Here is a 144,179-nt window from a genome sequence, read left to right as displayed (position 1 = left end):
AAATGATTTATAATGTAACTAAAGTCTTAAAACCTTCTATTAATTGCAATGCTTTTTAATGAGGTGCTATCATGTATATTGGTCCCAAGATGGCTGCCAACACTTCTTGGATGAAGTACTGACAGCCAATCAGATCTCACGGTGAGATGTGTGGTTAGGCTCCGCCCAGATATATATGTGCTTTTGATTTTATTTCTCTCAGGAACTACTGAACGGATTTACACCATTTAAGCAAAAGGCACGACTCTGAACCAAGGTCTACCTATCTGCCAAATTTGATATAATTCCGTTCTGCAGTTCGGGCTGTAGCTGAGGCTAAAGGTCCTATGAGAAATTGCATGGGGAAAACACGTTTTGGGACCCCCCTTTTTTCTCAGCCCCCGCTACACGAATCATCCTAATTCTTTCAGGATAGGAGCGGACCGGAACTGGCCAAAAGTTTTGACAATTTTGCAAAGATTCGCCAACGGGCGCCAAAGTTATTCCAAATAGAATGTTGCTGATTTCCTATAGAAAATAGGTCCTAACTATAACTACCCACTGGCGACCGCCAGTAGGTAATATATATATATATATATATATATATATATATATATATATATATATATATATATATATCTCTAATTCCAAATTATTTGATATTAACTGCAATAATCCTTAAAAATCGTTTAATTTATCAGCAATTACTATGGAGGATGAATTATTGTGGTTCTCTTTGATCTAAAACTTTTATTTACCTTGAAATAACATACCTTGATCGACGATGTAATTCACGTCCAGTATGTTTTCACTTTCTACTATTTTTTTGTAAATGGTTTCTTTAAAAGACACTCTGGACATTAGGACTCTATGGTCCAGTTGAAGGCTGAGTGCCGAAACGCGTCGACCGTCCTTTTGTGCGTGTTCCTGATGTTTATTTGCTGAATAAACACTAATCAAGTGTTCTCTGTGGTGCCGTGCTTTCCTTTGTTGCGACGAACCCCAGGATTGAGGGAGAAGCGAGAGAGAAGTTTGTTCATATTGAGCGATGGCTGCCTGCGCTCTACGTGCACCCGGGAAGCGAAACGGCATGGCGATTTAAGCAGCTACCTGATACCGGAAGGAGAAGTTACTCGCCGGCTGTTCTGGTTGCTGTTTGCTGCCCATCACCTATCAATTACCTGCTTGGAGACTCCGCTACAGGATCGTGTATACACGGAGGAGCAACTCGAGAACCTCGGGTGAGTGAGGTGACGGGGAAAGCGGTTGGTGGCGCCTTGGTTTCTGCAGTGCAGTTTCCGAGCTACCCCCGCCGTGTACCCTACACCTTCGATGACCCTTTGCTCTCCATTTTTGCTCAAGTGCAGAGGAACTGTGTTAGAGAATTGTCACGATCAGATCCTCGTTCCACTTTCTCCCGCACACCCGTACGAATCAAACAAACTACTACTATCGAGCAGCATACAACGACCATATTACCGGAATTGACTAGTACGAATCACTAGCCAAGTAACAGAGACACTATCCTACCAGGAACAATCATCTAACTACACGCACAAAAAAATAATAATTTTTTGCATCGTAATTGTACTATATCGAACCACAATACCCACAATCCACCATGGCTGAGAGAGTAAAAAATCGAGCACAGAGAGCACGTGATCTCCTCAACGATGACTCCAATCCTTCTCACAAAACTGGCAACGGGGTACCTAGTGGAGACAAGAAAAATAGAACCGTCTCCTGCATTTTAAAAGAATTACAAGCTGTTCGCATCCAAGAAGTTAACAAATGGTGGGAGAAAACAACGTTAGAAAAATATATCGAATTCAAAAGAATTCCTAGAGGCTTGAGAATCCTCATCATGCCCACCCTCAATGACTTGGATGCTGACTTAATCAAACAATGGCAAACCGACACCAACGAATGCTCATTTAGACTAATGGCTACCTTGATTGCCCACGCTGAAAGGAAGTTAGCCACGATTGCCATAACCATTAAAGAATTGGAGACAGAGTTGAATCAAATCCCTTCTGATGAGGAAATTACCAAACTAATTGAATTAATGGAAAAGAAAGTCAATAAACATGAGGATGATGTGGAAAAACGTAAAGCTAATAAATTTAACAGGGACAGACTGGACTACATATATGGCCGAATTTATACTTTTGCCAGAAAATACGACACATTGAGAAATCGTGTAGTCATGGACAAATACAGTGGACAAGAAACTCCTGCGTCAGAAGAGAGCTCTGAATTAAGCTCAGCTGATGAGGATCAAATCACCTCTAGTCTGGATTTTTCCGGGGAAATGCGCCTCATGCAGATGACAACGCGACAAAGAGGACGCGGCCAAGGACCATCACGGGGGAGAGGACGATCACAAACCCGAAACGGAGAACCAGGAGAGGCGGTCAGACCCAAAAGAGGAAGAGGAAGAGCAAAACAAAATTAAAATCACAAAATCTCAACCTGATTGTCAATCTCTCCAACAAAATTCTCAATAAAGCACAAACCTCACTGCTTAACAAGGGCTTATCCTTCTGTCCCAACAAAGACATGGATCTAGCTAACATACGCATTGACTTGTACAAATTTTGCCGCAAAATCAAACTCAAGAAATATTTTGAAGAGAGACCTTCCCAACCATCTTCTACACTCCCACCAAGCCAACCCACTCAACCCTTGAGTATTAAAGACATTCCAGCATTAAGAACAGCTACCTTATTACAAACTGAATCTTCTACACAAGTTGGTGCTAGCAGCCTTCCTTCCATGTCTGATCTACAATATTGTCAAGACACAGGCCTTGAAACCAACAGAGGAGGAAATAGTGGTTCCAAAAACCGATCAACCTTCTGCCCACAACTTCCTCCCGGCAATAAAATCGATCTCTTTCAGGAAATTATGGTGGAGGAGATCAATAAGATGTCCACAAATTGCCCTACGTCATCGAACAAAAAGTTCAAAACTACAACTAAACATAAGAATAAGAGCAAGACATGGAACCTCACTTTTGAAGAACACAATGCATTAAAAGAACTACGCAATGATCAAAACATCATCATCAAAGCCTCTGACAAAGGCGGTAACATTGTTATTCAAAATTGTGAGGATTACATTAAAGAAGCTGCTAGACAACTTAACAATAAGGATCATTATGAGAAATTAACAAATAATCCAATCAAGAATTGGACAGAGGAATATCATTTGAAACTCTTGGCTTGGAGAGAGAGAGAACTTATTGATCTGGAAGAATATTTATACTTAAAAACAAATCATCCTATCACGGCAACTATTTATTTCTTACCAAAGATCCACAAGTCAACTATTAATCCACCAGGTAGACCCATTGTTAGTTCCATTGGCTCTCTATTAGAATCTACATCTCGGTTTATTGACATCTTCTTAATGAATTATGTTACAGCCCTCCCATCATACTTGAGGGACACAATGGACTTTCTGCAAAAAATTGATCAACTACAGTGGAAAGAAAACTACATCATGGCCTCCATTGATGTTTCTTCACTTTACACTTCCATCCGTCACCCTGATGGAATTGCAGCAGTAAAAGAATTCCTCGATACCAGAGCAATTTGCTTTTTGGAACATTCTGAGATGTTGATTGAAATGCTGACATACTGTTTGACACATAACGTCTTCCTGTTCAGAGGAGAACTGTTCCTGCAAAAACAAGGGACCGCGATGGGCACATCCTTTGCTCCAACTTATGCCAATCTCCTCATGGCAACATGGGAAACTGAAGTCTTAAAAGACGATCGCGCAAAAAACATCAAATTCTGGTCAAGATATATCGATGACCTGTTCATCATTTGGGAAGGCGATATAGAGCTCTTTACAAACTTTCTGGATTCTCTCAACACCAACAGATACCAATTGATCTTTACATTTACAACTAGCACCACCAACATTGTATTTCTGGATGTCGAAGTATTTATACTGAATGGCAAATTCTGTACCAAAATGCACAGAAAACCCACGCCCAGTAACAGCATTCTTCATGCTAACAGTGGACATCCAGCTAAACTTAAATGGAGTATCCCCTACGGGGAAATGTTAAGAGCCAGAAGGAATTGCTCAGAAGTCTCAGATTTCAGCCTACAAATAGATGAGATGAGTCAACGTTTTCTACAACGAGGCTATCCCTTGGATGTAATCCTGACTGCAAGAAACAGAGTTATAAATAAAAACAGAAATGAATTACTCCAAGTAGGCCGGAACAAAGAGGACACTGCTACCATAACGAGACTCATAGTTGATTTCAACAATCAAAGTAATGAATTCCAAAAAACCATATCCAAATATTGGGAAGTACTGCTGCTTGATGAAACCCTTAAGAAAATTCTGCCTCCCGGTCCAAGAATTACTTATCGAAAAACTGCCTCTCTGGGAGACATTCTCACACACAGCCATTTTGAAATTAAACCGCAAATTACCACGTCTTGGTTAACCACACCGGGAGTCTGGAAATGCTCAAAATGTAAGGCGTGTGAACAGGGTAAAAACATCACTTCTTATCAATTACAGAATGGCCATCATGAAAAGATTCAAGACCATATCACATGTGAATCAAAATATGCAATTTACAGATTGGAATGCCCATGTCAGAAATACTATATTGGTAGCACAATCAATAAACTTAAACTCCGCATCCTACAACATCTGCGTGCAATCAAGAATAAGGACTTCACATATCCCATGGCTAAACATTTTTTTGACTTCCACTCAAGTGACAGTAATCAGCTTAAGTACTCTGGCATCAAAATTGTCCGACAGAAAGAAAGGGGTGGAAACCGTATTCTTGAGCTAAGAAGAGCAGAGTCGAGAATGATTTTACTAAGGGGTACAGAAAACCCATTAGGACATAACTTGGATGCCGAACTGCATGTGCACCTTTGAAAATTCTGAACTGACCACCTATGATGGGCTCCTTCCTGTTTCCCCCTCTTTGAACTTGTATATTATTTCCAGGGTTGATCTAAAATTGCAAATCGTTAATTGTTTTCACGGTATCTCTCTTTACTTATCCCTCCTCTGATTATTGCTGACATAGACATATGAATTGGATATTGCAACAGTTGGAATTTGTCCTTAGATGATTCTAGGTTGGTAACGTTATGAATTCTTGACAACTAATTAATTTTGTCCACTGACACACATACTTTATGAGAAAACAATTTCAGAAAACCATTTGTGTTTGGTAAAAAATTATGATGACTCACTATGTGAACATTTAATCGTTAGCAGGACTTCATTATTTACAATTGCCTCAATCTAATTGACTCCCTCACAGTCTAAAGGTACTTTACCGCGATTGTGATTTATCTCTAATTCCAAATTATTTGATATTAGCTGCAATAATCCTTAAAAATCGTTTAATTTATCAGCAATTACCATGGAGGATGAATTATTGTGGTTCTCTTTGATCTAAAACTTTTATTTACCTTGAAATAACATACCTTGATCGACGATGTAATTCACGTCCAGTATGTTTTCACTTTCTACTATTTTTTTGTAAATGGTTTCTTTAAAAGACACTCTGGACATTAGGACTCTATGGTCCAGTTGAAGGCTGAGTGCCGAAACGCGTCGACCGTCCTTTTGTGCGTGTTCCTGATGTTTATTTGCTGAATAAACACTAATCAAGTGTTCTCTGTGGTGCCGTGCTTTCCTTTGTTGCGACGAACCCCAGGATTGAGGGAGAAGCGAGAGAGAAGTTTGTTCATATATATATATATATATATATATATATATATATACACACATACAGATTTAAATATATATAGACATTTAGAATATTGGCATTGAATACAAATGAGTGTTACAAAATGCTATTATTAGATCATTACAATTACATTTAAAACTACACTACTTAAAATTCATATTAGTCAAAAAAATTAACAATGACTAAAATATAAAATTGCAAAATATTGTAAAGAAAATCACAAAAATATGTAAATAAGAAATAAACCTAAAACCCCACTCTAAACGTCAATTAAAAAATATTAAGCATTAGCAAAAATGGAAAAAATATTTACAATTCTACTTCCAACTCATAAATATAAAATATATGACACCATAACTAAGTTGTATGTCTTATAGACTACATGTGTATAGCCAAAAATGATTTTCCCCCCAAGGTATTTCATTATGGTACATTGCACTAGCTTCTTAGGATAGGGGAGGACTTTTTGCAGTTTTAGAGACTGTGAAGCACTTTAAGCATTATAAGCTAAACATTGCGAATTTTGCATATTTAAAGGCACTTTGATTGAGATTGGACATATATTGCAAATTCCATTTGCCTCATAAGGTATTATATGATGATTTACTGTACTAGTTCTCTATATATAGTGAAGGCCTTTTTGCAGATTTTGCACAGTGTGAAGCACTTTAGGCAATATCAACCAAACATCATGAATTTTGCACATAAAGGCACTTTGATTGCAACTCGACAAAAATTGCTAATTTCTTCTTTCCCAGAGGTATTTTATGATGGTACATTGCATTAATACCTTTGAATACAGTAAATGACTTTTTGCAGATGTTTGCACATTGTGAAGCACTTTAGGTATTACTAACTAAAGATCATGAATATTGCACTTTCAAAGGCACTGTGATTGAAGTTGGGTATGAATTGCAAAGTTTGCACAGAGAAAAGGATATACCTTTGACGTTACTGTCAGCAACTACAAAGTGACTTGACAGACAGCACTAGCGAATCTTGACCCATTATATAAACATACCAGAAACAATTTTGGTAAAGCATTAAGTATTATATTGAAGGTGCAAGGCTGTTTACTTAGTCAATTAGGGATACTAGGCACCTGGTGATACGAGTGAATATATATCAAAAGGAGAAGCCTTTCAAGTGCAATGGTTACACATTATTATAGGGCCATTATTAACTTCATCTTGGGTCTGTTCTTGAAATTTTGTAGTGTTATATTTTTCAATATGTTATTATATTACAATTCTACTTCCAACTCATAAATATAAAATATATGACACCATAACTAACCCTTTTGTCTTATAGACAACACGGGTCTCTCATTCAATGATGAAATTTTTGTCACTTTACATGTATCACATGTTTGGTTTGCTCTTTCTGCAACTGTGCTAGTTAACTTACTATATGCTTATTATGCACGCTTTTACAACTAATCTTATCTGCTTCTTTTAACTGCACTCTGATTCCCTTACCGGTCATGTTCTTGCTATATAAAACCTTTCAAACAAATAAATAAATAAATTATAAATATCAAAAAATGTATTTCAAAATTTTCAACAAAAACATCAAGAAAACGAAATGAATGCTCCGACTTCGACATGACAAAACTATAATAAATGTTAAAATTTGGAGGACCTAAGGTATTATCCTCACTGCAACCTAAGCAACAGTAGGGAAAGTGTTGGACTTTGGAGTGAACAGAGTTACTATGACTATTCCAACCTAAACAGCAGCAGGGAGAATGTTGCAAGTTGGGGTGGGGGTAAGATTCACTATTTCCAATTCAATGTATGTAAAATTGGTGAATGTGTTATACATTTGAGTGGTGAGATGCACTATTCCACTCAACCAAAGCATCAGCAGGAAAAGGGTTGGACTATGGAAAAGTCAGATTTGCTATTCGCACTCAATTCTAACCAACAGTAGGGAAAGCACAGTACTTTGGGGGGGTTAGATGTGCTATTGCCACTCCAACACAAACAACTTTAGGAAAATTATGGATTTTGAAGGGGTCAGATTTACTGTTCCTACTCCAACATAAGTAACAGTAGAATTATTATTCCCACTCCTCCATAAGCAATAGTAGTAAAAGTGTTGGACTTTGGTGGGGTCAGATTGTATATTCCCACTCCAACCTAAGCAGCAGTAAGGAAAGCATTGGCATTTGGATGGGTCATATTTACTACTCCCACTCCAACCAAACAACAGAAGGGTAAGTGTTGGAAAAAACACAATTATTATTAAAATTTTTTTTAAAAAAAACATCAAAATAATGCCAACATCAAAAAAATCAATACACTAGAAATAAAAAATAAATGTGTATACAAATATGTTTATAAACATGAACACCCCCACAGACGTGAAAAATCTGCGTCCGATCTCCTTAATGCCTTCACCGGCGAAGATTTTGGAGAAGCATATAAATCAGGAACTTGCCAAATACCTCTTTGTGATGACCTTCTGGACACTTTGCAGAATGGGTTCAGGAGGAATCATATCACTGAATCGGCACTTATTGCCAAAATGGATGTTTTCCATAGGCAAGTTGATCAGGGAAGTGTGGCAGTACTGGTTTTGCTTGACCTGTCAGCAGCCTTTGACACCATATCTCCATCTTCTTTGGTGCAAAGGCTGCGGCAGGCTGGACTGAAGGATATGGCTCTCAAGATGTTGGAGTCCTTCCTGTGTAGTAGAACATGCACAGGTAGTTGTGATGACTTTAGATCTGCTCCCTTTCAACTTCCCATTGGTTGTCCCTAAGCCCCACGCTATTAACTTGTACATTGCCCCATTTGCGAAACTGGTACAGTCATTTGTTTTCCAGGTATTGTCCTATGTGGAAGACACTCAGAACATCATTTCCATCTCGGTGACTGGGAAGAGGTAGCAGATGGGTTTAGGGCATGCATGCAGGAGACTAACAAATGAATGAGGAACAACTGGCTGGAAATGAATGGAGAGAAAACCGAGATTGTGGTGTTTGGAGTGAACAGTTCAATTTGGAATGACCGCTGGTGGCCTGCTACTTGTGGCACCCCACCTTTCCCTGTGGCAGGACAAAAACCTGGGTGTGTTATTTGACAACACCTTGACCTTTGACACCCAGGTTAACAGAATGATGAGTCGAGTAGAATTAGTGGTGATTGCGACTGAGCTTCCTCGCCTGTGTTTTTCCATGCCTTTCTGCCCTTCAGGATGTGTGGGGGTGGCCCCCAAGTCTTCCCTGACCTCATAACCTGGCTGCTCTTAGCTGGACCTTATGCTTCCTTGGCTTTGGGCTTCACTGTCTGCCCAGTCTCCATGACTCAAGTTTATTATTAAGGGCTCCTTTTTCCCACTACCTTGGGACTTGACAATAGGCTGGCCGGGTGCTTCTGGCTTCTAGCATGTCTGGGATCAGAGTAGCATTTGGCGTGGGGAGATGAAAGGCAGGGGCAAGAAGTAGGGGACTAGATGCTCTGCCGAGGGATGCTCTGGCATGGGCTCCTGGGTGGACGGGAATAGAGGATGGACTGGGGGTGACAGCGGAGCACCTCACCAGCTGAGAGATAGACTTCCTTCGCCTCTCCCCTATTCACCTCTCCTCTGTTTATGCCTTGCCCCTCCTTGTCCCAGATTCTGCGTGTCTTGACACCCCCGCTTACCCTCTTTGGAAGGTAGACGTAAGTGGGGTGGCTAGAGGAGACATCTGTGGAGTTGGTGGAGTTAGTGGTTCTCGACTGCAGTCTGTTAGGTTCAGAGCGAGACAGAGGCAGGCTGAGACAGGCCCGTGCGGGAGTAAGTAGCCATCTGGGCACATTAACAGGGTGTGATCACCTCAAGGGAAGCACCCAGTCTGAGGATTCTCCACTGGCTTCCAATAAAAAAGAGAGTCTGTTTTAAAATTCTATGCCTCACCCATAAGAGCTAATACGGAACTGGTCCTAGTTATCTAGCGAAAAAAACTAAACTGGTACCAGCAAGTAAGACTATTAAGATCTAGCGCTAAACGTCTCCTTACCCCACTACGAATTTGCACTGCAAGAAGTGGGGGTCGATCTTTTTCTTTTCTTGCCCCTGACCTCTGGAACAAGCTTCCGTCTCATCTTCTTTCCATCTCTGATCACAAGCTTTTTCAGAGGAGGAAACTAAAAACATGGCTATTTGATCAAAAATAATGCAGTTCAGACTGGATTGTTAGCCTTATGGAGTCCCGCTAGTGCCATGAGACCTTTCAGGTGATTTGTGAGCTCAATAAGTTCTTTTGACTTTGACAAGCCGCACCTGCCTACCACTGTTCGCCTCCGCCCCCCGCTGGCTTCCACAGTACTGAGCCTTTACCTGCTACACTGGGTTGCTCTGGGTTGCGTCGGCTGCGATCTCTCCCTGGTCACACATTATCTGTGTCAGTAGAGTGGAATGGGGAGCTGATACGGTTGGTATGGTTGGGCTGGTCAGGCTGCACCACTGCTGGTAGTAGGGATGATGGGGCAGGAGTGCCAACGGTCTTTATGGATGACTGTGGATGGCTGAGACTGAGACTAGCAGTATCTAAGGAAGCCTGTTGCTTAACACACATCCCTGCTGTCCTGCTGCTGCTACTCCGACAGCCTGCTGGCTCCCCAGGTGCGTCCTGCTTCCAAAATCAGGGCTCTGAGCCAGCTGATGGAATGGTGGGGGTGGGGCAGGCAGGTAGGACAACTAACTGGTCCTGCCGGCCGCTTCTGCGAACTCCTGCCACCAGCCACTGCCCGATGAGTTGCGGGCCAATGCCGCTTGTCCTCACTGTCTCACTGTCCCCTGGAGTGGAGCGAGAGGGCTGTGACTTGAAAGGAGGTACCGGTAGATGGTTCTCTTCGCGTCATAGCGCTGCTTCCCCACTGCAACTGCAGGCTGTTCTCCCTGTTCCGGTCGGACACGGTGCTCAAATCGTGGCCAGCATTTCCCCTCTGCTGGGCACCACTGCTCTTCCTACTGGCTCTCTGTCTCTCCGTTCTCCCTTAGCAGACGTTCAGTGCTGCAGCAGCAGGTCACAGTATGTGATGTGGGTGAGACTCACTATGTGCTTCCCAATCCAGGGGCTGCCCAGTTTCCAACAGGGAGAATACACAGATCCCACAAACAAGAACTCGGCAAATAAATGAACTCATAAGGTGGCAGTTCCAAGTCAGATAGGGGGAACGTGCCTTCACGGTGGTGGCTGCCAGGTTGTGGAACTCCATGCCTGAACATATCATGATTCAGAGTTCACACATGATGCTCCACAAGCAAATTAAAACTTGGCAGTTTGCAGATTAGGTCAGCTTGAGGATATTCTTTAGGGGACTTTGTCTGGCTCAGGCTTCCACATTTTAGTCTGTCCTTCCTCTTAGAAAGTAAATGGATTATTTAGAAAGCAGAAAACAAAAAACATGGCACATTAACCCCTTCGCTGCTAGGCCTTTTCCCCCCTGTGCTAAGCCTTTTTTGGGCCATTTGGGGTAGTTCGCGCTTAGGCCCCTGTAACTTTTTGACCACATAAGGTATCCAGGCCAAATTTGCGTCCTTTTTTTCCAATATCATAGGGATTCTAAAGGTACCCAGGGTTTGTGGATTCCCCTGGAGGGTACCCAGAAATTAGCCAAAATACAGCTAATTTTAAAATTTTGGGAAAAAATGTGAAATAAGGGCTACAGATGAAAGCGTCTGTTGTTTTTCCCTGCATATAGCATCAAAAAAGGGGTTGTGGTGCTGAAATCACCATCCCCCAGCTTTCAGGGACAAGCAGACTTTTGTCAGAAAACCAAAATATTTTACACAGTTTGGGCATTTTTCTAGGACATTTTTGCTATTTTTTGTGCTTTCAACCTCCTTCCAGTTAATGGTAGAAATGGGTATGAAAGCAATAATGGATCCTGGAAAGCCATACATTTCTGAAAAGTAGATAAAATTCTGAATTCAGCAAGGGGTCATTTGTGTAGATCCTTCAAGTTTTCTTTATAGAAATAAACAGTTAAATATAGGAAAAATTGAAAATTAGTTGAAAAAAAACAGCCATTTGTGTCAACGTTTTCACCTGTAACTTGTTCTAAATATGACAGCTATTTGAAAGCAATATACCGTTACATCCGCTGGACCTTTCTGGCTGTGGTGATATATAGGACTTCTAGGTTCACCAAGTACCCGACAAACCCAGAGCCAATAACTGAGCAGCATCTTGCAATGTTTTCTTATTACGTACCGGGTATATAGCAATTATTCATGGAAAATTTATACATGGGAAAATGAGTATCAAGGACACCTATGTATTTCTGAGATGGGAACAAAATATAGAGTTTATAAAGAGTAGATATTTGCACATTTCCAAAATAGGGAGTACCCAGACTAGCATGAGAATTATAGGTCATTTTTCAAAATGACTTCTTTTTTACACATTGTCTTTCATTTGGAAGGCAGAAATGCATCGAAAGTCAATAGATAATAACAGTTGCTCAACAATTTTGTGTTACTCTAAGTCTCGCGATAAAAATGGTACCTCACTTGTGTGGGTAGGCCTAGTGCCCGCGACAGGAAACGGCCCAAAACGCAATGTGGACACACCACATTTTCACAGTGAAAACTGGCCCTTTTTTTGCAAAGTGCCTAGCTGTAGATTTTGAACCCTAGCTCTGCCAGCACCTAGGGAAACCTAGCAAACCTAAACATTTTTGAAACCTAGACACCCAGGGGAATCCAGGATGGGGTGACTTGTCTGGCTGTCACCAGGTTCTGTTACCCAGAATTCCTTGCAAACCTAAATATTGGTCCAAAAAAACAAATTTTCCTCACATTTCAGTGATGGAAAGTTCTGGAATCTGTGTGGATCCACAAAATTCCACCCACCCCGTGTTTCCCAAAGTCTTCCAAGATAAACGGTGCCTCACTTGTGTGGGTAGGCCTAGTGCCCGCGACAGAAACGGCGCAAAACGCAACATGGACATACCACAATTTCACAGTGAAAAAATGACCCTTTTTTGGCAAAGTGCCTAGCTGTAGTTTTTGGTGGGGGCATTGGCATGCCCCTTCTGTGCAGCCCCACCTTAATTAAATTGCACCAAAAAAATCCCTGGCCATTTTTCTCTGAAGGCGTTGGGGAACGCGGGGTGGGTGGAAGTTTGTGGATCCACGCAGATTCCAGAACTTTGCATCACAGAAAAGTGAGGAAAATGTGTTTTTTTGGACACTTCTTTAGGTTTGCAAGCGATTCTGGGTAACAGAACCAGGAGAGAGCCAGTCAAATCACCCCATCCTGGATTCCCCTGGGTGTCTACTTAAATTCTTTTTATAGGTTTGCTAGGTTTCCCTAGGTGCCGGCAGAGCTAGGGTTCAAAAACTACAGCTAGGCAATTTGCCAAAAACGGTCATTTTTCACTGTTGCGTTTTGCGCAGTTTCCTGTCACGGGCACTAGGCCTACCGACACAAGTGAGGAACCATTGTTCTTGGAAGACTTTGGGGAACGCGGGCTGGGTGGAATTTTGTGGATCCACGCAGATTCCAGAACTTTCCACCTCAGAAATGTGAGAAAAATGTGTTTTTAGAAAAATATTTAAGTTTGCAAGGGATTCTGGGTAACAGAACCTGGTGCGAGCCAGTCAAGTAACCCAGCCTTGATTCCCCTGGGTGTCTACTTTTCAAAAATGTACAGGTTTGCTAGATTTCCCTAGGTGCTGGCAGAGTTAGGGTTCAAAATCTAGTGCTAAGCACATTGCTAAAAAAAAAAGTTGGTGCCTAGTGGGTTTTCTGCTGCCCTTGGGGGGAATCGGGGGGGCTTGCCCCGATATGCCCCCAAGGGTGGCAGAAAGACTGTGGCTATTTTTTGTGGGGGTAGGGGCATTGGTATGCCCATTCTGGGCAGCCCCCACGCATAAAAAAGCCAGCATTATAATTTCTGGCGCTTTGTGGGCTTTCTGCCCCCCGGGGGCAGATCAGGGGCCACTGACCCCATCTGCCCCCCGGGGGGGAGGAAATACTGGAATTTCTCTGGGGGTGGGTGGGGGTATTTTCATGCCCATTTTGGGCAGCCCCCACCCCTACACGAATAAAAGAAAATCCCGGGTTTCTAGTGGGCTTTCTGCCCCCCCAGGGGGGGCAGAAAACTGTAATTGTTGTGGGGGGTGGGGGCATTGGCATGCCTGTTTTGGGCAGCCCCCACCCAAATTCAACTTGCCCCCAATAAAATCCCTGGCATCTAGTGGGCTTTTTGCCCCCCCAGAAAGGCTGTAATTATGGTGGGGGTGGGGGCATTGGAATGCCCGTTGTGGGCAGCCCCCACCCTAATTAAAATTTCCCATAAAAAACTCCCTGACGTCTAGTGAGCTTTCTGCCCCCCCCGGGGTGGCAGACTGGGGGCTGCTGCCCCCATCTGCCCCCCAGGGGGGGCAGAGGGGTTGTAATTGTGGTGCAGGGGTGGGGGTATTGGAATGCCCATTTCGGGCAGCCCCCACCCTATAAACATGAGCCCAAAATAAAATCCCTGGTGTTTAGTGGGCTTTCTGCCCCCTGGGGGGGCAGTTGGGGGCTACTGCCCCCATCCACCCCCCAGAGGGGGCAGAACAACTGAATATGCCAAAAAATTATAGGGGGAGCAAAGGCCCCTGCCCCTCCCTGGTGTCTAGTGAGTGGATCCCTGCTTGGTGTTCTCCCCTTTCCAATGATACCTCTCCCATCTTTCTAAATGCTCAGGGGGCTGAGATAGCCCCTGAACACGTAGAAAGTGAGCCTAAAGGCTCATATCAGTTTCGGTTTCTATGAAATGACGTCAAATCGTTATCATGTACATTTAAAAAAATAATTCTAAAAACTTAAAAACACAATTTTGTGTCCCCTAATATTCTTGTCATCACAATATATTTGGGTATATTTCTGTATTAAAGTTGTGCACCATTAAAACTCAAGACCCTGTATTGTTGGGGGACCATCAAACTCCTGGCCCCCGCAGTTTTTGGGTCACTTGCCTCACTGTACAGGACTCCGTGCACCCTGTTCTTGGACTTCAGCCTGATGTGGAATGCTCTCAATAGTATGGCAGGTCCTCTGCCCTTGGCAAAACTCCTCTCTGGATGGTCCTTCCGTCTCTTGCAGCTCAGCAAAGTCGAAAAGATCTCTTAGGGAGGCACCATTACATTTAGCTCCCAGGTTCTCCCCTTGAGGGTCCGACTCCTTCCAGGCCTTGGCAACTTAGTAGTCTGGTTTCCCATCGGTTATGCCTTTTTCATTGTTGTGGATTTCTGGGCCATTTTTGCAAGTTTCAGGCTTCCTTGAAGTGCTGTTTGGGCCATCATGGCCACTCAAACCCACTTAGGTAGACCAAGCATCTCTGCATGTGTCATCCCCTCTACTTTGAATCAAGCGGAGGTTTCAAGATCATTTCCCAGCAGATTTTCCACAGGGATACCAGGGGACATAGCTACATTCTACAGGACAGTAGCCTCTCCCCATTCAAATGTGGCCAATGCAATAGGATGGAACATCACCTCATTATCAGCATTGACTTGTTTGTGCAGCATTTGCTTTGGGGAAATCAACTTGTCCACCACAGTGGTCATACTGGCTCATATATTCCTCAGAGCCTCTACCTTAGTACTGTTGACTTTAGGCCATTTCCTGTATTTTACAATGCTGGAAAGTAGAAAAGCAGTTGTTCATCGTCCAGCCCACCAACAGATACTAATGTGACTTCTGTGTTCCCTTTGGTTTCCCGTGAGCAAACCTCCACAACAATACTTACAATTGCAATCCCCTGGGATGCCCACTGGTGGGCGGCTCCTTGGAACAAACAGAATCTCCCTTTTTGTACAAAGGCTGATTGCAGTCATAGTACACATCAGCCTTCAGGGGGTCTAAATGCTTTTCCTGGCGCCCTCTCCTTTGAATTTGGACAAGTCATGGGGCTACTTCCTTTAGCAGTCTTTTGGGTCATTTTTAGAAACACTTTTTTTGTCTTTGTTGTTCTATTCTTCCCCTGAGGGGTGGGGAAACCCCCCTTTCTTAGGATCACCCACTGAGACTTCTTGGACACAAGCGTGTTCATGCATTCATCAGATCAGCTATCTTACCAAGGTCTCAGGGGCTAGACCACCTTGAACCCATTAGGTGCTGATGTAACTTCTCTGAAGACCAATTACTCAAAATGTGCTCCTTAACAATGAACTTGTAAATCCCATCATAATTGTTTACTTCATTGCCTTTCAACCAGTCTTCTGGTGCTTTCACAGAAGCTTAAAAAATGTCTACCCAGGACTTCTGGGCATCCTTGTGGGTATCCTTAAATGTTATTCTATATTCTTCTGGGATCAGACCAAACTTATCCACTAGCACATACTTCATGTGTTCATGGGGCTGTGCTACCTCTTCTCCTAGGGTCAGGAGCCAATCTCTCCCAGCTACTGAAACCAACTCCCACAGTAAGGATCACCAGTATTGGGTACCCATCTTCCTCATCTTAAATGTTCTTTCAAATGAGGCAACCCATTTGTCTCTGTCATCTCCCACCACAAATCTAGGCATAACTTCTTTGGGCACGTGAGGGTTGTGTGACCACCCCTGCAGATATCTCCTCACTTTTGCTGCCACAATTTTAGTTGGGCATCACATCCAACTTGCCCATCTTTTCTTTGACAGCCAGTGTTCTATCTGCAAGAGCCAGTTTCTTCTCTTCCAGGACTATGAGGGTCAGATGGGCCTCCAACTCCCTTTGATGGAGGGCCATCTCTGAACTGTTGGTGCTGGCTGATCTCCTCTCACTTTCAGCCGTGGAAAGTCCTCTCAACAGAGTGTTTTAGGACAAGTTATCCTCCTCCAGTTTCCACTGTGTCAGAGGTGATCTGGGCCATGCTAGATTCTTTCCTGGCCTAGAATGCCTTAGCATATTCTTCTTTCTTGCCATTGGGGCCTAATTCCAGGTCACGATAAGAGTGGGAAGGCTGTCCCGATCCAACTCCATGTTCCCTTTAAATGGTGCAAAAATTGGCATCAAAAATAATTTTGATAAATCAAAAATTACCCAATTAAAAACTTAAATCCAATTAAAAACCAAAACAGTGTATTTAGGGATTTTTAGTTTTCTAGCTTAATAGCTGAGTGGTACTGCTAAATGCAAGTTCAAGATCCCACTGCTAAACACCAATCATTAGTAGATTATTATTTCAAGTGGATGGTAGTCCTCTTCAAGTCATAATGGCAAGTGTTCTTGACTAGGTCTAGTTAGGTCTCAACAATTTAAACCTGAGTCCAACCTTAGGTAGCGGTAACACAGAGCAGACGGAATTAACTTAGGGGAAATATGTAAAGCATTTAGCAGTACCAAAATAGTTAAAAAGAAGAAAGCACAACACAGTAAAACTCCCACTCCAATTCATGAACATGGCATAAAGTTTATTCTTTCAAAAGAAAGATGCCACTAGAACAAAAATCGGATGTAGAGAACCAGAGATATGATTTTTCAAAGTTTTAGATAATTTTAGCATCAAAAAGCGCTAAGCGCCAGCCGTTGGGAATCTAGTCATGCTTGACTGAGTCAAACTCAAAAGATAATGGCAACCTAGATGGAGCGTGGGTGGGATACAGGGACCAAGTTTGGTCTGGTGGAAACTTTATCTTCTGACTTTGGGCCGTATTACAAGTTTGGCAGTCAGTGAACTGCCATACTCGATGTTGCATTTCGAATGCCAAGAGTTTAGTGGTCCAACTGCAGTATTACGAGATGTGATAATTGCATTTGGAAAGACCGTCGCTGACCCGCTGACACCGCCAGCACACCATGCAGACCACCAGGGTTGTGGTCAGGAAAAGCAGCTGTCATTGGGCGGTACAGGGGAGTTTCACCGCCATCCGCATTATGAGTTGGCTTTTCCATGAGGTCACCACAGCTGTGAGACCGCCAGCTTCCAGTTGATAGAACAACGGATTTGGGGTGCATACTCAGCCCTTTCTTTTTTTTTTTTATAACAGTTTTTAATAAAGATAAAGCACAGTCATCATTACAATATCACATTGTGGTTTGCGAGTCATATAGTACAGAATGTTAACGATTGTGTGTTACAGACATTAAGGAATTAAGGGGTCACCAAGCCCAGTTCATCTCATCGCCATATCTTCTGATGGAGAGGTGCAAATTTCCCCCCAAAAGGCGTTCCAACCTCTTTTCCTGTGATCATACATCTGTCCATCTCTGCCACCCAAACAATTGTCAGTGGCAATTCGTTGGATCCCCAGAACATTGCTATAGCTTGTTTCACCAATCGGTATCCCAATGCTACCCACTGTTGCTCCACTTCTGTCAGGTCGGTGGCATCCCATATATTTAGAATCCCCAATTGCGGTGATAATTGAATATGTTTACCCAGTGCATCTTTCATTTTCTTGTTTACCCTGTCCCATAGAGGACGTATATGGGGACAGTCCCACTGGATATAATAAAAAGTACCATCTTGACCGCAGCCTCTAAGGCACAGTGCGTCACCACGGCTACCTATTTTGGCCAAGAGTGCTCCTGAAAGGTAGGACATATGGAGGATTTTTAATTGTATGAGGCGGAAGCGGTGATATAGCCGTTTCTCTGGGGGACATGAGTGCAGTTTGCCAATCCTCATCATCCAGTACCCCCAAGTCCGTCTGCCAACCATCTCGAAGGGTTTGAAACATGTCAGGCAGGTTATTGCAGAGTTTACGGTAAGTGTTAGGGGTGGGCGGAATTTGCGGAATTAACCTTCGCAAATTATCGCGAGAATGTTTAAAATTATCGCAAACAAGCAGAAATATCGCGAAGATGCGGAAGTTTTTTTCCGGCATGTTCGCGAGATTTTCTGCATGGTTGCGGGTCGCCAACTTACCCATGTGGTTGCTTGCGGGCGCGGCCATCTTGTTTTGAGTTGTTCTCGCGGTGCATGATCGCGAGAAGAAAGACGTGATCGCGCGACGCATGACGTCACTGCGGGCGCGAACTGTCGCGAGACAGCGCAAATGGCTAAAAACAATACAACATCTCATGGAGAACGCGACCGGATCAAGAAAACTTGTCGGCGAACGCAGGGATTCAGGTAAGGCGATCGCGCGCGCGCGAGAATGTATTATTTTACAGCGCGAGCAAGAAACAAATTATCGCCAAGCTGCGGAAACCGGAATTTTTGACATTTTCGCTCTCTACGCGGAACGCAAAAATGTCAAATTATCGCAATTTCCGCGAACGGAACGAAATTTTTGCCCAGGCCTAGTAAGTGTAGGAGATAGCTTTAACCAAGAGTGGTTCAGAGAGCAAGCGCTCCTCTAAGGGGGAAGCGTCTGGCAAAGAGGGAGGTCAGGAACGTTAGTGAGAATAGCGTTTTGGATCTGTAAGTATCGGAAAATCTCTCCTAGTGCGAGAGCATGTTCGGTTTGTAATTCATTAAAGGTGAGAAGTTTCCCTTTATTGACCAAGTCCCCTAACTTAGTGATACCGATGGTGTCCCACTTGTCAAACCCGAAGTGGAAGCAAAGTAGTCCCCACCTCTGCGATGACCACAAAGGTGTGGCTTTTGTGAATGTATCTGCCCAGCCCAGGCGCTTGGTACCTTTATGCCAAATGGCCACCGTTTGTGACATAGGCCCTAGGTAGCGGTTTCTTCGAGTCTTACTATAAAGGGCCTCTAGATACCCCTCTCGTCCAGTTTGATATTGTTCTAGGTGGAAAGCAGGGTTTGTTGGGGATCCGTAGATCCAGTGGTTGACGGCTACTAGCTGTGAGGTCCAGTAATAGAGGCGCATATCTGGAAGGGCAGTCCCTCTGTCATACCACCCCTTGGTGAGCTTCTTGAGGGCAATACAGGGTGCTGTCCCATGTCATAACAGGAGACGAAGTTCCCCTTCGATGGTGGTGAAATAATTGTCGGCTATGGGGAATGGGTAATTTTGAAGTAAATATAAAAATCGGGGGAGTGCTAGCATTTTGAATAAGGCCGCCCTGCCCAGGAGGGACAGGGGCAGCAATCTCCAGTGCCTAACATCTTCCTGTAGTCGCTTTAGGGGACCTAGGAGATTATGCTCATAGAACAGGTTAGGGTCTGGTGTTATAAAGATGCCCAAATATTTAAAACCGACCTCGGCCAATTCTATTGTGTGTCCGCGAGGTAGGCAAGGCGGGGGACCGTGCAGCACATACAGTACAGATTTGGACCGATTAATAGTGTATCCTGAGTATTTGCCAAAATTAGTGATGACGTTGAGCAAACTGTGGAGGGAGGCCCAGGGGGACGCTAGGTATATAAGGATGTCATCAGCATAGAGTGATATTTTGTGCTCTTTATCTTCACTCCATTGCAGTCCCCTTATAGATATATCCCTCCTTATCCAGTGGGCTAAAGGCTCGAGGGTCAGCAGGAAATGTAAGGGGGACAGAGGACAGCCCTGCCTGGTCCCTCTCAGCAAGGCAAATGTGCGTGACGTGTGATTGTTCACCTGGACCTGACCCATCAAGTCATTGTATAGCAAATGCCAACAAACGTTTAAATCGTGGGCCAAAGCCAAACCTCGCCAAAACCGTGAAAAGAAAGGGCCACTCTATTGAGTCGAACACCGTAGTAGCATCCAAGGACACTATAACCGCGTCTTCCTGCAGATAAGGTTGTCTGCCCAGAACATTGTGAACCCGACGGATATTTAAGGCGGTATTTCGACCCGGTACAAATCCTGATTGGTCTTCATGGATCAGAGAGCCGGGATGCCAGAAGTTTGTCCAACACCTTGGCCTCTGAACTAATTAGGGAGATGGGCCTATTTGAGCCACAATTCACTTTGAGGATAGCAACTATAGAGGCCAGTCGGTGGTCTAAGGGACGAATGCCTCTCTCCTGACTCTGGTCATACATGTTTTTGAGATGGGGAGCTAGTTTAAGGGCCATTACCTTGAGGAATTCAATGGGGATCCCATTAGGCCCCATTGCTTTACCAGAGTTAATTGCAAAGATAGCTTTACAGATCTCTTCTGCAGTTATATCTGCGTTTAAGGCGTCTCTGTCGGTGTCCGAGAGTGTAGGCAGAGTGATTTCCTCCAAGAGCTGACGAGAGTCTTCGGAGGAGGATGTAGTCCTGGAGGTATATACGGCCTCCAGGTGGTCTGCAAATGTCTCCGCTACATCCTGGGGGTTTGTTACCCGCCTCCCATCCTGAAGGAGGAGTTCAGGGTACCATCGAGCCTCCTGATCCCTTCTCTCCAGCCATGCTAGCATCTTGCCGGCACGTTCCCCAAGTTCGTAAACTCTATGGCGTGTCTGAAGTAATCTTGCCAGGGCTCTGTATTCTAGTTGTTTATTACAGAGTTTGTGGGCCGTGGCTTCGGTGGGAGAGGCGTTATGTTCCGTTTCAAGGAGGAGTAAATCGCTTTCCATCTGGGTCAGCTGTTCATTGTGATTTCGGATATATTCGATTTTTAAGGCCAGGGCACGCCCCTTAATTACTGCCTTACAAGCTTCCCATATAGTGTTTGCCGAGTCAACGGAGCCAATGTTTTCAGTGAAGTAGTGATCTGTGTGTGTGAAAAGGTTGTCTTTGATATCTGGAATTGTAAGGAGCCACGGGTTTATGATTATTGGGCCTCGGGCAAAACGTCGGTGAAAAGTAAGTTCAACCCTGGCGAGGTGCCTGGCTAACCACCTCCGGCCCTCGCCTACCAGCGTAGTGTTTTCATAGTACATTTAAATGCTAGTCATCCTAGTCCAATCCCTCTGGTTGTGTCATGACATTTGCAAGACCCTGAGGCATGTGCACAGTTCTGTCAGTCCCGCCCCAAACACATATACTGTACTCGCTCAGAGAGATACCGCCTGGAGGGTGCAGATCCCCGAGCCGGCAAATGCAAAATTGGCTAATAGATGTAGGTTAAAGCAATATATTCCTACGGCCTGATTAATCCTGCCTCGTCTGTGTCCCCTTCTAGTTGTCTCTCTTGTACCACGGGAAGGGCCCACAAGCCGTTGCTGGGGCCATCCTTAGTGCGTCCATTCAATTGTTTCTCCACTCAGCACCATCCCTCCCGCCAGTCCCAGGCCTCCTCCAGGGACAAGAAAAACCAAGTCTTACCATCGGACTCCACTCGTAGTTTAGCTGGGAATAACATGGAGTATTTAATGTTTTTGTCACGGAGGGGGCTTTTTTAACTGCTGTAAAGCTGAGTAAGAGTAAGAGTAGTCTTTATTGTTTAAGTTAATTAAAACCATAACAATTCCAATAAAATTAAGCAATCTGCAGAGGAAAATCGGCTGTACATGTTAAAATCTTTATTACCATTAATAAAATTTACAGCTTTTAATAACATCACATCAAGACAGTATTAGCACCAATGTATATACATGTTAGACTTATTAGTTGTCTGCTGAAGAACCAGTTACAAATAGATAAAACAATATTAAACAGTATATCAGAGGTTTCCTCTTTTTAGTAAAATACCATTTAAAGTGCCAATTCAAATACATTTTTCATATAAAAGTAAAAATGTTACCGGTCTACAATTAAGTTGCGGATCATTAGGATCAAGACACTTTAGTATAGCTGACCTACAGGTGCGTATGCCCCTATCTTTAAAAGGATTTTTTAACAATAAAAGATTATTTAATTTCAAAACTGGACATATAGAAATCAGGTGAATAAAGTCCTGCTTCGGAGCACCACATAATGTACATGACGGCGGACCACTGTATTTCCAGAGGGGTTAATCAGCATTAGTCGGTAGTGCCCCAAGACGTATTTTCTAGCAATTTTCTTTTTAGATGTATGGAATATTTTATGACCAAGTAAGCCGCTGGTTGTAAGATCGTATAAGATTGCAGTACAATCCAGGCATGAGAGCACTTGCTGAATATAGTATAGTCCTCCGTTAACAAGTGTCTTTTTGCTGTTTTATTTAATACTTGTTGAAATGTTGTGAATGGTAAATTCAGGTTCCATAACTCCGACTCCTTCGTTAAGTTTATTGATAACTGCAAATACCTGTGATAAACTGATCGTGAATTATTCTCTTGGTGCTATTAAGCAGATTTTGGCAGTTTAACCGGATTTTGCACCATAGTTTTATTGCCGCATACATTCCTGCTAGATGTTGTGGCAGTAAAGCAAATTCTAGGCGAATCTGCACTGGAGAGGAATTTCTCGGTAAAGCAAAAACTGTTCTATATGCCTTGATTTGCATTCTCTCAAGGACTGCTGCTTCCTTGCCCTGTTGCACTTCAGTCGGCAAGAGGTTCGCTTTAACAACAGCCAATAATGGTTTAAATGATGAACCGCTTAAACACTTCGCTATTGAGCAAAAAGTATATATCAATCCGCTTCCTTTCTTTATTAAATCGTCATTATGTGTTTTAAAATTAAATCTGCTGTCAATATTTAGGCCGCGGTATTTATAATTTGTGACTCCCTCCAAGTTCACTTTTGCCTAGTTTGAATTGTTGTCATACCTGCAAACGGTGACTTATTGTCATGACCTTAGTTTTCGCTATGATTATTTCTAGTAAGTTGTCCTTCGCGAAATTGCTCAATATGTCAATCCCTCTTTGAAGCCCTACTTTCGTTTGACTTAACAAAACTATATCGTCTGCATAAGATAGATGCGTTAATTGTAAAAGCGTGGCGGATGTAAGTTCGCCTGGTCCAGCTTGGGTGAAAGATCAACCATAAATAAATTAAACAGGTGAGGGGCTAAAACGCAACCTTGTTTCAGGCCATTTTCTGTATGTATTTTCCTCGTAAGTCTAGAGCCATCTGCTAATTTGATATGCATCCAGGTATGTCCGCTATCCAGAACCTTCAGTCTTTCGACCCCTTTGCTGATGCAACCAAGGGTGATGACTGACTCCCAGCAGGGACAGAGGATTCTATTCATATAAGGATCCAGCAGAGGAATGGCAGGAAGACCGTCACAACCGTACAAGGGATTGCAGATGATTATGATAAAAAGAAGTTAGTCAAAGCCTTTAAAAAGAAATTTGCTTGCAATGGTAATGTGGTTGAGCACCCCGAATACGGAGAGGTAATCCATCTTCAAGGTGACCAGCGTAAAACCGCATGCCAGTTTCTCGTTGAGGTGGGACTGGCAAAGGATGACCAGCTTAAAGTCCATGGCTTCTAAATATTCCAGTTCATAGGATTCCATGTGCAAGGAGTAGCCAGTCCTAGTATTTCCCTCATCACAAGTTAAACTGACCAGCCTGTGAAAATGCCCTTTCACAATTTTAAGGACATGCTACTTTAATGTAATAAACAGCATCAGTATCTGTAGTGGGAGACTCTTTACTGGAGGGTTAGAGACAAATTGGCAGGACTGTAATCCTAATGTCAAAAATGACACCGAATCCAACCCTAGGGAGAATTCCATCACCATTTAATAAAGCATTGCAGAAGTCAAAGTATCACATGGCACATGTGAAGTATACTAGCAAAGTTTTTGAATTAATGGAGAGAAAGGCTGACTGATAAGAGAGAATACTAAACAGTTACTCAAAAGCCTGTCTTTCTGACACTGGTAGCATTTTGGGTTTAACATGACCAGAAGTTTACCTCACTTGATATACCTAGGTGAGAGGTCTCACTGGTCAATAAAAGGTTAGAAGGGTTTAAGAGACGAGGGAACAAAAACCAATGGACACTTTGTGCTCTATTAATCCAGGTATAAAATTAAGCTACGGAAATGGAGATTGCTGCTAGCTAATTGTACAATAATTGTGAAAAGCATATGGGATTTGTTTTATGTGTAATGGATTTAAAACTTTCCTATTTAATAAACATGTTTTCAGAAAACAAACTGCTGTAAAGCTGCGTCGTTGTGCTTAGACCTTAACAGTGAAGTCCGGTAAAAATGTGTGTTGTCTTGTCAATTTTCAGCGGAGGTCCAGCCGTGCAGTTTGTAATATGACGTGTCTTTCCCAGAAATTAAAAACTTTTGTGATTATGGGCCGTGGGGGAGCCCCTGGTTTAGGACGTCCCCCGGGAACCCTATGGGCCCGTTCGATGGAGAAATAGCTTGAGAGACGTTTAGGTTGGAGTTTGTTAAGTATTACGTCTTCCACAAAGACGGTCCCTCCATTCGTTCAGGCACCCCAAGAATACGGATGTTATTCCGTCTCGCCCTCCCTTCATAATCGTCCAGGATCTCTTCCATTTGTTTCTGGTGGCTCTGGAGCTGAGCGACTTGCTGCTGAAGGTGGTTGTGTCGGACATGAGGGCCGTCGTAGTTGTCTCAACTTTTTTAACCCTGGAGTCCATTTTCTTCAAATCTGCACGTAGGAGGGTGACCGCGATATTGACTCAGTCTATGCGTGTTTCCAAGGATGTCCTCACCACCTGCTAGGGTCTCCATAATGTCTTCCAGGGTGAGAGTTTTAGCTGGGGGCGAGATTGTGACGATTTGGGGTCACCACTAGAGGCCATTTTGGTGTCTTCCCCTTGCTTAGTCCCGGTAAACTTTGCCAGTTGCTTTTGAGCTTGAGATTTAAGTCCTTTGTTGTTAGCCATGAGCCGTGTATAGGAGGCAACAGGGGGTTCAACAATAAGGGGGAACGCACCTGTAATGGCCACCGCCTGCTCGAAGGAGAGGGCTGCCCTCTGCCTGCCTGTCGGTGTTCCCGGTGGCACCCCTGAGCCAGGAGAGAATTGAGGCCTCTGTGTTGTCGGACCAAAGTGTTCACTGTCCAGTACACACTCAACAGCCTGGGTGGGAGCTCCGTCTTCGCCTATATCAGGGCCCCTGAGGGGCTAGTCAGGCCCCGGATTTGTATTATGGTTGCAACAGCAGCAGCCCACCAAGAGCTGTCCAGAAGGCTGTGGGACACCAGGGTTCGGTTCACCAAACAGCACTCTCCGATGTGACCGTGGATCTGCTGCCTCCCACCGTTAGTACCACCGATGGGGCTGCACTGCGGTAGATCTTGGTGTAAGTGTCAGTAACAGGCTTTTTCCCCCCAGGCTCTGTGCGCGCCGAACCATCTGGACCCCCCCTGCGCACGATGCGATTCGGAACGCAACGGTGCTTGCTGGTAAGGAGGTGTCTTTCATGGCTTGCAACACCGGGGTCAAAGCCTGAGGGAGCAGTCACCTGGCAGCCACTGCGGGGGTAGGCCGCATGTCCGGGGCCTCGATTTATAGTCAGCTAGCCTGTCCACCTTCTGCACTGCTGGAGCGGCAGGGGTAGTTTCACGTGCACCTCTTCCCTCCACTACCTTGGATCAGCACCCTCTCACCTCGGCCTTCTGTCAGTGTCCAGAGGAAAAGGCAGGATCCGGCGCGACCCCGAGGCTACATAGGGTGGGCACCCCAGAGCCGGGGATCTCGAGTTGTCCACTTCTACTGTCCGAGCGTAGTCCCGGGCGGGCTCCAGCCGTGCCCTCTCCACTGTGCCATCCGCAGCAGCTCCTTGGCACAGTTTCACCAGGGCTGGGTCGTGAATGCCCTCAGGGGGTGTTATGGTGACGTGCAGTGCTCGCTACAGCAGGGCAATGCGGTTGTGTTCCGCGGAGCTCGAGCGGGGCTGTCTCTGCTTTTAGTTCCTGGTCACCATTTTGGGTCATCCAGGAGGCTCCGAATTGGGCGCTCCTACCAGCTCAAAGTCAGGTGGATCTCCCCCCATAGCAGCACCTTTGAGGTAGATTGGGTTAGGGAGAGTTCCCTGATGTGACAGGGGAGTCTCCAAATCGGCAAATGGAGAAATTGACGGATTTTCAGGCGAGGGCTGTGGATCCGCTTTAGCAAGCGACCATTTCCCTCAGCCTCTAGCCACACCCCCCCTCAGCCCTTTTTTGATCTTTCGTTCAGAGTTTGACGTGGATCCCTTTCTCCAGGTCCCCCCTTCACAGGAGCATCTTCTCCTGAGGAGAATGACTAAGGCTCCCTGTTTTCAGGCCTATAGCTGTGAAAACGGATAAGTAAGTGGTTAATAAAGAAATAAATTATTGTTATGAGGCTTTAACTCCAGTAGAGATGCAAAAGGTTAATACTAAAATGTTCATATTTTCATATGTGGATTGATTTATCATCTGCGGGACTTCATATTATTGAAATCTGTCATACATTCAGATAAGAGTTTTCATTTATAGTTTAAATAAATATGGAAATGTACTATTTTTTGCTTCATTTGTCTCACAAAACCCCAAATAAAAATAGATAAATAAAGATAAAATAAGCAAAAAAGAAATATGGATAAATACAGACGGAAATGTCAAGAAAAAAAATACCATAAAACCGGGAGCCCTAATTATGACCCCGTTTGTGGCGATGTACATGTGAATCCTTTTTGTACCATATGCCCATTGCCTGGACTGCCTACATATGGGCCAGACTCTGGGAATGGGTATGTGGTATTTTTCCACATGTATCATGCATATGAGTGCATCCGTCACATATGCAGTCAAAACACTCACACAGGCATCAATACATATGGAAAAGTAATCATCCCCAGTGCAAACTCTTCGCAGCCACACTGCGGGCACCACGTTATACTCGACATCTGGTGGTCGGAAAACCGCTGGCGTTGCGGTCTCCTGGCGGCAGTGGATACAGTGTTTGAGCAGTGGGACCACCATACTTGTTATAAGGCCTCAAGTTTCTGGAATTGAAGTTCAAAATCCTCCATTGGGCAACCTAGCAGGCTGTGACTGAGATATATTTCACAAGGCCGAATATTCATCAGACGAAGTCCCAGTGAAACTGTTGACTTTTGGCAGGAAAGCTCCAGGGAAAGTAATTTGAAATCTGTTTCCAAGGAATGTCCCTCATCAGCTATGTACATTTGGTGCCTTTGCCCTGTGAAGATTTCTACTTTTGGACTTAAAAAACTTTTTGGGATGTCAGGATCCTTTCAGCGGGGCAAACCAGCATGTTGAGTCAAACTGGTATTGCAGTGTTAGCTGCTGCGGCTCTGTGGCGGTCAGGTGATAGCCTCTGGATCTTTTGGTGAAAATCCTTGAAAAAGTTCCAGATTCCCAACTTTGAAGATTGGGCAGGAGGAGTGCACTCTGATATTTATACAAGGGTCCAAGGTCCCTGGGGACACTACTTGACGGTCAGTGGCTCTCTTGCTGAAGCCACCAGCAAGGTACAGGGCAAGTCCAGTTGGATCTGGTCAGCAAGGGTCTTCAGGAAGGTGGGCTTCTTGCAGCTTTTGTGTCCCTGTAGCCTAAAAGGAGGCTAGCCAACTAGACCTTGAGTCCTCTCTTCTATCCTGGGTTAAAGTGAGTGCAGGTCGAGCCTTTGGGGTTCCTCTCCACATGTTAAAGTAGATGCAGTCTTCCTTTGAAGTTCAAAAGGGGTTCCAGCAGGTGCAGGCCTTCTTCCATCTTCCTCAGGCCCAGCAGTGTTCTGAAGAAGGTACCCAGGGATGCCACTTTTATGGAAGGTACTAGCTTGTGGGTGGGGTAGACCCACTGGCCAATAGGGGAAAAGTTCCCAAGAGCATCTCTACTCACTTTGACATAATTTCCTGGTGGTTGGCACTAAACAATCCCACAGTGACCTGCTCTGCCACAATCCAACTTGGCAGAACCTTTCTTCCCCATGACACAGCTCTGGGCACACCCCTGAGGTGTTTCTGGGGAAATGGGAATCGTATGTGGCACACCAGTTTTGGAACAGGTTTTTCCCCTCACTGGGAGTGTGCAAATCTGGTAACTTGGACAATGGCAGGGGTAGGCCAAGGTGTGAGTTTCACTTGCCTGTGACAGAGGATGCCCCTTTAAACCTTGTGCAGTTGGTAGCCACATCCCACAGGCCATCCTGTCAGGAGGAGGGCAAGCCTCCTCCTAATCAAGGCCTGTTTGTTCCCTTTCCTTGGAGCCAGTCACACCGCCCAGCAGGGTGCCACATGACAGTTGAGAATTAACTTTAAAAAGGCAACTAGAGACTGTAGGAAGGAAAATGAAATCTTTCTAAAAGTGGCATTTTAAAAATATTAATTTAAAATCCTCCTTGCCCATTAGATTGGATTTTAAATTACTGTTAGTTTGAGTCCTTCAATCAAGGTTCTAGCAATTCCCAATCTTAAGGTATGCATTATAAGGTGTTATAATGTAGCCCAGTGCTTTTCATTGGGAGACATAGCCTTGCCACAGTGAAAAACGACTTTGGAGAGTCTTCACTGTCAGAACATGTAAAACATAAGTATACATGTCCTACTTTCTTAATACTATGCTCCCTGTCCTATGGACATTTAGAGCCTACTTTGGTGTGATTGATCTTTATTAAAAAGGAAGGTTTAGGCCTGTTAAAAGAGCGATTTTAACAGGTCCAAATGGCCATTTTAATACATCCATGCTATGCTGCTCTGTCAAGCCTATAGTAATGTTTTAAAAGGTCAGTTTAGTAATGGCAAAATAGCTGCTGCAGTGCACTAGTGCTATTTCACTTACAGCTCTGAGTACACAATGTACCATATAGTAAGGAATTAGAGGTAGGTTAACGATGCCAATCAGGGACTAGCCAATTGCACAAATGTTTTAGGGGTCAGAGCACATACACAAAGGCCTGGTTGGCAGGGCCCCTGTGCAACAGAGTAAAACCGAAACTGCAGAACCATCCAAAAATTGGACGATGATCTTACAAAAAGAGGTCTTTCTTTACATCCTGAGGCTTGAGCCGGGTGCTTTGTATGTGGATCGGTGACTAAGTCTGGCGCGCCGCCATTGAAGTAATCCTTTGTTATTTTTACTTATTCTAGCGCTTTGGGCTATTTTAAAAAAATTAATAAATGTGAACTAATCCTAGCTGTTTGACAGTACCTCTTTATGTAGGGTTCCCTCTTCCTGCTTGTGTCAAGCGGAGCCAGGACATCGTTTTTCGGCGTCCTGTGCTCTCGCGCCGCCATTTTGGGTGAGGCTGGGTTGGCTGTCTAGTCTCCCCAGCTTCTTCACCTGATTCTGGTTGCCTGCTTGTGTAAATTAGAACGCCGGAGCGCGCGGGCGCGCCGAAGACACGCCTACGGCAAGCCCGTCTGCGCCCGTCCGCGTCCCCAGAGCAGCCAGCGCCAGCCACGCTGGGAGATTGAGGCCAGGAGATCCGATTAGAAGTAGAACATACACTTGTTCTGAATTACTTGCGCTGAATACAAATATCTGCTGTGGAGATAGCAACTGGACTGGTGTACATAGTACAGTGAGGAAGTGCTCCCTTTGCCACTTTTGTCTGCAAGTTATATCTTTAGCCCCTGTCTCTCACTTTGAGAGAGCCTCTCAGTTGCGGGCAGCCCTTATTAATGCCCGTTCTTTAGTTAAACATGCCCTAGATATCCATGAACTCCTTTCTGATAACAACTTGGATTTGTTATTTGTTACGGAATCCTGGCTTAATGACTCTTGTGCCCCAGTTATTGAGGAAGCCATTCCCTCGGGATACAAAATCGCCAGAGCCAACCGTCTAACCGGTAGAGGGGGAGGGATTGCTGTAGTGCTAAGAGACCCTTGGGTTTTTACCAGTGAGGTGACAGTTGGGCTGGTCGAGGGGGAGGCTCTTGACTTCTCCATTGTTCTGTCTCCACACTTTACGTTGGGCGGCACGTTGGTTTACCGTCCCCCCGGCCCTTCGAGCGCTTTTTTGAAAAGCCTGGATGACATTATTGTCCCTCATACTCTCCGCTTTACAAACTTTCTCCTGGTGGGTGATTTCAACATCCATATGGATTGTCCCGGGTCCCCGGGTACTAAGGAACTAATCGATCTTCTTGATCTGGCGCCACTAACTCAGTGGTTGAAAGTTCCTTCCCACCTAGGTGGCCATACGATTGACCTGGTTTGTTCCAATTTCGCACTTTCCATGGAGAACCCTATCCAGGTTACTTGGTCTGACCATTTCTGGTCCATTTCTCCTGGCCAATGGGGATGTCACTGCCCCCCAGTGCCTCGGTCCAATGCAAACCCCCACTGAAATTGAAATCCCAGCCCTTTACACGTCCCTCTCACTCTCCCGCCCGGTGCTTTCTTGTGACTTGGATGTGGCGGTAGATGGCTTTGCTACTTGGATTAAGCAGGGTGTCTGCTCCATCTCTTTCCCTATCTCTAAAAAGCAGCTGCGCTCATCTCCATCTCATCCTTGGTATACTGGTGCACTAAGAGAGCTCAAATTGGGCTGTAAGAAATTGGAACGCCAGTGGCGCTTGGAGTACTCTCAATCAGCAAAATCTGTCTTGCGTAAAGCTCAAAGCGATTACTACGCGGCCATTAAAAAAGAGTAGCTTCTATGCAGATCGCATTGCTAAATCAAAAAACAATGGTAAAGAGATTTTCTCCATTGTTAGAAGCTTTTTGACACCTTACGCCGAACAAGCGGCTTCTCCCACATCACTTCAATGGTGTGAGGAGCTCTCCTCCTTTTTCATTGGGAAAATACAAGCTATTCAAGACAGTCTGATGAAGAATGTTCAGGGGCCTGATGTTCCCCACCATCTGCCCCATACCCCTCCGCTTCCAGCGCCACCTATATTTACTGGCTTTTCCCCTGCAACTGGGTCAGATATATTAGCTATTCTTAATACCCTTAAATCAGGCTCACCTTCTGACCCATCTCCTTCCAAAGTTCTGGCAGGAGTTGCCGAGGTCATTTACCCTGAAGTGACATCAATTATTAATCTGTCTTTATCCACGACGCGGGTCCCTATGCCTTGGAAGCAGGCCAAATTACTGTCATTCCTAAAGAAGCCCTCATTAGATCCGCTACAAGCGGCTAATTATCGCCCCATCTCTCTTCTTCCAGCCCTGTCCAAGGTCTGTGAAAAAGTCGTCTTCCGCCAGCTTGATACCTGTATTGAAAACTCGGGCGCTCTCCATCCGTCTCAATCCGGATTTAGAAAAATGTATAGCACTGAGACTGTTCTAGTGGAAATGGCAGAAACAATCAGGGAATGCCTGGACGCAGGCGGCAGGGCGGCCTTGGTTTTGCTCGATCTCTCTGCCTCCTTCGATACAGTACCACACCATCTTCTCCTCACTCGCCTTGCAAACATCGGTATCGCAGGCTCTGCCCTGGACTGGCTTAAATATTTTTGGGAAGATCGCAACCAGCAGGTCTGGTCACCTCCGTTTTCTTCAACTGCCAGGAAAGTGTCTACGGGAGTACCTCAAGGCTCTACCTTGAGCCCATTACTCTTTAACATCTATCTGACACCCCTTATTTTCCTGGCAGAGGAGCTGGGGGTAAAAATAATTGCCTATGCTGATGACACCCAGCTCCTATTTACTTGGAAGGATGGCGACCTGTCGACTTCTCTGGCGCAGACCTGCCTTTCCTCCGTGTTTCCGTGGCTGGCATGTGCCCAACTGAAGTGCAATGAGGATAAGTCAGAGGTCCTTCTATATGGCTCATTTCCACCTGACTTCCGAGAAAACATGTGGCCGCCTGACTTCCCTCGCCCTAAATCAGCGGGTGCGCCCGCTAAGAACCTGGGTTTCTGGTTTGGTGACGACCTTCACTTTTCGGTACAAGTCAAGAAACTCACCGGTGTCTGTTTTGGCACTCTTAAATCACTTTGAAGGTTTTTCCCTCTACTAACTAGGCATGAAAAAGGAAACGGTCGCTCGGGCACTGATTCTCTCTCGCTTGGATTATGCCAACGCCCTTTATTATGGTATCCCTGGATATTTGTTGAGTAAATTGCAAACTATACAAAATACCACAGCCAGACTTCTATTTAACATCTCTAGAACATCTAGTGTGAGACAGCATCTGCGCGACCTGCATTGGCTTCCGGTGGCCCAAAGAGTACAATGTACAGTCCTTACGGTGGCTCATAGAGCTCTGCATGGCCTGGGACCTCTATACATCAGGAAGCGGTTTTACTTCTATGTCCCAAGCAGAGCTCTGCGCTCAGCCTCCCAACATCGGATGACCATTCCTCGATTTCGCAGGTCCCGGTTGGGAGGTCAGTCCATCTCTGTCAAAGCCGCTCTGGCTTGGAATTCTCTCCCACTAGAAATACGAAGTATTCAGGATTTTGGACCCTTCAAGAAACGGCTTAAAGCGTTTCTTTTTAATTAGCTGATCCATGCATTCCACTCCTTAGGTTTTTTTTTGATAACTCACGCGCCAGGACACTCTTGAGTATTTGAGCGTGCTATAAAACCCTTTATAACATAACATAACATCCTGACACCCTGAAAATCTCTACATGACTTTCCCTGAGTTCTTGTGGGGGGCTTAGAAGTGTACTCCTGTGGTTGTTTGTACACCGGAAGAAAATTTGGAAACTTGTGAAAACCTTTTCTCCAGAGCTCCAGTGCTTGTGGGGGACTTATTAGGAAAAGTATCAGTCCCATTCTGCTTTGGGACTTAGAAAGTTTTCAACAGAAGACTCCACAGCGCCTACAGAACCAACCTGCTTTAGTTATTAGTCTTTCGATTCCATGGTAGCAGCTACAATTTCAGAAGCATCCTGGGCAGGGAGGATTTATTTTCTCAAAAAGTGACAAATTCACAAACTACATTTGGACTTAGAACAAATGTCAAACATTTTCTTCAAGAAAATGACAAAATCCTTTTCTGAAGTAAGCCTTTTTCAAACTTGAAGACCTCCAGGCTTTCACTGGGAACAATCCACAATGTGTCCCCTGAATAGTGAAACTACAATATCGATGGTACACAATATCAAGGACAGAACATTGAAAATAAAATATAGTTAAGTTAGTCTAGAATTTCTGTACCTAACTACACAAATTTGTTTCTATGCAGTACATATATCTTCAAGGTAGACAGATGTGGAGTTAGGAATAGTGTATTTATAACTCCCTACATGCACTTACCTTTCAACATTTTGCTCAGCGATATCCTATCCTTGATATGCTTGTACCGCAATGTTGTTGGTGTTGAAATTCAGTAGTATACACCCCAATCCTCTTGGTACATCCATCCTGTGCTCAAATTGTGTCTAGGTCCCAGTCTACCATAACCCTTGGCTATCATTGGCACCGTGCGCTTTTGGGCTTAAAACTTTAAAAACTCATATCTCCAGTTCCCTCAATAAGATTATTGTCATTTTGGTGTAATTCTGTCTATTACATTTCACTCTATTTGCCTAAGACTGTTTTTGATTTGCATTGCTTAATGTTTTGACATGATTCATGTTTTGGTGCTGCATAGATACTAAACACATTCACTAAGTTCAGCCTGCCAGCTCATGTGTCCATAGCTACCAGGGGGTTGAGTTCAGTGTAATTTAGTGACTTTGAAGGTTCAGCCTGAAAAGAGGTGCAATTTTTCCTTTAGGTGGGCAGGTGCCACCCAAAAAAAATGATCCACATTAATACAATTACTATAGTGCTAAATTCCACATCCAGTAGTTTTAGTTACTGCATACCTCATAGCATTTGACTGAGAAACTGTTTGTTTTGTAAATTCTATCCCCCACCAGCTTGTTTATTATTCAGACCATTTTGCAATTCGCTCTCCCCATGATTCTATAAACATCTGAATGGTAATTTTCTGAGGGTCTTTCTCTTTAAACATGACACATATCTTCAGGAGGTAGTCTGGTGTTATTTCTTTACTAATTTCATTAAAAAAATTAAAATCTGAAATATTTGAAAAACTCTCTACTAAGTATGTCAATTTTTTTGGGAGAAATGGTGTGAGGGTGACTTTGAAGAAGAGTGGCGTAAAAACCTTGTCATTGTTTCTTTGTGTGTCCTATAATGGCACTGTACTCATCATTTGAGTTTTGCAATAGCCCGCCCTCGACTGACAATTTGATGACTTTAAGAGGCCTTTTTAGTGTTGCGTGACTTCACAGTGCTTTCCTATAAAACATCCTTAGGCCATTTTTGTGTGGTGACTACATCATTATCTAGTGCGAGGGCAGATGTCGGACTGGGAACTGGGGAAGTGAAATACATGCGGTTATTGCCATCTGACATTTCTACAGAGGCGTATCCTCACCATGCCAGTCGAAGTTCAGTCTATCCAGGTGAAGGAGCCATAACCCTGTATCATTCTGCACACATAATAAAGTACCTCAAGTCCCGCCCAAAGTGCTAATGTACTACATGCATTGACTAATTGAGGAGAGGATGTAGCGTTAGGGCTAGAGCGGCGGACCTCGAAGCTGGGGAAGTGGGTTGGAGTCTCGGCAGGGACGCTAAACATCCTGTGATTCTGGGCAAATCACTTAGGGGCATATTATCAAGAACCGGCGTTAAAATTATCACCGCTTTAGCGGCAGTAAACTGCAGCTGAAGCGGCAATAATGGGCTTGATAATATGCCCTCGAGAATTCCCATAGAAGCCCATGTTCTGGTGTCAACATGGGCTTCTATGGGAATTCTAGAAGGCATATTATCAAGCCCATTATCGCCACTGCCGCTAAAGCGGCTATAATTTTAACGCCGTCCTTGATAATATGTCCCCTAATCTCCCCGCGCCTAGCAAAAGTGAGTGTGTCCATCTGTAACGAAACTGGTGCTCATGTAAAGCTATCTGCTATCTTAGGGTCGCGTTCGCTCTATATAAAACTAAAAAAAATACTGACAAGTCATGCTCTATATCAAAACCTAGCAGCAGATGCCTACTGTCTGTCATCTTTTTTCACCATGGCTGTTTTTGAAATATTGTGATCGTTGTTTTACGATTTTATTTCAGAAGTCATTAAATCGTGTTCCTTTGTACTTCCAAGTTTGTAAATACTCCCTTCTTTTGTTTCTATTTATTTTATTTCGAATTTCTTTTCATGCGTTTGGATCGAGAATAACGGAATAATAAATAACTGATACCCTAGCATGACAACTCGACTTGGGTCTTTTGAGTCTAACCGGCATCCAGAACATTGTGATACTTTTAATGTCGCATAGCAACTCTGTCTGATAAAACACATCAAGTCAATTGAGTTCAAGCCATTGCTAACCACTCAGGCCTGGGCAATTTGTGTTTTCTAAAAGTAAATTCGAGTCTATTTGTCTCATTTTCACCTTGAACAGCAAAGGTATAGGTACAAACTTTGTTTCACAACCACAGTCAAGTAATTTAGACCTTATTTAAGGCTGAAAAAGGCAATTTCCACAACTTGCGTCATAGCAATTGAAGCGGAAGATCTCACAGATTTTTATGATTTCATATAATGAAAATACAGTGAACTTTCTCACACCTATTTAATCATTTCTCACCGCAGACAGGGTGGCTTGAGTTTTCAGTGTTTTCCAGTTGTGGACAAATGTATGGTATCATACAAAATGTGTGCTCTAAATGGTTATCTTTACAAACGACTTTTATATACCTAAACTATTCTATGGATGCAATTTCACGTATATATGTCATGCAACGTGACACGCTAAATTGTTATTGCTTTAGTATGTTAGGTTGTAAAATGCATTCTGTTCAGTTGGCTATCTGGCGAGTTACAGAATTGATATATTTGAAAGTTGAGCATGGTTCATCGAGTTCATTGCCCTTCACTTTACGAGAACCTAGGCAATTGCCTAATGGCAATCCACAAAAAGGCACAAATTAATCTATTTGCAGGCTTTTAATGGTTTTGTTTAAAAAAATGAAGACAACATTGCGTTTTGTTCCCGAATGCCATGATTTGAGATAGAAGATTCCGGTCACCCTAATATTTTGAACAAAAAATACCATTTATTAAAGCCATGCCTTTGTAATCTCTCGTCCAGCCTGGCATTAAAATACGAACGAGGGCCTCAAAAGCAAATATTGAAGAGATGGTATTCCATGCTGCCTCCACTCGTATGCGAACAGGAGTTGGTATAGCAATGATTATGACTTCTACTTCAGGTCATAGCCACTTGCCACCACTCTTTCTCTTTACAGTTCTGTGGCTGAATAAATTCACTCTTTATTCTTGATGTGACCAGGTTGAAGCAGGGCTGTCCTCTTCAAAGGAGTTTGCGGAGTGTGCGTAGTTTGCCCAACTACGCTCTATGCGAATCGCGCGTAGCACAGTGCAAAAACGCGTAGCATAGCGTAGCGGGCATTTTTTGCTCACTCACAGTCCTCAACGTCAAGTTGGCGACCGCGAGCGAGCAAAATCAACATCCCGGCGAGACTTTTTCCTTGTTCGCGATCGGCAACATCAAGTTGCCGATCGCGAGCGTGGAAAATAAACCTACCGGCGAGATTTTTAATGCGGGGAGGTCAGGATTGTCATTGTGAGTGGTCGCGTATGCTCGCGACCGCTCGCGATGAGAAACTACCAGTCCGCGTTGAGAAAGCTGCCGCTCCAGTACAAACCTACTCAAGCGGCAGAAAACGACCACTTGCACTGTGCATAATGCCGTTCGCAATGATTGCACAGTGCGGACAATCATCCGGCACTGTGCAATCATTGCGAACAGCAGTTCCCTACCGCACTACGCAGTTCGCGTAGCTACGCGTAGCGTGTGTAGTACAAAGTGCACTTCGCGTAGCTACGCGTAGCGCGACTACGCGAACCACGCCCAGGGTTAGGTCACTGATTCACTGCAGCCTATGCACTGTGCTCGTTAACATGTAATGGAAATGAGGAGCTGTTCAAAGTGTCTCAGTGAGTCAATTGGACTAATAGGACCACTCTGCATTTGTGAAGACAGTTTAGTAAACTGACAGTAACCATCATCTCCATGTGTTCATATGTAATTTTTATTTGGTAAAAGACTTCAATTTAATTCAATTGATGGCACCGTTTTACAGCAAAGTGTCACTGGGAGGTACCTGCTTCAATCATAAAAATCTTTTTGAGTTTAGACTAAGCCAGGTTCCCTGGCATTACATGGGATAGACACTCACACACACAGACACACACACACACGCATGCATGCACACACACACACACACACTCTGCAGAGAAGGTACTTCCTTACTTTAAGAAATTGGGATTTTGATTGAGGGGTGTGAAAACTCTCCTCAAGCAACCACCACAATCCTTGTCAGAGTGAACCACGGAAGTCACAAAATTAACCAGTGCTCAACCCTCTGGAAACTTGGCACAAAAGCAGTCAGGCTTGTCTTGGAGGCATTGTGTTAAGCAGGTGTGCCGCAAACAAACAATAATAAAGTGAAAACGCCACTCGAGAGCTATCCCACACCAATTTTTTAAAAATGGAGTAAAATTTAAGGCTGACAGAGATGGAGTGCGGGCCGGATACAGGGAACAGTTTAGCCTCACTGAAAAAGTTACCTTCTCAAAGTCTGAAGCTCAGAGTTCAAAACATAAGGATTTCACAAGAGAGGCTCAAAGTAGGCGAGCTAAAGGTCCAGGGCCTGGGAAGAAATTTCTTGGGGATCAGGAACCCACTCCAGCAGAGACCAGCAAGGCGCAGGCAAATCCAGTTGCAGGTTCAGGCTGGTCCGGTTGCAGGTCCAGGCAGAGCCAGTAGCAGCAGGTCTGCTGGGCAAATGTAGGGAGACCTATGGATCATCTTGTGTCCCTGTAGCCCTGGACAGGAAGTCAACCAACTGACCCTTGGAGTCATTCAGGTAAGCCTGTGACGAACGGAGCAGTTCCAGTCTTTCTTCTCAGAGAGCAGGACAAACTTCAAGAAGCAGAGCAGTCCTCAGAAGAACAAGGCAGGCTTCAAGCGGAAAGGCTGTCCTCTGGTAGGATTAAGGCTGTCCTCTAGTAGCAGCAGGACATTCCTCTGAAAAACAAGGCAGGCCTCAAGCAGCAGCACAGTCCCCCAAGGAACAAGGCAGGCCTCAAGAACCAGGGCAGTCCTCTGGGGAACCAGGCAGTCATTCTTCTGTAATGCCCACAGGTCCAGATGTGTACTGAGGAGTGGCTTAGGATATCCATTATTTATACCTGGTGCTTCCCATGTATGCTGAGGAAACTTTAATCCAACCCCCACACCTAGTTCTGGAAAGTTCCTTCCTTACCCTTGCTGGCTCTAAGATGTCTAGAGTGACAAGACTACTGTCAAGTTATTTTGTGAGTGTGCTGTAGGAAGCCATTTGAAATGTTAGTGGGGCAGGAAACAGCTAAGTCCCTCCCATCCTGGCAGGATGAGCCCCCCCACCCTCCAGCTACACCCAGGTACGATTATTCACTGTCTGTTCACAATGCATTCCTGATAGGGGAACAATGAACAGGCCCAGGCAGCTGAAAACTAGAAGGCCTCAGAAATTCTGAGGCAGGAAAATGCCAACTTTCAAAAAGTAAAAAAAGCAGAGGTGGAGGTGTGCCAATAAGTATCAGCAAGGCTAAGCCACACATCAATATATACCAAACAAACAATTGCAAATGCTGACAGTCCTTTAACACATACAATAACTCTGAATTCCATGCGCACATAAATTGATTAACATGGCTACCATTTACTTTCTATTATTTTAAAAAACCTTTACAGATTGTTTATGTACTTCAAAATCATGCACAGTTGACCATAACAATTTTAAAGCAATACATGAAATCTTTCATCAAAAATCAAAACCCACAATACGTTTCACAAACAATCAACATGTGACAAAGACACAGCACATTACTATTTCACATATGTGTGAACATGTAGCAGCATTTGTATCCAGGTTCTGAATTGATCATAAGTGGTAAAGTGCACAGAGTACTAAGTGAGAAAAGAAACAGGCTCAGAAATCAGGAGGGGTAATGGTAAAAAGTTTGGGGGTAACCCTGTAAAAAGGGCCAAGTCACCAAGTCACCCTAGGTGAGGTTGTCTAAAAGGAAGGAGGAGTGTAATGATCTGCAAAATATCATGATTAATAACAGCAGAATGACAACAACAAACACAGTCTCTTTCTTTGAATACACTTCAATGGCAATTACCCTAAAATTTCATATTAAAGCTGACTACAGCATACATATTTGAACAATGAACAAAGTATCACCGAAGAAGAAACAAAACTTCGAAGAAAAGGCAGTACTGCCATTGGCTAACTCAAATTGTATGGAAAAGTGATGTAAGACATGTGCCCTTTTTTAGTTGCTCTTTAACGTTAGGTTTTGAATGACCTCTGTTTACCCTTTGATTCAGGAAGTGCACAGAGCCTGAGGAGAACCTTGGAAGGTAGACACTTCTCTTCACTGGTGAAACCCACCAGGTTCACAAGTGGTAGAAAGGGTCACGCACTCCAGCACATGGGTCAGCCCCCGCAACTTCGCTCCTGCTTAGGGGTGGCCTCGGGCAGCATTCGCACTCTGGATCTGCAGCACAGCACACCAGACTCAGAAGTGTGGGCATACAAGCAAACAACTGCAACACTCTGGTCTTACCCTATGATGTCACTTCTTTCCGTTCACTTGATGTCCGCTCACCACTGGGAGATTGACTAGCAGAGACATCAGGCCTGGATCTCAAGAGGTTCCCTTACACTCTATTGAGGGTCGCCCCTTTGATGAATGAGAAATTCTGGAACCATTCAACAATGTACAACGCTTTTCCATTTAGACCATTTCAAAACAGGGAATGTTGGTTCCTCTGTCACTGTGTTAGAAATTGAATAATTAGTTGTATAGAGTGCAAAGTCACTTAAAATTAGGCCTGGGCGAAAATTTCGTTCCGTTCGCGGAAATTGCGATAATTTGACATTTTCGCGTTCCGCGGAGAGCGCAAAAATGTAAAAAATTCCGGTTTCCGCAGCTTGGCGATAATTTGTTTCTTGCTCGCGCTGTAAAATAATACATTCTCGCGCGCGCGCGATCTCCTTACCTGAATCCCTGCGTTCGCCGACAAGTTTTCTTGATCCGGTCGCGTTCTCCATGAGATGTTGTATTGTTTTTAGCCATTTGCGCTGTCTCGCGACAGTTCGCGCCCGCAGTGACGTCATGCGTCGCGCAATCACGTCTTTCGTCTCGCGATCATGCACCGCGAGACAACTCAAAACAAGATGGCCGCGCCCGCAAGCAACCACATGGGTAAGATGGCGACCCGCAACCATGCAGAAAATTTCGCGAACATGCCGGAAAAAAACTTCCGCATCTTCGCGATATTTCCGCTTGCTTGCGATAATTTTAAACATTTTCGCGATAATTTGCGAAAGTTAATTTCGCAAATTCAGCCCACCCCTACTTAAAATAATAATTACAGCCCTTGTCAGGGTGAACCACTGAAGTCAATAAATACATCTGTGTTAAATCCTCCGGCAGCTTGCCACAAAGCAGTCAGGCTTAACATAGAGGCAAAGCGTAAAATATTTATACCGCATTCAAACAGTAATAAAGTGAAAACATAATACAAGAAATATCCCAAACCAATTTAAAAAATAGATAATATTTAGTAAACAAGATGCCACAATGAGCTTTTTGAAGTCTGAATTAAAAATAACACCAAAAAGTGCAAAGAGCCACCCTCGGGTATCTGGTCACACTAGACCAGATTAAAGTCAAAATTTAAGGCTGATCACAATGGACTGTTGTTTGGATACAGGCACCAGGTTCCTCCCAGTGGAAAATTTACCTTCTGACTTTGAAACTTTCATGGAGAAAAAATGGTTCTAGACAAGTCATCTGCTGGGCACACTGCAAGCCGAAGCTGAAGCAGGGCTTAATGACGTGAGGCTGTTGAAGAACAGGGTCCTGGTGTGGTTGTCAACTAAGGTGGTAGACCTTGAAACAGGTTAAGTCTGTCCCTAGCAGTGTGTCAATGTCTATTTGATGCTGCTCTATGTCGGTGCTGGTGCAGTTCTCGACGTTCAGAGTTAGAAACCTTTCTGAAAGTTGGGTCTTTTTCATTGGGGTAAACCGAAAAGTTAGTGCAATTTGGTGATTCGATGTTGATGACAGGCTTTGATGGCAACCTAAATCTCCATCATTTCTCCAGGCAGAAAGTTGGCAAAAAGTTTCCCACTTGCTGCAGTTTGGGGGCAAAAAATGTACATTCTAACACCAGCTAAGTGTCCAGGACCTGTGTGGCACCGCTTGGGGGACTCAGTCCAACAAGGCCAGGAGTAGGGTTTAAGTCAAGTCCAGTTGAAACTGGTGTGCTAGGCAGCTGCTGGGAGAGAGGTTCCTGGAAGCTTGTTGTTTCCCTGTAGTTGAAACAATAGGTCAGGCAACAGACCCTTGAAGTCACTTCTGGGGTCCTGGGATGAAGGCAGGCAGGTACAGTCTTTCTTCAGATTATTCAGACAGTGATGGAGCGGGTAGTACAACATTTTGTATACCTCCCCCATTTTGCATGAAAATTATTAATTAAATAATCCATTAACTATAATATTATTAAATGAGTTTGCATGTTTATTAATCAACATTATTAATATTCGAATTACACGTGGGACTTGCATTTTACATGGCTAAATAACCTTTATGACTAAAATCCGTACGCATACTAACAAGTAGTATATGTAGTAATTAGAAAACTGCATGATAAATGTTGCTTTTGTAATGTCTTGTAATGTTGTCCGAGAAGAGGACCAAAAGGGTGAATATAATTGCTTTAAATGTTGCTATACGCTAGATAAATACAAGCACAAAGAGGGATTAGAAAGGGGTTAACATTAGATTTATTATTTCTATGTATTAATTACACTTATTTGTGTTTGTTTCGCTCAAGTTGCCATTTGGGCCTAAATCAAAGATGGCCGCTGACGCTACACGACGAAGTGGCCACTGTCCCACGAGGCGCGGAATGTGCTGCGTTTGCGCAAAGAAATCTCCTAAACCTCGTCATGACCTGTGTACACCATGTACCCGAACAAGGACACAGTGGGAAAACAGCCAAGACAGAGAACAATCAACCTCACAATATACCGGAACAAGATGACTTCGAAACCAACTTATGACCTCACCCCTCGAACTGAACTGATACCCTAAGATTTAACATCGGACGATCACAACCAGCTAATCATGACTGACCTAAAATATTAATTTGTATCATCTTTGCTTCATTTTATTATAAAAATGCGTAGTAGAATAGAGAGGGATCAATCCACTTTTTCAGAATCTTAGAGGGTCCTGATGCTGCTCGACCATTTGATGACTGCAAACCCTTCTTAAGTCTATGGACAATGATAGATGCTTGCACGTTTTTGGTCCTTTACCGATCTTTGAGACTATAGCATGCTGAGCAGAGAACTTTGAGATTTGGCCTGCTTTTGGACGATTTACTGAAAATGTGATTATGCAGAGCCAATGAATTAGAGGACTCCAAATAGACAGATTAGGTAAATATGACGTTCTGCGTTTACGAAAAATTTTGATAAACTTTCCAATACTTTTATGAGACAAAAGTGAATTTAAATCATTATGAAATTTTAGATAAACAATTATTGATTAATGAGAATTTATGAGTTATGAGTTTTATTTAAGGGACAGACTCCGAAGTCTTAAAATGTGTTTTTTGCTGGTTCTAAATCACCATCAACCAATCCAACTAATTTGGTCCGATCGACCGAAGTGGGAGGAGTGCCTTGATGTTTTGGGATTGAGGATCTGTAGGTGAAAGGGCGTTAATGTATATTTTGTAAATGACTTTTCCTTCCCTATAGGTTATAAGGTGTTCCCCTCACATGTCCGGCGCTTGAATCACTCATCCCTCCTGTGTGTGCAGACCGGTGTGGAAGTGACGTGTGAGTGTTGGTGTTATGGGCCCCACCACTGACTGCATGTGTGAATGAATTAGTGTGACGTCGGGTCTGTGCTGCGGGGAGGATACCGGTACGGGTTATTACCCCGTTCCTTGGGTTTTGCTCTGGATCAGTTTTTCTGGTAGCAGAGTTATGTTTTTTATTGTTTTGGTTTGGTGATTATTGCTTGTAAATAGCTTATTGATTATTGATTGTGGGAAAGTATTGATTTATGTATTAACACTCTTTGTTGAGTCGCGTTGAGTTCTATGTTGTTTGACGGCTTCTGGGATGTAGTCGGAAGTTTGTAACGGTTCCGTAGTAGAGCAGAGGTAAGCGCTGCTCTCGGAATTCTTGTGAAAAAGGTCATTAACTATTCTTTTGATAGCAAAAACAGATAATGGTGGCATTTTTATGTCGTTACTAACAGATTTGTAAGTTAAAAGAGCGTAAGGAGCTTACCGAGAAAATTTTGTAAAGGAGGGGTCAGCAGAAGCAGGAGTAGCGAGAAAAGCTGCCATCAGAAAGACTGCGCTGGGATTGGCTAGTCAGTAAGAAACATAGATGCTCCTGATTGGTGCGTTAGTGTACACCGCACTAGGAGTGGAGAATTACAGGGTGACGTAGATGCTGCTGATTGGTGCGTTAGTGTGAGTCGCGCTGGGATTGGAGCATTGCAGAAGTGACATAGACACTCCGGATTGGTGCGTTAGTGTGAGTCGCGCTACGATTGGCTAGGACAACAGAATAGTCGTAGGAAAAATCTAGCAATACACAGAAGACAAACTGATGTATTACGATCCACCAGAAAAAGAGAAAAAGTCCTGGTTTGGGAAAATCAAGTGTTTATTTAAAAAGGACAAACTGATTAAGACTAGAGAGGGACAGTTGCTTCCTCCACCAAAATCGCCCCCATCCTTTATGGTTGCGAAATATGGATACAATACTTGTATTTGGTTGGATAATTGGGCAAAGTATACAAAAGATGATGGAGTTTTGGCATTTCCAGAACATGGTTCATTTAATTTAGCAGTTTTAAGAAATCTGAGAGAGAGGATGATGAATCTAGAACCGAGACCTAGACCAACACAGTTCGAAGAATTGACTCAATGGGAAGATGAGATGCATGATAGAGAATGACAGAGGAGTGGCGGAAGGTATAGATACATGTTTGGTAGATCACATGAACATGAGAATCATGATGATAGAATGAGGAGATGGCGATGTGCAAATATGACTGATGCTTTGTTTCCTGTGAGACATGCTGAAGAAGTTAGCTGAAGAAAATGTACAGAAAAGAGACACAAAGTAGAATTGGGAGGGTATGGAGTGCATGAATCGGAGGATGATGTTCTTGACGACATGTTTTATAAAAATCCACCCCCGTATCAACCAGATTCTGATATGTTAACACCAAGTGCCCCAATGAGAGAGACTTTGCGAAAGATAAAAGTTGAACCAGTAACCCAAGAGTTAGGGAGAAATAATTCTTTCAGAGAAATAGAGACGAAACAGGATGGTAAAATGAGTAATGAAAATTCAACAGAATTAGCGAAAACCACTTTAGAGTTAACTGAAAAGATTAGGGAATTGACTAAAAACTTAGAAGCTGTGACTGTTCCCGTAACTATAGGTCCTGTAATGCCTATTTTTGATAAACAGAAAGATAATGAACATTTTCTAACGGTCCCTTATAACAGTAATAAACAGACAGAGAGGCCAAGGATAAATTCAGACGAGAACCCATGGAGACAAACAGTAAGTACATCAGAACAGAGTACGCCTACAAATTTGACAGCAAATCCAGGATTAGTGGAAAGACAGATAATGACTACAGATTCTGTATCAGAAACTCCAAGAGATCCAGAATGAGGCAATGAGGAGAAACCAGTAGGTCCTACTTCAGAAGAATTAAGCGACTGGTTGAGGAGCTTACAGAGAAAAGACAGAGAATCTCAATCTATAGATGTGGCCAAGCTAAGGATGGTTTAGGAAGAATTAATAGTAGGGACTATCCCCACAGAAAAGCAAAAAAATTATCAGGATGAAGAATTACTATTTCTATGCAAAAGCATAACATAGAGAGTAAAGAGTCTACATGAAAGACTAGAAGAAGTGGCAAATGAAATGGGTATAGATATGGAAAGAGTAAAAGCCTTACAAAAACCCTACAGAGTAGATTTTTCTGAAGAAGATATTGAAAATGTTAACACCACAGGAAGACTAACTCAGATTAAAGACATAATCATTTTGTTTAGGAAATGGGGAGATGTAGATAAATGGAAAAATAGATGGTTTAGGAAACGAGATGATGCTTCAGATAAAACGTTTGCAGCTTTCCCCGTAAGAGAAAAAGAAAAGGTAGTGACAGAATGTTCCTTGAGAGAAATTCCAGGAGGAAGATATGTACATGTTCCTTGGACTACGCAAGATATTTTGTCATTTACAAATGATTTCCCTCGACTACGCGAAAAGCCAGTCGAGTGGTATAGGCAAGTGGATAGGTTTGTAAAATTATCAAAGGTTTTGTGGATTGATCTAAATAGTCTATTTGACATAATAGTACCAGCAGATCTATGGACAGAGTGCAAGCTGATGATAAATTGGCCTACACAGGAATACCCTAGGGATCCAAAGACAGTCTTCCTGAAAAATAAGGTACCCCCTAAAGAGACTGATTGGGTAAAAATAGACCGAACTCATCAGGAAACTAAGGAGTCGGTGCATGCGTACTACGAAAGGTTAATCCTTGCCTTTAAACAGTTTAGTGGTGACGAAAATTTGAGTGAAAATGATCTGAGTCATTTTGTATACAGATTTGTATATGGTCTACGTCCTGAAATTAGTGAAATGATTAAACAGCATACAGTGGATTGGCAAAATAAGAAAATAGATGAAGTACTAAGACATGCAAAGTATTTTAGTGATGAAGTTGAGGCCAAGCAGTGTAAATTAAAAGAAAAGGCTATGTGGGCGCAAGTAAAAGGGGCAGAAAGACAGGAAGCTCAGCTGATTGAACAAGCAAATAGTGCAGGACCAAAACCTAAATTTAATGCTGGAAAAGGAAAGGGACAATTCAATGTAGAAGAAGCCAAAAAGAAATGTCCATGTCATAATTGCTGAAGAATAGGGCACTGGAAATCCGAGTGTAAATTTCCCCCTAATTCTAATAATGAGAATGCATCATTGAATCCGCAGGTGCAGAAAGAGGTGAGTGGTCAACCGCAGCGACAGCAGCAGGTTGTTACCCAACAGAATCAGGTGCCAAAACCACCTTTTCCACAGAGCGTAAATTCACAGAAATACAGTAATGAGACAGGATTCTACAACGAAGAACAGGTAACTAAACTGCCGCGCGTTAGCGCTATTTCGCAGTATTGGCTACAACGCGATGAGAGTGAGTCAGAAGAAGGTTATTGACGGTGCCGAAGAGAGGAAGAAGAGTGCGTACTTGGCGCAACTCTAGAAGTAGACCAGACAGGCCCTTTTGTGGACGGAAAGGTAAATTATGAAAATATTACTTTCCTAGTAGATACTGGTGCTACTCGATCAACTGTTAGGTCAGCTGATGTAAATAATCTTCCTCTCTCGGGCAAAACAATCCAAGTGGTTGGAGTATCCAACAGACAGATTAAAACGTATCTCACAGAACCAGTAAAAGTCAATATAGGGAAATTTTCTGAAATGCACCGCTTTGTCGTGTGTGATTCAAGTCCTGTAAATTTGTTAGGCAGACACTTACTGTGCAAGATGAATTGCACCATATTTTGTACCCCTGTTGGTATAGCATTTGAGACCCCTGATGAAGACGTACTGTATAAAATGACTATGGCTAATATGGAAACTGAGATTACTGAAGCCTTTGCTGTATTCAACCCTGACGAACTACCAATAGAATTGAAACAGACAGTAAAAGCAGAAGTCTGGGATTTCACAGGAGAAGATGTAGGATTAATGAAAAATGTGGATCCCGTAAAAATAACAGTGAAGGAAGGAATAAGTTATCCAAATGTTCCTCAATATAAATTGACACCCGAGATAATTGAAGGAGTTACTCCTATAATTGAGAAAATGGTTAAACAAGGTATTTTGAGAGAAATAATGAGTAGTCCATGTAATTCACCAATTATAGGACTGAAAAAGGCTAATGGAAAGCTCAGGATAGTACAAAATTTGAGAAAGATAAACAAAATTGTTGTGTTATGTTGCCCAATTGCACCAAATCCATCTGTAATTTTGTATCAGATTCCCCATGATGCAGAATGGTATACAGTGATTCATCTATGCCATGCTTTCTTTTCCATCCCGTTGCACCATGATAGCCAACAAATTTTTGTGTTTTGTTTTGGAGAACGTATTTTGGCTTGGTGCCGAATCCCACAGGGGTATTCAGAAAGCCCCTCGATTTTTAATCAGATATTGAAAAAGTCCTTGGAAGACTTAGAAATGCCCTAGAATTCAGTGTTAGTCCAATATATTGACAACCTACTTGTGGCGTCAAAGACTCGGGAAGCCTGTGTAATGGACACCATAGCATTGCTAAATCATTTGGCAGATGGAGGACTTAAGGTATCCCCATCGAAATTGCAATTTTGTCAGAAAGAAGTACAATATTTAGGTCACAAAATTGAAAAAGGACTGAGGAAGATAACTACAGGCAGAATCAAGATAATAAAAGGAATGATAGCTCCAATGACGCAAAGAGAGGTGAGAATGTTTCTTGGAATTGTTGGATATTGTCGTCAGTGGATAAGTAACTTTTCCCTGATCGCAAAACCTTTGGTACGCCTGACGAGAAGTGATGTAAAAGACTCCATTGACTTAAATAGGGAAGAATTAACAGCTTTTAAAAAGTTAAGAGACAGTTTGTGTGAAGCGCCAGCATTAGGAATGCCTGATTATGAGAAGGAGTTCGAGCTGTACTGCAGTGAGAGAAATGGATGTGCACTCTCGGTACTAATACAGAAACATGGAAAATTGAGAAGATCAATTCCATACTTTTCAGTTATGTTAGACCCTGTAGCTGTAGCATTGCCAGGTTGTTTGAAAGCAGTAGCTGCTACTTGTAAGAGTCTGGAACAGAGTGAAGGAATTGTGATGGGATATCCTGTGCGAGTATTTGTACCTCATGATGTGGCAATCCTTTTAACAAGGAGCCGTACTCAGTTCATGACACATAGTCGGCTGACTAAATATGAGAAGGTCATATTAGGTGCAACAAATGTGAGCCTTGTGAGATGCTTGAATGTGAATCCTTTAACGTTACTGCCTGATGCTGAGAATGTTGAAGTCAGAGACAAAGTGGATCATGATTGTTTGGATGTACTTGATTTTTGTACCAAACCACGTCCTGATATAAAAGATGTACCATTGTCAGAAAGTGACATTGTGATGTTTGTGGACGGGTCATGCTTGAGAACAGATGAAGGAATTGTAAGTGCAGCATATTCAGTATGCACAGTTGCAGCAGTAATGGAAGCATCTTACCTGAAGGGAGTAAAATCAGCCCAGGTTGCTGAACTTGTAGCCTTAACTAGAGCATGCAAGTTGGGAAAGAATGTGAGAGTGACTGTGAAAACTAATAGTCAGTATGGCTTTGGTGTTGTGCATGATTTCGGCCAGATATGGCTGCAGAGAGGATTTCTGACATCAAGTGGAACCCCTATAAAGAATGCTGAAGTGGTTGGGAAGTTGCTTGAGGCGATACAGCTGCCTAAGCATTTGGCCGTTGTGAAGTGTGCTGCCCACGTTCAGACGGGAGATTATGTCGCAGTTGGTAATAAGTATGCCAACGATATGGCTCAATATTGTGCTCGTAATCAAAATTCAGTCAACAGGGCGAAAGAGAGGGAAATTAATTCTTGCCCCCTACTGTTTACTTATGTTGTGAATACCTGGGAGGAAGTGAGGCAATTTCAGGAAGAAGCAGGAGATGAGGAAATGAGACAGTGGGTAAAAGCAGGATGTGCACCAAGGGAAACAGATCATGTGTGGTTATATCGAGATGGAAGACCAGTCATGCCTGATAGCATGGTGTCTGCCATGGCACGGATGTATCATGGACAGAGACACATAGGTAGAGACGCGATGATTAGGTCCTTCAAGCAAACATGGTACAATGCAAAATTTAGACTTGTAGCTGAGAGCCTTTGTCAAAGATGCCTTATATGTCAGCAGTTCAATCCTGGAAGGAAAACAGTGGTAAGTCTAGGAATGATAGGTCTTGAAGGAGGGCATTTCACCAGAATGCAGATTGATTTCATTGAAATGCCTCACTGTAACAGGTTGAGGTATGTCCTAGTGATGGTCTGTTTGTTTTCTAGATGGGTCGAAGCATATCCCACAAGAAGAAGTGATGTAATCACAGTAGCAAAATTGCTTTTGAGGGAATTCATCCCTAGATTCGGTTTCCCAGTCACAATTGAATCAGATAGAGGAAAACATTTTCATAATGAGATCATGAAATTGATTTGTGAAGCATTGAATGTACAACAAAAACTACATTGCTCCTATCGCCCAGAGGCTTCTGGTGTGGTGGAACAAATGAATGGCACCATTAAAAACCGATTGGGAAAAATGTGTTTAGCCACAGGTTTGAAAAGGCCTGATGTCTTGCCTCTAGTACTCATGACTATTAGATCTATTCCAGATAAGAACACGTGTTTGAGCCCTCATGAAATTATCATGGGAAGAGCAATGCGTCATGTATTCATACCAGTCAACAAGCTATTGCTTATAACTGATGACTTGGTGTTGGATTACTGTAAGGGGCTGGGTGATGCAGTTCATTCTGTGTTTCATTGGATCTGATGCCACAACCCTTCAAAAGAAGCAAGCTCATGATCTGAGCCCAGGAGACTGGGTGAGAATTAAAGTACACAGAAGAAGTAACTGTCTGGCCCCACGTTGGGGAAAACCACGACAAGTGATTTTGACTACAACAACAGCTGTGAAGTGTGCTGGGATCAAGAACTGGATTCATGCTAGTCACACACTGAGAATCCCAAATCCAGTGGATAACAAAGAAGGAGAATATTTTGAAGAGTCAGAGACTAGTTCTGAATTGGATGCTGAAGAAACAAGAACAAGAGAAAATCCTGGAAGGGGGAGTCAGAACCAAGTTCGATCGTTGCCCCAAAGAATATTCCCTTGAGAAGAAAATTACAGATTTCTGATACCAGCTCAGACTCAGAGACTGAACAAGAACAGGTACGTTGGAGAGAAAAGCAGTGAAGAGACAATCAAAGAAATTGTTGATAAAGAAGTTCCTGATGGAAAGCTGAGAGAAATTCCACCTGAAATAACAAAAGTAGATGAACAGGTGCCAGATACAGAAAGTGAGGGAAAGATACTTGCGGAAGACCCCCGAGGAGTTGTAGGGAATTCGAACATCCAGTTAGAAGAAGTGTCAGTTAGTCAGCAGGAAGATTGTGTGCAAGAACCACAAGGAGGGACAGAAGTAGGGGAAATAAAAGTATTGGTGGAAAGAAGAACAGCTGAAAGCAAAAAGCAAGTTGAAACAGAATCAGAGGAAAGTGATGAAGAAGTACCAGAAGGTCGAGCCTTGAGAAAAAGAGCATGGAGAGCTGAAAAAATGATAAAGGAAATAAATTGAAAAGACCAGCAAGAGATTAAATCTGGCCAAACAAAATAAAGAGATTGAGATACCTACTGACAAGAGTGAATTCACCAAGAGCTGAACAGGTGAATGAAGTATCCAGTCAAGGAAAATTGAAAAGTGAAAAAATAACTACAGCAGAGGAAAACAAAAGAACGAGAAAGCCTAACCAGAAGTATAAGTCACCGGAATGGACGTATGTGGCCCTGCCTGAAATAAAAGAAGAGGCGGATAGCCAAGAAAAAACAGAGGTGACTGCACCGGAAGTGGTTGAGGAAGACGAAGAATCGGAAATCCTGAGAGTTATCTTGTCCGATATTGGAGAAGAGACGGATGTTCAGGAAGTTCTGTATCAAGATTATGAGAGAAAAGTGAAAGACAAACTGAATAAGACAAAAATGCTGCTAGTGGAAACACAATAAAATACGGAAAAGTACATAACTGATAGAACCAAGTAGGTGCTTAGAGCATTGGGTTAGAAAAAACTAGTTATGAAGTAGAAGAGGCTAAGTCAAAAGACAATGATAATTTTTACCAAAATGGCAAACACAGAAAGTAGAAAAGCTAAATGTATGTTCCTTAGAAGGTGGTTTAAAATGTGTTGTTGTTGTACAGGATTACTAATGTTTCTATGGAGTGTATTAGCTTTAAAAATATAATTTAAAGTTACGCTAGACACAATAGAAGGACATAGTGAGAATAAAACTAATGTAGAAAAGATTCAGAAAGTATATCCGACTAAAATAGATAGAAATTATCTTCATAAATACAGGTCTATAAATGATTTCTCAAACAATGTATTTTCGAAACTACTGCATGAATATGTAAAGACAATGGATGTGAGGGATTGTTACGTCTGTATGCAGTTACCTGCATCTGTATCGGAGGGAGTGACCTACCATCACCTTCCAGTAACCTATGGAATAACATGTAGTGTGATAGCTAGTTTGTTTTACAAGATAGGGAAATTAGAATATGAATTTTCAGATGTAGATAACATATTTTCACAAGTACCTGCAATTAACAAATTGAATAAAGTAAAGCCTGCAAAGGTGTTAGGTGAATTTTTCTCAGAAACTAAGGAACTAGCATTAGAATATATATTTAGAAATAATTTGACTTGCAGTTTAAAGAGAGAGGAAAAGACGTTCTTGGATATGGTTGAAGAAAGGAGATTGAAAATGCAAAAGAAAGTATCTGAGGGAAGAGAGGAAAAGACAGTCTGGGATGTTGAAATAGAAAAACATTTGAAGGGAGAAGCTAGTCCAACTATGGCTTTAGATTGGCCTCAGAAAGGAAAGCTGTGTATTATAAGAAATCAAACTGCATATGATAATTACTTTGTAGGTAACAGTGAGTGCCATGATACATACCGAATCATGGGCTGGATGGGGATTTAAAGGAGGAAATGATCCCGATTTTCCTGGGTTATATTTTATCTGCGGGAACAAGGCATATTATTGGTTGCCAGTCTATTGGTATGGCACATGTTATGTAGGTCTGGTTTTCCCAAAGATATTCCACATGGGAAGAGGAAAAGATGGTGTACATAAGTTAGGTAGTCTACTAACTCGTAGAAAAAGAGAATCTTCATCAGAAATTGTAGGTGACATTTTTGGAGCATTGATAACAGCAGTGGGAATATCTCTGAATGCACACAAAATTAGAAAACTATCAACAGTAGTGGATCGCTTGTCAACAAACACCGCTGGAGGATTTTTATTGGTAAATACTGAAATGGTGGCCATACGTGCCATGGTAATGCAAAATCGACTTGCCCCTGATATAATATTGGCAAAAGAGGGTGGAGTCTGTGGAATGCTGAAGGTTCAACATTGTTGTACTTACATTCAGGATGAAAGTAAAGATCTAAAGATCTACATTAGAAATATAACTGAATTGCATGAGGAAATTATACCACTGGAGGTTGAAAGTGTTTGGGAAAAGATTGGGAAGGACCTTTCTTCTATTAAAGATTTCCTGTTAAACTTAGGTGGTACATTTATAGGTAGAATCCTATTTCCATTAACATGTGTGATTTTATAGTATTAATTTTAAGATTAGGATGTTTATGTCATAAAAGAAAGAAAATACAGAAAAGTTAAAAAGAGAAAAATTGAAAAGAAGACAGAATAAGAAACAAGAAAGGGAATTTGAAGAAGTAGAATTAGAAGAAATGAAAGATAATATGTAAAAAAAACAGCAAGAAGAGAAGAAATTGGGGAAACAGAATTGTGAATTTATCTAAAAGAATTCATTTTGCTTTCATGACAAATTGATACAAAATTTTAATGGTGCGGTGATAAAATCACCAAAGGGGGGATTGATGGAGCGGGTAGTACAAAATGTTGTATACCTCCCCCATTTTGCATGAAAATTATTAATTAAATAATCCATTAACTATAATATTATTAAATTAATTTGCATGCATGTTTATTAATCAACATTATTAATATTCAAATTACACGTGGGATTTGCATTAACCTTTATGACTAAAATCTGTACAAGTACTAACAAGTAGTATATGTAGTAATTAGAATACTGCATGATAAATGTTGCTTTTGTAATGTCTTGTAATGTTGCCCGAGAAGAGGACCAAAAGGGTGAATATAATTGCTTTAAATGTTGCTATACGCTAGATAAATACAAGCACATGGAGGGATTAGTAAGGGGTTAACACTAGATTTATTATTTCTATGTATTAATGACACTTTTGTGTTTGTTTCGCTTATGTTGGCGTTTGGGCCTAAATCAAAGATGGCCACTGACGCTACACGACGAAGTGGCCAGTGTCCCACGAGGCACGGAGTGTGCTACGCTTGCGCAAAGAAATCTCCTAAACCTCGTCATGACCTGTGTACACCATGTACCCGAACAAGGACACAGTGGGAAAACAGCCAAGACCGAGAACAATCGATCTCACAATAAACCGTAAGGAGCTGACTTCAAAACTAACTTATGACCTCACCCCTCGAACTGAACTGAAACCCTAAGATTTAACATCGGACGATCACAACCAGCCAATCACGACTGACCTAAAATATTAATTTGTGTAATCTTTGCTTCATTTTATTATAAAAATGCGTAGTAGAATAGAGAGGGATCCAACCCGCTTTTCCAGAATCTTAGAGGGTCCTGATGCTGCTCGACCATTTGATGACTGCAAATCCTTCTTAAGTCTATGGACAATGATGGATGCTTGCACGTTTTTTATCCTTTGCCGATTTTTGGGACTATAGCGTGCTGAGCAGAGACCTTTGAGATTTGGCCTGCTTTTTGACGATGGACTGAAAATTTGATTATGCAGAGCCAATGAATTAGAGGTCTCCAAATAGACAGATTTGGTAAATATGATGTTCTGCGTTTACTAAAAATTTTGATAAACTTTCCAATACTTTTATGAGACAAAAGTTAATTTAAATCATTATTAAATTTTAGATAAACAATTATTGATTAACGAGAATTTATGAGTTATGAGTTTTATTCAAGTGACAAACTCCGAAGTCTTGAAATGTGTTTTAGCTGGTTCTAAATCACCATCAACCAATCCAACTAATTTGGTCCAATCGACCGAAGTGGGAGGAGTGTCTTGATGTTTTGGGATTGAGGATCTGTAGGTGAAAGTGCGTTAATGCATATTTTATAAATTACTTTTCCTTCCCTATAGGTTATAAGGTGTTCCTCTCACTTGTCCGGTGCTTGAATCACTCATCCCTCCTGTGTGTGCAGACCGGTGTGGAAGTAACGTGTGAATGTTGGTGTTATAGGCCCAACCAATGACTGCATGTGTGAATGAATTAGTGTGACGTCGGGTCTGTGCTGCGGGGAGGATACCGGTACAGGTTATTACCCCGTTGCTAGGGTTTTACGCTGGATCAACAGCATGGCAGTCCTTCTTCTGATTCTTCAGAGGTTGAAGAATGTTCTGTGGAGGGGTTCATGGGGTCCACATTTATGCCCAGTGTAAGCCTTTATTCCACCTTAAACCAATTCTGGTCAGTTCCTCCCTTCCCATTAAGTTTAGAGCCAGCCTGACTAGAGAAGCAAAAAGGAGGCAGACCTAGGTGTGAGCTTCATCAGCCATTGACATGGCTGGTGTCCTTTGATGCACAGGTATGGACTTTGCACAGTCTCCATGCCATCCTGATAAGGGATGAGACCCCCCCCCTCACTTACAGAGCCCTTTGTCCACTATTCAATGTCAAGGAGCAATACACATCTCACCACCGGGGAGTGATAAGTGGTAAGGTGACAGCTGTGCACTGGCAGAAAAGTCCTGTAGGCTTTTAAGGCCTACCTTAGGGGAGACCTACAAGTATTAAAAAGGGAGATTTATACATGGCAAATGCTTTATTTTGCCAGATTGAAAGGAAAGTTTAAAACCACAACCCAGGCTGCAGTGGCAGGCCTTCAGATTTTTTTTACAGGACCACTGTAGTATGTTACACAATTAATTTTGCAGTCTACCAGAAGCAATAAGGTTACCGGACCTGGGCACTGGCAGTACGAGATATTAGGGATGCATAAATAAATTAGTTTTAGCATGTTTACAAAAGAGCGCACAAGCTCTTTACCGCTGGTTAGAAGGAGTGAAGTGGACATAGTCATATGTCCACCAAAAACAAGTTCAGCAAAAGAAGGTAAATATCTGATGGTGAGGGAGGGGATACCATGCAAAAAATATTTATTTCTAACACTGATCTGCAACTGGTTTTAGGACATTCATTCAGTTTGTATATCCATCATCGCAAAGCAGAAACAATCTTTGCCTTCAGGTGATGATGCCTCAACAGGAAGTAATGAGGGGTGTCTCCAAAGAAAGCGCTTAAAATAGGAGAAGAATGAGGAGTGAAGTCCTTGCACCTGACAGGCATCTTCAACCACAGACTTTATCTATCCTTATGGAGTGATCAGGAAGGAATATTCTAATCAGCCACGTCTAAAAGTCCACTACTAATTTTCTATAGAGAGCCCTGTTTCCATCCCTTCCACACCTTAATGTCTGTCCTCTACAAAAGCTTCTGGAATGTCAGCTATATATATTTTGCTCAACTCAGAATCTGTTTCCCAACCTCTGTCTTGTTCCATTTTGTAACATGGGAAAGCCAACGTAGATTGCACTAGTCTCATAATGACAGACATGCATTGATAGAAATTGGGGTATTAGTTGAGGTGGGTATGTGCCCACCTCAGGTAATAACCATAGTCCTTGTTAGGGCAAATTACTAAAGTCACTAAATTAAACTGAGCCACCTAGGAGCTCTGGAACAGAGCAGATGGGCTTAACTTAGATGGAATATGCAAAGTATTTATGCAGTATGTTAAACAATGAAAAACCCTAAATGAATTAGAAAATAGAGCAAAATGTAACCAATGAAATGACACCAAAGTGACAACAAGCTTTTGCACCAAGTGGTGAAAGAAAGAAGGGTGCTGGATGTTTATAATAACTCCAAATTCTATTAAACTCCTACAGAATAATCTTTATACAAGTACTAATGAGAATTACTAGAAACGATAATGATGACATAATCGATTTTGAAATGATTTTACATGTTGGTACTTTTGAGAATTTAGTAATGTGTTATAGTTACACGTGTTCATTGCAAATGCTTCATGAGTGCAATGAATTGAAAGCAATATGTAGAGGTTCTAAAGACTCTAAATTTAATGCATTTTCCATTATTTCAGATTGTGTATTTCATGAACCAAATTCAAATTAGGCCTGCAGTTTCCTTACTATGCTTGATCCCATTCTAATGGAAGACTTCTCAAACTTGCAATGTGAGATGAAACTATGTTTCACAGAAAGAATTCCCATGCACATGCTAGGACTACTTGCTACTAATTTGTTACTTTGGAAACATCTGCTGTGAGAAAATGCCCTCTTTAACTCACTCATGTGCCTTTGTTAAAGGACTATTGTTCACAAATTGCATTTTTGAATGGTTCGACAGCTTACTAGACCACCTTTTTGCCATAAAACTTGTCTTCTTTATGCTGCATGACAATCATCCTATACGAACTGACCAGTGGACTGAGTGGTCTTACCAGTTGAGGTGACCCAGGAGGTGTCTCACTGGAATGTGTGTATTAATATAAACTGTGTGATAATAAAGTTGATTTTGCAGTCGCTGTTGGAGACTGTTTCCTTTTCTTTTGAGATCTTGCTCCTTTGCGGACTTGCAGACTCTCTTGATGCATACGCTGTGTGTGATATTCCTGTACTTCTTTCCCTCTTGGGAGAGAGTCTTTGAGCTGATACGATTCATGCCCTTTCCAGAAAATTTCCTCTAGACCTTTGGTAATTGATGTACTGAAAGAGATTAATTTGATTATGTGGGTCCCTACTGAGATCCCTATTGAAATTTCCTGGTTAAAGATTGCCCAACCCAGCCCAAATCTCATCTCCGGTTGACGAAGAACAAGTGCCGGTACCAACAGAGTAGTGTGACAAAGACAATTTCAAGCAGTAGTGTAGGTATCACTAGAGGTGCGCATTGCAAATGCTTCAAGCTTAGATTGCGGTATTGTGAATTGGCTGTATGTGATTGTGCAAAGTGGTTAGAGTCTATGTTTGAGTTGAAGTTGTTCATCATGACCTAAGATCCTGAGATACACACCTGCGGGTGGTTTCAGTGTGGCATACGCTGAGTAAGTTGTCTGCTGTGTTTCGAAAGTACTGTTCGTGAGACATTGTCTGCAGTACCACCAAGAGAAGGGATATTTCTTTGTGTGTGTAAGGGTTATGGTTGTTACAACTGTTTTTAGTGCATGGAGAACATATTGCATCAGACTGAGTGCGATCGCACTGGTCGAGGTCTCATTTGAAGTTTATGTGAAGGTAGATTGGACTTTCAAAGTTGGTTAGATTTCTTGTGTGAAAGGATGTATTGTTTCCTCAGTGGATCATACAGAGGTTTTTTAAATAAGCTTGCAATGTGTGAATTTTTGCTTAGACACATCGTGCCTGCAGGGTTGTAGAGGCAGTTGGGGCCCATGCAGGTAAGAGCGGAGGGGCTGGGTTGGGAGGGATTAAACAGATGGCCACGAGAGAAAAATAAATAAATAATAGATTTTCCCTTGCGGTCGTCTGTCGAAATCAGCCCCACCGCTCCATCGCTCTTACCTGCACGGGCTATGGCTATGCAAAGGAGGGGTAGCCACAGAGAGGAGTGAGATTGACATCATAGAGTGCCACGCTGGTATTGGTCGGTTGGTGTAATGTCTCGCTGTGATAGGGTGACTACGTCACTGTGTGTCGCGCTGGTATTGGTTCTAAGACAGCAAAACAACAGGGAAGTGCAGAAGAATTTGATTAAAGAGAATCATTTTTGAAGGACAACCTTTACATCTAAGGAAAAATGAAGAGTTCAATGCATGGAGATACACAAATACCCACTCAGGAAGGGGTACCCATACCACCTGAGGGTGCACCAGCATTGTGTATGACCTGGGAGAGAATATCACACATGCATATTGTAATAAAGTGCCCTCTTTTTGCATGGTTGCTCCCACTTTTTGCCAAATTGCTGATGTACTTTGACTGAGTGTGCCCTGGTTTCCTGCCAAACAGGTACCCAGGGCCTATGTTCTTTCCCTAAACTGAATTAAAAACAAAACCCAATTGGCACCCTTTGGCCACAGGTCAGTCCCTTGTAAATGGTACCATAGGTACCAAGGGCACTGCACTCTAAGGGCTGCAGCACTTCTTGTGCAACCGTTAGAGGCCATGTACCTTTACGCACACACACTGCCTTTGCAGGCTGCATGTTTTGGTGCTGAACAAAGTGAAGAGTCAACATGGCACACATCCCTGTGTGCCATGGCTTCAACCCACTGCCCTGGCATAGATCAGACACTCCTCTAGCTGGGTGCACTATACCAGTGGTGAGGGTACATGTGCATGAGCCCTGTACCCCTACAGTGTCTAAGCCAATTCTTAGACATTGTAAGTGCAGTAATGTCATTAAGAGTATATGGTACTGTGAGTTTGTCATTACAAACTCCAAAGTACCATACTGGGTTTACTGAAAACTGGGAAATTTGGTATCAAACATCTCAGCTCAGATTCCCCCTGAAAAATGACCTAACACAAATGTCCTGGCTGAGTGGCCAGCTGCCACCACCAGACATGTTTCTGGACCCCTGGGTCAAGAGCCTGCTGCTCTCAGGGGTCTGAAACAATGCACATCCTGGGACGAGGTGACAAGCCTCCTCCCCCAGGATGGGCAGGGTCCATTAAGGGGAAGCTTCCAAGGCTTGCTGCCTTTGTGAGCTACCCCAGCCCTTTGCTGCTTCCAGCAACTGTCTCCCACTGGTTCTGATTCCCACTTTGGGCAGGAGAATTGGCAGGAAAACCAAGTAAGGAAGGGAGGTTTGCCTACCTTTGCCAACCCCACCCCTCAGGTGGGGGAGGCGAGGTGAAGCACAACTCTCAGTCCTGACTCCCGCCACCTTGCAGATGGGGGGGACCCAGCCAACCAGAGAGAGACATATTCCCCCTTCCACTGGAGGGTGGCATAATAGGGTGTGTACCCACCCCAAGGAAGGGACCCATTGGTCCCAGCCTTTACTTACCTGTAGTGCCCCTAAATCTAGTATTTGGGGGCACCCCTGAACCTAGCCTCCTCAGACAAGAATTGACAAGCAGAAGGACCGAAGAAGCCATGTTGAAACTAAGAGGAGGAGGACGCCCATTGACTTGGCCCCAGTCCTACCGGCCTGTCCCCACCTTGAACCTGCTCCAGTGAAATCCCGGTGTATCCTGCAGCCAGCAGCCTCAAGAACCCAAAGGACCTGCCCTGCCTTCCAAGCCAAAGACTTTGTCTCCTGTGAGCACCGGATTTGCTCAACCACAGACTCAGGCCCCAGCCAGAAGCAAGAATCTGTGCCATTCTGCACCTGACGCCCATGGCCCGAGTTTGAGTGGCCCAACACCACAAGGAGGTCTCCCAGGCGAACCTGACCAAAGATCTGGTGATCTTTGACCTGCCTGGAATCTCCAAACGAAGTCTGCAGCCTCTTTCTGGAGGATCCCCCTGACCGTGACCTGAGCTGGTAAGAAAACCCAACACCTAAAGACACCCCTGCACCCGACATCCCACGGCCTTGGGTGACCCAACTGACTGTGTCCCAACATCCCCAGGCATCCCAACTTACCTCTCCAACGGGTGGTCACCTCCAGAAGATCTTCGTCTCCGATCCTTCAGTCTTTGCTGCAACCAGAGAATCCCCATTGAAAACAGCAGGGAACCCAATGCCAAAACAGCACCCTGCACCCAGCCACCCCTGCTCCTCTGTGGGTGTACTTTGGGTGCTACCTCGGATCCCCCTTTGCCCTGAGTCTAAGACCAGGAGCTTTGCTCCCACAACCCTGTGGCCTGCTCATGAGCAGCCACCAACCGGAAGCCCCCTATCCCTAATTGGATAACATTTTGCCTCAGCACTCTGCACCCAGCCGTCCTAGTGCCTCTGAGGGTATTTCAAGAGTGCATCCTTGACCCTGGGGGAGCACTTGTACTTACCTTCAAACCGATAACTCAATTTCCTTTCATAGGATTGCATTGACTGCTTTTCCTGAAAATTGTTCAAGTGTGCACTTGTTTTGTATGGAACATTGAAAAATTGCATATGTGCTAACATTTAATTACTTACCTTTTATCTAGGAGATGCCTCAGTGTGATATCTAGGCATACCACACTGATTAGCCAAAGTAATCTAAAAATTAACATATATACATTAATCTGAAAAGTGACTGAAAAGTCATTTCGTAACATTGACCTACCTGTAATTCAATCAACTGCATTTGAACCTGCATTCAGTTGTAAAACATTGCATGACATTTTGCAAAGTATTTATTTCACCTACCTGCACCAGGCTTGGCTTGGTTCTGGAAATAAAATAACTTAAATAATATTTTTGATACAAACAAAATTGGTCTGAGTTCATTCTTTGAGTGTGTGACATCATTTGCTGCCTAAGTGTGTACAGTAAATGCTTAACACTACCCTCCGATAAAGCCTTACTGCTCGCCCACAGAACCACAAATAGAGAGTAAGGGGCTATCTACTTTTACCTCTACCTAAATTTGGGGTTTCACTGAACTCTGTGCACATTATACCTCATTTTGGTATAGTACATACAGAGCCAGCTTCCTACCCAAATGACTTGAAAAATGGATGAAGAACACTGAGAATGATGGACCCCTAGCTTATCCACAGTATGAAACCTTTAATATCCGAATTCTTGAAAATTTAAGGAGACAATTATACGAGATTAAACCGTCACCTAGACTCATGCAATTTGAGGTGCTTAGTGAATGGGAACATGCAGCTCATCCAAAGGAGGAACAGAAATGTCACAAAAGGTACAAGAATACTTTGAACCAATATCTTGAGGCATTAATGAGATGCTCAGCGGAGGGCTTTGAGAACAGATATAGCAGAGGGAACTAGAATGTATCCCGTATTAGTGGCAGATAAGGAAGATGGAGGAAAGAGTAAGGAAAAGAAAAAGCATCTTGAAGCGTCACAATCAATAGTTCTGGCTGGAGATAGTGATTGTGAATTTGATGACAAATTTTGAATGAATTGTTACTGAATCATCAACCACCTTATAATGTAGACGAACCCCAGAGTTTAACAAACTCGTATTCAGGGATAGTTCCACATGCAACTGCTGTGTCCATAGATCCAGTTCGACACAGACTTTTCACACCAGTGAGTAGTAATACAAAGATACCTGCTGTGAACAATTTGACAGTTCCAGTGACTATAGGTTCGATTGTTCCCCTATATCAGTCTGGGAATAAAGGGAAACATGTACACACATTGGCAGTGGCGGTAGGTGAAGTTTGAGAGTGGTGGGGGTTGGGGTTGGAAAGGTAGGAGTTCACATTTGGGTGGCACTACATTTTTGGGAGAGGCCGGTCAGGATTCCCTGTTTAAATTTTGTTTTAAAACATGTCATCAAATAATGTATTTTCTAGAACAATCTTTTTCAATAAAAAGAGCAAAAAACGATATCTGTTTTTTTAATTTCTGTGGTTCCCTTCTTAATGGAAGTCATTAATTTGGCAGATGTGTGTATTGCAGCATAAAAATGATAAAGGAAATCAGCAAACAATTGAGCCCAACAAAAGTCGTGGTGAACGGAAGCAGAAAAATCTCATTTGAAATGAAAGCCTTTTAAGGGACAATTTTTAATTAGATGTCTATTTAAACAGCTATGTACCACCATCCTGCTGAGAAGGTATGGCACGTACAAAAGAGAACTATCCTGCACACTTGACACTGTATGTGACATAGGTATAAGCTTCAACACAGATGTGTAAATAAATATAATTAATCAAAGGTACTTCGTGCAGAAACCAAACTCAACAGTTAACTGCTCAAAGAGAAGGAAACTCTGCAAAGCTATGTCATTCATCACCTTCCAGAGTGCAGATCTAGTTGTACGACCTCAAAATCAGTTGTGAAGGAATATCTGGATGTTGAGAAAAATGAACAGTAAATGCGTTTTGAATAAGTCAGTTCTGATTTCCTCCCCTATAGTTTTTAGGGTTTTTACCAGCTGTTATACAGCACAAACTCGACCGAAGGTATTGGTGAGCTTTACTTGTGCACCAGTTACACTAACCAAGGACACATTAATGTTCTATAAGCAAGGGGAGAGTACGTTATTTGCCCAGATTCACAGGATGTTGAGCGGATGCCGGTACTCAATCCTAGTTCTACACCCCAAAGTCGCCAGGTCTGGCAGTAGTCACACCTGCTCCATGCAACGGAAACGTGCCAGCCACAACATTTTTCACAAGCACAGTTCACCAGCCCATTTTGTTTACGAGGACAACATGAGCCACTTAAAACAGCACCTCATACTGAACTCTAAAGAATTGTAAATACGTTCCTCCCTGTATTTTCAAACAACATTTATACCATACAAATACTTGCCTCTCGATCTTAAAAAGAATGATGTGCCCACCATAAAATGCAATACAATTATACATTTTCCCGAGACCATACCACAGCAGTGAGCTTTGCTTGAACTGATTGCTTTGCTTTGCTTCCATCAACTAGGCCGCCCCATTCGAACCACTATCTCATTTCACCTGCTGCAAAGTTGTATTCTATTTAGCTGCTGGCCCACTCACCAGGTTGGGAGCTGAGAGGCATTGTCTGGACTGACTTGAGTGGAGCTTCAAGTGAGGCAGGTCATTAAGTCTTAGACTGCATAGGACATATGCTGTGTGCAACTTCGCTCCAAGCCATGAGTTTGCAGTACCTGGAAATGGCATCCTGAAATAGCTGCACCTCAAGTCTGCCAAGTGTGTCTTCAAATTACATGAAGACAAACTGTGCAGACTCAATTCCTTGGCTTCCCGGCTGCCTGCAGCCTTCACTCTACCCTTTCATAACACATCACAGGGTCCCACCCCCACCCCACCCCACCCTGTGACGATCTTGGAAAGGGTGGGGTGACCATGCTCTCCACTTCCTGATTGATGAGAAACCCCAGAGATACAGGGCTTCAGTGTAAAACGTCTGGGGCTGATTTTGTCCCCACAGCATCAGGGGGTGAAGACTGGTCCACAAGGCTATGGCTTTGCAGAGCTGATGACCTCACAGGCCTCAGGGCTCTGAGAGTGTCAGCCTGGCAAATACTCTAGACTTTGGGCACGCCCAGGGACAGCACTTTAAGGAATACATCCCAGTCTGTCACAGCAGCAAGCACTGCAAGTGTCAAGGTTCATGAGCCACTCAGCCATCCAGCAAAAAGTGTGTGCATATATATATTTTTTTAATACAGCTAAATTTGAACAAATTGCTTGCATTTTGGCCTGCCCTTGGGGTGAAAGCAAAGAGAGCGCAGACCCTACTTCCTCGAGCAGAAACCGCAGCTGCACATTGGCTATCCCTAGGGGGATAAATGGTTCATCTGTTACTTCTGAAGACATGAGAACAAGACAGCCTACTCAGAAGCCTTTAATCCCAACTCCAGCTGACATTACATGTGGAGACAACACTGGCTCAAGTGTATAGTCCACTCGATTAAATTCCTCCAGTGGAAGGGCAGTACACACACAAACTTTTTATGCACCTGAAAATGGTATGGTAACTCCACCAAGGATGACATAGAATATTACAGGAGACATTCTCTAGATGGGAACACCAGATTCTGAAGTGCCCATTCTCCACTCCACACCTATTGCTAGAACAGGCGGTTAGGATGAGGATTTGATAGGGAATACTGCAGAAGGACAAACTGGTCTTACTTCTCAAGAAATTGATTATTGGCTTAAAGGTACAGCCACTCCTGTGAATGACAATGGTGTGGGAGTTAAAGGAACAACCCCTTCGGGGATGAAAAAAGATAGGTCCCTCGATGTTGCAAAGCTCAAGGTGGAATTGGAAGAAATGATCATAGGAAGCATAAGCCCTGCTAGGATCGTTGCAGATCAGGATGATGAATTACTATTTGTCTGTAAAGACATTACCAGACATGCTTGAAATACACATGAAAAGTTGTCTGAATGGGCACAAAAATATGGAGTGGATGCACAATGGTCAAAAAGATTGCAAAAGTCCTGTAGAATAGAATTTAGTGACAAGGACATCAAACACATGAGACCTTCCGGAACGAGATTACAGATTAAAGTTACTGGCTATCCTCAGGAAATATGGAGAGCTACAAAAGGGGTAAGATCGATGGGCCAAAAAGAAGGAAACAAAGAGGGTCACCATGAAAATATTTCTGGTTATTGAGGATGATTGGAACGAGGGCGTATGGATCCTTCCTATGAGAGAGGTGTCTGTAGGAGGGTATGTGCTTGATCCTTGGACCAGACTAGACATATTGGGGCATATTCTCAAGCCCTTATCGCCACGGGAATGTTAAATTTTTTGACGTTCTCGTGGCAATAGGGCCGGCGCCCTATTTTCAAGTCAGCGTTAACCCACTTAACGTGGCTTGGAGCCACGTTAAGTGGCTTAACACTGCCTTGAGAATAGGGCTCCTTTCAAGCTAAACTTAGCATGAAAGGGGGCATGCAGTGGGTGTTGCGGTGGGCGTACCACCGCAACATCCATTGAATTCGATGCTGCCACCTATTATCAAGGGCCGTTGTAATAGGTGGCAGTGCCATACTTAAGACCAGAAAAATCCTGGTGGTGAAACGAGGAGAAATGCTTAATTTCTCCTCGTATTTGCTATCTCCATGTGTACTGCCTTGTGCAGCACACATGGAAATAGTAAAATGCCATGGTTTGTTTATGTACAGGAAGGTGTCCCTTCCTGTACATAAACAAACCTTTTAACAAATGCCGTTTTGTAACTTACATGTCTGCTGCATGAAGCAGCAGACATGTAAGTTACTAAATGGCATTTTAGGTTTGTTTATGTGCAGGAAGGGACACCTTCCTGTACATAAACAAAACCTGCCAGTTCGTAGACACCCTTTCACACTGGTGCAAGGGTGCCTGCGTCGGCGTTAAGTTGTGAGAATTAGCGCCGTAGCAGGGGGAAATGCCAGGCTGCACCACATTCTTGAGAATAGGGTGCAGCCTGGCGTTTCTGAAGTGGCGGTGAGAGGCGTTAAGCCAAGGAGGCTAATGCTTCTCACAGCCGCTTCCTTATGAATATGACCCTCTGTCCTTTACAAATGATTTCGCAAAATTGAGAGATAATCCAGTTGAGTGGTATAAACAAGTTGAATGGTTGGTGAAAGTTTAAAAGGTTTTGTTGAAGGATTTAGATACCTTATTTGACATAGTAATCCAGAGTGATTTGTCGGCAGAATGTAAAATTGCAGTTGAGTGGCCAGAAACAGAACCAGCAAGACATGCTCACACAGTTGTACCATCTACTGATGAAGTATTACTAAGCCATCACCGACTTAAAAGGAAAAATGTCTGCTAAAGAGATTGATTGGGCAAAGATTGATAGGACAATACAGGAACTAAAAGAAACAGTTCATGGTTATTATCAAAGGCTTTTGCAGGCATTCAAGCAGTATAGCGGGATGGAGAATGTGTCTGTAAAGGATATGGGACATTTTGTTTATCGGTTTGAGTCCGGATTAAGATCTGAGATTCACAGCATGATTCAGCAGCATTTGATTTGCTGGCAGAGTAAACCCATTGATGGAATACTTAGTTATGTGAAGTATTGCGGAGATGAATTTTACTCGAAACACAAGAAGCTCAAAAAGAAGTTGATGATCGCTCAGATGAAATGCTGTGAAGAAAGGCCAGGGCGGAACAGGTGTTGATCCCATGTTTATTGTGCAGGGAGGTTATAAGCAGCCCCCAAGGACGAGAGGGGTGAGCGGAGGACAGCAGCAGTTTATGCAGCCTCAAGGTTGAGGTTGGTTATTCCAATTGATGGGTTAAAAAGGACAAAGCCATGTCATTTTTGCAGCAAGTTGGAGCATTGGAAGCGTGAGTGTCAGTTTAATCCAAGTAACCAAGCAAATGGGGGACAGACTCAGAATGTTGGTAATGCACAATCATAGGAAGATGGCATGGTGCAAACTCAATAGGGGCACATACAAAGAAATCAAATTCAAAATGTACCCCAAGCCCCAATGCCTCAAATGAATGTTCAAGTTCAGAAGTATAATTCAAATAAAGGAAATCATTCAGATGCAGAATCTAATGCATATCAGAATGTGTCCCAGCAATACTCTCTGATCCAATTAGACGACACAGACTCAGACCTGTCACGATGACGGTCCCTGAGAAGTGAAGAAGAATGCCTATTTGGGGCATTCTTAGAGGTAGACCAGAGGGGTCCCTATGTGGATGGCAAGGTGAATGGAACTCCCATCTCATTTTGTGTTAACACTGGTTCTACCCATTCCACTGTAAGAACAGCGTAAGTTCCAAACCTACCCCTCTCGGAAGAAAGAATACAAGTTGTAGGAGTCGCAAACGAATAGGTGTCAAATCCAATTACAGAACATGTGCCTTGGAAAATTGGTTCCTTTTGAGGACTTCCACAAATTCATTGTGTGTGATTCAAGCTTAGTAAACTAATTGGGACGAGACTTGTTGTGTAAACTCAATTGTTCAATCTCTTGTACTCCTAAAGGAATTGAGTTTTTCACACACCATGGTGCACGGGTGCCTGCGCTGTGCGGGTGATTGTTTATGTCCAGGAAGGGACACCTTCCTGCATATAATCAATAATGGAAATTTGCTCTTTCTATGTGTCCTGCAGAATGCAGGACACATAGAAAGAGCAAAAAGCGTGTCGCCATTCTAAGACCAGGTATTACCTGTAACCTGTAACTTTGAGGCAGAATTAAAAAACAAATGGGTGAAAGTCTACAGAAATACCCATCGCCCGCCCCTTTGCCGCAGGAGTCTGCTGCAGAAAAGGGCATATTTACATTGTGACGTTAAGCCGATTTAAATGACGCAGCGCAACCTTGCAAATATGGGAAATGGCGAAACACCACCGCACCATCAGAAAAAGTGATGCTCCGGTGGTGTTAGGGGCTTGTAAACATGCCCCAATGAATCCTAATGCGGTGTCATCAAAATACAAATATATATGTGCCTGCATACTTGCTATATTTTCTGTTTTATTTGTGGCGTTGCTTATCGTTTTGAATTTATCCAATCATATTTATACAAGCAAACTTGAGCCTACTCCTGTGCCTAAGAATAATTTTGTGAATCACAATGAATCACAATGAACTAAGCACTTCAGATGATAAGATATTTCATGGATATCAGTCTATTGTTGATTTTCCAATGTTGTATGCATATGTTGACACTATGGATTTTAGACATTGTTATGTGAGTTTATAATTGCCTACATCAGTTTCTGGGGGGGTGACCTACCATCATCTACCAGCAACATATGGTGTTTCTTGCAGTGTGCTAACAAGCTTATTTTATGGTAAGGGACAATTTCTACACTAATATTCTAACTATGATCTAATCTTTTCTGAAGAACTTGTGAAGAAACATTACAGGCACTTAGGAAACCAGATCTCAAAGCAACGGGAACGCAAGCTGCTATTGCACTAGATTGGCAACATTGAGGAAAGCTGTGTATATTGAAGCATAGGACTGAAGCTGATACAAATTTTGTTGGTTCCAGCGAATATGACCACACATTCCAAGTTCTAAAAAACAGGGGACTGTTTTGGGGAGGTGTTGATCCTGTATTCCCTGAGGTTTATTACATTTGTGGGAAAAAGGCCTATTATTGGCTGCCTAAAAATGGTATGGATCCTGTTACATCGGGATAGTTTTCCCCAAAATGTATCATGTGGGTCAGTCTGATGGAACCAATGGCGGTTCTCATAGGAGACGTAAGAGACATGCAAGTGCAGGAGAGATAGTAGGAGATATTTTTGGAGCTCTGATACCATCTATTGGGGTGAAATTAAATTCTCACAAAATACGAAAACTGTCTACTGTAGTAGATAAGCTGTCTACTGATACTGCTGAAGGATTCTTAGCAATAGATACAGAAATGATTGCCATGAGATCTGTGGTTCTTCAAAATTGTCTTGCTTTAGATGTTCTTCTTGCAAAGGAAGGCGGAGTCTGCCGAATGCTGAAGGTGCAACATTGTTGCACGTATATTCCAGACAAAAGTAACGATTCGAAAGGTTACATTCAGAACATCAAACAACTTGGAAAGGACTTAAAAGATTTAAAAGCTGATGGTGCTTGGGAGTCAACTGGGAAAGGATTTTCTCCCATGGGTAAATGGTTTTCAATTCTCAGAAGTGGATTGTTGGAGGAAAATCTAGAAACCTATTTCGACAACTGCATTATGTGTAATGGCCTTGGCTGTCATCTTTAAGGTCTATAGATGTTTAAAAACTAAGAAAGAAACTAGAAGAATAAAAAGGAAAAGAGCTAAAATAGAATTAGAAGATAGACAATGTTAGTACTATGGTAAGATGATGAAGACTTGTATTGTGTGACATCAGAACAGAATTTTGTGACAGCTTAATTCACCTCCAAATGGGGAATTGATGAAGCAGATAAACTGCTAAATCCCTAGTTGACATGTAAAATCCGATTTTGACAGAGTTTATGACAAATGTGCACAACTTGTGCTCACTATTTGTTGGAGAGCAATGAGAAATAGATCATGAAAAGATTTCGGGCCTCATCACGATGTCGGTCGGAAAAGCTCTGAACAGCATTCCGATTTTCCAAATCTGAGTCGGAACCCATGTTTCTGACTGACTCAGAAACATTACAGACCGACCCAATTATGATCGGAGGTAACCGTTCGGTCTGTCCAACTCGGTTCCGACCGGCATTCAGAGCTAAATCGTACAGCTCTATGGACCACGTTTCTGACTGACGTATTACGATGTTGGATTCAGACAGCCTTTCCATATCAGTCTGTCCAACATGAAACAGCTGTCAGAAACTGACTTTTGGGGCCCATAACAGGCCACCCTTCACCCGGAGGCCTCCGATTGGGGCCTGAGGGGGTACCCATGGGACCCCTCTCAACAACCATGCACAGTGTGGCAGGCACCATGGGGTGCCCGCCACAGGGTGCATGGTTTTACGCAACCACCCCTTTTTTACAATGGGAACCTGTGTTGTCGGTGGGAACACAGGCTCCCATGGGAGTTTGACCGAACGGTGTTCGGAAACATCGAAATTGGTCAGTCGGACTCCCTGAAACTGAGTTTGTTCGGAAAGGATTCTGACAAGGAGTAGGTCAGAATGTTTTCCGACCGACATAGTAATGAGGCTTTTAGTAACTGCATCACAAAAGCATGCAGCTTGAATAGCATAGGTTCATGTTTATTTAATTTTGATGGTGTAGTATTTTAACGTGGAATAGAAATATGAATGTGATGACTCATGTTATAGAGGTTTCATCAATCATCCTCCTTTATATAATGATATATGGGAAGGGTTTATGAAATTAATGTAGTTTAAATGACATTATGTGTAGTTTAAGTGTCCCATGTCTAAATCTCCATGTTTTGCATACGTGAAAATCTGCACCAAGTGGTGACAGAAAGAAGGGTGCTGCACATTCATAATAATTCAAAAAATGCATGTACTAATGAGAATTACTAGAAACAATATTGACAGCATAGATTTTGAAATGATTTTAAATGTTGGTACTTTTAAGAATGTGGTAATGTGTTATAGTTACACGTGTTAATCACAATTAAACCAGGATGTTTCATCAGTGCAATGAATTGAAAGCAATATGTAAAGGTTTTAAAGACTCTAAATGTAATGCATATTTCCATCATTTTATATTCTGTATTTCATGAACAAAATTCAATTTCGGCCACCAATTTACTTACTTTGCTTGATTACAGTCTAATGGAAGACTTCGCAAACTTGCAATGTGAGATAAACTATGTTTCACAGAAAGAATTCCCATGCACATGCTAGGGACTACTTGCTACTAATTTGTTACTTTGGGAATATCCACAGTGAAAAACTGTCCTCTTGAACTCACTGATGTGCCTTTGCTAAAGGACCATTGTTCACAGCTTACACATTTAAATGGTTTGACAGCCTACTTGATGATCACCACCTTTTTGCCATAAAATGTGTCTTCTTTATGGTGCATGACAATCACCCTATATGATCTGGCCAATGGACTGAGTGGTCGTACCAGATGAGGTGATCCAGGAGGTGTCACTATGGAATTTGTGGATTAATATACGCTGTGTGACAAGAAAGTTGTGGGTGCAGTCGTTGCTGGAGACCCTTTCCTTCACTTTTGAGATCTTGCACCTTTGCGGACATTCTTGACTGATGCATACGCTGTGTATATTATTCCCAGACTTCTTTCCCTCTTGGGAAAGATTCTTTAAGCTGATATGATTGATGCCCTTTCCTGAACTTTTCCTCTAGAACTTTGGTAAGTGATGGCACAAAAGAGATTAACTTGATTATTCTGCACTCCTAAATTCAAGTGCTTGATATTGATGTACTTACTTTCTAAATTTACTAATAAAATCTAACCATTCTTGAATCCTGTTTCTGTCTCTCTATGACTTGTCTCCAATGATTGATTGTGCATACCTATTGAGTATTAATGATGGATGGGAATTCTAATAGAGAGATCTCTGGTCAACAGATACTAATGCTACGATTTTGCATAGCACTAACTGAATTATTGGTTTGCATGATTATTGTCCGACTGAATTACTTCAGGAAATTTGGTTTATCTGTGATAATACTGTATTTGTATAGTCTAGTCTTAAGAATTATATGCATGAATTTAATTACCAGTCTGTAGGCTAGTTACCTAATTTCTGGTCATTATTTAGTAACTGGATTGGATCCCCTATATCCCACCACTTTCTACATGGTTCAAAGATCCATCGGAGGACCAAGTAAATTACTCTGAGGTGTAGTGTAAGGGGATAAAGTGAGACAAGTAAATGGTCCCAGCGGTGCTATAATTAGTCATTTATTTACAATGCTTGATTAATTAAAAATGTTGCATACATAGAAAACATATAAAAATAGAAATACCTTGCTCATATACAATAAATAAAACACTATTAAAAGACCCACGTTTTGCCACCAGTAAAACAATTTAAAAATGGTCATTAAGGGATGGACTCAAAGTTATTAATTAATTCTATACCATGTTCTTATAAGTGTAGAAGGACTGTTTCCGGTAGTGATTAAGTCTGTTGGAATATGTTAGGTTGTAGCCAGCGTGGCCGAGTTTTTCAATCTCTTTTTCAATCTCTTTGTAAGACAGCAGTTTAGCTGCACTATCTCAGGATTGAAGCACAGTGTTGACACCTGTCTGCAGGTCCTAACTCCATGCTGTCTGAATATTGGTTTTAGTAAGGTTATCCTTATATCCCTTAGGTTGTTACAGATACAAATGACGTGAGTGAGGTCCTCCACACCACGGCCGCACAAGCGACAAAGCTGGTCTCCCCCTCTTCTCTCCCAAGTAGGTAGAAACGGGTTGCTCTGGCCGACTCCCAAGCAGAGTTTTAAACAAATATCCTTGGTGGTGATTTTTATTCCTGTTTTTAGAAAAGGTTGGGGTTTAAGGGCTTTGTAGGTGTTAAGTACTACCCAGCCGTGATCTCATTTGGCTAATGCTTTCTTTTCTTCTAATGCAGATATTAGACGAGTTGCCTTTGTGGCAGCTTTTTAAAATGAGGAATGATTCATTGAAATGTTCTAACGGTCTGTCAGACCTAAACGCTTGATGGATTCCTGCAGATACTCTCTGGCTGGCGATTTTCCTGGGCAAAACAACTCCGTCCAAAGATAGTTATTCAAGGATCCGTCCTCAACTCCTTTAATTTTATGCCATCATTTTATGTATGCTCCCCTTCTTTCCATTGTTTGTTTTTGGAGCCCAAACTCCAGCCGTATTTGGGCTTGGGATACACATTTGAGGAGTTGAAAGATTGCTCGATATGATTTAATTATTATGTGGTCTAGGACTGTTGCATCTTTTCCTTTCAGCGGTTCACTCCTATATGTTATTGTGGGCTGTAGTTTAGCTCGCAGGACCCTAAGGAGGGGGTCAAGCATTAGGTCCGGCAACAACTTCTTCAAGGGTTTTGTGGCTAAGTCAGTCATTACCCCCTTTCTCCGCAGAGATTCCATCTGCGGTTTAAAGGAGTTGTTATGGTCTAAAATTAATACCAGATATGTGTAGCTTGCTGCTTGGTCTAAATGATATCCATCCAGGATTAAATTAAGATTCTTCTTATGATAATTTACTGCCATAATTTTTGTTTTGTTAAAATTAAGTTTTAAGGCATTCCATTGTGAGAAACTGTGGGTCACATCCAGAAGGTGTTGAAGTCTGATAGGAATCCGACTTACCAGGACTAAATCATCGGCATATAACAAATTTGACAATGTTATATTTCCTAGCTTCGATGCATGGGCTATACATCTATCCAGTTCCCCCGAAAGTTCCGCTAGGAAAAGGTTAAAAAGCAATGGGCTAGGACGCACCCTTGTTTTAGCCCTTTTGAGGTTGGAATTTGTTTCGATATGTATAATAATAATAATAATAATCTTTATTCGGTTATATAAAAACAGTTATAACCATAAAAGCTTTTACAAAAAACATATCATCCTCAGTATACACAAAATGTGAAATTGTTTAGGTTAACATAAATACTTTCAACCCAAATTAGATCTATGATTATAAATGCACTTTAAAAACATAGCTACACTTTTTGTGATCAGTGTAGTATTCAGAAATTGTAGGTGCAGCATAGCAGGACGACATCTTCTAAAACCAAGCGTTCTTAACAACGGGGTCAACCATAAATTGCGATGGACAACATAAAATTTACAAAATAAAACAGTGTGCATAGTTGTTTGTGTTGAAATTTCATCGCAAGGGCACATCACTAAAGTTCGTTCCCAGGAGTTACGTTTTGGAAAGGCTACAAGCCTATGGAAGACATTCAATCTGAATCGCGTCAGCAAGAGGCGCTCAAATTGGGACTCAACATAGGTCAGGTATGGTTCAATGGTGAGAGAAGTCTCAACCATCAAAGAATGTTGGACCGATGTTTTACTTGACTCTTTTGTGATCCGTAATTCTTCCAGATGAGAAAGGGCTCTTATTTTTAGATCTTTCTTCGAAATCTCGGACATTAATTCGGGATTAACATAATATTTAATCAGATCTAGGTCATTAAAAAACTTTTTTATGTACAGTAGCCATTCTATTTTTCCTGCGTGCTCCAGCGTCATGCAATCTGCTATAATCTCCTTTGTGAGTAGATTTTTTGATGACATCCAAATACGGCGCCACAATAGAAGAGGTTGGACTTTAGCCAAGTCTTCGATGTGGGCCATACCAAGTTCGGCATGACAAGAAAACGTGGACACACGTTTGGGGGTCATCAGGAGAAATCTCATGAAAACATTCTCTGCGATTTGGAGTACGTTCGTGCTTTTATGGCCCCACAAACCTGCCCCATAGAGTGCGATAGAGTGGCATTTTGCTGCATAAATGCGAAGAAGTTCTACGGGTGGTCTTTTCCCTAATTTCTGGGAAAATTTTATAAGTGCCATTATTGCACGCAAGAGATAATGTTTTCTAGCATTAATGGCCGCTTTCCAATTAAGTTTTTCATCAATCAATACTCCAAGGTATGAGTATTGGTTAGTGGATTCCAACATCTCTTTGTTTAGGAATATGGACTTTCCCCTTTTCCTGTCCTTTCCCGCCACCATTACATAAGTTTTTTTGATGTTTATTTTTAGGTCCAGAGTATCCATAAACTGAGCATACCTATCAAGGGATTTCTGCAACTCTCGCGGGGTGCGCGCTAAAATTACTGCGTCATCCACGTAGAGAAGCGCTGGAATAAGGCGGTCTTTTACTCGAGGGAGGTCCTGGGCCCCCCTCAACATTGCAACCTCCAGACCGTTGGTATACAGAGAGAAGAGGAAGGGGGCCAGGACACACCCCTGCCTCACACGGCGTTCCACCCGAAAGGACTCAGATACTTCGCCCTGTGTACCAAAACGGACCCTCGACGAAGGATTAGAGTATAATGCCCGAAGGAGGGTTACAAGGGCTGGATCTATTTCCATGTCAGTTAGGACAGACCAGAGCTTTGAGTGGGAGACGCAATCGAAGGCCGCGGAAAGATCGACATATACCATATACAATCTGCCTTCTTTTGCTGTTACGTATTTCCCCATCAATAGGCTTAAGTTCAGTGCCTGTTCTATAGTTCCGAATCCTTCTCGGAAGCCAAACTGAATATTTGATAGTATATTGTGGTCTTCTGCCCAGTCTTGAAGTCGCTGTAAGACCACTCTACCCAGCACTTTACCGAGGGAATCCAGTAATGATATTGGCCGATAACAGGAGACCTCATCTCTATTTCCCTTCTTAAAAATCGGGATCATAATTGATTGAGTCCAAGTTTCAAATAGCCCATGCCTCATTGTCGCATCAAACACCCTTTTTAAAATTGGTGCCCATAGGTCAAGTTTAAATTTAAAAAAGTCAACTGGGACACCATCTGGACCGGGGGCTTTTCCTCCTTTACTGGCTTTCACTGCCTTAATTATTTCGTGTAATTTCGATATGTGTGTCCCAACACCCAACTCTATCCTGAGCCAGGTATTAGTGTGCAGGTTCCTGAGTTGGTCTAAAAGAGAAGAGGGTGTCCCCCAACCGTCCAGTTTTTTCCAGAGTTTTATTCGGTCTACGTGGTCAAAGGCTGCTGTAAAATCTATAAAACCGAGGAATAGGGGTTATTTTCCCTGCTTTGCTGCGTCCATGAGCAAGGTTAAAGCCATAATGTTGGTTATTGTGCCTTGTCCTTGCCAGAACCCTGTTTGTGTTGTTGGAATTATGTGGTTCTCAGAAGCCCAAGTTGCTAGATCGTTTAAAATGAGCCCTGCATACCTTTTGGCCCTCGGTGTCAATGAGGGCGATCAGACGGTAGTTGTTCGAAGCGGACCTCTCACCTTGTTAGTATATTGGGCTTATGACTGAGCCTCTCCATGACTCTGAGATTGTGATCGTTCTAAGTGCATGTTTAGAAACTGGTTCTAGTGCATTATTCTAAAATTCCGGATCATATTTGTACAGCATTGGCGGAATTCTGTTGGGGCCAGGAGCTCCTCCCAATCTACCCCTTGCTATTTTTTTCCTTATCTGTAGTGCTGTGGGGCTGTTGTACTCCTCTGTTGTGCTAAGTGAGCAGCTTTGGCCTATTCTCGGTTCCGTCTCCTGTTGCTGTTGTATTGGCACCAGGTAACCACTTTCCTCTATAGGGGCAAGGTTTTGAGTCGTTGCTTCCTTTGCGGGGCTGCTGGTGGTTTCATTCCCCGAGTAAGCGGAATGAGCTGCTTTTTGCTCTGTAGCGTTAAAGTGGCTAAAAAGATAATCAACCTATGCCGCTTCGGTAATGTTAGAGTTTATGTCGGGATGGTTAGGCCACTGTAGTCTATTAACCGATTGCCAAAACTTGGCACAATTATTCTGTTTTGCGTTGTGGAGGGGTTTAGCCCATAATTCATTGTTCTTCGTTCTTTTGTTGTCCCATCTCCATCGCGTTATTAGTGCCTTCGATTCGCAGAGGGAACGCTGAAAACTCTGGTTGTGCGGTGATTTGCAGAGTTGCCTTAGGGTATAGTTCATGGTGTGCTTTAGTTTTTTAGAGACTGGGCTCCTTGCCACCGTTATTGGGATGACTGCTCTGTTCCTATGTTTCAGATCTGTCTTTGTTGTAAATTTATCCCAACTTTCCAGCTGCTGGGTTGAGTTGTCCTTTTCTTGATTAAATAAATCTTTTGCAGTAGTTGATATTACTTCTATGTTTGTTGAATTGCATCTTATTTGTTTTAGGTTTATTGTTTCAACAGAAACAATTGTTTTGTTGGCCTCCGGAGATAAGATTGGATTTGCTTTAAGTTTCAGTTGTTATGGCATATGGTCACCAAATTCATTATTACCTATATTAAAAAAGGCTATTTTATTGAATTGGGTTAGAGTTGTAAAAGTAAAGTCGAAGTGGGAGGATGTTTTAACTGAATGATATGTGGGTGCTGGTGGATTGTCCCCCTTGAAACGACCATTCAATGCTCTCAGGTTTAGATGCTCTAGTTCCTGGAGGAGGTACTTTGAGCATCTCACTGGTTTGACTGTTTTTGAAGGACCTTGTGCCGGAATTCCCCATGCAGCTGTTAGATCTTGTGTGGAGTCCTCGTCCTGGTCACGCCCTAGGAGGTGCATTGAGAAATGTATTGACCATACCTACATGTATAAGCAATACTTTGAGATATGTTATCTTTCCTGCATAGGAAATATATTTACCGAATTTTAAAACAAATGGATATTTGAAAGTGAAATTCCTTCCCAATGAAAAATAGACAAGAGAAGACATTTTGGGACAAAGGGAAACTATTTATCAAGGATAGAGAGCCATCCCCTTGCAAGTTATTTTTCAAATCAATCTGGCAAAAAACAGGAAAGCACTGAAAGCCTCACCAATTGCCTTTTCATGGACAAGAATAGACATCAAATATACCTTCCCATATAGGCCCAAATTCTGAAGCTGATGGCCTGTCCAGCCAAATGATATCAATGAAATTTGCTAATAAAATGCTGACAGTTTAAATATGAAGACGAAACTTGATAATTAGCCAGGATTGTTATATGGTCCCTCTCCGGCTTTACAGAACTGATATTTGGCTATCCCAGGGGTGTAATTGCATCAGCATCATCTCATTTTTATAGTGCTCATAATATCTATCTGAGTTCTTGGGCATCACTGGAAATTATTGTGCTAGAATTATCTAGTTATTTTCAGACTAAAAAGAGGGGAGTTTTACTAGTCAGACTTAAGGGTTTATTTCGTAGACACGCATGAATGATCATGAAAGAGTGTTGAATTAGAGTTTAGGCTGTAATATAAATTGTCTGCAATTAGCATTTCTCCTGTGCAAAGATTAGGGGCACCTAGAGGGTGAGAAGATTCACAGAGTAGTACTTCTCTTTGAATGAAAGTTGAACAGGAAGTATAGCCACATTTCTAAGGGATGGTTTCCCCTTTCAATAGGAGGTTACATGCAGAGGGAAGGCAGGACACTTTGTCATAAGAGATACATTGGAAATATAATAATTGCAGATTGCTTTGGTCTAGTCACTGTATGTAAGTCAGACTGAATGTTTGAAAGAATTCCTAGAAACATTGTAAAAGGGCACTGAGGTACCTATTTCAGTAGGTGTTGGCAAAATCATGCTCATGTCAGGTGCACTCGGTCAGTTCCAATTACAGAATTCAAGGAGTAAGGATGGAGCCAAGATGACTAATAAGAGGTTAGAGGAATTAAGCCTCATTAGTGTGTGGCGAAACATCCAAATACAATCTACATGAACCACAGACAAATTTATCTCTAATGATACCCCAGGAAGCATACAGGAATCTGAATTTGGTACTATAAATGTCTTGGCTTACAAAATTGTAGATGGGGAACATGACATTTGTTCTAGAAGACATGTGAGGGAGATCAAGATTTACTTAGAACCATGTACTAACATCCTACTTTGAAGAGGCCACTAAAATATTTTGAAACAATTAACAATGAAGGTCGATAGCTTGGGTGTCAGATGTGTTACGGCTATGTTAAGACAGGTAAAGTAATTACGATTGTATTTGAAATTAAGCAGCTGCCAGGGTCTGCTTCACTTTACATTATTTTGTAAATGTTATGAAATCCCTCGAAAAACTTTTATCGCACCGATTTTAAAGAAGATGAATTTTACACTGGCCCGTCCAGCTTTTATCTATTTACAGTTGTTGCATGATGAATGTATTTTCTTTGTTCCCAGTTTCTGGAAATCCCCAATGAAGGCTAGGTCCTTGACAATATGTCAGTATTGGTCAGGGTCTATGCCACCTCAATGATATACATTCTCAAAAAAGAGGCCCCGGAACTCACTGTTTTATCTGTTTAAAATCTTAATTGTGGGTCAATGGTACATGTATTTAACTTTGCACCCTAGGCTCTGAATCAACACGGACTCTTGTGGAATGTGTTTTAACTGTGATGAATTGTGTTATCTTTTTATGATATTTTATGTATCGATAATTTTTTATAGTGATGAATTGGGCTACCTTTTTATGATATTTTTATGTATTGATTACTTTTATGGTTTTATATGTTGAAACCGAATACAGTTGATTGATTAATTGATTGATTAAACAGCTGCCAAACTTGACACAGACAACTATAGAACAGGAAATAAAAAAGCCATATACAAAACATAAATAACAAGACACACTAGCAATCTTGCGAAGGTTTAAAGTGGTTAAAGCACAGCTGAATCTTTTGCTAATTAATCAAACAAATTATGTGTGAAAAGGAGACAAAATAGGCTTGATCTTGTGGACGAAATAAAGCGAACAAGTTTTAGAGCACATATTACTTTACTAAGAAACAGGAGGGTTCTCTCTTTGTTAAAGGAAAAAGGGAATAAGCCTGTTCTCGTAATTTGATTTGGCACTTTAAAATGCACACCAAACTGGGCACATGAGCATTATACCTGTTTGGTTTGCATGTGCCTCTCCTGGGTAGCTACACATCTGGGTGCAGCCCTCCTTCCACCATAGATTATAAAACGGACTTTTGAGAGAAAGAACACACAGGCTACTCATGACCTTGAACAAGTAAATCATACATAGTTGTAATACAAGGCAGCGGTGCACAAAGACTTGGAGTGAGGACTTGTTATGGGATATAGTTGTCTTTGTGTTGTCTGTTGGTAGTGCCAGGGGCACAATGCAGGCTCAAGCAGCAGTAAATTCAGCTTGCCACTTTCGATCCTACTGCAGAGTCATTTGAAAAGTCTCTCTGTGTGTGCACCCTCATTTATAAAAGAAAGAAAAGGCTTTTTAATGAACATTTTTGGAAATTAACCTAAGAAGCAGAACATCAGCAATTTATTTGATGTTTTAGGAGCACTGACAGCATTTTAATCGTAGATTCGTAAAATACATGAATGATGTTTCAAAATGCAAGGACGACTATATGCCGCAGAATGAAATATATTCTATGATGCACAATTTCTCTGTACACCGCTCAATATTCAAGGATCTAATGAGTGAATGGTTTTGACTAGCTTTAAATAAATAAATGCTTTGCTATGGTGCTTCTTCACAACTCTTACATCTGGCACAGCAGCCATTGTGCATGATTTCAATAGACTTTATTGTGCAACCTCTCTTTGATGAGTGATCCAGATCCACCAGTGTGAAAGCAACAGTGGATGCATTTTCCATAGTGGGTCTTTTTACATAGGCAGAAGATGCGTTCCTCACCTTTACAGGCATGCATTTTCAAAACTGACACTATTCGCCCTCATAGTTAGCCCATAAGTTATTTTACATTGCAGCAGAAACTGAGCATGATTTATATAATCGACACAATGCAATGACCAGACTGAAGAAAATACAGCACCAACGTACACAATGTAAAATGATTTTTTTTTCAAAAGACCAAGCACATCAGTTTCTTTGCCCTCTCTCATTATGAGGGGGGGGGGGTGGTCTATACACAAGCGCTGTTAAAAACATAGCCGTGTCCCAGTTAGACCTTAATATGACAAAGGAGGCAGTGAGTCACTTGACAATGTCTGTCGCACTAAAAGAAATAGCTAGAGAAAAGTGCAGGCTTTTGTCGCGTTTCATTATATCAACAATCAATGAAAGAATCATTGACGCAGTAAAAAGTATTTTACGCAGCCATTACCACCCACAACTAGAGCCGGTCAGTGCTGTTTTCAAAAGTCAGAAACGGTGCCTCTTACAATGGCCACGGCTAACGCCTTTCACATTTCTGTCACAATGACTCAGTCAGTCCTCTCATAAACATTGCGAAATAAAACGTAATTTTCCAGAATTTGTACCGGGAACGCTTTCTCGACCACAGTAAAGCCTGTGTTTTTGACTGAGACTAATACATTTCCTAATATTTATGATGTCTGCATGCACTTTTTTTTATACTCAGGTCAAGTCAGGCAAACGTGGCTTGGGTAAGTGTTGGCAAAAATGTAGTGCGGCCCTTGGCAAAGATTCACTGAGACGCTTAATAGATTTTAAAAGAAAGAGTGTGGATTCGGAACAACCGTTAAAATACAAAACACCACGGAATACTAGGTTGTATTTTTGTGACCGCATTTTCTTTGCTGGCCCAGCCTGTGGATATTTGAGATGTGCAAAACTTTCCTTTTACTGATAAGTACATTTGTTCAGTTAGGTTGTGTACACCATATTCTGCAGACAACTTGTGTCACCTTCAGCCAGCAAAATCTTTGAAACCAATATAACTGCCTATTAGACTTAATCAAATATTCAACACTTCATAAGCACTCAGGGACAGATTTACAAGCCCCTTGCGCCACTTTTACGTCACTTTTAACATGGGAAAAGTGAGCAAAAGTGGCGCATGGGGCTTGTAAATCTGCCCCTCAGAATCTAAATACCTGCAAATCTACCATCATCCAAAAGCCATAGGTATTCTGTGATTCTGTAGAATGTTTGCGTCTTTCTTTTGTTTCCATACATGGTCATTTGAATCATCTTGCTAGTTTGCACCATTATGCGCACTGCGCAGGTGCTCCATTTCTTTTTGCAACAGCCATTGCTGTTTTGTGTCTGCAGCAATCGTTGTTCGTATCACGTAGTAGATGGAAGAAACAGAAAATGTATTTCTAGCAGGCAAGCCAAACAGCACATCAATACAATAAGCATTTTGTCCTGTGTAGCACTGAGGTGCAAATTAGCCCAATTTGAAGAAAATGCAACAAAAGTCCGCAGTTTATGCAACCGATCAACCCTGACAAGAAGGCCTGGGCGAGATATTTGATTTAAATCAATTCTTCTCATGCTAAAGCAAAAATCCTGACGAAAGTCTGTAAATTGGCCTGTTGTCTACTATGGATGGAACAAAGGCCAACAAACCGAAGACTGACTGGTACCAGTACTTTGTGCGGATCTCACCAGCGAAACAAGGCATAGTGAGAATCACACAAACTACTGGGTCATGGACGGTTGAAGTGATTCGCACAGAACCATTTTTTTTTGTTTGCGGAAGAGCCATATAAGGTTCGAATCTCAGGATCGGCTGAACAATTAGTGATTCTGGGCAAGTCACTTCTGCTTTCCCCTGCCTACTACACTGAATGTGTCATTGTGTAATGTACCTCGTGAGCTCTGAAAGCACTCCAATACCATAAGCTGGTATTAGCAGGGTGGCAAGATGGAGGACGGAACGAGCACTTCAATACCATCAGATCATGCAAAAAATAAATAAAAACAACTATGAGGGATATAGTGAGGGTATGGGTCAAGCAGGGAAGCAGGAGGGTATGGGAGATGGGCAAGCCACGAAGGGAAAAAAAACCTTAATCGAAGCAGGATCAGTGACACAAATGAATGTGTCATTGTGTAATGTAACTGGTTATCACTTAAAGCGCTCCAATACCATCAGTTTGTGTTTGCGCTATGGCAAGACAGACGATGGACCGAGTGCTCCAGAACCATCGGATCGAGAAAAACACAAATGCTGTTCATATTTTAACAACTTTTTAAGATGTGCTTTCATTTATTTACATGCGCTGCATTTTAGTGGTATGTGTGTCTGAGTACAAGGGAGGTGACGTGAAAACAGCACATGCACTTGGTCCATGCGCTATGGGAGGGCCAAACACGAGAAGGGGACAAGACACTCTCATGTCATGACGACTGGCAATAAGGAAATTGAGAGCAACACTGAACTTTACCAATGGTAGGAGATGGCTGGCCTGTAAGCCCACAGATAGAACACAACACGACTCTTCAAGACAGCGCATGCGCTGTCTGTCCAAGACCTAAAACAACCTCTGTTTGCATATGATTCAGAATTGCAAGTTGGGAGTTATTTATCCCAACCAATATTTATAGGCTGTGTTAAATGCCTGAACTTTTAACAGGGGAAATGTGCACAGTATTTACTGTACCATTAGGATTTTGGTACTTCAAACACCAAAATCTGCCCTGTTATTGCCAGAAAACTTGTAAAAGGCGCTATTTATCACACCCGATAAATAACGTACCATAGGGTATTGTTATTTATGAGATGTTGTAACTCGTAATCAAGCCCACAGAAGGGCGATATTCGTGAAAACAGTGATATCACAGTACAAAATCCCCCCCTTGCCGCTGAAGCTGCAGAATTGGATTTTGCAGTCACGTTACTACAGGCTGGGGGATTTCTGACACTGCTCCAACTTAGTAACTGAAAAGGAAAAATTGGTTCTGTTGGGAGTGAACTTGATTTGAGGGACACTGAATGTGTTCAAAAGATTATTACAAAAAGGTGTACCTAATCACAAGAAAACACACACACATAACAAACATTACTCTAACCAACGCAAAGTGATTTTCATTCTCAATATATACTCTGCTCTAAAAATTGTTGATCGCCTTGACGGTACTTGTCTGCCCTGCGCAGGAACTTCGTAAGGAAATTTTGCCATGACGCAGTGATATTTTGATTGCTTTCACCGTATGGGACACAAGGATATATATTTATACAAATCGATTCTTAGTCCTCAGACTGACCGGTTGTTGTTGTCCTGATGAAGACCCGCCTTTGATGCGTATAAATCTACACGTATTCCTAGGGTCGAAACGTCGACGTTATCTATCTGATTGATCCATGCAATTCCACCGTTTAAATATTGAATAATACATATTGTGGTGTTATATGCTACGAACCTCGGATCATCATTCTTTTAAAGTGTTTTTTTGTCTAAGTATATGTTCATGATGTCAATTTTATGTTGATTGTTTATGTTATTGTACACTATTGATCACTAAATGTGTTGTATGTTAATGTATTGTCTTTTGGGTCAGTTCTATATTGCAATAACAATCATGTATATTTAAATATATTGAGAATGAAAATCACTTTGCGTTGGTTAGAGTAATGTTTGTTATGTGTGTGTGTTTTCTTGTGATTAGGTACACCTTTTTGTAATAATCTTTTGAACACATTCAGTGTCCCTCAAATCAAGTTCACTCCCAACAGAACCAATTTTTCCTTTTCATATACGTACCCAGGTTCTGAGGGTTACTGGGTTACCCCATTAAATCTAATGGCCAACTTAGTAACTGAGCAAATCTATCATGTGGAACATTGTTTCTGTAATATACATGGCTAGTGGCAAAAACTAACAGATTGTTTTATACGGTGGTAGAAGCGTACAAAGCATTAGTGCTCGATGAAAGCCTGCAGATGTGAGTTCTTCAGTCGAGGCTGTGACTATAAACGCAGCAGGGAGTTCACAGGTCGGGCCTTTCAAAGCTACACGGATCCAATATAACAAGGCAAACATTCCCAAATCCTCCCAGGATGCATAAAAGCTGAGGCCACTGAGCTTTCACTTAAAAGAAAGCGGCAAGGTTACGTGAGGACATGGCATTCTAATCAGCCAGCATGTGCGATGCATAAAATTGCTTTACCCAGAGCCAATTTTAACGGGAAGTACATAGGAAATTTGGAATCCTACCTCATATATTCTAATATATGATGTAGTTGGCAAGACAAATTTAATTTTTCCTTAGAGAAGAGGCTGCGCTCCTTCATTCTTTTTGTTTATTCTGCTGAATATGTATCCTTTTTCCCAGGCAAAAGGGGTTCCCTTGCACAGGACGCAGCTAGGATGACGCACAGGCTTAGAAACAGACAATTTCCGAACTGTAGCCATTTCAGCAAAACATGAGAGTGAACTGGTCCTGTCAACCGTCAGTACCCTGCATAAAATATGGCCCCGACTTGCGACCAATCTGCTACTGTACGCATTTTAGGAATTTTAAACGTTTAAGCTCGTGGGAGCTTAGGTATTCATACAGAAAATTCCGTTTGCTCAACCTAATTCAGAGTTTTCAAAGAAAATGTTTATAATGTTTATGCAATTTAGTTTCAGCATTTTTTCAGCTGGGCATCTGCTCAAAAACATGTATTTGAGAGAAACGCATTTCTGCAATCCAGACCTCAAAGTAAAGAAACACGTTAACACTGTTTTAGTTTCTGTATCACAGGACTGCTTCTGATCACTGAAGACTCATCAGTGATGACTCATCAATCTTTTTAATGCTGAATGACTCTAATTGACATCACATTTTGAAGTGTGTGCTAATTAGTTGTTGTTTTGCTATTTTGAGGATTTTCGGTAAACTATAATATTTGTAATCAAAGAAAAAATGTAATCAAAGAAAAAATGTGCACCTTATTATTTTTTGACCCTTCTCCGTAATATGCGATTAAGACAATAATCGACTCATATGCAAAGTAAACGGAATGGGATTTATCCCTGAATATTCATACAGAAAGCAGAAACATTTATTCATAGCTGTGATAATTCAAATACCAAGGGTGTATACCTCATCACTCTCTTTGGACTTTTAAATAATGTAGTTGATGCAAACAAAATTAAACTCAGAATATCCAGATTCAAGTGAAGACAATAGTATTAAGAGCAAGATTTGCAGACAAAATGACCAATCTTGTTCTATTACTCATGCCCATGTGTCATGAAAAAAACAGGCAGAGAGAGGAACACAAGAATGATGAAGCTTAGGGCCAGCTGCTGTGGGGAATGTCACTTGTTTGACCTATCTTTAGATCCCCTTAGGGAAATACAGCTACATTGCATAGGGTGTTGCTAGATTTACGTGTGGCTGCTGGCATTTTCTGTTCATTTTGGGTGTTTGATATAATTGCGAAATAAAAGAATGTCTGGCACTGAGGATAAAGCCAAGGTCATCTTAAAATAAGCAACCACATTCGTCTGAAGAAAACAGTATCCCTTGAAACAAAGTATAAAGGGGCATATCAACAACAACCGGCGATAATTATCGCTCAGCGCTCTTAGCGTGAGGATAATTATCGCCGGCTAGCATGAATTTTTATCGCTGAGATAGCGTGCTATTAGCAACGCTTATCTCAATAGCGATAAAAATCCTCACGCTAACAGGCTAACGTGAGATTATCGCTGGAAACCCAGCGATAATCACACGTTACCTTGTTGATAGGGACAGGCAAACTTAGCCATGATATCCTCCTTCCATAGGATATCATGGCTAAGTCTGAAAATTAGCAGACGTAAAAAAGCAGCGTTAACCGCGGTTAGCGCTGCTTTTTTTGTCTCTAACAGGGTTAGCGACATTCTTGATAATAGGAGAAATGTCGCTTAGCGACATTTCTCCTATTATTTTACTCTGGAACGCCCCCTTTGCATCTCATTAGAGATGCAAGGGGAAGCGTAGAGTAAAAGGGTGCTAACATGCAAATTTGCGTGTTAGCACCCTGTTGTTGATAGGGCGCTAGTTTTATCTCTGATTTTTTGGCTTTTAAAGCCAAAAAAGCAGAGATAAAGTCCTTGTTGATATGCCCCAAAGATTGAAAAATAAGGGGATAGTATCAAGCACGGCGTTAAAATAATGGGCTTGATCATATGCCCTTGAGAATTCCCGTAGAAGCCCATGTTAACACCAGAACATGGGCTTCTATGGGAATTCTCAAGGGCATATTATCAAACCCATTATCGCCGCTTTAGCTGCAGTTTTCTGCCGCTAAAGCGGCGATAATTTTAACGCCGTTCCTTGATAATATGCCCCTAAGTGCTTCGGTTTGGTGCAACAAAAGTTACAATCAAATGAATCCTACATGTACATCGCTGAAACAACTTTCATTAAAGAGTATTAGGTCTGAGAACACTAAAACTCAATGGAATGAACCCATAATAGTGATGGCTTCCACCTAATGTACCCCAAAGGGTTTGCTCTTTGTATTACAGTTGGAACACGGAGTTGTGGTAAGGTGGCGACTATAGCTAATAATAACAGGGTTTCCCTTGATAGCATTTCACAAAATAGCATTTCATAACATTTTTTCCAGGTAATTGTTTTGGTTCCGTAATTACAGTTGTGAGTGTTTTTTTTTTTTAATTCAGAAACTGTTAGCTAACTACTATTAACTGCGATCCTTGTAGGTATGAATCTGGTCTGTAAAACCGGATTGTGAACAATAATTGATGGTTGTGAAAAATGTCATCCTTTTAGAGTGGCCTCTACGCATTTTCAGATAGATTTTTGTTGGTATTAATACAGTACACTTTAACACTGTCATTCAGAGTCACAACTGTTCTGCTTTTCCATATCAGCCTACGGGAAAAAATCGGTTACCTCATTTGACTTACTTAAATACATTTCTAGAATAACCTAGGTTGCTATGAGAAATGCACTAGTGACAAGTAAGTTAGATTTCACTTGTCGGCTGCATTGCATTTTTACACCACCCATGCATACATAAAAAATGTATAGTTTCAGAGACACCTTTGCACTTTGACTGGCTGCCCTTTAAACCTCTATAGTAATATATGTCAGAGAAAAAGTGTTTTTCCATTCGATAATCCTGCATCTAAACATTAACTAAGTCAACCCTAGGTGTAAAATGTAAACCCACTTAATTGTGGGTTTATTGTATGTAAGTGGGGCATGTCACATTTAATAAAATGTATGTCCTTCCAATGAACAGCTACCAAAGGCTGCTAGACTACATTTTCATCAGAGAAGTCCTGATTGTGAGTAGCAATTTATTTCTACACTTTCACCCAGCAAAATAGCATAAATGTGCTTAAATATTCAATTTAACTTTTTCTGAAAACTCTAGTTCAGTGTTTTTTTATATTTGTAGTGAAAAACCTAACTTTTAAGAACTATACTTTATGCTACCTAAAAATCGAGTAAAGATAAGCCACTCCCTTTTAATATCAGGAAGATAAATGTGGGGTATTGTAGGTAAAAAAATAAACTCTTAGCTGGGATGAGACATTTGGCAGGGGACAGGAACATACTAAAACATCAGCTTTCCTTTTATCATTAGGATGACCTAAAGAGGCAGAAATGATGGAGGCCATTCATCCAGACAAACTCTCTAGCCACAGCAGGTGTGGTAGCAGTTTCCAGATCAGGATGATGGCGGGAATCCTCATTTATATTGGGCTGGATCTGGGAGGGGCCCTAGAGCTCCTGAAAGGGGAGCCTGACTTCTGCCGTTTTGGATGGAGACCTCTGGATGATTTACAGTCAAGTGGGCAGGAAGTGCTAAAAAGAGGGCTAAGGTTTGTTGGGGATTCCACAGAGACTGATGGGCTGATTACAAGTATGCGGTCCCAAGACCGCAGTACCTATGGTGGTGGTCCGACCTCCACATCCTCATCGGTTTGACTGCCCAATAACGAGGTAGGCTGTCGAGCCACAAGCCCAACCCTAGACCACAGCCACCACCAAGATCCTGACAGGGAGGCTGAGGCAAAAGTGGCAGGGAATGGAGGCAGTGCTGATGCTTGCACCACCATGCCTATTCTGACCTGTCTTTCAACTGACCTTTTCATGGCGGGGATAACACCATGAAAAGGTTGACGGAAAGGTAGGCAAGGGCCCCCAAACAGGGCCCCAGGGAGAATTTTTCATGGGGGATATGCATGGGGGCACATGTTGTGCCCGCAGTGCACCAACATGGCAAGCGGTGCTGCCACAGCATAGGCTTCAGGCTCTTTCTATGAACTGAAGCATGCTTCTGCTGTGGAACTGCCTCTGAGTCTGTGGAAGTACACAATCACTAACTAGTTCACTGAATAAAAGTGGCACATCACCGCTGGCTTATCAGAACATGTCTCCCTGGACCACCTAGAAGACATCAGAAGAAGATTTCTGATTGTCTTTTAAGTGACTTGAAGTGACATCATTTCTACACTTGTACTCCAATACTGGAACTACTTATCAATGGTCATTTGACTGGCTTCCTATTCTCATATTGACCTCCTCATGTATATAAAAGGATGAATAAGGGCTCCATCCACTATGGGAAAGCCAGCTGCCCAGTTGGTAGTGGTCTGTGGTGAGCCCTATGGTAGCCCTGGATGAAAAGAGACCTGGATCCTAGGCACCATCCCTGGAAGTCTATGAGCTATTGGAGAAACCAGGAGTGTTTTTTCCTGCATCAGAAATTGCCAATCCTGTTTACATCATGAAGCATTGACAGAGAGGTTTGTCTTACCCTTTTTTCAGTGACAGATTCATGCAGAAGAGTATTGATAATGTGTTGTTGTTTTAATTTTTGGAGCAAAACCATAATCTTGTGGCCATTTTTTGTTTTGTACATAGACTTACAGTGACTACTACACCCCCATTGTTTCCAGAGCATGTTTTGACATTTGTGTTTTAAAAGCATATTTCCTGCTCCCCCAATTTGTTTTTAACAATTTTTATGTAATTATGTTAATTATACTTGTTTTGTGTTGTACAAGTTGGCTTGGGATTGCCATTGTTTTACATTGTTAACTATAATGTTGTTTTGTACTTCTTCAACTGGCGGAAACACCTGCTGCAAGGCGCTGGGCGGGGGTGGGGGGGGTATGCTGCTACTGCTTGAATAGCCAGGTCTTGAGGAGTTTTCTCCTGGGTCTGCCGTAGGAGGGTGGGGAGGGTGTTCCAGGTGTTGGCGGTGAGGTGGGAGAACGATCTGCCGCCGGAGGTCGCTCTTCGGATGCGGGCGACTGTGGCGAGGGCGAGGTCAGCAGAGCGGAGCTGGCGGTTGGGGGTGTAGAAGCTGAGTCGTCTGTTGAGGTATGCTGGTGCGGTGTTGTGGAGTGCCTTGTGTGCGTGGGTGAGGAGCTTGAAGGTGATCCTCTTGTTGACGGAGAGCCAGTGCAGGTCTCTCAGGTGGGGTGTGATGTGGCTGCAGTGAGGGAGGTTGAGGATCAGGCGTGCAGAGGCGTTTTGAATGCGTTGAAGTCGTTTCAGGAGTTTGGCCGAGGCTCCTGCATAGAGAGCGTTTCCGTAGTCCAACCTGCTACTGACGAGGGCCAGGGTGAGCGTTCTTCTTGTTTCGGTGGGGATCCACCTGTAGATCTTGCGGAGCATGCGGAGAGTGTTGAAGCAGGTGGACAGACGGCGTTGACCTGCTTTGTCATGGAGAGAGTGGAGTCTAGGATGAACGCTAGGTTGCATGCATGGTCGGTGGCTGTTGGAGCTGTTCCCAGTGCGGTCGGCCACCAGGAGTTGTCCCAGGCCGAGGGGGTGGAGCCGAGGATGAGGACTTCCATCTTGTCCGAGTTTAGCTTCAGTCGGCTGTTCTTCATCCACTCGGCGACGGCTTTCATTCCTTTGTGGAGGATGGTTTTGGCGGTGAGGGGTCCTTGGTGAGGGAGAGGATCAGCTGGGTGTCATCGGCATAGGAGATGATGTTATGGTGATTTTTGATCTACATATCATTATAGCTGGATTGTTTCATTATTTATTTTAAGACACATTTCAGTTTGTGGACCACCCGTTGAAGTTTGCTGTTTTTTCAGTAGAGTGAGAGCATTCACCACCCTTCTGTAATGGGTTTGCATCACCAGTGGGGCTCACAGATGGTCTGGTTGGTCCTACAGTACTTCACTTCAGTTCTATCTACAGCTGCACCGATAATCAATTACCTATTCAAGTAATAGTGTGGTGTCAGAAAATCACAACGATTTGGCCAGTCATTCAAATTGCAGCCGGTTTGTAGACCTGAAATTTTATTAACTCAATACCTCAAAAACACATTTGCTGTTGCTTTAGCTTCTGCCCCTCAGTATTAAGGAAATTGGGAGCACCCGAATGTGTGTGCAGCACACCGGGCAACTATTCCATCTAATGGTGCTACAGATGGCCGAGGGGCTGAGTTAATTTTAAATTAAAGTTTACAAACTGAATTTCAGGGAATATATTTTCATCAGTTCTAATCTTTAAACAAATCATTGAACATAGTTCCAGGTTGTTAGTTTGGTTTAAATATATACACGTATCAAAATGATTTGTCTTGGGTAATTCCATGTCACGTAAACCATAATACAAATAATAGTTGGAATAAGATTTTTCAGTACAAGTTATTCTCATGCAACCAAAAGTATGGAGCAATGAAGGACAAAACTACTCATCAGGGCTGAGTAATTAGTCAGAATTAGTCAGAACACGCTTATCATCAGGTGAGGAACTGGCAATTATACAGCACTTCGCAAAGCATTATCATGAAACTATTCAGAAATGTTGATACAAAAGGATCTGTGTACAGTATATTAAATCAATAGGTAATATAGACAGCAAATATTCACCAAAACTGTTTTTAAATCCTTGAATCTTATTTTGTTAACATGATCCTTTCTTCCTCCAGTAGTAAAATATAATAGACATAGAATATATATAGTTTCACTCAGTAGAAAACAATTATACATATGTGCACTTCTTTTCTCTTTTATTCTGCTCATCCCAAGAACGCTTTAAACATTTTCTTTCTTTACGGTGTTACTTTGTGATCACACTGTATGGTCTCTGGAGCACCCCTTTTCATAAGGAAACAGTTCTGCTGAAGACATCCTTCATCTCTCGCTCTTGAGGCGTCCATTATGCCTGCCTTGCCACTTGTGCCCATAAAGATGTCTCCGGATCTTTCCCTACTGCTTCCCACTATTTTGTTTTACCTTACCACTGAGGGGCCTTCCTTCTGCTTCTGTTTTGAAGACAGTTGAGTTTTGGTATCATGCCAAATGAAGATGGATACATTGCCATGAATCCATGCAGAGTCACACAGGGACACATTGAGGGAACAACACACTTTACTATTTATTGCATGCATTTGGGGAACGGTAGTCACAATTATTCCCTTAGTTTCACATTTTGATGGCAATATGGCGTGGAACTAATTAAACCTACTGACAGAAGGCAACATGACCTTGTGCCTTCCATGATACAGCCTCCAACATGCATTCCTCTGGTTTCTCCATTGCTACAATCCTTGCTTGACATGGGGCCACAGCATGGTATGACTTGGATGGGTGGTACTTTCCAACCCACACCACTAAACGAAAGTGGGAGGCATCCAAATACTTCCATCACCCATTTTTGTAGAACACTCAGGTTTTTTTATGTCTGACTTATACAAAGTCAAACAAAAAAAAAACTACATTTTTGCCTCAGACAACAGTTAAATAGAATAACTTTTAGCTGTATGTCATAAACATAAAGGGCATGAGTCAAATAGGGGAGATTTTGCTCTACTTCTTTTGCTTTTCGCTTTACTTTTTTCATTATAAAGTAATCATTTTCCCCATAAGATACATGTTCGAGACTGGAGACAGAAACTATGGAACATGTAACACCCCTGAATCAATACCAGTATAGAATCATCAACGACTTCCATCATTTGGATTTGCTCTTCACCTCTTACCACGCGTCCCTCAAGAATGAATAGTAATTCCATCTGTCTTCTTTAAATACTTAAGTGTGACAGTCATTTGGTTTGTTACTCACACATCCAATATTTTCTGTGTCTTCAATCTTGGACGTTTGACATGCTAGAGCCCTTGTGTTTTTTTCTTGAAGTACCTTTTGTTGTTCCAGGTTATACAACTTTGATGCTCTCCATAGATTCTGGTTTCTGATTTCCAAAGAAGAAATTGTTTCTTTCATACATTTAGACTGCCCAGACTACAGGGGTATTTGTTTTCCCTCATATTCTGCGAACAGAGATATTTGTATGACACAATATCAAACAGAATAATAACAAAATGCAGAAATATATCAAGAAAACAGTCTGCAAAACCTTTGTAATCCTATGCTAAAACAAGAAAAACACAACTATTTTCTACAAGAATATAGTTGCACAACATATTTCATCTACCTTAATATCAACAACACAAATGAAAATACAAATTATTGTTGTCACATTAAATATATGCAACACTACACAAATATTGAAAGCAGCAATATAGACAACAAAAGTATCGTTAAAAATAACTAAAGAATATTTAAATTACCATAAAATACTAATTTAAACACCAGAAATGTCAAAATGCTAAAATTAAATAATTTAACAAATAACCACACAAAAATGTATACATATGTTGTAACATGTATCAGAATAACATTGCATTACATTTTTTTCAAACAACCTTTCATATAAAACATTTAGACAAGAAAAAACCCATCAAAAGAAATATATTATGGAAAAACTACATTTACTTAAATAAAGATAAAAAATATACCTTGAAAAATACCACATAAATATGAATTAGCATCCACCAAGAAAGAATAAAATGAATAAATAAAATAGAAACATCAAACAAAACAATCAAATGAAACTTTAAATCCACTAACCAATAAACACATTTTTTACCACTATAAAAAGGGCAAAAAATGTGATTTAGCTTGCAGCATAAATGCCAAAACTTTAAGAAAGTGGAGCTCTGCCAGATTCTGCACTGAAAAGAGGAAGAATCTAACTACAAAAATGCATACAATGATGGGTTTGAACGTTAGTCAATTGCTAGTGTTTAAACTTATTGTAAGCATTCCTCCCATCACCTTTTATGCTTGGTGTTGCACCCTAAGTGGCCAAGGGTATGCCCGGATGTGGAACCATGCTCACTGTGCTCCTGAAACAATGCTACACCCAATAGAAGAACCCCAATCAAGTGAAAACCAGTCTTGTGTTGCTTGTGTTCTAGTTGAGGGCGAAACTGGGCTGGCAATTTGGGCTGGTCTGTTCCTGTTGGAGCAGAGTCAAGACTGATTTACATATTGCTGAGTCCAAATTGAAGGGGCATGCTGGGGGAAAGAAAAATGTGTTGTAATGCTACCCAGAGCAATTGCCAGTGGTTAGACATATTGCAGGTATTCCCCCTGTATATGTTTTGCATGTTTGGTGTAAAGACCTAGGTATCCAAGTGTATTCCCATGGGTCAAATGCTCACTGTGCCACTGGAACCAAGCTACACTCGACTAAAGAGGACCAATTAGGTGACAGGGTGAGACCGCTCTTGGGTTACTACTGTCCTGTTTTAGGGAGGACCTAGCAAGGTAGTTTGGGGTTGGACTGTTACTGTTGCAGCAGGGTCAAGGCTGATTTTCATATGGCTGGGTCCAAAGTGAGGTAGCATGTCAGCAAAAGAACAATGGGATGGAATGCTACTTTGAGTGCTTACCAGTGATTAGAAATATTGCAAGCATTCCTCCCATCACCTTTTGTGTGTTTGATGTAATGCCCTGAGTGGCCAAGGGTATGCTCAGATGTGGGTCCCTTGCTCACTGTGCCACTGGAACTAAGCTATACCGAACTGAAGAGCCAAATCAGGGAAAAACCTCTTTCAAGTTGCTTGTGTTCCATTTCTGGGAGGACCTGGCCCAGCAGTTTAGGTTGGCACATTTCCTGTTGGAACAGGGTCAAGGCAAATGTGCCTATTGGTGGGTCCAGCTGAGGTGGTGAGGTGACCCAAAATGATAGATTGGAATTCTAACCCAGCGATTGCCAGTGGTTGGGCTCATTGCAAGCATTCCTTCAATCACCCACTGAATGTGTTATGTGCAGTAAACCCTACTGATGGGTGACTTAATATTTAATATGAGGGTTTAAGCCTGTCAATAGTAGTTATTTTGAAAGGTCATATTTTCAGTTTAACCCTGCATATCCATGCTACATTCCTGCAGTCAGGTTCACACTGTTCTATAGTGGATGGCACAGTGGGTGCTTCAGTCCACTTGTGCAATTTTACTTACTGGCCCTGGGTATACAATTTTATATCATTTACTTGGGGCTCATAAGGCCTTATTACAACTTTGGTGGTCCGACCGCAGGCCGCCACGTCAGTGTCCTACAGAAGGATTGCCAAAGCCCATCCCACACCACCCATCGGATTATGATTATTATCCGTGGTGGGCAGTGGAATGGCGGCGCTGCAACGGCGGTGGTCTGACAGGCTTATTGGAGATCCTTACATACAGACGCCCGCAGTGATAGCACCACATACAAGCTTCTGCATGGTGCACTGTGCAGGAACTGGGGTGCCTAAATACAAGGGGCACAACATGTGCTCCCCTGAATACCTCCCCAGGCCCTAGAGCAGCAGGTTTTGCCTCTTCGCCACCCTTTTCATGGTGGTTGCACTGCCAAGAAAAGGGTGGCGGTGAAGCAACTCAAAATATGCTCGGCAGTGTCGGCTGCAACACCTCCTGTGTATTCTTCCCAGGGAAAGACCACCAGCCCAGCAGCATGCTTGATCCCAGCAGTGCTGGCAATCTGGTGGTGGTCCAACCACTGCAGTTGTAGTACTGAGGGCGGTCCCACAGTGCATTTGTCCTTGGACCGTCACTGCAACAACGGCAGTCCTATGGACATCTGTAGTCGTAATAAGGTCCATAGATAAGTTAAATATGCCAATCAGGGGTATGTCAATTTCATTATATTGAAAGGGAGAGCGCAAGCACTTTACGTCTTGTTAGCAGGGGTAAAGTTTACTGAGTTCTATAGCCAGCAAAACAGTCAAGACAAAATTCTGGGTGTCACCACACAAAAGATGATAATTTCCAACAATATAAATAATTGAGGAGTGAACCTGAATATCACAAAATGAGAATAAGAAAATCAGCTTTCAAAACTATGTAAGCAAACCTTACAAAGTAAATAAATGTAACTTTTCAGAAAACAACCCAAATCTCTGGAAATAGTAAAGATTTAACTAACATAAGAATAGTCCTAAATCTAAATACCTTATTTTTATAGATGTAAACTGAACAATGTTCTTTTTTTAAACAGGCAAAGATAAAGCACCTGTCAAAACACTTTGAAAAAAACCTCAATAAGCATTTCTAGACCATCATCAACATGACAGAGACATGCTGCACATTTTACAAGTTATTTTTTGATTTAAAAAAGAAAATCCCAATGTCCAATTTTCTTTTTGAAAAAAAAATGCTCCCCTCGTTGGGAAAGTTTCCTACTATGAAGATGCGGGTCATAAAGCACTTTTTAGGGCCACTTACTGGCAGGTGTAGCCTGGTGGGGACAAGCATTGAAAAACACCTATACATCCACTCTAATAAATTAGGTGTGCGGACATATAGTCAAATCTCAGAAGACCCTTACTCTGTTGTGCTGTGGGCCATATATAACTCTACAATTTACAGATACAATGGTGGAAAGAGACACTTACATCATATCTCAAAAAAGAAAGCTGTGTCTTTTCTCGCACAGGATATACGTACAGTTAAGTGAGCCAAGCACGGAATAAATATACATTTGAAATAAACAATGTATTATTAGATCATGGGAGAGCTATGATTAGGAACGATGAAGTACTAAATGTAAGAGTGCATACTAACCCGCCAAACGTGACAGAAATAGAAATTAGAAACATTTTACAAGACCTTAGAGAATGAACCACTAGTTACCAAGAACCTACAGGAACTATTTAAAAAAATATCATATCAAAGGTTCCTGAATACACTACAGGGCAAATCTCAGGTATCTCAGACTACAAGGACTGATAGTGCAAACCAGAAAGCTGCACCTGATATCCCTGGTGCTTCTTAAAAATTCCATCACATAAATATCCTTGATAATTGAAAGGGAATGGGTTCTGCTCATCAAATCCGCCCAGATTTTTTGCTTTTTGGCCACCTGGTTTTTGACTTTTTACTGTGAGTGAGCCTCACAACCCGTTACTCACCCACGGTAAACTCATGGTAGAAGGACCTCATGTGATTTCAGCAAGTGTCCACCTTTTAAGATAAGGCCTCTGTGATGCAGAGAGGGTATGGGGCACTTGTCTGGTTACATGTGAACATTTGTGCATACATGTGTGAGAGCTGCGCATGGAAGACTCTTGTTGTGGCAAGCCTGGTAACTGCACACAGGTAGCCTGGCACAGAGGGGACTCTGCAGGATTGGGTATTGACCTGGGGTAGTCCTCATAATGTTAGCATACAGTCGGAAACAGTGTGGTTTATTGTCTTGTCTGCATTGATACACCAGTATACACCTATGGGGAGGGCTGCCTTAGAGTGCAGCTTCATGTCCCCTTGGTCTACAGACACCAGAGACATACTGATTTAGGACGTAACCTGTGTGAGAAAATCAATTCTGCAAAGTCCACAAATACATCTGTACAGCTCATGGGCCTTGCAGGAATGTTATATTTCTCTGGATCAGCTCAGGATCAGAGCCCAGACCTTTGGTTGCCCTGCTGTGCTAAGTTAATTACATTTCTCTCCAGCAGTAGGAACACAGGACTCCCCACACAAAGGGAGCAATTAACAGTGTTCCCTTCAGCTACTGTGAAGGAAAAGGGTGGGGCAGAATTCTTTACATCGATCTACCAGCTGTCATTCTGTACCAGGGATAGGCCTGTCCAAGCCCACTAGACAAATGAGGGAGACAAGACAGTTGGAGCTAACCCTGGAGGGGGCTTCCTTTGAAGATTTGCTGGGAAAGGCCCTGGTGGTGATGTTAGCGTGGAGTGGAGCTGAGTCCACCAGAGCAGATCTGACAAGTGACTCCTGAGTGATGCCATTTTGAACTTTACCAGCGGACTGTGCAGGGTGATATGGCACCTCACAATAGTCCAAAGAGGCCTCACTGCTGGACCATCCAGCCCACACTTGGAAGGTCTTGTGCAGGGAGAGAGCTCTCTCTTGGTTGTGATTTTCTGCTGGACATTGGGACTGGAGGCAGCTGCCATGGGCAGTTGGAAAGAGGACTGGCCATCTGGACTAAAGACATTGACTTCATTTGGCCACAGGATCAACACCAAACCCTGCCTGAAGGAGCAGGCAAGGAATAATGCACGGCCAGCTCCAGTGGGAGGAGCAGGCTGCAGCAGCTTCGAGGTGGGCTCCCAGAGCTGCCCCAAGGAAGTGACACCTTCTGGGTGCCCAGGAGGGAGCAGGCACCCTGAGAACCCCTAAAAAAAGAGAGGGGCTGTGAAGCACAACATTGTGTGGCAGATTAGAAGGGGAAATAAAGGCAGCTGCTCTCCCCAAAGCAGCCTGAGAGCAGTGTCCCTACTGCCTTGTCGTCTGGGGGTACCACTCCAGGTCGGAGGGTGCAGAGCCCCAGGAGAGGGGGTAGGTTGAGAGCAGCCTATGGGTACAGCCCCTGGTATGCCAGTTGCTGGATAATACCCCTGAACTGGTGGGATAATTTTGTGGGACACCTGCCACAGGTGCCCTGACAATTCGAAAGTCTGAAGGTACCACTTCAGGTGGGAGGGTGCAGAGCCCCAGGGAAGAGGACAGGGTGTGGGAGAACCCACCCCAGTCTCCTGTCCAGTCTCAGGGTACAGACCCTAGGCTGGTGGGTCAGTGTAAGGATGCCATTCCTGACTGACAGGAGCAAGAGTGGACAGAGGGTGCCAGGCACCTGGGGCTACTGTCCCCCACTCACTGATGCCACAGAGGTTAAGGAGCCTGGGGAGGCATGAGTTCTGGCTCTCATCACTGACTGCTGTCAGTGGCCACTGTGGCTTGCTGTCCTGGTGGACAGACTTGCCCCTGGGAGGGGGACAGGAGTCACAACCCGGGGTGGACTGGGCCACCCACTGTGTTAGCCATGTGGGTACTGTCAGCCTGTTGGGACAGATCTGTCAGCAAAGTAAGTTTAGGCGCTGCACAGATGGGGTCCACAGGTGAGGAGAAGGGTTCCCCATGGGTCAGCTTAGTGGGCCCTGAGAGTATGGATAAATGAATCCAACTGGGTTCAGGGAAGAGTAGAACAGAAATAGACCCAAAGCAAAGAAGCTCATCGAGGTATGGATTGGTCTACCCTGACTTAATGCTTGAAGGGGGTTGTGTTGGACTTGGCCCTTTTTGCAGGGTTATCTCCAAAACTTTTGCTTCTTCCTCCTATTTTTTTCCTGACCTTCTTTTTTGGCTATAGGATTCTGGGCAGATTATCACTGCTGATCAGTCCTAAAGTGTATATGCTTTCTGGGTAAAATATGTTTATGAATTGGTGTTTCCATGATATAAAGGGAATAGGTATGGGCTGGAAGAAATTTATAGAGTTTGGTAGTTTATAGGAAAAACATGGAGACTCCTACCTGGTGGGATTTTTTGAGGCTAGGGCCTTTGATCGAGAGATGGATCTTTGAGAGAAAAATTCATCTGGTCGGCTAGATTAAATACAGTGAAAATCCTCCTACACCATGCAGAGAGTCTTGAAATAAATGCTCCTGCCTACAGTAAACTCTTGGAGAGCAAGCAGGGCAATGGAGAGCAACCAGGACAGGATTGACGAGACACTGGTTTCACAGGTGGAGAAGTAGCTTTGCTCCTGTGTTATGAACCCTTTAATGATTTTTCAGGAGGTGTTCCAGAGTACCAAGACAAAGGGTCTCACATACATGCCACCTGCCTGCCTGCTGTGTCTGCAGGATTGGCAACAGCCTTAACCTCCCCCGCAAAGTGGAATCATGTGGACACTATTTGGAGATCCTGGGGTGTCAGTAAATACCAGTTTTGCCAAAAGAAATCACTTACAGTAAATGTTATGTTGTTACAGTCTGCTTGTCGTTATTTTTCTATTTCAGAAACAGATAAGGGGGGGTTGTTTCTGAAACAGAAATATTTGCATCAGGAGGACTGCCTTCATTAAGACAGATGTCTCGGAACACTGAAGATGGCAGTCTGTGGTGGACAAGCAATCATTAATGACTGTGCACAGCACAGCTGGTAGAGACTTCACTGGAGCACATTTGTCAGTTACAGTTTACGCTCTGCCTAACTGTTAAGGAGACACTCATTCAGCTACCAGGCAAAAGCAATGGTGGCCTGCTAACAGACAAGAGCAATGGCCTGAGATGAATGGGGAAATACAAGAAATGGGAAAACACTTTTTTGTAGCCACGGTCCGTGCAGGTAACAGTGGTGGGGCGGTGGGGCTGGGTAAAGGGGGATTTCAAAGGATGGTGCAGAGGGAAAATTAAATAAATAAATAATTTTCCCTCACCATCGTCTCTCGAAATCCCACCTTACCCAACCCCACTGCCCCACCACTGTCACCTGCAGGGACCGCGGCTGCTTTTTTGCATTATTGGATGATGCAAAAAGACAATAGAGGTATTTTCCACATAACTAATTACTCTTCATTAACTTTTTAATCAATGCAACGTTCTATAATTTTCCAAGTGTGTAAATAGCTAGTGAGTCACAGATCACTATTCATGTCAGTGTAGTGATGAGATTCTGTTAGTACGGACTCTGCCATAAACCTTACTTACAAGAGTTTATCATGTAACTTTCTTAATGGACAGATAAGATGTAATAGGAAATATATGTTTTAAAAGTGATCCATACAAAATTCAACAGTTAATATTACAACTTTCATCACACAGAGTTAAGTGCATAAACAAAAAAATAAATACATCTAAGTTTCTTTACACTGTACACTCTTTCCTTGCACTATATTATAAAATATAGTTGGTTAAAAATGTATAGGCCAAGGTGTGCAGTGGCAAAATTCTGTGATTCCAAAAATTACAGCGCATGCAATAGCAAAATAGCTTTTTGGCATTCACTAAACCCATTTTGTGACTCGGTAAAGCCTTAGTACCAGATGTTTGTAGGAACGGATTTGTAATTCCCTAATTGCGAATCCTTGCGATTTGCAAGTAAGAAATCGCAACATGGCATGTATGAAAGTGTGTTAGACACTTTCCGCGAATCCTCTGGGTCACAAATGACCTACCTCATGAATATTAATGAGGTGGGCCACAATTTGTGACCCCCCAAGCAATCGAAAAAATCACGGGGGATAGTGGGCTGCTGGGTCAGCAGACCAACATGTCCGTAATTGCTTTTAAATAAAGCAAAACATTTTTTTTAAATGCATTCCGTTTTCTTTTAAGGAAAACAGAATGCATTTAAAAAAGAAAAATTAAACGTTTTCTTTCCATATTTTTAAGAGCAGTCAGTGGTCTGTGGGACCACAGCCTGCTCTGAAAAAACATTTTGCTACCATTCAAAAGGGGAAGTGGTCCACTGGGGACCCCTTCCCATTTACGAATGGGTTACCACCTATTTGAAGTAGGTGGTAAAATACTAATGTTTTGAGACCGCATTCACGGTCCCTAAACATTCATACATACCATTAGGATTTGCTACTTGGAAGGCACGTCCTAAACACGCCCCTTCCAAATAGCGAATTGCAAGCCCATTTTGAGATTCGGTGACAGGTTGCCGAATTGCAAAATAGAGCTTGATACATGTGAAAAGCATTTTTTGCATTCGCAAATGGGCCGAATCGGCCTGTTTGAGAACACAAAAATGCTTGATGCATGTGGCCCTTAGTGAATTGCAGAATACATTTAGAAATGGATATTGAATCGCAATTTGGAAAAGGCTTGTTTAGGGCATCCCTTCCAAACTGTGATTTGGGATCAGAAGTAATAATAGTTCGCTACAGGGTTTCTTGTTGCTAACTAATGAGCAATTAAAGGCACGTCATATAAGGTAGTAACTCATTTGCGAAATTGAAGGGACGACCTACCTCATTAACATATATGCGGTAGGTCAGATTGCAACACATTCTGAAAGGGAATTTTGGGAACTGACTTATTAGTACATAGATCAGTTTGCAAAATCTGAATCGATTCACAAACAGTGCGCAATGTGCTACCTCTTTCAGTTAATCAGTTATTAGTATCTGACCCTTAGGTCCCAATTTACAAATACGTAGCCATGCATTTAGTTATGAACTAGTCATAATTGCTACAGCTGTAGACCTTGATTCAGAAGCATAACCTGTGGTTGGTGGGAGGTCCAGGCTGCAATCAAGATGCTGCCCATCCATTTCCAGCCTGTTTCTTCATGTATAACACAGGAGCCGGGGTGCACTGTGTCTGGGGGTCTCTGTTGTCAATAGGCTCTGGTATTCATATGCGTATGTCACCCATAGAAGTAGCATTGGTATCTGTTGTACTTTGAGAGTCCGTTATTTTCAACGGTTAGTTTTACAGTTTTATTCCTAAATGAATCCCATTTTATTTCACACATTTGGAGAAAAGAACTTGTGGCATTATACGTATACAATAAAAACCATACTTTTTGCATGTGTCGGCACTAACAAGAACCTCTTTACATTGCAAATGAACAGATAAACAGATACATGATGCTCACTTTGCACAATTCTAGAGTTCCATTTATCAGCATTGGAATGCATCCTGTCAGTGTTTGGTGACAGTTTTGGGATTTTATCAAACAGTACACTTTGGACTATGCAGTGAAGTGCCTTAGTGAATATATTTAAGACATATGCACCGTGTAAAGAAAAATGCATTGCTCATTTTAATTAATTTCAACTATTAACCTGAGAATGCTGCTAGTAATAAGACCTGGGTAAATGTTAATTACGCCAGTGAAATTCAAAATTTTGTATAACACAAAATTCGAGAAATTTCTTAAACATTCACATCATGACACTAACCTTTTTATTCATGTGCACATTTCAGGTACAAAGGTCTTATGAGGATACAGAGAATGGCTGATTTACAACGGAAATGACTTTCTAGGTGATATTCTCTGCTCAAACCAGTCTCCTGTAGGTATGTAGTTGGCCTTTTTTATGCAAGTAATGATCTCTTGTAAAAAAAAAAAAAAAGTGATATGCTACAAAAGCCTAATTTCAAGAAATTTTTATTGAATTTCCCAAACATTTGCGAGAAAGAAATTACTTTGGGCCCCCCTATATACCGCATTTCTTTGTTCTTTTTTTAGTTCAAAAGTAAGTTTATTGAAGAACAAAGAATAAAAAATATAAAATATGAAGAACAATATATATATATACACAAAAAAAGGAAGTAAGTACAATGAAGAAAAAATATTTGTGATGGGATGGCAAAACAACAAGATATCAATATAAGCAATAAGATAATACATTTTTTACAAATCATATAAAGATGAAATTAACAGAAATATGACAATGTGAAATTAAAATGAGGAGTGTCATGGTGGTCGGACAACTTCTTGTTGGATAGGAGTTAGGGAAAAAGAGCGCTTAGCGCTAGCATCAATGAACGATGTAACTGGTGACCATAACTGTAAACGTTTTATAGCTAGATGGATAGAATGAACAAAAGCTGTGTCAAGTCTATGATAATAGCAAACAGCATACCACCATGCCTGGAAAGATAATTTAGCCACATCTTTCCAATTTTTAGTGATCTGCTGAAATGCAACTGCTAACAATAAATCAACAACCTTTATGTTGTGAGTTTAGTCCTCCCAGATCGGTGATAGACTTCCCAGAAATAAATTTCCAGAGGACGGAAAATTTGAGCCAAAGATTGGGTTAATTTGGGACCAAACATGTTTCCAAAAAGTGTGTACATGTGGGCATGTAAAGAATAGGTGTTTCAAATCAGCAGATGTAGAAGAGCAAGACCAACAAGTATCAGATACGCCAGTATGCCTTTTATGTAACAGGACTGGATGAAGTAAAAGTCTATTATAGATTTTTAAAAAGTGTCTGAGTAGTGTTTGCAGCCCTAAAGGATTTCCTCATCTTGGTCCATATTTTATTCCATGAACGAATTGAGCAATATGTTCAAAGATCGTCCTCCCAAGGAAGTTCAACCTTAATTTTTTCCCTAACAGAATGTGAAGCATGTAGATGAGTGTAAATAGTGGAAGCTTTGGGGCAAGAGTATAGGAGAGTATGTAAGCTGTTAACAAGGGAAGGGTTAGGATGGGAGTGAGAAGAAACTTGAGCATATGCATTGGAGAGAGATTGTGAAAAGAAGGAGGTTGGTCAAAAGCTGACTGGCCCTGGAGAAAGATATAACATCATTCTGAAAGAAAAGTTGGTGTGTCCAAAATAAGTCCTTTTGTCTCCAAGATTTCCAATCCATAGGTTTCCTGCAAATCGATATGGATTTATTATGCCATAGAGAGGAGTTGAGAAAGGAGATTAGATCAGTAGGAGATAGCGTTGGATTAGAATCTAGAAGTTTACAAGTGTGTTTGAGAGAAGGGGTAGACAAAGATTGTGGTTTGCAGGTAAAAGAAAGATAATCTTTGAAAGAAAAAGGAAAAAGGAATGAGCATTCGAGATTGACCCATAGGGGGCTGTCTAACAGAGAATCAGCAAGCCATCTCAAAGCTTGGCAAAGTAAGAAAGATTTTTGATAGATAAGGAAATAAGGATAATTCACTCCGCCTTCTGATTTTGGCTTTGTTAATCTCAGCAATGGCATGTGAGATTTTTTATTACTCCACAAGAATGATGATTATATAGAATTTATCTTTTAAATATTTTTTAAAGGAATGGGAACTGGAATATTGGAGAAAGTATATCTAATTATAGGGGAAAGCATCATTTTAATGGTATCTAAGCGTCTCCACCATGAGAGATACAAGGGGTGCCATTTAGTTGTCAATGTGGATATTTTTTGTATGCACTTCTCCAAACACAAAGAGATTGCAGTTGAAATTAAAGGGGTAAAATAGAGTTCCAAATATTTAATATGCTGGGAATTCCAAGAAAAACTCGAGGCACTAAAATCGTCCTTCAAAGTATACTTAGTTAAGGGTAATATTTCACATTTTGCTCTGTTTAATTTGTAGCCAGAGACGGAAGCAAAGAGCTCCACTTCCTATAAGAAAGCAAGGATAGAGGATTATGGGTTTGAGATAAATAATAATATACCATCAGCATAGGCAGCCAATTTGATTTGTTTTTATTAGCTTCAAATCCCCTTATATCTTTGTTTTGATGAGTTCTGGACAAAAAATGTTCCAAAGCTTAATTGAAAAGGATTTGAGATAAAGGGCAACCCTGGCGAACACCTCTTCTCAGATCGAAGTAGGGAGAAGTGTTACCATTTACAAAAAACGGCTGCATGTGGACTAGAATAAAGAATCAAAATCAGAGAGATGATATTTGGCCCAAAACCAAACCATTTAAGTATTTGAAAGAGATAAGACCAATTGACCCTGTCAAAAGCTTTCTCCTCGTCCAAAGCCACTGCTGCTAATGAATGAGGTAAATGAGAGGATTTAGAAAGGATATCAAAAAATAGACGAGTGTTATCCAAAATAAGGTGGCCTTTAACAAATCCAGACTTTTCAGCACTGAACAGTTGAGGGAGGAATGTTACCAAATGCATAGCCAAAGCCTTCGAGAAAATTTTGTAAACAATATTGACAAGTGAGATAGACCTAGAATGTTTACAAAATTTTAAATCTTTCCTATCCTTAGGAATTAGACAGATTAGAGCTTCCAAGAAGGATCCAGAAGATTCACCCGAATGTGAAAATTAATTTAGGAGAGTAAGTATTCTGGGAAGGAGTAATGGAGCAAAGTGCGTGAAAAATTCCACTGTAAAACCATCAGGTCCTAGGGTCTTGTCTTTCTTGAGTGATTATAAAGCGGTGAGAAGTTCCTGTTGAGAAATATCAGCTTCTAAGGGAGTAAAATCTAATTAAGTGTCAGCAAGGAACTGTGAGATATTAGTTTCTGAGGGTACAATTCCAGGTGTGTAAAGTGATTTATAGAAAAGAAGAAATCCGTTTTATAATTCTGAATCTTTAAATCGCAATGTATTTTGTTTATCCATAATACAGTCAATATCAAATTAAATTTTTTTAAGTAATTCGCTAAAAGCTTACCAGCATTCTTTTGACCACCATAAAACTTTGCACTGGATTTTAACAAATAAAGTGATGCATTTTCAGTTGATTCCTTATTGAATTGGAACTTTGTCTTAACAAGTTGAGACAAACAATGTTTGGAATTTGAAGTATAATAAGAATGCTCCAATCTCTTTATGTTGGCCAAAAGATTATTAGTAGCTTTGTGTGAATTTTTGCTTTTTCGGGAAACAAAACCAATAATAAAATCCCTAGTGGCCGCATTAAATGCATCCCAAATTACAGAGAAGGGTAGCGTATCAGTTTGGTTTAAGGAGAAATATTCATTAAAGAAGGAAGCAAAAGAGGGGTTAAATTTGGGGTCTAAAAGGAGTGAGTTGTTAAAACGCCATCTCCTAGGTACATTGGGTTTTGGGGCTATATCCAATTGAATGGAAATGGAAGCATGATCAGATATTAGAATGGATCCAATATCCGCATTTCCTAATGATTGGGAATTTATACGTGAAACAAAAAATAATCAATTCGAGATTGGGTCTGATGAGCTGGGGAATAAAAAGTATATTCCCTCGTGGTAGGATTGCAAATTCTCCAAGCATCTATGAGTTTATATTGTTGGATAGTCTGAGTGAACAATGTATGTGTTTTGTGCTGTTTAAAAGAAACCAACGAGTTGTGGTCTTTAAATGGATCTACGACTTGATTGCAATCACCAGCAAGGATGAAATTGTTGTCAGTACAAGATGAGATGTGTTGGGAAAGAGATGTCCAAAATGAGGGATCACCATTAGTAGGAGCATAGATATTAAATAAAGAAACTGGAGCACCTCTAATTTGCAATTTAGTATTTATCCATCTTCCATCTGCATCAGAGAATTGAGAAAGCAACTTAACAGCAAGCGATTTGTGACAAAGAGTTATTACACCATTGTGCTTACTATCTCCAGGTGAGAAAAAAACATACCCAACCCAACCTCTTTTCAATTTCAAAGATTCATTTGCTGTTAGATGGGATTCTTGTATAAGAGCAATGGCAGACCCCAGTTTAGATAGATGTGTTAAAACACGTTGTCCTTTAATGGGGGAATTCAGACCTATGACATCCTATGATACAATTATCAAAGACATATAGACACTAATGAGGTAACAAATATATATAGGTCTGGACAGACCATCAAATAGCATAAGACAAAATATGTGACAATCTAACCATGAGAGCATGAATTATGGCAGTCAAAAGGATTTCAGAAGATTGAATACAAGTGTGAGAATACAACTATAAACCAGAAAAGGCAGAGAAAGATAAGCAGAAAATAAAAGAAAAGGAAGTAAGACAAAGACAAAAATGGGGGAGGAAGAAAAAGGAACAACAATAAAAAAGATACAACATACCTACACCTAAAGACATCAGAAGGAGATGGGGGAGTGAGACCACGTGGAACGGACGGTGCGCCCAGACTCAATGGAACAAAGGGCAAGGACGAACCACAACACTTCACAAAGGGTAAGGGTATATGACAGGGTCAGATATCAACAAACCTGTGAAGAAGGAGAAAAAATGGTCATCATAACAAGTAAACAGGAAATGCAAAATACAATGACAAGACATTAATCCAACTAAAGACAAATAACAAATTAGCAGATTTCATAAAATTAATTAACCAAATGCTAGAACTTTGGAACAACAGAGTCAAAAAGAGAAATTACCTCACTGGATAAAAAAAGAAAAAAAACATCAGATCAAACATTTTGACAATACAAAGCTCCAGAAAAGTCCATAGAGTCTGCTTTTCAGGAATTGATGAAGCTCTGCAATTTGATAGGATCCTCATATGTTGTAGTTTTATTTTTATAGGTAACCTTGAAGAGGCATGGATGAAAAAGGCTGTATTGAGCCCCCAGAGCATGTAAATTAGGTCTCATGTTAAGGAATTCCTTGCGCCTCTTTGCAGTGGATTTGGCGTAGTCTTGACCAAAAAATAAAGTAGAGCCAGACCAGTAAACACGCTGAATTGACTTAACTGCTGAGAGTACTTTGAGTAGGTCTGTATGCTCAAGGAAGTACATGATGACACCTCTTGGTCTCCAAGAAGAGGACATATCTACATGTTGATGTCAAAGTCTATGAGCACGTTGAATGTTGAGTGATGTTCCTTCAGATAAATGCAGCAGTTTAGAAAGGAAGGATTTGCCTTCCAGCAGACCATAAATACGAAGATTATTTCTTCTATTCCTGTTTTCCAGGTCTTCGACCTGCCGCTGGAGTAATGAAATTTGAGAATGAAGATTGTTGACTTTCTCGTTTGTGTGAGCATAGGAGGAGAAGTAAGAAGCTCATTCATTTGAGACCAATTTTCTGTGAAGAATTGCAGTTTGGTGGTTGTGTCTTCCCTGAAGGGATGAAGAGCACGTATCTTCCCCCAATAACATGTCTAGAGAAACAGGAGAAGAGGGCTTTGGTGGAGAAGATGGATCCTTTTTCAATCTTTTAGTAGTAACCTTCCCAGCAGCAGGAGCGCTAATGCTTGAAGGAGAGGAGGCTTTTGAAATAGAGGCTAATGACTCCTCCATTTTAGAGAATTAAGTAAAGATTCTAGAATTCATACTAAAGGTGTACGCAGGAGGCCCCAATTTTCTCAATCTTCCCATAAGAAGATATAAAAGATGGAATATTGAGACTTAGTTGTGGTTAGAAATGTACCTGCACTCCCTTAGATGCATAGCCACATGTTGTAAAAAAGTGAATCAAATTGACATCAGGAAAAATGAGGTTCGAAGATGTATCACAATAATCCAGCAGCAAGAAGCAAAGTACAGCATAAAAATTGCACACACAGATTTTTTATGTAAATTCCTGACAGGAACAATGCAGGGTGACAAAATGGCGGATAGAGCAGAACTAGCTTTAAAATGATCGTTCAGTAGCTTCTACATGCTGCAAAGGCCACCACTTTTTGCATAATCAGGCTTCTGGAGAAATAATTCCATTGTGCACACATAATGACAAAATTCTCTCACCAGGATTCTAGCTGAGAGGAAGGCACCGCAACCAAGATGGCGGTCGCGGTCAGCATGGCATAATTTGAAGATGCGGCATTAAGGATTTTCAGTCGCACGTTGCAGAAAATGTTTCCAGGCTAAGCCCAGGAAGTCAGCGCATCGTCGGCTGGTCAGAGCCCCTAACCAAATGCAAAGAGACAGCCTTCAAATGTGGTTGTTCCATGTCATCCCGCGGAGCCTCACACGGTTGCCCCCATTCACAATGGGCGTCAAGCCCACATTTCTTTGTTCTTAATGAAGCACATCCCACATACACTATAATGGGCTTTTCTACATTGTATTACTTCTCTTGCCGGATTTAATGTGATGTTAAGTAAACCCTCATTATTCACCTGTGCAAAGATTGATCCATGCAATAACTAACATTAGTAGCATGTTTTTCAACATCACAGGAAATGCTAGATTCTTTGAAGAATACAGCCACTTATGAAGTGGAAGATTATTTGTACTGTTAGACTTGGATATTCTGCATGGTAAATGCTAGAATTATATTTTTCTACGTGGTAGACTCTTTATTCTTCATTACTTTTGTTTTGCCAATAAATAACTCTATAAGGCTTAACTATCTGGTTGACCTACAGTACAAGCGTAAGATCAGCATTCAAGAGGGCTCCAAGTTTGTACGGACGTACTGGCTTCTAGAGTATTGTACCGTTATATTTTGGGTATTTAATAGGCCTGTAATAATATTGTTACAGTGATACTGAATTCCAACCAATCGTCATGGTAAGTAGATGTGGACGTAGGTGTAGTACATCTGTCCTTTTATGTATTCTTATTTTGCAGGTATGTTCTTAGTCATTACCATGGATATCATATTTTTGCAGGTTAATATGAAAATTACAATATTTTGACACAGCCGGATCTAATGGTGGACTGAGCTCCACAGATACTGCGTGGAAGAGAATGACTATGGGCAAGATCCACAGGATAGTGTAATTGGTCCAGCACATATTTAATCATAACATATAGATAAGGCTTGTATTAGTTTATTGTGCCAAAGCATTGTGATGCCTAGATTCTCCTAACCAAGTAAAGTGTTTTTTTTGCAAATTCCTCTCATAGCTGCAGAATTAAATTATGATACTGAGATAACATTTCTTTTAACATAAGCTATATCGATTTCTTTTATAAACATGACATCAGCCATTAAGTGCCTGAAAATCTACTTTCTATTTTTGAAGCATATTAAGACTATTCCCACCCACCACCGACACTGACATTCTTCATTTATCACATAACTCCCATGTGCCTCTTTTATGTGTATCCATTTACCGAATTCATGCTGTTTTCCTTTGAAACTGGGAAAAAAGTAGGCTAAAGAAAAGCTCAGATTGCATGCAGAACATTTATATCACAGCACATCATTTTACAAACATTCCTGATGTCCTCATTCTGCAACATGCTACCTCACTCTTGTGTTGTGGCTTGATTTGCAAATGTGTGATTAATTCATTTTTTTAACTGATGTAACATGCAACTTTTCAAGTCACATTTATGCCCTATATTAGTTAAGATTTTTTCCATTGCTGTTTGCCTCGACCCAAAACAATAGTGTGCCTGCCACCCTCTTGGTCCATTTGATTAATAGATAATAGCAATGCTCTGTGTGAGAAATCCATGTTATTTTTCAAATCTAATTTATGTATTCACTTTTTTTATTGCATCCTATCCAACATGTGAATTCTTAATTTTGCATAACTTAAGCGCTCCTGAGAATCAGTCTTTTCCTATTGTAAGTATTAACTGCACATGTGATGGACCAGACATAGGGGCTCATTCCGATGGCAGACAAACTTCAGACCATCCGCTATCATATTGAGGAATGGGACCGCCCGCCTACAAGGCGGCGGTCCCACAATAGGCATTGCAATGTGACCGCCACCCCGTCGGTCGTAATGCCTATCTTTCAAATTGCGGAGGGTGCTGCTGGCTGGAGCACCCACAGCAATGTAAAAAAGGGTCGTGTTACAGATCCCTGCACTATGTAGCAGGCACCAGTCGGTTCCATGGTGCCTACCTCATGGTCCAGTGATATGTAGGGGGCCACCATAGGTGCCCCCTAGGTCCCATGTCTGGGGGCCAGATGGAAAGGGGGGCCGCTACGGCCCCCAAAGTTCCTTTGCGCCAGCCTTTTCATGGCTGTTTAACTGCCATGAAAAGTCCGGTGGAAAGGGATATTGTAATCCCTATGGCAGTGCCTGGCAGTGGTGGTCTCCCCGCCATCATAATCAGACCCTTAGTATTGTTCTTTGCTTGCGCTGTTCATTGTTATAAATCATATTTATTTAATTAATCTGCTGTACAGCTTATTCAGACTCAGTGCTACACCTATAATTATGTTTATTTATATTCACGTTGCAATCCTGGAGAACACCTGACCAAGAGTCCTCTTAAATCAGCATCACTCCACCAGGTTCTGTTCCCTGGTACAAGATTGCATTTGTTTCATGTTAATTATTAAACTTTCACTATTTCCTCACCTAAATGCCTTAATTTTAATCAATGTACACACTTAGTGGGAAAAGTGGTGAATATTTTTTACGGAGTGTTTATGGACAAATCATTCAAACAATATAAGAAAGCCCAAGGACCCTAGCTCCCTCTGAAAGTTGTGAATTATGGATCACCATACATTAGACATCAACTGTAATATGGCAGACTTTCTATCATCTCAACAGAAGGATGCAGTGCCCTCATTAACACAAGGTAGCATGCTCATCATTGAACAGGCCTAGGTTAGGTCCTTACAACTTACCTAGATGAGTTTGAAAATCCCTCCATCTGAGGAGTGTTATTAAGTACTCCTGGAGAGGCCTATGATTAGTTAGATTTGTGTAGTGGTGGGGTTTACAATGTATTAGTAACCCACTCCCCACAAGGTTAAAACAAAGGATGGGGTTGATTGTGGACCTATCTGACTCATTTAAGTAATCAACAAGTTTCTGCCTCCACGTGGCCTAGAAAAATGCCCAGGTCATTCCTCAGGGCTATAGGCCTACTGCGAAATAGCTAGCTACTGCCTTTCTATGTCCAAGACCAAGTGCTAGTAGGGTTAAATTAATAATGGTAACGTGATGACCAAGCGGCCCATCTAAGGAACCGGTTCTGTTCAAAATTAGGGGCCGATTTAGAGTTTGAGGGAGACGGTACTCCGTGACAACTGTGGTGGAGTGACCATAACAGACAAGGAACTGCTAAGCACCTACATTATTATTATTATTATTAAAAAAATTTATAAAGCGCGTAGTCACCCGGAGGTATCCCAGCGCTAAGAACCCTACCTCTACAGGTCAGAGGGCCGGGAAAGGAGGGGGGTAAGGGAGGGGAGGGGGGGGTATCTTTGAATAAAGTGATTACTCACTTGGGGAATTTGCTGATCCGCCCTGACATCATATTTAACATGTGTTCTCATAATGATCCGTGTATTCTTAGCCAATAGGGTGGAACCGGTGACCACTTTCAAGTGAAAACTGTGAAACCACTGAACAATTTCAGAATTGGAATACAGAATAATCATGCCCTTTTTAAAAACATAATTATCACCTTATCTCCTGTATATATTGTGTGTGCTCCTTCTACAAACCTTCAAACACTGCGCTGTGACGTAATATTGTCACTGTCTGTATGAAGAAAACAAAACACAATAGGACAGGTCATCATACTTCAGTCTTATATTTGTATAAATGTTTTTGTTTCCATGAAGTGCTATCCCCTAATGCAACAGAGTATGTTAATTGCTCACCATCTGTAAATGGGGATAATTTTCGGTGTGACATCTGTACTAATATGCACATTTACAGGGAGTCACAAAATGAGCACACTAATGAATACTAATTAGGCATGTTGCATTTTACGACGATCTGCAAATGGCTGCAATTTCAAGGATGGTTGCCTGCATGGGACAGCAGATCACCATCCCTGCATTTGCTTCTCTAAATGAGTAACATTTTTTTAAGCAGCTCACATCCATTACAGAGAAAGAGCTGCTTTTAACAAAAACATGCTTTTCACTTGTGAACACATTGGGTGAAAGTGGGAGTTGTCACTTAGAAATTAAGGGCCATATTTATCATTTATGCACATAATGCAGCAATACACCTTGCTGTGCTGCACTGGGTTTCAGGGAGAAGGCAGGAATGCACTATATCTTTGAATATATGGTGCATTTCTTCTCTCTGCCTGTGCTGGTACAGAAACTGCCGCCTAGCATCAATGCAGGCACCCTTGCACTGTGATGCAGGAGTTCCAGGTTACAGGCAGGATTGTTTTTGTGTAGCAAGGGGCACCTTCCTGCACAAGAACAATCCTCTGAGGCTTTTTCCTCTTTCTACATGTGGTGCAGAATGGAGAAACAAAGTTATTTCTTCTTGTTACTCCTCCCTTGGGAAGACGTAGCATTCTGACGCATTCCCATGTCTAACATTATTGGTAAATCTGGGAATGCTTCATAATTGATGGGTGGATGAGTGGGAACACTCATGCTCCACCCACAGACAACCTCCCTGGGCAGAGTAACGCAACTCAGTAACTTATACAGCCTTGCATTATTTCTGATTTACCAAGCCAAGCAGGGCAACGCAAGGTGGTTTTGCATGACTTGGTAAATGTCATTATAGGTGTTGTGTCACCCTGTGCCTCTGTGTGTGGTGCAAGGGCAAAGCAAAACCATTGATAAATAAATCATGGCATCCTAAGAGCTGATTTAGAGTGGCAGCAGCAATGCAGTACCCTCTCTTCCAAATGGAAGGTTCACCCCACTTATTTACAGACAGGCGGACCACAAGATATCAAAAAACAAAGATTTGTCTGTCTCCGACGCTGACATATTCCTCCATCCTCCAACAGCACAAGGGCAATTGGGAGTTTTGCCATTTTACACCCGTCCAATTTAGAGTGGATGATTGAATGGCCATTTTCTACTTTCACATACCACCCAAACAAAAATGACAGTGAGTGAAAGTACAAAACAAAAAAGAACCCCCACACAATGGGAGAAAACCTCCATGGTGATGGAGGGCATTAGTTAATTGTATATTGATAAAGCAAATTGTGCTTTGGGATTTTATTTTTAAAAATAATAAAAACTATTGAAAGTTTGCCAGACAGATCCATCATGTTGATGGAACCGTTTGTCACACTTTCAATACATTAACAGCAACCACAATGACAATGGTTCCTGCCAGTGGTCAGAGATGTCCACTGGCCTGGCAGATATCTCTAAATTTGGAGTGTCATTACTCCAAACTCCAAATCGGCCCCCATGTCTAATCTAGGTAAACTGAGATTGGTCAGAATAACGAAGAGATGCTAGAGTGCAGTTAACAAAAGGCCACTCAAGTAACACTCCTAGCAATGCATGGAAGAGTAATCACCCAAGTATTAAATATCAAGCCCCTCACATCCATCACATGAATCATCAGGTGGCATTCACTGATGCAAGTTACCTGTTCCAAGCGTGACCCATCTGTCTATCTATGCTTCTCTTTTCCAAAGGACGTGATATAACTAAGCAGTACAGTCCTTAGTTTGAACCTTCGCTGACAACCAAGCACTGCAAGATAAGGCATGGAGGGCATCTTGTTCTTTCAGGAAATGGAGAACTCCATTGCAGAATTTGAGACAATTGCTCATTGCAAAGTCTACAGTTGATCATAACCACAGCACTGATTTTATCTCTTTCTTTATCCCCTTTCATTAATCAGTCACCAGGCCAAACTCAAAATGGTTGTGTCCTCATTGATTATCTTTCTGTGCCTTGCACTGAAAAGCTGGTCCATTGAAGTTTATTTATGATCTCTTGACTGGGGGTGACTGTATGATTTATTCAGTATTCTGTTCATAATTTGATGCAGCAGCACTTTATGCCCTAAGTGGGATGGGTATGCCCAGCCGTGGGTCCCTTGCTCACTGTGCCACTGGATTCAAGCTAGACAGGCTGATTCCACCGAAATCGGCCCCAGGGTGCTTGTTTCCGCTCCAGGGAGGACCCGGCTTGGCAGTTCGGCTGGATTGTTCCCATGAGGAGCAGGGTCAAGACTGATTTGCATATGACTGGTTCCAAACTGGGGTGGCGTAGTGAGCAAAAGAACAATGGATTTAACTCAGATCTCCTGACTGACAGTTAATGTTTGTTTCATTCCATTAATCATTTGTTGCCGCAGCACGCAGAGAAGAATATAACGGAAGCAGCTGTGAATTTTGGCCGACTGGCAATGCACCTTGGGTGATTGACGAGCAGGTTGGTCTTAGTCATCCCTTGGTTCTCAGAGCAGTTTTAAGCCAAAAAAAGACCAAGTCTCACATTTTTGATTTTGGCTATCTGTGCACATTTAGTACCACAACCAAGGATACTGCACTGATGGGACACCACTTGGGGATTTAGGACTCACTCAGGCTGGGTCCAGGTGTGGGTTCAAGATGGTGGGAGCATTTTATGTCCCTGTGGCTCTAAACAGGCGGTCACCAAACTAGCTCTTGGAGACACATTGGTAGTTTTGGGTTCAGGTGAAGATGCAGGGTTGTGAGGGTTCAAGGCAAGCTCCAGGCAGCACATCAGTCTTTTCAGGTTAGAAAATCAGTCTTGGGGAGTACACAGCAGGCCACAGCAGTAGGCAGTCCTCTGAGAGTCCTTCCACAAGTCCAGGAAGTGAACTGAAGAGTGGATCTGAGGGCCCAGCTTTAATACACTGTGCATTGTTTGAAGTTGGGAGAAGTTTCTAGAGGTTTATCTTTGATGTGCACACGTAATCCATCTATTGTGTGACTGTCTGAATGGAATTCACAAAGCTTAGCTGTCAGTTACACCCAGTCATGTTACCCAGGGGAGGCTGCAGGCACACAGTGGCTATAGGCAGGACAATGTCAACTTTTAAAAGTGGAATTTTCACATGTGTAATTGAAAATTCACGTTACAATTAAAAATAATTTTTAATGAAAATTTCATAGATACCAAACATGAAATGCTTACCTGTTCTCAATCAAAAGATAGCATCTATTGAATGTAATAATGCAACCCAGTGTTATAATATGTGGCAGATAGGCCTCACAGTAGTGAAAACGAATTTAAGAGTTTTTCACTACCAGGTCATGTAGAACTTATAAGTACATGTCCAACCTTTTTAATTACAATACCCCCTGCCCTATGGACTTCCAAGGTACTACCTTAAGAATGCAATAAAAGAGGAGTTTAAGGCTTGTTAAGAGTTTTATATTGCCCAGTCGAGTTGGCAGTTTAAAACTGCATTCAGGCTGTAATGCCAGGCCTGGGACATGTCAGGTGCTGTTTAAGTGGGCGGCACAGTAAGTGCTACAGGCCCACCAGTAACATTTAATATACAGGGCCTAGGTATATGGTATGCCACTCTATGAGGGACTTATAAGTAAATTAAATACCCTAATCAGGTGTAAACCAATTTTACCATGTTTATGGAAATAAGCACAAGTACTTTAGCACTGGTTAGCAGTGTTAAAGTGCACAGAGTCCACAGGCCAATAAAAAGAAATTGAGCAAAAAGTAGAGGGCGAAAGTCAAAACGTTTTGGGGGTGACCCTGCACAGAGGGACAGGTCCAAACGTAAGTATAAAATGTGAAACATTTAAATTATACTAGCAATAAAAAGAAACTTATTTAACATAATAATTAATTGTAAAATTATGCTACTTCAAACAGAATAGCAGAAAGAGCCATGTATATCACATCACAAAAAGGCAAACAACAGCTTTCACACATGTGCTACACATATAGCCACAAAAGCACAAGCACAGAGAATGTGAATTGTAAATATACTAAATATTATGCAAATGCTTGTAAATGGAGGGCTACAACCAAACAATATTGTAATTAATGTGAGGGAACACTATCACCCCCACAAATGTAACAGAGATAGGAGTGGGGAAACCTACATCAAGATTTAAACAAGACAAGCACCAGTTATCAAGAACCTACAACTAAATGTTTAAAATAAATACTTGCCAAGTACCTGAGCCCATTACAGTAATTCTTTCTTTAAACCAACTACTATAACATACTAAAAAATAAAGTCACAAGTTAAACCCCTGCTGCTTCTAGAAGATACCAAAACATACATATTTCAAAACACCTAACCAATACAAATACAAAAGTGACCCTGTTCCTACAAAACAACCACAATAACAACAGAAGAATAATCAGATTTGCAACTGAAAACACCCTCCTAAGACTAGGCCAATTTGAAATAGAGATGATGGATGGATTCTATAACATGTGCCCACCACCATTCACACAGACATACACCATATATGGGGAATGATTTTCAAAGGTAAATTTACACTTAAGGGCAGATTTATTAAGTTTTTGCTATTCGCTAAAGAATTTACAAGTAGTATCTTTTAACTTGCATGGTCTCCGAACTTGTGGGAAAAAATACGCACATAAAAAGATAGGAAGGCCTCTACTAAAGAAATTAACAATAACGAAGTCCACTAATGGAATACTTTGAATACACTTGTGTTGGCAGACGGTACCACTCTGGACATGGAGGCCAACCCAAATTTCAAATACATGGTGGAATGCCTATGACAGCAAAATGGCTCAACCAGCAAAACCCAACAATGCAATAGAAGGATGGCATAATGGCTGCCAAGCCACGGTAGGAAGAACTAACACTCTCCAAAAAGAACAAACCTCCAAGCAACTTAGGATAGACCAGTCAGTAAACTAAAACAAACTTAAAATAACTCATAAAACCAGGGAAATGCGTGAAATGATACAATTCAAAGAAAGATAGATTGTAAATGACAAAGGAATAAACTGACTTAGATATGCTAGCTAACTTAGAAAGGCCACAACTAGCCTAAAACAGATCTCTGGTGCAATACTCAAGGAGTTTTCAACATCCTATTCCAAACCCATTACATTACTACAGCACTTACAATGTATGATGCCAAAGGTCTGGGCTCCTAACTAGCACCCCATTGCTCCCATTGTTTAGCGACCTGGGTGTTGCAAGGGCTACATATAAAATCTGTTTACGCCCATTGTTGTATTGGAGGTGCTTGTGGGCACTCCTCAGCTGGCACAATATACTGAGAGCCTGAGGGATGTAATGAAGGCTGACCAATTCACCTCAATTCCATGGCTTTCAAATATGAATTCAGCCTTGCATTCATTACACTATCATGATCTGTGGCATCAACCAAATACATCTGTTTTTCCATCTAAAGATGAGCTCAAAATTAAATGCCAGTTGCTTGTAGATGACGAGATTGTTCTGAAGTCAGCTACTGCCAACCTGGCAAGCGACCACACGGACATAAGATACAGCGGGGGCGGGAATTATTCTGGGGCATAATAACGGTCCCACTGCATAGGAAACTTTATTTCCAGTTTTGTTTAGGCACCCTGCCCCTTAGGTCATTCACTGCAGGTTGGAAGGGTGAAGGAGGTAGCTCCTGCCCTTTGTTTGACCATCTGATGGAAAGTGTTTCACACATTATGTTTACTTGTCCAGGTTATTCATCCGCCCGGTGAAAATGGCTGTCACCGATATGTAGTTTACGAGGCACACTGAACCATCAAGATGCCCTCCGCATCCTCAGATCAGACTTTTCCATACAACTGGTCATTCCTGTCACATAATTTGTGGGTGTAATGTGGGTCGTATGCAAGAAAGCCCTAGGTCACTTACCTGTCTAACAAACCAGCATTCAGTTTGTCTTATATGTGCTCTATTTGGGTTATCTTTTGCAATACCCCATTTTATTTGTTGATATGTCCTATTTATATTTATCCGTTTACAACTGTATATAGATATATATCCTACATGTTTTTAGGAAAATGGATGTGTTTTCATTATGTTTTATCATGTATGCGGTTATGTGAGGAATTGTTCCTTTATGGCCCTGGTGGGAGTTTTGAACAGAACTGAACTGATAGCTAGCTCATTATTATAAACCACCTACCTTCCATTCTACTCACAATTAAAACACGACAAGAAATAATACCAGTATAACATAAACAATTTTAAATAAATAATAAATGATTTATTTTTAGGAATCAGTCTAAAAATATTTATCAATTAAGTGCAAAACAAGACTAATAAATAACAAACAAAAGCAGCTCACAAATTAAAACACACACATATGAAATAAAATCTTTCCATTGCAGTAAAAGTAAAATACATATACATATTAAAATAAAAATGTTCCCACACAGAAATAATTAGAAATATTGGGTCGAATTACGATGGCTTTCAGACCGCAACCAACGGCTTACAATGCGTGCAGTCAGAGGGATCGACCCACACTTTACACGCCAGAAACTCCTCATAATCCCTTTATGACGGCAACTCTGCCATCTGGATTATGTTGTTGGTTTATGACAGCCATTCTGTGTTGGCCTTTCTGATATGGAAACACTGTCGGAAAGCGGAATACTAAAAGAATCAAGAATACAAAGTTCTACGTTTATAAAACATATGGATGAAAAAGTAATTATAAATTATTTTTCGAAAAATGTTGAAATATATAAATTTGTAAAAAGGGTGTAACAAATACATGTGATACTACACCAAAAATGTACAAAAAATGTTGCACCACTCTAACATCTACATATTTTAAATAGTATGTATCAAAAATAAAAAGGACAAATGTTAAATATAAAAAACAAAATACAAAAACAGAACCATATGTAAAAACCTTGCTATTGGGGGGAAGTGGTGGGCAGTCAAGGGGTTCAGTTTATATTCCCACTCCAAAGTAAAGCATTTTGGGGAAGGTGTTTGTCACTAACTGAGTTCAATGTACTATTCCCCTTCCAATATAAACCATTTTTGGGAAGGTGTTGGACAGTAAAGGGGTTACATTTACTGCTCCCACCGCAATGTAAACTATTTTTGTGGGAAAGTGTGTAACACTATAGGAATTAGGTATATTATTCCCACTCCAATCTAAACCATTGTGAGGTATTTGTTGGCGAGTAAAAGTGTTCAACTCACAATTCCACTCCAGAGTAAACTATTTTGAGAAAGGTGTTGGGCATAAAAGGGTTTCAACTTACTATTCCCATTCCAATCTTTATCATTTTGGGAAAGATATTGGAAGCTAACTGTGTTCAACTTGCTGTTCCCTCTCCAATCTCTGCAATTTTGGGAAGGGCTTAGATTTACTATTCCCTCTCCAATCTAAACCATTTTGGGGAAGGTGTTGTATTCTATAAGGATAACAGTTAGGGGCTGATTACGATGTCAGTCGGAAAACCTCTGAGCGCTCGTTGGAGGCTTGCTGACCGTGGTTGGAGGCTTTCCAATGACTCGGCCGGTTTTCTGACCGATTGCGATGTCGGCATTCGGAACGTAAACCAGCCAGTCTTTTCAACGAGCTCTCATAGTCTTCCAGCCGTTGGTAATAAGATATCGGTTTCCCATAGCCTTTGTGTGCCGGCCTTTTTGACATGGAAAGGCTGTTGGAAAGCAACTTTGGAGGCCCCTAGCTAGGCCCCTGGCTTCCACGGTCTACGGTAGGTTGTTGAGGGGGTACCTATGGTACCAACCTATGAAACCCTGCACTGTTTGGTAGGCACCATGGGGTGCCTGCCACAGGGTGCAGGGTTTTACACGCACCTCCATTTCTCTATGGGAGCCTGTATTACAGCCGTTTTATGGCCGTGACACAAGCTCCCATAGAGAATATGGGAATCCGACCAAACAGTGTTTGGTCCCACCCTAATCAGGCGATTAGAACCGCTGAACTCAGGTCGTCAGTTCAGAGTCAGAGACAGTGTCGGTTGGAGGCAACTCTGACCGACATCGTAATCAGCCCCTTAGTGTTTGTAGAATACAATATATAATTTATGAAAATCATAAATAGCGTTAAAATCAAATAAATATAAATTACACTACATATTTACAATTTACATAAATACACAAAAATATAAACATAGAACAATATCAAATGTAACCTTTGAAAAATACGAACACCATTTTAAAACAAACTTTAAACTAATAATAAAAATCATATTTCACTAAATTTGAAAATAAACATATAAATGAGGTAAATAAAAATGCTATTACAATAAACATTTTATTTTCTACAGGTAGACCAAAAAATAAACATCATACAAATTCCAAAGTATCATCTCATACATTTTTTTTTTTTAGCAGAGCATAGGGTACATAAAATACATAATATACTTAAGATCATTATTAAAAACCATTTGTACAAAATAGGTACGACAGCTTCTTACTTCATGATGAAATGTTTAGACAAAATAAAGCTGTAGCAGCTAATAACATCATCATCCAAAAATAGCAATGTGCAAATCATCTAAAAGAATGCAACAACAGGGACAGTTGCTAGTGCATCTAAAGTACAATACCAATTAAAGTGCTAGTGCCTTTTTATCACAAATAGCAGCTACAACTATAACATGTATGTATGTATGTATGTATTTAATGCTTATTAAGCGCAACTGTCACCCGAAAGGGTATCCTGGCGCTGAGACCATATCTAACCATCAGGTGAGGTGTATTACATTGCTCTTGGGAACAGGTAGGTCTTAAGATCCCTTTTGAAAAAGGGCAGATCTTGGCTACTGCTCAATGCCAGAGGTAAAGTATTCCATAATGTGGCAGCCGTGAAACTCTATTAATCCTGGGAATCCTCACCAGGAACGCCGAGGAGGATCTCAGAGGTCTGGCAGCTTGATACCAACAAAAAAGATTTTGGAGTGGTATTCGTCCTAGTCCATGCAGAGCTCTGAATACAAGGCATGAAGCCTTGAAGGCAATCCTCTGCTGTACCGGTAGCCAGTGCAGATCGGCTAGTGCTGCAGATGAAGAAGCAGAACGTGGCCGAGATAGAGCCAATTTAGCAGCCATGTTTTGGATCCTCTGCAACTTTAGGATCAGGATCTTAGGGGCTCCCAGAAGTAGTGCGTTGCAGTAGTCTAGCCTACTGAGGATAGAACTTCGCACTACCTCTGCTCTGGCTCCCCGGGGGAGTATTGGTAGGATCTTACGTAGGGCACAAAGCAGGCCCATACAGGTCGCTGCAGTCCTATTTACAGAGGCATCCAGCTGTAAATTGGGTTTAAACCAAACTCCTAAATTACGAGCCGATTCTGCGGCTTCCACCGAGCCCGGAATAGAGGTTGGCCAAAACATCGTAGTCGACTTTAAGAAGAAATATAGCTGTAGCACGATAACACCATTGACCAATAACTATGAGCAAATCATCTTATAAAGTGCAACAACAACAAAAAGTGCTAAAGCTTCTAAAGTGCAATACCAAAGAAAGTGCAAGTGACTTTTAATAGGAGCTACAGCATCAATATATAAAACGAGTGTTAAAGTCCCTTTTTAACTTTTCTAAATCATTAAAAAACTTCACATTTTTTTCAAAATTCTTAGTGGCCCCCACCCGTCTAATATAAGCTTCTTCGAAATTTCGAGTCTGTTTCATTTTATTAAACCATTTCAAATGAGAGGGAGCTTCACTAGATTTCCAATTCTGAAGAATTAAAGAACGGGCTACAGTACAAGAAATAAAGAAAGAAACTTTCTCGGCCTCTGTTAACATCATTCTATCTCTGCAAAGTCCAAACAAAGCAGCCTTAGCCTCGAGCAAAAACACTCTTCCCGATTGCTTGCTCGATATCAGCAAAAATTGCCTCCCAAAAGGGCCTCAACCGTGGACATGCAAAGAAAATGTGGTGCCATCCGCCTTCCCCATCTGTCTGACAGCGAAAGCACTTGTTCTCAAATCCCGGAAATCTTTTTTTTAGGGCGGCTGGAGTTAAGTAGGAAAGCCAACGTGATAGGAAGGCCATCCTTTTAAAATTTGCAGCACGCAGGGATTTACTTCCTAGATGGCATAGGGCCTCCCAATCATTCAAGGAAATAATACTTCCTGTCTCACGAGCTATTTTACCCAAGTGGCTCTCTATCACAGAAGCTTTACCCTGTTGATGTAGCAACCGGTACCAGTTCCCTACACCACTAACTTTGGTCCCGTAGAGAGCTACCACAAGTTGATTTGGGGCATCAAACATGCCGCTAGTATTTTTTTTAAAGAGAACAACTTGTAAATATTCAAAAAAGGTGGGTTTCGGGTGGCTCTCCGCCGTTGCCATTACCTCTTGCCAGGAAATCGCCCTATTTTGAATGATAAAAAGTCTTAGCTCGAATAGTCCACAACCTTCCCAGTTATTAATATGTCTTGATCGAAACTGGAAGCCGAGACTAGTACTTTCTCTCAATTTTAAATATTGGAGACCCGAGGAGCCCGTCTTTTTAAAAAAGGACTGAAGTCTACAAAAGTAGTCCTTTAAAGTCTTATATCTTGTTTTCTTGGGGAGTTTGATAGTTTTTAAAAACACTTGAGTTTGCAAACACATTTTTTGCGTCATTTTATCTATAAAGAAGCTATCTCTAGTACATTTAGATCCCATCAAGCCAGACACTAAATCTAAAAAAGCAGCCTCGTAATAGGTTCTTAAATGAGGCAAAGCTAATCCCCCTCGTGCAATAGGTAATTGCACTACTGTCAATTTAATCCTTGGAACTTTCTTTCCCCAGACAAATTCCCTAAATAAGGTTTCTATTTCTCTAAAAAAGGACAGATTTATCTTAATTGGGATGTTAGTGAAAAGAAGTATAAGCAACGGAAGTATGGATATTTTAATTAACGAAACTCTACCCACTAACGATAGGGGGAGTAGAAGCCATTGTTCCAAAAGTTTCTTAATTTCCTCTTTCATTCTTAAATAATTCAATTCATATAGCTGTTGGTACTGGATAGACACAAATATCCCAAGATATCTAATTGGATCTAGCGTAGTTGCTTGTATCTTCAAGCAAGATGGAAAAGAATTTAAATCTGCATTGAGGGCGAGAACTTCGGTTTTGTTAGCATTTATTTTATAGCCGCCAATTAGCTCAAAATTCATAAATTCCCTTAAAACCAGTTGGTGAGTATCTTTATCAGGGGTCAAGTATAAAATAATATCGTCTGCAAAAAGTTTCACCTTTGCCATGCCAGGGATAGGTGGTTGAAAAGCAGCATTATTTTGTATTTTAATTACCAGAGGCTCTATAAAAAAGGTAAAAAGCAATGGCGAAAGCAGACAACCCTGCCTGGTCCCACGGTTTATTTGTATAGTTCCTTCTCATTTCGAATGTATAACTACCAGAGCCGTGGCACCCTGATAGATATTACGTAGCATGTTGACAACCTGAGCAGGAAAGCCAAACAGCCCAAGGGCAAAAAACAGGGTTCTCCAGTTCACTAAGTCGAAAGCTTTCTCGGCATCGACCATTACAATATTTGCCGGAATAAGATTTGTATTAAAATAATCCAAGACGTGTATTAAAAACGGAGTATTGGCCGTCATTGATCTACCTGCTAAAAAAACAGTCTGATCACTATGAATTGTCTCTTGGGCGGCAAATAAAAAACCCTCTGCCCATGCTTTCATTAAAATCTTATAATCTGAATTCAAAAGTCTGATGGGCCTATATGAGTTAACGTCCACAGGGTTTTTATCTTTTTGAACAAAGGACACAATTATCGCTTCTTTAAAACATGCAGGAACCAAACCACCCTTTTTGACATAAATAAATAGTTTTTTCAGGGGAGCAATTAATTCTTTAAAAAACACTTTATAAAATTCAATAGGGAAGCCATCCTGTCCACATGTTTTAGCCCCAGCTGTTGCTTTGATGGCTGCCGAGATCTCAGCGGATTCCACATCAGATCCCAATTGACTGATCCGATTGTCTAAAAGTTTTGGAATATTCATGTTTATGAAATATTCCTGGATCAGCTCCTCCTCCACTAGATATTCAGTAGAAAATTTTTTGTTGGAAATGTTCCAAAAAGATCTGGGGGATCTCGCCGCTATTGACTACTTCTCGACCTGTCTGAGGGTCTAACACTTTAGATATTATAGCTGCTTCTTGTTTTTTTCTTGTTGAATTAGCCAAGAATTTCCCAATTAGCTGGCTTTCTTCATAAACCCTTTGTTGGAATATTTGTGAACTACAGATCTCCTCTAGAATGAAAAAATCCCTCAACGCCATTCTTGCCTGCTCATGTTGATTAGGGAGTAGCTTAAGTTGGAGGGCATATTCTATTACCACCTCTGCTTGTAATTTAGCTATTTTAAGCCTCCGGGTATTTGACTGGGCGGCCGTAAAGGCTATTTTTTTACCACGGGCTGCCGCCTTAAACCCACCCCACACTGAGAAGGGCTCCGCGGTATTGTCATTGATCTTGAAATATTCAGAGATCCATTCTCTAAACCTTTTTACCCATTCCTGATCCTGCAGAAGGAGGCGGTCCAGCTGCCACCTGGGCCGCTCCCTACTTCCTCCCCCGAGCACCATTTCTAACCCAACATAAGCGTGGTCAGAAAAAGGATTGCACCCAATATCAGCCTTTAGAACCTGGAGGGATCTGGATGTAAGAAAAAAATCAATTCGTGACGCAAGTAGCAGGTATAAAATTCCTTATCAGGGTTGATTTCCCACCACGGATCGACCAGTTGATATTCTTGTCCAATGGCTTCCACTAATTTTTAGGTTTTTGGTTTCTATTGTTTTTTGTTTTTATTGGAAGTATCCTTTCTTAAGTCCTGTACAAAATTAAATTCCCCTCCAATAATAAACTGCCCAGGGGCTGCTATCTAAAGCTCATTAATTTGTACCAGGGCAGAGATGTCATCCGAAACAGGACCATATTAATTTATAGAATTCAAGATCTTCCCCTGTGGCCTTGTTGCCACCCATATCCATCTCCCATGTGTATCCCTATGTACTTGTAAAACTTCCCAGGGAAGTTTTCTAGAGAAATAAATGGCAACTCCTCCCACAGCAAGGCATGCAGACGCAAAAAAAACATTTGAAAAGACCCTGTGTAGAAGTAACTTAGGAGAATTAGATTTTAAATGTGTCTCCTGTAAAAACAAAACTTGGGGATTAAATGATGTAAACCATCTGATAAGAGCACCATACTTTTTTTATTTAACATTCCATTTGGGTAGACTGATAGGATCTTACATTTACTGGCTTCTATTATTAATTTTTTCTTTAGAGTAAACTCCTGGTTTACTCAATACCAAAACTTTAAGTTGTGTGTTATCTGTACCTTTTGCTCCTACTCTTTTCTCTGCAGTGAACCCTATCCCAACCCCACCCTTCCCACCCCTAAAAAGAAAGGCCCTCCCCACGAAATGTGGAAAAACCCCTGCTGACCACGCTGACCACATTTCACCCCTCCCATCTAACCTCCTGGGTGTCATGGAGTTACACCCTGAGTGACCCCGCTAGCCCTGAGATCCACAGAAATATCTTTAAAACAATGAGAAATTGACTGACTAGCGAGCGCACCTTATATTAAAGGAAGAAAGACCCTTTTTGTTACCATATGACAAATCTATATATGGACCATTCCTTTATGCACTAGATCCTTGCGAAAGCCTGGGCTTCTTCCAAATCAGAAAACATGAAAAACTTCCCTTTAACTAAAACTCGCAATTTCGACTGTTGAGCAATTGATGCTTGGGCACCGTGGGCTTTAAACAGATGAAGAATCTGAACAAATTATTTTCTTCTACGCGCAGCAGCGGCATTCATTTCAGAAAATATGCAACACTTAATGGTTTTGTTTACTTGAAACTGCCTCTGCGGAATCGCCTTTGTCAAGATTCTTTCTTTGATTCGAAAGTCTGCAAAGTTCATCAAAATTGTTCGTGGCATCATAGAGTTGGGGGAAGGGATGAGCTGGGACTCAATGTGCCCTAGTAATGGTAAGATCTCCTTCGAATCCCGGGAGAACTTTCTGCTTAATGAAGGAGTTGACCCATTGTAGAGTTTGAGAACCTTCAATACCTTCGGGAACCCCCACTATTCGGAGGTTAGACATCCGAGAGTGGTTCTCAAGGTCCTCCAGTTTATTCTCCAGATAGTTCTTATTTTTTACTGCCTCTTTCACTTCCCCTATGACGGTATTTATTTGATCTCCTAAAGCTGAAATTCTGACTTCCGCCTCCTGAAGTTTGATAGGAAAGCATGTCATTGCTTCTTCGATTTTCCCTAGCCGTAGGTGCAGACAGGCAATTTCCAATTTTTGAGTTTGTTTCATTTCTCTTACCTCATCCAATATTAAGTTGAGCATGTCTTTAATATCTAGTTGATAAGCTCCCAGTGTCTCAGTACCTTGGCTGGAGTTATTTTGCAATTCAACAGAACCAATATTCGCATTTCCAACCAGGGCCGACAAGCCCTCTGGCAATTCTTGACTCTGAGAAAGCGGTTGAGGTTGTAGGTGAAGTTTAGTTTGGGGTGACATCGGGTTTAAGGAGATATTTATTGCTGAATTCAAGGCCACCTGATCTTAATATGGCTCTTGATTTGGCTCCGGGGCTACTAGATGGTCTGGTTCTAGATAGCATTGAGATCTTTCCTGATCATTAGAAGCTAAATCTCTTGATGGTGCGGGCAATATTAGTACCGCTGATAGGCCTTTCAATGTTTTTAACGTTGGGCTTAATGAGGGGGGTTGTAAGGTTGCTTTCTTTATGAACAATGTAAATTCCTTTGCCCCTGTTAATCCTTTCTTTAGACCATCTAGTACAGAATTGTCCTGTTGAGATTTAGATGACAAAGCTGCAGCTTCTATTGAATTTAATGTAGCATTTGTCTGGTCTATTCCCGATACCTCCCGTTCCAGGGAGGCAGTGGGGGGTATCTCCTCCTCCGGGCTCTCGAGGGTGCTTTCAAGGCCATAGGAGTTGGTAGTATTTTCCTTATTGGCCAGTCGTCCTGCTTCTTTTGCCTGAGCTAAGCGTGTTTTGGCTTTTAAACGAGCTGCTGAGTCGATATTGGCAACCGCGTTAGCATGCTTCAAAGGTTTGCCCATTTTCTCTTTTCCCCCGTAGCTCTCCCCTTTTTTCTGTGTCCCCCTTCCACCTCTAGTACCCCTCTGAATTCCCGATGTCACCCTTTTAAATCCTCCGTACCTTTAATTATAAATTTACTTGTCCATGGAACTCACCACGAACTTTCCACCATGCTCCGGAGATCTGTTCCGTTTCTGTTGCTATCTTCTTTGCAGGGGGTTAATGAGTGCAAGGGGAGACGAGCTGGCATCCAAAGACCACGATTCCCTGTTCACCGCCAGTTAAAAACAGCCAGAAGCAGAGACTGCTGCCCGCCACCACAGACAGCCTCCCTTGATCGCCTCGCCTCCTCAAGATGGAAAATCCGAGAAAAAAGGGAGAGGCTGCCGCTCATCTCCGCTGCCAGTGTCCGCCTCTCATGGCTCGCCTCCGCGATGCAGACAAAGGAGCAAAGGAACAAAGGAAATCTTGACATCAAAACTCCACAGAACTCCTCGCCTGCAGATATTTAAAAAAGCCGCAGAGATTTCACCCGCCTGGATCAACAGAACGCCAGCCAGGTATGAATCGCCATTACTGGGGGGTGGAGCAGCGGGTCACCTGTGGTTCTCCGTAGCCAACACATACATTTTTTTTGTCTAATTTTAAAATTAAAATAATTTTGTAAAAAGATTTTAAAAATCATGATTTATTTTACAATTTAAATAATATATACCAACAAGAAATACAGATAAATACACAAATAAAACATAACTGAAATATATTCATAAAACAGAACAAACTTTTTTTATGAATTAATTGGAAATTCTACAAAGTAAAATAAATACTAGCAATATTAAATCCTATTTTTTAAAATAACATTTTTATCAAATACCAAACACCATGCTTAAAATGTGAAACATTAAATACAATACACATCAAATAACAAATATACTAACTACTCCTTACAAGGTTCCTATTCAATCCCAACTTCCAAATAATAAAAATAATAATGATGATTATTTAAAATGTACAAAAATCATAATTAAACACATACCATAATATGTTAATGAAAACATATATCAAATACACATATTAGTAGAAAACATGAAACAATGTAAAATATGTTATTTAAAAAATTGTGCTATAATTGAAAATGAAAATTAATTAGCTATTACATTAATACAATAACACATTCTAACAATGTATCTATTTCACTTAACATAACAAACATACACATAAAATTACATTAGTTAAACTAATAAATAATAACTAAATGAAATAATGTGAAACTGAAAAACAAATACAACTTCAATTTTTCAGAAATTAGTTAAAATTCAAACATTATCATTTTGGTTTCTTTACATAGAGATATTTATAACCTAAAATTTGAAAAATGTAAAAGTTATTAAATAAAAGAGCAAAAAATTGAATGTACATAAAAGATTATTTACATAAATATATTTTAAAAATCTCCCCACCATTTCAAACTATTACTCTATCATCCCACTGCTTAACATGCTAATAAATATATATGCTTGTATCTATTTAATATGTAATTGAATACATTTTATAATTATGTACATTAAACACTACAATATTAATACAGAAAATACATTTCAAAACTACCACAACTATTTAACAAAAAATATAATAAAAAATGAAGTTATATACAATGACATTTTGGTAAATTATATATTTTACTACAATATTAAGAACAACACTAAAAATGATATCTATACCTTTGATATTTATGCCCAGAATATTTTTTATATTCCTGCAAAAATATTTCTGTATCACACTTTTTTACAAATTTGGGGCATCATTAGGCTGGCGAGCGGACTTTGACCACCCCATCTCGACTTAAAAAGGGACCACCCGCCATAAATGCGGCGGTCCTGGCGGGGAGATTAGGATCTGCCCGCCACTCTGGCGGGTACATCCTGCATTTTTTACATTGCGGCGGGCGGTGCTTCCAGCACCACCCGCCGCAATGCTAGAAATGCATGTTGTGCATTTGGATGCACAACATGGCAGGCACAGCGTGGTGCCTGCCATGTGGTGCATGTAAATGCAGGGGGGTACCATAGGTACCCCCCATGCACACACCCCCACTCGCCAAAATTCCTGGGGGCCTGCTACAGGCCCCCAATGGCAAGGACCGCATGCCACGGAAAGGCAAATCCCGGCATGTATCGTAATATGGATGGCGGTGTCTAACAGACACCGCCACCATAATAAAACCTTTTCTGCCTGATCGACTCATCGACCAGGCGTAAAACTGGCGGACGGTTTTTCCGTCCGCTGGGGTCCCCCCGCCTTAGTAATATGGCATGCGGGCGGGAGAGAATGTCAGGCAGATCGCCACTGCCATGCTGGCGATGGCGATCCGCCCGACATTCTAATTGACCCCATACTGTCAAAACACCACCAGAGTATGGCCAGAGACACTACTTCTAGTCACTTTGAGTTTTAGTGATAACAAAGCTGATCAAAAATTAACTAAATAATACGGAACACATGCACATTTGTGAATTCAGATTTTTTTGCCCACTTAATCCCTTCTCATAATAGCACTAATTAACGAAGAGCTTACCTGGATACTGAAGTCGCACTCGGAGAGTGGGTGAAATCAATGACTGGTAGAAAATATTAAAACAAAGACATACCAATCAAGATTGTCGTCGGCCCTTTGTCACTACGTGCATCCTAAAACTGATAACATTGAATTGTGATGAGTATCCCCTATATATGAGGTTATGCTTCCCATATCAGGTTCCAGAGCAGGTTGTGAGCAAACATCCAATATTGAACACCATGACTGGACAAAACTTCTGTTTTAAAAGGCACTTACTTGTGAAACAACAAAACGTATTATTTCAGGCACCACAAGTCACAGGAAGTGAGGATTCCCAATTGAACACCTTTTCTTAGATCATAGTGCAGAAAAGAGATGGAAACTCTGTAATGATATAAACATTTTTTCTTGGCTTGAAGGTCTGGACAATATATTCTAAGAAATTGGAATTCATTCAGAAATGTATAGAATCTTCTTTGGTGGTGTTGAAAGTGCTGAAGTAGTCTTGTAATTAAGCCAAGAGCAAACATGTGTGAACAAAGGTTTAACATATATCAATAGGTTTGATATTTTAACTCAGTGGCCTTTGACTGAGGAGGGCAAACACCCGGGGAGAGGGGAGGTTGACCTCATGTTCAGGGGACCATATATCTACCAATTAAATTTGTAGGCAGTTTGCAACTTCCTGCGTAGAAAATGCCAAAATTAGCTTACCAACAGTGATGATATTAAGTATATGACAAGTTTGTTTTAGTCTTTCTTTCACATAAAGTTGAGCTTGTTCTAAGAAAATGGGTTGCTTGGTGTCTGAGCTAATTCTTGCATCAGAGGTCAGGGAGAATTGTTGGAAAGAGTCGTAGCAGGATGGAAACTTCACTCTCTCTGTAAAGTTCACATGAAAGCAAGAAAGGACTGCAGGAAAATGATGCACTAGATGAATAATTTGTTCCCTAAAAGCTTTTGAAAGTCTGATACGGCTGTTGAAACACTGCCTAATCATTTCCAAACTTTCTGAGACACCAAAGGTCTGAATATAAGTTTGGTAGTGCAGGAGCGGACCGTAAAGTCCATGCTATGCAGGTACTGGGGTGGATGCACATAGGAGGGCACATGTTGTGTCTCCTTGCATACATCAGCAACACCAAAGGCGATGATGGACGGAGTGTTGAACATTGCAAGCACTCACCCCCAGTCAACTGATCTAGGTTTAATTCATATTGCATACACCCCCATGCACATGGGCAACCTTTGTTTCAGGACTGCTGGCCTTTTCATGGAGTAAAGCCCTCCATGACACCGCTGGCCCTGAAACTCGTAATATATGCATGGTGGTGCCACAGCAGCATCACCAGCATATTGCTGAGGCCCTGAATGCTGCGCCATGGGCAGGGCGGTTCCCTGGAGTTGCGTGGTTCAATGGAGGTCCGACCGCCCAAGTTGTAATTGGGCAGTCAGCCCACCGGTTTGGTGGTAGCTGGACTGCCACAGCCATGCCCCTGTGAGTCTGGAGGTCCTGGGACTGCCAGGCTCATAATTAGGCCTAACTTACTAGTGAGCAATGGCAAGAATGTGGCTGTGACGGGTAAATAGGACAGTGATTAGAGAGGGGCTTGAGAGGACAAAGGGCTAGTGATGTTCGGTGGTGGATAATAACTTGTGACTCAATAGGGATATGATTGGTGTTCACACAGAAAGCAAACACAACACAGGCAGCAGAAAATCAAGCTCAAATCATGCAAAGAGCATAATAAAATAGGCAGCTAGTTTACAGGTGTCCTACACACTCAGGTACAACGATGAGATTTTCTTGTACAAAGAACATGCACAGCATTTGCAGTAACAGTAAAAGCTTCACTCACAGACAGAGCTGAACTGATACAATAGGACAGCAGCGGGTGGAGCAACCCTTGCACACATGAGAACAAAGGCAGCAGCAGAGCAAGCTTTCCTCTCACAGGCAGCAGCAGGCTGAGAATCCAACTATACATACAACCGGAAGAGCACTAGAATTAATGCAGGCTTCCCTCAATATTGCTTGATTACTTAAAATCTTACAATGCGACATTATACATATAATATATACTGTAATATATAACCACTAAAACAAGATAAAAAAAATGCAGCATCAAATTCTGAACCAGTTACAATAAAATATACCAAAAGTGTAAACAATGTTTCATTCTGTGCAAAAGCTTTCTCAATTATAATCTTCCAATTTTGCTCTTACTCTTAATAAAAACTTTACAAAGGCAGAATTCATACTTATATCTTCAGAATGCAGACACCTTATCAAAGCTTGCCTACATGTCCTTATTCCTCGCACATTAAAAAGTATTTTAAGTATAGTTTTTCTTTCAGTATGCAGTTCAGGGCAGATAAATAACAAATGGACAATACTATCCTCGTCGGTTTTACACAATCTGCATACTGTATCCCCCTCCGACTTCATCCATGGAGGAAGATGGCATAGTCCAGGGAGTACACCGAATCTTGCCTTTATAAAGATTTCTTTTTTTTTTAATGTCCATGGTGTTTCTAAATAAGCTTGATTCTGCTTTTTTGTAAACCCACTAATTATTGGCCATGCGTGTTTTCTTTTTGCCAATATGTCTTTATCTCGTATAATTGATAGATGATTTGTTAATCTGTTGATTGCCTTTTTGAACGATTCCTTGTTTATTGTATTGTTCCAAATTGGCATCACAGCAAATTCCTCCAGCGCTATATTCAAGTATTTCCAGGCTTGTAATTTTCTATTGTTATTTATTTCTTGCTATAGTAGTTGAGACAATTGGTTGTCATGATCATTTTTTATCCTGTTCCATGCTTTGATAAAGTGACCCTTTCGTGCATACAATTGGTTATTTAGACCAAACTCCAGCCTTATTTGTGCGGGTGATGCATTATTTGGTGATGAAAAAGGGATTTAAAAGTTTTTGAGACTGCATTATTTATAGTCACAGTATCTTTCCCACTTAATGCCTCACTACCATATGTAAGAGTGGGGAGGAGTTTTGCCGATATAACCTTTAAAAGGGGGCGATAAGTAAGATTTTCTAATGATCTTTGCAGTGTCCTAAATGCTGCAGTCAGAGCATTTGCTTTCCTTTGTATATCTAATTTTTGTGGGTGGAAATTTCCATTTTCATCGAATAAGACCCCCAAGTACCTGTATGTTTCAACTTGTTCTAGTTGGATATCCTCCATCAACCATTTGAATCTATGTTTTAATCTTTTTTTTTTTTGAAAAACCTTTATTGACAGTTCAATCAATAACAAGTATGGGCCTACAACCCCCCGGGGCCGGCCACTAAGCAGTCAGAGCAACAGAGATCAAATGTTAACACAGGTAGCACCTCGGGGAGCAGAATCTTCATGCTAATATAGTCTGGCCAGTGAACAGCGCAGGTAGGACACCAGGATAAAAAGGGTTTTCATTTTATAATGGAAAAAGACAGAAGGATCAGGTGCCGAACAATTTCCCAACAGCGATAAGAGGCAGGCAGAATGATAAACGTAAGCAATAAACAGCAATCTATTGGATCAATGGCGCAGACACAGGAAATTCAGGATGGGGAAGAATATCATGCCCAGCTGCGCCTGCAGTCCCCTGCCTTAAAGCCCAGAGAACACCCCGGAAATTGTGGCACACATGAAAAGGCAACGATTCACAACAAAGGAGGTGTACCACGCTGATCCCAGAAAAGAGAAAACAAGAAGAATCAGAGAAGAAAAAGGAGGCCATGGAAAAAAGAGACTAAAGACTAAAGAATCCCCTCCCCCAACCCCCCACCCTGCACCTCTGCAGATGAGTACGCCCCCCCCCCCAGCAGTGTGCCTGTCGCCCTGGAACCAGACCCGAAATATAGAAGAAACAGGGAAAAAGGAGTAAGAAAAGAACCCCACCAGAAGGGGGGGTAGAGAGAGTATTAATAAACTGGAGGAGGGCCTTCAAAACATGCCCCCGGCGTCTCCCTCCCGCACATTATGTTTCCCCCAAAGCAAACAGTAAGCAACACAAAATCGACCATGTCAAAGAAAGATGGGGAGCATTTTGCACCTACTATACCGACAGTTATACCATGAGAGCACGCAACCCCGAGCCCGCCCGCCTATTAGCCGACCACCTCTGAAAGATCATTCTTATCCTTGGCCACTCTTGGCAAATCCGCCCATGCATACCCCTCGACCCGGCGCCATGTCCAATGCTACACGGTAAAGGAGCGTCCAAAAACGACCAGGAAGCGACGCACCCCGGTGGGGTGGAAGTCTCTGAGTACCAACCCAGTCAGCATTATGGAGGAACGTCTTTCCCAGTGCTGCCCCAGGATCTGCACTGCACACAAGGTCCAGGAAGGCGGAATCAGCCAGAGTAGACAACCGTTGCTTGAGTTTTCCCCGGGTCGCCGGAGGCCGCGCACCGGACAAGGCCACCCCCCCCCACTCAGGTCCAATACCTCCGGGACAGATCAGACCCACAGCCAGCCGATCACACAATAGTAGACTGTCCAGAGTTTCCAGCTGGTCACTAGTCACAGGGGTGGCCCCGACATTGTCGCCCTGAGTGCAGTGCAGGAAGTCCCTGTGTATCTGAGTACAGGCAGGCCGCAACTGTCCCAACGCTGATGCCACACCATCAAGCCTACTCCCCAATACCCAAACGCCATGAAGCAAGGTGGAATGAAGGGCACCGAGAGCCTCGAGAAGGTCACAGTACCCCAGCACAGCTCTCTGCGATCGCTCCGCTACGCTCCCCAGAGTCGCACACTCCCGCTCCTGCTGTGACCTGGTGGACAGGATGGTAGACTTCATCTTGACAAGATGGCCGCTGGGTAGGTCCAACCCGTATTGGGACCGGGACCCAGGGGCAAGCGCATCAAGGTCCATGTCGCTGGCAAACAGGGTTCCGGAGGCAGACCAAAAATGTATCCGTTATGTAGTCACAGGCAACTGTCGTCCCCACCACGGACCAGCGCCCGCGAAAATCCGGGAGCAGCCCGCAGGAATCAGGGCGAGTTACGGGCGGCGTTCGGGCAGCTCACCGTCGAAGGCAGAGGCAATCACCGGAGAGTCGTGGAACTGCCACCCCGGGCATGCACTTGTTCCGCTCCGCTTAGTGGTAGGAAGCGACCACGGCGAAATGTAGGCCGATAGTCGCACCGATCCGGCAGTCCGACTCCACCCAGTCACCAAAGGCCGCTGTTGTTAAACTGCCACCCGGCCAAGGTGTCCACTCGAGGTCCCGGCTCCAGGGCCGCACAGGCCGCAAATTGCAAATACCCGTTTCTCCGGCGGTACAGCTGCCAGAAACTTCGGAGTCACTCGATCGGTTGCCGCTCTCATTCACAAACACGGGCGCATAGCGCAGGCTGAGGATCTAATGCAGGATATCCGTGCGGGATACGGAGATTCACGGAGCCGGGAGTCTACGCTGCCGTCCCGGTCGCCATCTTGGCTCCTCCAGCTATGTTTTAATCTTACATGTTTAGTGATAACCATAACTTTAGTCTTGGTTTCATTTATCACCATTCCGTTTTCTTTTGTGTTTGAAGATATTCGATTTATTAGGCGTTGTAATCCCACTTTTGTTTGGCTTAGAAGTATGACATCGACTGCATATAGCAGATTGGAGATTTGTTTGCATGCTAGTTTTGGTGGGTGTGCATTTATTTCATCCAAGGCCTCAGTTAAATCTGCTAGAAACAAGTTAAAAAGTAAAGGGGCCAATACGCATTCCTGCTTTAGACCTGCTGTTGTTATTATTTCCTTTGTTAGTGTGTGGCCATCCCCCACACACTAACAAAGGAAATAATAACAACAACAATTGGAACACCCAATTATGTGGTGGGGGTGACTACAAAATGCAGCAAGCAAAGGGAGTTTATGCAGCTTAATGGGGAACATTTTTTTTTATAGTATTACTTCATTATTTTGCCATTTTTACACATGCTATTACTGTTTGGGCAACGATTTCAACTCATTAGTATCAATTTAACAGCCACATACATAAATAAGCAACTGAAAGATGAGAAGTTAACCTTTGTGAAGGGTCTTACAATGTGCGCAAACACATTTCGCCATGTTTTAGATTATGCAGAATAAACCACACCCGCACAATTGTATCATTCCAGTGCCACCGCAGGTACCTCAGTACATGAAGCAACAGTGCAAATGTCCTGCACACACAACAAACACACACACGCATGCACACACACCAAATTGAGCACAGACAACAGAAGTGCATTCAGAAGAGATTCAACTGAGGAAACAGTGGTGCCATTTTCCTCCACACACATGAGAGGTGCAGCAAGGGGAACAAACGAGGTATTCTTCACTCAAACAACAAGTAAATGTGGCATTGGCAGCATTGACAGACAGTGCAAGCTTTCTACCCACACAAACTGTCCTCAAGAATCGAGACACCAAAGGTTTCCTAAGTACATTTATGCCCTGCAAGACACCTGAGGAACCAAATTCAACAAGGTTCTCCAGCAGCTGTCTGTCTGCAGTCAGACCAGAGACTGCAAAGAAGCACGAGATAGGAAGCCCATGGCATGCTCCTGCACCACATCACCTGCCCTTAATCCTTACTGAATAATAATTACACTGCCTTACATGTTTTCACATTTATAGTTAATGTTTATGGTGGGGCGGGGACTACTTTACAGCATTGTTTTCAATATCTCATGGCATATATTCCCTCTCTTCGAATCAACCTCCCTAACCCCATTAAACACGACACAATTTTAACTCCCAGAATTTTTGCAAACCATTTTCGTTTTTACAAAAATAAAACCATTTTTCCCTCGACCATCTCACCTTCTTGCACTATCCCTTGGATTTGTACAGAACTGGATGCACTTTCTCATGCTTATGAAAACAGTTCACGGTGGATCATTCAGCTGTAGCACAGATTCGCTGGAAAGTTCAACTCATGCTTTAAATATTTGTGAATAACCAAGTTTATAATAAGTGAGAGTTCAATATAACTGCATAGAGGTCCCCTGGTCAGCAGTCTTTGATACCACTGGGGATGCCCCCAGTGTAAACTATGATAATAAATACATCTGCTTATGCATGTGTGACTCTTCCACTCAGGTATATGTAGCATACCTTTTGAGCCATTTCTAGGATAATTAGCACCCCTTTGTGGTAGTAGAAATCCATTCTTGCTGCAACTCAGGGCATCAAATGGATTGTCGTCACTAACTAGCTGCACCTGACCCTTGTCCCCACCCCCAAAAAACACCTGTTATAAATACTGATTCTAACCTCAACATTGATATCTGTAATTGATATCACAAAATTGAAGCCTCTATGCTCTATAAATTGAAGCCTCTATAGCACAATGGGCTCGGTCCAGATCTACAAAAGCCTTCTTTACAATGAATCCCCAATTGAAATTTGAAATTCAGCACTGCACATCTGATCTGACATTCAATAGGTGCCAAAAAACTCATGGTGGCAGACCAATGCGGGTTTGTGGGTGTTTACCCAAGGCCAGATAAACCAGGCAAATCTGATGTTTTTCAAATTACCCAGAAAATGTGCCTCCTGATACGGGCTTCGCCTACTCTTCCACTCATACCCAAATCCACCAACCCTCATATGAGAGACAGCTCAGACAATCAGACACACCATCTCCCAAGAAGGCTGGTTTTGGATTGTGTAATGGGATTATTTGCAGTGTGGTGGAGGATGAGGAGAATTGATATAAATGTGCTAGGTTCCTCTTTTACCAAACCTGTGGTTCCCCAGCATCTTTGACAATGGCAGAACCATGACCTGACTGCCAGTGGAGTTCTACTGACTCTTCTGGCGGTCAGTCATTGGGGAAAGTTTATCCGCCAAAGGACTGCTGCCTTTAACGTGGTGGGCAGGGCTGGCCTTAGGGTGGTGCGACTGGTGCGGATGCACTGGGCGCTGACCAGAGGATGGGGCACTGACCTCGGGGCACTGTGTTTAGCAATAACTTATGATTTAAAAACACCTGCTTCAGAGTTCCTTTTGCATCCAGTTTTCAGGAAGCACCAAAAATGTCAAGATAACTCTTCTGGTTAATGTTCCTGCTAGAGAGAGGGATTGGAGTTTTGCCTAGTAGCAGTTTTGACTCATCATAAAGTAGCACAGAGGGTTAATATGCCAGTAAGTAGAACAGTACTATAACTGTCATCCAAGAGCTGCATGCAAACTGCATAAAATATGTTAGAATGTTCTGTTTTTTTCCCTGTCCTTTATTATCTATGCATGTGTTGCTAAAAAGGATTTGTTTGGGTAGATGATACACATTTTATTTGGAAATGAAATGTATGTCAGAGAGGGGCTATAGAGAGATGAGGGGCATTTTCGCTCGATAGTAGGGGGCGTGGCTAACCGTCTAAGATGGCGGACGTGCTTTGGTGAGGCTCCGGAACCCGGGGGTGAAAAATCCTGTTTAATTGCCCAATAAGCATGGTAACCACCACGGGCGGAGAACCAGAACAGCAAGCCAGCAAGATCAAATCGGACTATTGTGCCGCAGCAGCAGCCCGAAACCCGATCATGGCGGCGGACAGAGCGGCCTCCCTGTGATGCACTGCAGATGCCGGGACAGTGGGAGGTTTGCCTGAGAGAGTACCCGGAGCATCCTGGGCCTAGAAGTGGCGAGGTGGAGCCGGGATCGAGGGCGACACACCGGAACTGCTGGAGAACCCAATGCCGGAGATCGCGTGCCCCGCCGGTCGCGTGTGGTGAATGGATCCGCGTTGCACCCTCGGGGAGCAGTGAGTACTGAGAGCGAGGCCGGGGTCTGCCTGCCTTGTGTGCCCGCCGTGCCACCTCCTGCACCCCCTATTGCATGTAATTGGGAAGGGCCACAGGCAACTCGACACATCGCGGGAAGGAACCCGGGATTCTCCCGATTATCCCCGCGGCACGAGCAGGACTAGACAGCCACCGGGGGAGCGCCGTTATTAATACAGAGCCTGGTGGGAGATGGCTGGTGGGGTCCTGGCCGGGTGAGTGTGGTCCACTGTGAAGCTCCCTGTTCCATCAAGACCCCATGTCCCAGTGCCGATGCAGTGCACCCTACCTTGCACCTGGAGCTGTGGTGCACCTAAGGGCCCCAAAAATTAAGGAAGAATTACAGATCTAAACTGCAAGGTGAAGACCTACATGGATCACTCTATGGACCGCGATCCTCGCTGTATTGAACAGACTGTGTTCTGGAAGGTTGGAGCTGAGGTTGATGTGTGCTCCGGATCCCCAGGTATGAACGTTTGAGAGTGCAAGAGCTGGTGTTCCATGGCGGACTGCACCGGCACAGATCGGTGAATGGCGAGAGGGCAGCGCATCGAGCGGGCCATTAGCGACCCTCTCCGACATTCCCCCGCAGCGGCCTGTCAACATCCTGTACGCGTAAGGGGCGCCAGGCATAGGGCTGACCTGGAATAATGGCGCGGAGGAGTGGACAGCTACCAGTGTGGTTGCCAGGCTCGACGGGGTGAACGGGTTCCTCTCTCTTTCCCCCCCTGCCTGCCCATTAAGCAGCACATCACTTACCTACTAGGTTGCACCAGAACAGATCGCGCCACGGTCAGAGAGCGGGGAGGGGACGATTGCAGTGGGGGCTTTAAACGCAATGAAAGGGAGGACGGTCTGCTATGTGACGGTCCCCCGAGGGCTGTGATGAAGAATGGAACACTGTGATACAGCGAAGGGGGCACCACAGTGGTAAAAGGCAACACCCATGGACCGGGGGACACAGAGGATTCCTGCTAGATAAAGAGTGAGGATTGCGGGCCTGATCACGCCCAGGGGACATACTGTATATGGCAACTGCCCATAGACCTAGTACCCAGGCTTGTGACTGACTGGATTTTGCGATGGGCAGGCTTAAGGGTACACTCCTGGATACTGGCCTGGCAGCAGGGCGGGACCCCCCGATTCTAACGGTAGGGACCCGGCGCAGGGCACTTCCACCACTGGACCTAAGGAGCCCCACTTGGAGAAACTGGACTTAATACTGAAGGAGGTCCGTGTTTCCAAGAGGAAAATGGAACAACAGATAGGGGCCCTCACGACTGGCATCCCCTTACTGCTGGCAGACCATGGGAAACTCGCTGATACGGTGCGAGATCACGAGAAGGCCTTGTCGAGCAATGACCCCCCAACTCACAAAACAGGCAACGCAAATAAAACAACTGCAACACCAGGTTGCTGGACTCCAGGACCGGATTGAGGACACGGAGGGACGAAATAGACGAAATAACGTTCGAGTCATTGGTCTGCCGGAAAGAAGCGAAGGTACGAGGCCAGCGGACTTTATGGAAGCTTGGTTCAGAGAACATGTAGCTCCTGAAGGCCTATCGCCATACTTCTGCGTGGAAAGGGCGCACCGGATTCCAACTGGAGCACCAAAAGTGGGAGCCCCTCCGCGTCCTCTGATTGTCAAAATTCTGAATTATAGAGACAGGGATGTGCTACTCCAAAAGGAAGGGAGAAGTAGAACATTCAATTTGAAAATCAGCGGATATCCTTGTACCCAGACTACACGATCATGGTACAGCGCCAATGGACCTCCTTCCAAGCAGTGAAGAAGAAACTACGGGCGGCACAACTCAAATATGCCTTACTGTTCCCAGCTAGGCTCAAAGTAATGCATGATAAAAAATCGTACTTCTTTGATAGCTCCAACGATGTGGAAGAGTGGCTGGAGGTAATGGACTTAGTACACAGCCAGGAAAGTCTGTCTGGCTTGGTGAGACATAGCCCCGTACAGTCACAACAGTGCCCACCCCAAGGTTGGGGAGGAGGTTCGAAGAATTCGGTAAGAATAGGACCGACCCCGTCCCAGAAGGTGGCAGGCAGGGCGGAGGGGCTGGAGGTCGCCGGGTACTTTAGGGAGGATAGTACAAAGATCTCAACGGACTCGGAGGACAGTACCATACATTCAGACTCGGAACATAGCATCACTCTTTTCCCCTCAGTGACGCCCCAAATGGGGGTTGGGCTGCTGGATACCTAAGGGGCAAACATACGAATTTGTCCCGCACTAGAATTGCATGTGGCTGACTGCTGGAGCATGAACACAATACTTTATGTTGGACAGTATCCTTTTTTCTTGACCTGGGTGGTCCGTGCATATCATAATGTCTATAATGCTTATAGTGCGATTTGTTTGATATGATTGTTCTTGCTCACACGTGAAGTCACTAATCTTGACTGGTAAGATTTTAAAAGTGAGTAACTGACCTGGGATAATTACGGTCTAGCAGCTATAGTAGACCCCAGATTTCACGTATGGTAATCCTTACTACAACGCGCACTGATGAGTATGACCTGAGTGGTAAACCCCCCCTGGGGCCCAGTAGAGCCACCGGAGCTCTGCACATACGTAGACAACAGTATGGTTGGCGGCGCGTACCCCCCACACAGCGCACGCACTGTTCTATGGTTCTTATATGTTTTAATGTTTGGTTTGGTTCAGCATTGTTTACTAGCTGTGCCATGTTTGGTTAGTTTATGAGGGATGGGGACTTCCTGGTCTGCACATACTCATGGACTCCGCATTGAACGGAGGACAACACAAATAGAGAATACATGTCTCACAAGCAAGCCAACTTAGGCTCATAAAACCTGTTGACCTGGAATGTATGGGGACTAGGAGCTGTTTCTAAGCACCATAGAATATATGCCTACCTTCTTCGGAGAAGGGCACAGATAGTATTCTTACAAGAGTCCCACCTGATGGAGGCAGAGGCGGCGAAAACTCGTAAAAAATGGAGAAGCCGCATATACACCACTAACTACTGGGCTTTCGCAAGAGGGGCGACCATATGGATTCGTCATGGCGTTCCATTTGAGGAGGTGGAACGGCGTGTAGATGATCTGGGGCGGTATATACTTTTGAGGGGTACTTTAGATGGCATGCCCCTAATACTTGGTTGTATATATGCGCCGAATTTTGACCAAGACAAATTTTTCTCTGACCTGGGCAGAACTTTAACGGGATGGGATAACATCCCCTGGATCATAGGGGGAGACTGTAATGCGATCCTAGACATAGATTTAGATAGATCACATCCTCCATTACACGAGGCCAGCACACACAAACAGGCTGAACTCCTGAACACCTGGATGAGGGGATGGGGTCTCCAGGATGCATGGCGAACACTACACCCTGCTCACAAAGAATATTCCTTTTACTCCCCAGTCCATCAACTCCACACCAGACTTGATAGATTTCTCTGCTTCCACACAATAGTCACACAAATACATCATTCGACATATCCAGCCAAGACATTCTCAGACCATAACCCCCTGGAAATTACTCTAACGTGGGGCAGGGTCCCGACCCCTGTGCCGACTTGGAAATTATGGCCCCAACTACTAGAGGATGCCCCCTTTCAGACCTCATTACTAGACACCATTAATAATTACTTTACAGACAACTGGAATACAGCCTCCTCCAACCTCATAGACTGGGATGCGTTCAAAGTGGTGGTCAGAGGTTCGGCAATTAGTGCCACTGTAGGGGCACGTCATGAAGCACATAAAAGACTTCTAGACACTGAGACATTGATGACGGAGCTAGAACCAGCTCCAGTGACAGACGATGAAAAACAGGCATCTCTCCAGGAGGCTCGCATTCGACACGCAGAGACGCTGGAAACACTCCGACTCATTCATTACAGAGCGTATACACAACTGAAACACACGGATGCTGATAAATCAGGAACATTACTAGCTCGGATCCTAAGGGATCACCCGGATACACCTTTGATCACCTGTATCCGTTCACCACAGAAGGGAATGCTTAATACACAAATTGAGATTAATGAAGCGTTTTGTACTTATCTCAGTACCCTGTATGCGGCATCAGCGCATATAGACGACGATCTCCTAGATGCATTTTTTGGCAACCTGCAATTTACCCAGATCACGGAGGCTATGAGGAAGGACCTTTTAGGCCCCATTACTCAACATGAAATAAGAGCAGCGATCAAAGGCCTTAACCGTAATAAAGCCCCAGGCCTAGATGGTCTGCCCGTGGAATTTTATGCAACATATTCGGATGTATTAGCACCTAAACTAACGGAGCTGTATAGAGCGGCTTGGGATGCCGGTAGGTTACCGCACTCCACGATGCAAGCTATTGTGGTGTCACTTCCCAAGCCGGGACGAGACATCACTGAGATGTACAATTACAGACCGCTCTCGATACTGGCCACTGAATATAAAACCCTGAGTAAAGTGCTGGCTAGCCGACTAGCCCCTGCTCGCCCCACTCTTATACACAGGGACCAATGCGGGTTTCTCCCTGCACGTAACACTTCACTCAATACTAGGAGACTTCATCATATAATGAGGGCCATTCGCAGCGAGTACGACAGGGCGGGATGCCTGGCGTTGGATCTACGTCAGGCATTTGACTCCATAACGTGGGACTACATGTTTGCAGCCCTGCAGCGTTTTGGTCTCCCATGGGATTTTCTACACTGGGTGCACCTCCTCTATGCTGAGCCTACTGCAAGGGTACGTACCGGGAGGTATATCTCCCCAGCATACGCGGTACACAGAGGTACTAGGCAGGGGTGCCCACTTTCCCCTCTCCTGTTTGTGCTTGCATTGGAACCACTGGCCATCGCTCTGAGGCGGTCGTCAGGAGCTCTGGGAATTCCCACACAGGAAGACACACACCTTATATCCATATGTGCAGACGACATTCTTATATATCTACGAGATTTGGAGGGCGAGGCGAGCTCACTTCCTATGATTTTCTCTGCCTTCAAGACTATCTCGGGCCTGGCTAATTACGCAGAAAAGTCTCACGCCTTTTATTTCCAGGCAGGTCAACGGCCAAGGGTAATTCAATTTGGTACATATCAGATACCTGTAGCACTGGATGCATTTAAGTATCTCGGCATCCATGTGTACAGGGCTCCTCTGGACCAACTAGAATGAAACCTAATGAAGGCCATTGCTTCTCTGTGCTCCAGCATTTCCTTCTGGACGTCCCTGCACTGTCTGTAATGGGGAGGATAGCCATCTCTAAGACGGTGATGCTTCCCCGCCTCTTATATTTCTTCGTCAATCTGCCCCTGACGGTGCCCCAGTCTACATTTTGCATAATAGACACAATTTTGCTGGAACTTATCTGGGGCAGTGGTAGGCACAGAGTTAGCCTAAAAAAATTACAGTTGGCATCGAATGGGCGAGGTTTGGGAGTCCCTGATTTCCGAGCATATTGCTATGCATCCCAATTGCAATGGCTGTCCTTCTGGACGGCAGGTAGGAACTTACAAGACATAAACTTTAAGGCACCAGATCTAGACAGGGGTACACTACATAGTATGCTGCTCCCGGGGGCGAAACTACCCTCGGATGGCCTACCGCTTTTAAAAAAGGCACTGCAATGCTGGATAAAGGCCCTACAGTACACATCGACCACAATTCCTTATGCGCCTAATATCCCACTACTGGGGTTGCCAGTGATGGGTGGTAGACTCACAATGGCTAGGTTACAGGATTGGGTGGATGTTGGAGTAGTGGAGGTGGGCTCGTTCTTCTGGGATGGTGTACTCCTAGATCATGACACATTTGTGAGGGCAATCGGGGCTTCTGACCGCCTTTACTTGCTACATGCAATGATAGTCCATTACATCAGGAAGACGTGGGCACCCCAACGTAGTGAGCCGCCACAACATGACCTGGTACATCTGCTTAATTACATGGGGATGGGTGGACATCTGGTTAAGTGGCTATATACCGGCATCCGAGCGCAAGCCTCCATCAGTCTTGCGGACCTTCAGGGGAAATGGGCGGAGACCATAGACTTGGTAATCACAGATAAAGCCTGGGAGAGCATTTCGGGACATCCCAGACGGGTTTCCGAAAGTGCCAAATTTAAGTTTATACAGTTTATGGTTCTTCATCAAGCAAAT

General features: G+C 42.3%; 1 pseudogene; it reads left to right on the top strand.

The window, feature by feature from the left end:
- Positions 1 to 23,478: 23,478 nt before the first annotated feature.
- Positions 23,479 to 24,007, top strand: LOC146798988 (eukaryotic translation initiation factor 1 pseudogene; annotated as a pseudogene).
- The last annotated feature ends 120,172 nt before the right edge of the window (positions 24,008 to 144,179 follow it).

The sequence above is a fragment of the Triturus cristatus genome, chromosome 9, assembly GCF_964204655.1.
Source record: "Triturus cristatus chromosome 9, aTriCri1.1, whole genome shotgun sequence".
NCBI classification, from domain to species: Eukaryota; Metazoa; Chordata; class Amphibia; order Caudata; family Salamandridae; genus Triturus; species Triturus cristatus.
Note: the sequence above shows the minus strand (reverse complement) of the source record. Positions and strands in the feature narration are given on the sequence as shown.